Source organism: Aulonocara sp. 'chitande type north' Nkhata Bay, linkage group LG3 (genome assembly GCF_057382095.1).
Source record: "Aulonocara sp. 'chitande type north' Nkhata Bay isolate Kocher_YH1m ecotype deep benthic linkage group LG3, A_spYH_male_GT1.1, whole genome shotgun sequence".
Classification (NCBI taxonomy): domain Eukaryota; kingdom Metazoa; phylum Chordata; class Actinopteri; order Cichliformes; family Cichlidae; genus Aulonocara; species Aulonocara sp. 'chitande type north' Nkhata Bay.
This window is the reverse complement of record NC_141346.1, coordinates 36,403,664-36,547,842: the sequence shown is the minus strand read 5'-3', so window position 1 is coordinate 36,547,842 and position 144,179 is coordinate 36,403,664. Positions and strand designations below refer to the sequence as shown.

Sequence of the window (144,179 nt, the reverse complement as noted above, 5' to 3'; positions counted from 1 at the left end):
GAAATCCCATCACTAGTGAACACCCAGGTATTTGTACCCTTCCAGCATTTCATGGCATGCTTGCTTACTTACATAAAAGATGGCGCCAGCAGTATGCACGGCAACATTTCTGTTGACATTGCATCCATCAACTCTGCCAGCTTTGCGTTGGCTTTCGCTAGCTTTATCTTTTTCTACATTATCCCAAAATGCCCTTGGTTTACATGTGTACAATCGCCAGCTACCTTTTATAAGTTAAAGCATCGTATGATCTGGTTTTTAGTCAAACAATGACAGGAGATGATTATGGACCTCCTCCACCACTTTTTGAGCCCCCTATTCTGGCCTATCTGTGCCAACACTCCTACACCACTTCCTGGAAGAATCGCCCAAGGAAACAAGGAAAGTGGGCTGGTACACTTATCCGAGTCAGGGCTCTTCTCCATGCTTCCTGTTGAACTACAGGACCAGCAGAGTGCATCTTTAGATGGATCCTGCCTGTTGTCCCTGTAGCTCCCACAAACAAGACGTTTGTATTAAACGACTTCCTAAAGTCACAACAACTGGACTTCCTGTTTCTGACAGAAACATGGCTTCAACCCTGTGAGTCTCTGTAGCTTTTTTAGAAATGGTTCCTCCTGATTGCTCATTCTTCAGCCTCCCTCGCTCCTCTGGAAGGGGGGAGGCTTAGCCACCGTGTTCAACACTCGATTTCATTGCCATCAAACATTACAGCACTATTCCTTTTCTAGTTTTGAACTCCAGCTGTTTGAGTTAGGATTTTATCAGTTTTAACAGTTATCAGTTAGGATTTAATCAGTTTTCAGATTTTATGGGTGGAATTGTTCTTAAATTTGACGTTTTTTTTTAATCCTTGACTCTAAACTTTTGGTCAAGGACTTTTTAAATATCATTGACTCTGTTAATGTGACCCACACTGGACTTGGTGCTTTGCAGAAATATCAAGGTTGCGCATCTCTGATAATTGTTCACTCTAATGTTGCGCTTCTCAGTAGATAAGCCGTACACCCTAGCACTCAAAAAACAAGCACTTAATGCTCTAACAGCACCAACTTTTTATGCTGCCTTTCTGGATTCTGGAATAATGAACTCCAGTTGTAAAGGTGTTGAGGACCTTTCGTACAGTCTTCATTCTTCCTGCACTGATATTTTCAAGTCTATTGCTCCGTTCAGGACTGTGTGTGCTAAGCCATTATCAGTGCCATGGTTGAATGAACCCTTAGACGTGACTATAAATGCGCCGAAAAGAGATGGAAAAAGGACAGACACATTTCTCTACAGATTTTAAGGACTCGTCTTTCTGCTTACCAACAAGCTGTAAAACCTGCAAAGACACAGCTTGTCTCAAACTTAGTTTCAGTAAACAGTCACAGGCCTCAGGTACATTAAGGTCTTTAATCATTTTCTTAGTCCACGTGATAATGCCAGAGTCATTTTTTTAGCAAGCATTTTTTAACGACAAGGTTCTATTTATTAGGGCTCTTGTCTCGTCGACAGTCTTTCTCCTATGTGCTCAGCTGCCTTAGAGCAGTGTGATCCTGTCTCCCTTAACGATTTGACTGCGGTAGTTCGTCAACTAAGATCATCACACTGCCCCTCTGATTGTCTCCCCCAAGGTTGCTTAAAAACACTTTTAATACTGTTGGGCCTTTTATCCTGAGAATAATTAATACGTCCCTTGCTACAGGCTGCGTCGAATCATGCTGTAAACAAGCTATAGTTCAGCCTCTTCTTAAAAAACACAACCAACTGTTCTGTCCAGTTATTGGCCAATCTCAAAGCTCCCTGGTTTTAAATTACGACATAGGCAGAGATGGCAATTTTAAGGATTTTTAATGATATTCTCTGAACTCTGGCAGCCCTGCTGCCCTTTTATTGTTGGACCTGTCAGCAGCCTTTGACACGGTCGACCACGACATCCTGTTATCAGGGCTGGAATTTCAATCAAATCAAATCACTTTTATTGTCACATCACATGTGCAGGTACACTGGTACAGTACATGTGAGTGAAATTCTTGTGTGTGAGCTTCACAAGCAATAGAGTTGTGCAAAATACAATAACGTAAACGTACATGCTGGCCTAAAAGGATCTGCCCTCCAGTGGTTTTGGTCCTACTTGACAGGAAGGTCTTTTTAAGTTAATATGGGCGCCGTAGCTTCAAAATAGCCCCTCTTAATTATGGTGTACCTCAAGGCTCTATTTTATTAGTTTATTAGTCTAATCTCAAATCTTGTGGCATTAGAGCCTTCTCTGTGGCAGGTAGTCTTCCCCTACATATTAGGTCTAGAGATGGACCGATCCGATATTACGTATCGGTATCGGTCCGATACTGACCTAAATTACTGGATCGGATATCGGAGAAAAATAAAAAATGTAATCCGATCCATTAAATATCACGAAAGCACCTCACAAAACTTGCAACACACCGTAACTCACCTCAGGTTAGCACGTCGGAGCAGTATGCATCACGTGATAGAGCGGCTGTGGCATGCGGGACCTGTCGGTGGTCTGGATAGCATTTGGAGCTTCGCTAGCAACCCGGCATTTCATCTCCGACAAAGTTATCCCGAGAGAAGTAAAGCAAGTGTGTAAGTCCATCTCTGAATGTTTGTAAAGCATTCCTGCGTTAAGCTTAACAAGCGACTGCCTCTTCTTGCTGCTACTTCAATCATGAAACTGCTTAACGATCAGCTGATCGGCTTTTCTGTCGCGAGTCCGTGTCTCTTGTTTGCTTTTGGCCCACTTTGCACCAGAAAGAGGAAACCAGCGGCTGAACAACAGCAGCACGTTTAAGCTTGATCAGCTGTTGTTAGAATGTATTTAATATTACTTTCTACTCGAGGATCTTTTTCTACGTAGCTGACGGCTGGTAACTGTGCAGGGGCGGATCTAGCAAAGTTTAGCCAGGGGGGCCGATAGGGCATTAACTGGGAAAAGGGGGCACAAAGACATACTTTTCTTTCTTATTCTCATTTAAAATGTCTAGCTTTTAATAAATAATTATCTGACAGCCAAAGTTTTAATTTGATGCAAAATGAATAGAAGTCCATTACTGTATATAGTAACTATTAAGTCTAATATACCCTAGTAAGCTATACTACTTTTTCCTTTGGGAAGGTACCATCTGTGCAGTCTGCAATTTTGTTGAAGAAAGATGTTGAATCTATTTAATATTTCTTGAAAAATAATTGATTTCTGTGCATTTTTTTTTTCACACTGCATCAAATTAAGGTTGATTACGGCGATTAAGCATCATGAGGTGGAGCGTGAGGGGTGGTTCCCTATTTTTTATTTATTTATTTTTGTTGTTGCTGGGAGTTGGAACCCTATTAGTTAGGTTGCTTAATATTTATGCTAAGTACTCCTTTAAAATACCAGAATAGGGAGGATGGTGTAGGTTTAAGTTTATTAGATTGATCAGTATTGCTGTACTATGAAATATTTTTTTTTGCATACAGGTATAACAGAATAGCTTTAGTGTAGTTGTTGTTTTAAACTTGAGTATGAACTTATACAAAATGCAGCAAGATATTTAAAAAACAGTTTTGTTGATTAAAAAACACCATATCGGATTCATATCGGTATCGGCAGATATCCAAATTTATGATATCGGTATCGGTATCGGACATAAAAAAGTGGTATCGTGCCATCTCTAATTAGGTCTGCACAAACGCTACTAAAGACATATTTTTATCCCCTGGCTTTTAACACACTATGATCCTTTTGTTCTGATTTAATAGTCTTAGTTATTGTTTTAATTCTCTTATTGTCCTATCATTATTTTTATATTGTTTTATATTGTTTTATATTGCTTCTTTTATGGTCTTTTATATTGTTAATTATATTGTGATTTATGTGGTTATGTGATTCAATTTTGTGTAAGTCTTTCAAATGTAATTTTATTAAATCATGGCCTTAATTTTCAGATTTTTGTTTCACACCACAAGGGAGCACCGCCTTCCAATTAGGAATTAGTGTTGCGTCACCACCGGTGTTTAAATTTGGAAGAGGCCAAAGAGTAAAACACACTACCTGCCTTTATCTCATCATTTACCTGATTTTTTCCCTTTTTTTAGGTTAGGAAGTTTTAAAAATCGCACATGTGTTCCATACGAGTGATGTAAAGCTAAAACCTGATTTTGTTTATTTTACACTTTGAAATGTAACATGTTGCTGCTGAGAGCTAACTTATCTCACCAAACAAGCCTGAGCTGCCTGTAACAGCTGTGTGTGTGTGTGTGTGTGTGTGTGTGTGTGTGTTTTCCAAACTTAAAGCTCCTTTTTATAACAATTATACAACACATGTCCTGCACTTTTGATTATACAGAGAATGTTTTGTGTGCCTCTGCAGTGATCGTCTGTAGCTAAAGACATACTAATCCTTTAGCTCTACCATGCTTATGTGGAGTTTTCCTTAACAGAGGTAAGGCCTTAGTGTGTCACACACACACACACACACACACACAGTATGTTGCATCTAGTTTAGCTTAAATGTTTGCAGTGGACAGGAAATGTGAACATGTCAGACGACTGCTGCGGTCAAAGCTGCAGGAGCTGTTTCAGGTTGGTGTAATGAGGAAGAAGGCACAGAGAGATGATGGAGGGAGGAGCTGAATAAAAACTCTGGTCTTATCTACATTAAGTGCAGTTTCTCTTTGTTCTGCATTTATAATGGACGTGAGGATGGGGCACTCTTTGCTCTGTTTGCTGGGCTTATTCTGTGAGTACAATAGCATCTTTACTGTTTGAATGGCAGTGATGAAGGAAAATGTTTCTTACTGGTGACAATTACAGTGTATCACTTTAACCTGTTTAACCGGCAGCTTCAACACGGCATACAACCGTCTATGTTTAACCTGTTAGATACGCTGCTGCTGTTTGCAAACATTACATTTACTGTTCACAATTTATTAATATTGTTTTTGTGTTGATTGCACTGAAAAATGATATTCTTTCATATTTTACAAACTTAATTTTAACAGTGTGTTTTTCATGTTTCCAGACTGTTTGACAGCTAATAGAAACACAGAAATTTGGTGATGAGCAATAACTGTGCCATCTGAAAACTTACCTTTAAAAAGCCTCAGTTTATTTATTTATTACGATTTTGTCAGTTATATAATGTCTGGTGATGTTTCATTCATTACTTTAGTGCTCAGTACAGTCAACCATGGAAACACTGAAGGTGAGAAATTGTTTTCTCTTCCATTTATATCATGTGTGTTGATCTTAACTTGTGATTAGCTTCTCCTGTGTTGCTCTAAATGACGTCCTCTGTGTTATATTTTGTATCATAAACCAAACATTTCATTGAGATTATTGGTTGAAATGTTAATATAACCATGTTAAGTGTGTGAGCACTCAAACACACACCCACGATACAAACTGTATATTTACTGAAGAGCTGTGGCTTCATACATGTGAATTTTCTTTTCATTTTTTTCTGATCTGAAAATATCAACAGTGTGTGTAGTTGTTAAGGGGGCCCAGAGGCCAGTATGTGGATCCAAACAGTTTCAGTCACAGGAAGCAATGCTAAGGTTTCTCTCACAACTTTTCTTGTGAAACAAGAACAAATAATGACACAGGGGAAAATGCTTAATAAAGGGATATGGAAACGTGAGGGCTCTGTGAACAGAAGGAGAAAATGAGTAGAAAAGATGGAGGTTAGGGAGGGTGAGACTGAGCTGGCTTTTGTGGCTTACTTGGCAAGTGGAGTAGACGTTGCTCCAGGAGGAGTAATGTTGGCCGGGTGAGTGTTCTGCAAGTGGAGTAAGTTCAACCTGATTATTCCAGTGATTGGTTAAACAGTTGAAGACAGGAGGCCAGGCAGCTAATGAAGAGTGAGTCTGTGAACATGAAACGGCGTGAGGTATTACAAGATAGTGACCAGCATCCAGGTAGGAATGCAAACTGCACGCAATGTGAATGGTGGAAACTACTGAGAGCACAAGGAGAACAAGGTAAGTTAATCATAGAAACAATGAACAAGAAGCAAAGCCTGCCTGTTATTAACATGTGGTTAGTTGACAAACTGGCAAAATAGAAACATTAACATTCGTCTTAAATATGGCTGATTGTCCTGGATCACGATCAGATGAGCAAAGCAGGAGCAAGGGCGAGGGCTCCTCCCAGAGGTGGAAGTGCAGAGGCATCATGGAAAAATACAGCCAACTCACCCCGACCATGACAGTGCATATTATTTCACTGAATCATGCTGTAGGCATGTATCCTGGATTATATTGTAGGATTTTTTTGGATTACCTTTTGGAATTATAAAATTATCAAAAGCTACACACAGAAGACACCTCCAAGGAAAACCAACATGAAATAAGGTAACCAAAGGCTGCTCTCAGCTCAGCATAGAGTTTGTTACCTTCATACTCCCTCATTTAGTGTTTTAATTAAAAGCTGTTAAAGCAAACCCTCTGTAGATGTTAAGTGTGTTGAATTATGTGGCTGCATTTTACAACAAATTTGCATCAAAACATTCAGCAATCTGCTTTTGAACTTTTTCTAAATTACAAGAGGGGAAGTGAAGGTCACTCTGACAGCACACAAATTAATCATACCAGCAGGGGGCAGTGTGACACTGACCTGTGATGTGAAGTACTCTGCTGACTTAAAATATGAGTGGTTCAGAGAATATGGAATGCCAGGACTGCCATAATGAATTAATTAAATACACCATTAAATAATTAATTAAATGTGGCAATAATTAATTAAAATTGGAATTAATTAATTAAATAAATAGTTATGACACATGTAATTAATTAATTATTGACACATTTAATTAATTATTTATGTATTTCACATTTTAATTCATTATTGACACATTTAATTAATTATTGACACATTTAATTAATTATTGACACATTTAATTAATTATTTATGTATTTCACATTTTAATTAATTATTGACACATTTAATTAATTATTGACACATTTAATTAATTATTTAATGATATATTTATTTATTTCATTTTGGCAGTCCTGGCGCCTGGCTCTATGGAATGCCAGGACTGCCATAATGAATTAATTAAATACACCATTAAATAATTAATTAAATGTGTCAATAATTAATTAAAATTGGAATTAATTAATTAAATAAATAGTTATGACACATGTAATTAATTAATTATTGACACATTTAATTAATTATTTATGTATTTCACATTTTAATTAATTATTGACACATTTAATTAATTATTGACACATTTTAATTAATTATTGACACATTTAATTAATTATTTAATGATATATTTATTTATTTCATTTTGGCAGTCCTGGCGCCTGGCTCTCATCTTGAAATAATTTTATCTGTCAGCCTCACCCATCAAACTCAGGGGGTGGGGTTAACGCTGCCCATGCAGCTTCTCTAACATTTGATTGGTTGCCGTGCAAAGTAAGTCAAAACAGGTCGATCCTAGATAATCGATTGCTTGTGTAGACTTGGGGCAGCCAGGTATCCCAGAATGCAGATCAAATCACAGGCAGCAATGGTGGCGGTGTAGTTTTAAAATACCCCGTTTTTCTGTCACCAACTACACTTTTAACAGTGTTTTAGCCGCGAATGTCGCGCCGTATGACTGGTCAGGTTGTCAACATAGAACATGTTTGCAAAAGTGCTCAGATGTTTTCAGAGATTTCACTAGCTCTGCTAACAATTAGCATGCAGAGTGCACCCAGGGGGTTACGTTAACCGGTTTGTTTACATATTCCACTCTCCGTGTTCCACATGTTGCATTCGCAGATTCTCATTTTCACCGAACGATCGTCTCTTTCCGCCTGGTTTTGTGTCTCTGTGCTTCTGTAACAGAAAGAACGAGCTGACATTTTTCTCACGAAACCAGCGATCAACTCAACAGACCCTCAGTTTACCTGCATGCATCCTCCTCCTCATCTGTCAGCTGTTTAACACCTGCTGCTAATTCAAGAAACACGCCTACGTTACCTGGTGATAGTCACAGTTTAACTGGGCAGCCGGTGCTCGATATAAAGCAATGTCAGTGCATTTTTCTGCACAAGATAAGTAAATATAGTGTTTTCCCCGAGCGCAGAGCTGCTGGAGCTTGTTTCCTTACAGAGCACTTTATAGGCGAACCAGCTTCATCAGCGGCTGATGTCCAATCACCGGCACACAGCTTTGAAACCTCAGCTGAGTTTTAGCTCTCAGTGGTTAAACGCTGGACTTCATTCACTCAGGTTCTGTCTGTCGGGTCACGTTTACTTCGCTGTTTTATTTACAACTGAGCAAATCGGTTTGGCTGAGGTTAAAGTTACGTTTCATAACTGCATAGTTTCACAGACGTTTAATGGTTCACTGGCACATGTGTTAGACTGAACTATTCGCTTTTCTTTATCTGGTGTGTTTTGGATTTAACAGTGAATTTTGAGATTAAACTGACTTTTAAAATGTTTTTATACAAGGAGGAAAGAGAAGGCGCATTTCCACCGAGAGGAGCAGAGTTTGCAACAGCATGCTCATCATGAAGTCTGCAACCTGGACAGAAATATTATATCATCTGTTTTTTAATAGTTATTCAACTGTATTCTAAGCACCAGCTGTCTGTTAGAATGTGATTTTTTTTCTCTCTCTGTTGGCAGAGGTATAAAAATGCGCAGGAAAATCTGACGTGCATGGCAAACTTCACCGACGATATTTAGGGAGGAATAAACACACATCAAACATAAATGAACCATTTGTCTGTCTCCATAATTGAGAGCATTTTCTCTTCTTATGTCAACACTCTCTCTCTCTTTTTTTTTTTTTTTTGCTTTTTCGGTCATGTTAGGTTTACCTGTCAAAGGCTTGTTACAAACTATGAAACACATCGTGCAGACTTCTGGATGTTAGAAGAAAACTAATACTGCTCATGAAGGAGACTAAAGGCAGGAAGGTGTCCTTTAAAACTAAACATGTTAATAGGACCTCCCTATTTATATCATAGTTTATGATATAGCACGTGTATTTCAGTAATAGCCTGCTGATTTCAGTGTAGTGGTGAACAGTCGCACAGCTCACGTAGGCGTTATCTGTGATACCCCTTAACTATAATTTATCCAAGTTAACTTCAGTTAACCATTCAGACAGTTCTTTTGCAATGAAAAACATAAACACCCATGCTGCCGGTAGGTTTCCTCAGTGCCAGCTGTTAACATTATAGCTGCTTATGCAGTAACCATGGTAACCACGGACTCTGAGCGGCTGGATCGACGGAGGTCAGACAACAATTTTACATGTATGATCTTAAAACAGGACACAGCCACTATACGTTCTGGCCTCATATCAAATGTGAAGGCAGACTGAGTCTATGTTTGACGTTTGTTTATATCTAATCTTCCTTTTCAAACATTTAAACAGCAGCGAGTCTGCAGCTGAGGGAATACAAACTCAAATTGTCGGAACAGGTTTGCTGGTTTCTTGGATTCATTTGGTGATTTATTAAATGTATAACTGTTATTCTAATCTGCTGCTGAGTCTCTTACACTTTTCTTTATGCTGTATATTTTCACGTCTCTGGAATAGTTGGAAGTTAGATAGTCAGCTGGGAAACTCTGTGTTAACTCATGGAGCTGAGGATATCGTGGATATGCTGACCTCGCTCCGTGGTGTACAGGGCCGTTTACCCTCATGATTAATATTCACAATAAAAATATTAGCCGAACATCATGAAGTCTGTATGTGTTTCATAGTGTCGAACAACCTTTGTACAGTTAAAGCCAGCAGTTACTACATGACGGAAACACCAACGTTATCTCTTTTATGCGTTTATACACAGGTCACGCTGATTACTGAACAAAAACCCAAAGATCAGATGTTAAACAGATTTATTTGCTCTCTCTCCTCCTTAAACATGTTTTTAATGTTAGTTATAATTCAGAATTGGCGACTGAAACACGTAGGACACATAAGAACATCAGGAAATAAAACACCGATAAATATAACCTCAGTAAAAGAAGTCAGCGGGGGTTACTACAGCTGTGTACCGGGGCCTCCGCTTTGTCGGTGGGATTGCTTGCGAGGCGAGCGGGTCTATCCCACGCTTTGCCGTGAGACTGGGCAGACATCTCCGAAATCATCGAAGCACTTTTGCAAAGAGGCTGTATCTTGACAAACCGACCAGACACATGAAGATTAAACCACTACATTCTCGGCTAAAAAAATATTAAAACGGTATTTGGTGACACACAAACAGGGTTTTTCAAAGTTCAGTTCTGTTAGCTTCCACATGCCGGTTGTTGTGTGCTAGAAACAATGGCCACCAGGCCAAAGCAATGGTTTTGACTCAATCAGCGTTAACCCCGCCCCCTAAGTTTGATGGGTGAGGCTGACAGATAAAATTATTTCAAGATGAGAGCCTGGCGCCAGGACTGCCAAAATGAAATAAATAAATATATCATTAAATAATTAATTAAATGTGTCAATAATTAATTAAAATGTGAAATACATAAATAATTAATTAAATGTGTCAATAATTAATTAATTACATGTGTCATAACTATTTATTTAATTAATTAATTCCAATTTTAATTAATTATTGCCACATTTAATTAATTATTTAATGGTGTATTTAATTAATTCATTATGGCAGTCCTGGCGTTCCATACAGAGAAACCTCATCTGCAGTGAAGTCCACAGAAGCTGCTGGATCAGATAAAGTGATCAGGATCTCTAAAGAATGCAAATACCAATGCACTCATAGCACAAAGTGATCCAGTCATCATTCAGGAAACTGGTGACTTTAAAAATGTCATATGAAATAAAACAACATGGATTCTCCAAAGCTTGGAGATCAGAGAGGGATAATATTATGATATAAAAATATTTCACAAAGTGATTTAATAAAACTGTCATAAAGTTATAACAAACATTATTGAGGTTATCATATTTAATGATAATGTTATTATTTTGTTAATAATAATATAAGTCAGAAATTAAATGTATGGCTCAGTCATTCATAAATGTGTTTTGTGATTTGGCCCCTGATGCTCCAGTTATTGTTATCAGTTTTTGGACAGAGTGATAGGCTCATTTCACAAGCCATCTCGACCAATGGCTGTAGACTGTCATAGAAACCTTTCTTGAATTATTCTGAAGATACTCTGAAGAGTCAGCTCAGTGGGGCCCGTGATTTTCACGTAATTATTACTGAGGATCAGTGAAGAGGGCAAAACACAGCGAGGGGTTTGAAGAACTTCATGTTCTGGGACCTTCAAACAGCAGCCGACAAATAATGAGACAGTTATAACAATAATAATAGTGTGGCATGAATAAGGCACGGCGGGACCACGGAGCGACGTTCAGAGCCAACTTTATTTGATTCACGTCACACCACACCACCACCAACCCCTGAGTCCCCGTGTTTTAACACGGCGGGCGTGATTGCGGATGCCGTGCAGGTGCGTCCGCACGGCCCCGCAGACCACGCCCCACCACAAATAGTTTAATAATTAATGACTGAAACAAAACTGTTTTTTATGTTACTTATGGACTTCAGATGCAAGCAGCACATTTTCTGTACATCTGCAGTCACTGACTGGGCGATCAAACCTCTGTACTGGTTGTTTGTGTCTCTGTAGACATGTGACCTAGAAGCGTGGCTACAATCATCGACATCATCATTCATAAAACTTATAGAACTTCTTTCTATGCTTATTTAACTTTCTCACACACTAATGGGATTAGAATCAAATAGTTATGTCTATGACTTCTGTTCCCTGAAGGAGAGGAATGAGGTACAACAAAAGTATGGGATATCACGCCCTTGCGTGTCCTGGCTGAAGAAACCTTTATTCACGCCTTTAAGGCAGATGACGTGTGATGACACGCACACGGCCCTGCCTGCACGTATAGCCGCTGTCATCACAGTCATCCCTCAGTTCGATAACCGCTCTTCACCGAGCCAGTCTGCTCAGTGGGGCCACCTTGTGTTGTACCTCGTTCCTCTCCTTCAGGGAACAGAAGTTATAGACATAACTATTCGTTCCCTTTCAGTCGAGTCATTCGGTACAACACATAAGTATGGGACATATATACACGCCCCGCAGAGCCACCGAACCGGAATTGGACCACCACATCCTTAGTGAGCTGTAGACCCAGCAGAAAGGACAGTATAAGCCATCGAAGGGGCTGTAACGTCCAACCGATAAAACCGGACAACAGTGTGCGGTTGACGCCCAACTAGCTGCCGCACAAATATCGGCTACAGGCACCCCTTTAAAAAGAGCCCATGAAGTTGCCATCCCCCTGGTGGAATGAGCTGTTACCCCGTGGGGCAAAGCAAGACCTTTGGTGTCGTATGCCAGTGAGATAGCTTCTATAATCCAGCGGGACAGCCTCTGTTTAGACAGAGTTCTACCTCTATTTGGATTAGCGAAGCAGACAAACAGCTGGTCACATAAACGCACATTCTGAGTGTGCTCAATGTAGGCGTGTAGCACACGCACTGGACAAAGAGAATGCATCCTCCTCTGCTCCTCAGATGCAAAAGGAGGGGAGCAAAAGCTCCGCAATTCAAACTTCATTGAGCTATAAGATGCAGGCATGATCTTGGGAAAATGCGCAGCATTTGGACGCAATACGACCTTGTGGCCATCAGGAGAGCAGAAGGGATGCACAGATAGCGCATGAAGATCACCCATACGCTTTGCTGAAGCCAAAGCAAGAAGTAATGCAGTTTTATATGAAAGAAATTTCATATCCACAGACTCAATGGGTTCAAACGGGGAGCTACAAAGGGCCTCCAGCGCCAAAGACAAGTCCCAAGCAGGGACACTGGACTTAAGCATGGGTCTCAGCTGGCGAACCCCTTTCAGAAAACCTATGGCAAGGGGATGTGCACCTGGTGTCACCCCGTCAAAGCCAATATGAAAAGCACATATAGCTGCTAAATAAACCTTAATAGTTGAAAATGAAAGGCCCTTATCCAGCAGCTCCTGCAGGAATGTCAAAACATCCACAATAGAGCACTGAAATGGGAGAGTGTGGCGGTCCTGGCACCATTGCTCGAAGGCTCGCCATTTGTAAGCGTATAAGCCTCTAGTAGATGAGGCCCTGAATTGTCGCTATCACACTAGGTGGCAAACCCTTAGCAATCAAGTTTAACCTCTCAGCAGGTAAGCATGAAGGTGCCACAGATCTGGGCGCAGATGAACCACTTCTCCTCCTGCCTGAGAGAGGAGGTCCCTGCAGAGAGGAAGCTGCCAAGGACTCGCTGCTAGCAGGCTGATTATCTCTGCATACCACGACGTTGTGGGCCACCAAGGGGCCACTAGAATCAGAGAGAGGAAATGCCGACACACTCTAGAACTGGAGATATCATTTCCACTGGGGGAAATGCATACAGGAGCACGTCTGGCCATTGGTGCGCTAGCGCTTCCAAGCCCAAGGATGCATCGTGGTCGATTATGGAGAAGAACAGGGGGCAGTGAGTATTTACCCTGGAAGAAAAAAGATCTATTTGCGCCTTGCTAAATAGATCCCAAATCTCAGCCACTATTAAATGGTGTAGCTCAGGTGGCAGAGCAGGTCAGCCACTAATCAGAAGGTCGGTGGTTCGATCCCAGGCTGCCTCCTGCATGCCAAATATCCTTGGGCAAGATACTAACCCCATGTTTGCCTACTGGTGGTGGTCAGAGGGCCCGGTGGCGCCAGTGTCTGGCAGCCTCGCCTCTGTCAGTGCGCCCCAGGGCAGCTGTGGCTACAATGTAGCTTGCTATCGCCAGTGTGTGAATGTGTGTGTGAATGGGTGAATGACTGAATGTAGTGTAAAGCGCTTTGGGGTCCTTAAGGACTAGAAAAGCGCTATACAAATGCAGGCCATTTACCATTTAACCTCCATTCTCTCACCAGAGGACCCCCCCCTGGAGAGAAGGTCCGGCCCCAGGTTCAGGGGGCCCGGAACATGGGTGGGTCTTAGAGACAGAAAATGAACACTGAAACGCAGCTGAAACTGAGCAAGGCAGCGATGAAACACGGCCACTCTGTGCTCCGACAAACGTTTGCGGCTGGAAAGCGAGCATATTTCCAAACCGAGGAAATAAATATGTTGACTCGGGATTAGCGAGCTCTTTTGAAAGTTCACAGAGAACCCCAGTGTCTGAATGTGTAACAGAACCAGTGACAGCTGTGTCTCCGCCTGCTCTCTGGAGCAAGCTACGAGAGCCCAGTTGTCTAGGTAGGCTAAGATGCGGATGCCTCTCTCACTGAGGGGCGCTAGCGCTGCTTCGGCACATTTCGCAAAGGTGCACGGAGTGAGTGACAGCCTGAATGGCAGCACTAGATATTTGTAGGCTACACCCTCTAATGCAAACCTCAGAAACGGCCTGTGTTTCGGGTGTATAGCCACATGAAAATAAGCATCTGTTAGATTGATTGTTGCAAACCAATCTCCCGGACCGACTGCATTCAAAAGTTGTCTGAGTGTTAGCATCTTGAACTTGTACGTTCGTAGATACGTGTTCAAGACTCGCAGGTCGAGGATGGGATGATGCCCTCCCACTTTTTTCTGAACAACAAAATAACGGTTGTACCAACCTTTGTCTGTCTCCGAAGCGGGGACCACTCGTATTACTCTTTTCTGCATAGTGCCTTTATTTTCTGTCTGAGTACCATGGCCGCCTCGATGCCGACAGTTGTGTTTACGATTCTCTGAAAACGAGGCGGCTTGACCCGGAACTGCAACCGGTACCCATGGCAACGTTTGGCAACACCCATGGAGAGGGAGCACAAGCACGCCACTGAGGGAAGTGAGCAGCCAGCCGGCTGACCTGCAGCACCGTCGGCGGGGCGTTGTCGCTTCCCAGTGTGTCTGCAGGGGAATGCATCACCTGCCTGACCTGGCTCATTCTGCCTGCAGGCTGAGCATTTGTGATTGTTTGAGAATACAACACTCTTTATTGATTGTAACATGGGAACATGTACATTCATACATGTTCTTGGAGGCACCTTTCCTGGGGCACAACAATGAAAAAACAGCAGGAACACTTGATGTGGTCAACTGAACATTTAACACACCTGAACAGGGAGTTACCTGAGGCATTTTGTGTGCAGGGGGTTTGTGCTTGGGAGACAGTGTTAGGAAAGTGCACTGACGGAGCTCATGGTGCGAGCAGTGCTGGCCTGAGCCCAATAAATCTTCTCTAGCTGCGAAGCAGATGTTGCCTGGTGTGACAGGTGCCTGGGAGGGGTGCGATCCTAGATCCCACAGCTGTGTATTGAAATAAAGAGGCACAGATCATGAACTTGTTTACAATTCAACTGCAGGATTTATTCTGCTCATCAACAGGGGAACAAATCATTAATCGCCTCTCATAAGAACCAGCAATTATGTGTAACGTGTGGCATAACAGCTGTCAGCGCATTGTCAAAAGTACAGGAATAACCTTGGCAAGTATACATTAACCATCATAAATATAGATAACATTGGCTCGCAGTGACCAGGTTGCCTCAGCCTTGGTTCCGGTTACACATACATATCAATGCATCAAGAAATACAATGTACTGTAACTCACAGCCCGTGAATAGCAAATAACCATTCATATACAGCACATGAGCAGCTGTGCAAGCATTAATTACAGCCTTTGCATCCTGTCTTACTTCAACAAGATATATAGAGAACACACAACTGACAACGTGCCTTAGCATCGCTACGGTACTTCAAGCTCACTTCCCCCGCTAGCCAGTCCATTAGCCTAGCCGATCACGTTCACATCACGATCTCATTCAAAACACAATACTTCAACAGTACTTAACTTATAACGGTATACTTTCATTCACGAGTTCACAACAGTCGTATTGCTTCTACTGTGTTACCTATTAGTCATTTTGAGGACTAGTAACCCACCTGTGTATTGAAATAAAGAGGCACAGATCATGAACTTGTTTACAATTCAACTGCAGGATTTATTCTGCAGATTTGCCTCCCAGGGGGGTTTACGCTCCTCCTGGCCGCTATGCGCCACCTAGTGGTATTTTTTAAGTAATGCCATGGAAGATGTAAAGTGTAATTAGAAAATACTGAATCAACACTGAACGATATAACAAAGGCCAAAATATAACTGGGGTGTTCCCTTTTTTCCTTGTGTGAAGACATAAACTGAACTAACATCCCCATAAGTCTTTTTATCTCTTAACTTTTTAACTATTACTGTAATCCAGATTTACCAGTCACACATTTCAACTTAAACACATATGTTAACCTTTTACACAGAGAATCTGCAGTGCATTGACGGCAGAGTTGCAGGGCCACCGACACCATGGTTACGGGGCCAGATAAACAGCCAGAGACGGCTCCATAGGGGGTGGGTTAGTTAAGCCAGCCCCCTCAGCACCGTCCAGTTCCATGTACTGTCCATAGCCGGGCACAGTGACGTGGGTAGACAGAGGTTTGTCCCATGATGCTGTTAGCTCGCAGACAAAGTCTGGGAACATGGGAAGGCAGTTTTTGGCCGTTGCGGGCTCCGGTGGGAGGAAAAAAGCCGCAAACCGCGACGGCTTCTTAGCTGGCGGAGGAGAGGGCCAGTCCACCTGCAGCTTCTCAGCAGCACAGTGAAACAGGGAGAACAGAGAGGTATCATCGTGGCCGACTGGCGCAGCAGCGGCAACACATTGGGCCGACAATGAGCTCTCCTGCTCATCCTCCGGCAAACCATGGATGTCCAGGCCGATGTCCAGCACGTCATCATCTTCCTGGGGAGCTCTGGCGGGCTTCAACCCAAGCTGAAGCCCGTCAGCGCTCCTGCATGGTTCCGGCTCGTCATCAGCTAACCCGTCAACATATTCCATGTGGTCAGCCCAGGTAATTGCAGGGACATCGACCGGATAATCCTCGTCTTCAGACCTGGAAAGGTGAGGGTCATGCCATGCGACAGCCGAGCGTCCCAGCACTTTTTCTACAAATGTCACCTGTCTTTCCAGGGCCGAGTGCCGGAGCTGGCGACAAAACGCACAGTCTTTGGGCTCCGTCAGCGCTCTCCTAGCGTGGATGATCCCCAGGCATCGTGCTGGTCGCTGTCGTGCAAAGAAACCGCATCCCTGAGGACAGGGGCGAACAGAAGATTTCTGCTTTGATTGCTTCGGTTTGGAGTCCATTCCAAAACGCAAAGCAAAACGCTTTCGTGTGTTGGTGGGTTATTTGTTTCTTAATGTGTGTATGCAAATTCACCTGTGCAGGGGCTCGGCTGTGATTGGTGGACCTAAGGAACGGCCTGATGTAACTGGTTCCTGTGGTGGACATGAACTATAAAAGGGCGACTGAAGAGCTGTGGTGTGGGAGGTGTGGCAGACTTCCCGTGCACTTGCCTCAGGTCCAGACGGAGCAGCCGTAGCAATAGCTATTTGGTTAAAAGGTCGGGCATGTGTGTGAAGTTACGACCCGGCTCGAAATGACTGTAACAAGAGCGGGGTGTCCCGTGACTTCTCACGGGACACCCAACACTGCACAGGAAAACTTGAAATTAGCGCTCCGCGGGCAGCCTACACACCAACTGCGCGGTGGAGGCTAACACCAACAGGGGCAGTTAAGCTAAGTTCAAGTCGGCAGACAATGGAGCTAACTAGCAGCAGCTAGCTAGCCTAACTCAGCAGAAGTGTTCTCAGCAAGGTGAAGAACGTAAGAACTGAGGGATGACTGTGATGACAGCGGTTATATGTGCAGGCGGGGCCATGCGCGTGTCATCACATCTTAAAGTCATCTGCCTTAAAGGCGTGAATACAGGTTTCTTCAGCCAGGACACGCGAGGACATGATATCCCATACTTATGTGTTATACCGAGTGAATCGACCTAAAGGGAACAAGGATATTTGGCATGTGTTACCGGCACCAGACCTAGGGGAATCTGGACCGGCAGCAAGCGGCACACAGGCTAGAGAGCATTGCGTTGCCAAGTATGAACAAACTGTGGATTAGTAGAGAGGACACCGAAGTTAGCGTCTTGCTCAGGCCAGTGCTCATTTATTTCTGCAACATATACAAAATGCAAATCACACCAGACCATGCATTCTTCCCATAAAACAGATTTCATAAACAAAAATAAAGTTACAAAAAGCATTCTCTCAAAATCAAAATAAATACAAACTAATTCAAAATAACTTTACATACACACAACTTAAACAAAACACTCACATCTCAAGCATAACAACATACCAAAATAACCCATCTCACCTGCACACAACCTTTCCCCACATTCGCGCCATATACGCTATTACTTTTGAACATGGCGTCCCCCGAACGCAACACAATATGGCGGCACACGACTGCAAATGTTGTTTCACCAACGAAAAGCTTTCCCCTTAACACATGTACTCAGTACTGCTTGGCTAATACTAAAACAAACACTACAACACATTTTCTGAAGTCGCAGAATGCCACTGTCATAGCATGTACTTATAGTGATATGTAACGTAATAGCATTATGCTGATGCTACACTAATACTCATTACAACAAAATACCACAAAACAACATCATCACAATCATCCCAAAATATGGCCAAATAGTTGTTACTCAACTTACATGACATTTAGAACCAGTTCAGTAACATAAAAGTTTGTTTGTCAGTACCTGTGGATTAATAGCGAGCACGGAAGTTAGCGTCTTGGTCAGGCCGGAGCTCATTTATTTCTGAGCTGCACATGCGCAGAGCTTATAGCTAGAGTCTCTCTGGTAGTTCCACAGCAGTGCAAGAGCACCATCTAGAATAGAATAGAATAGAATTAGAATTCAACTTTATTGTCATTGCACATGCACAGGTACAGGGCAACGAAATGCAGTTTGCATCCATCCAGAAGTGCTTTAGTGATATAGATATATTACAATATATATTAGCAATTGTATAGATATCTACTGGCATAATGAAATATAACTTTGGCCTGGCAACACATAACAATGTCAAAATAAGTCACAATAATAAACAAAAAATAAGGGGGTATTTGGTTTTCTTACAAAAATAAACATGTAGCCTTTTCCAACCTGCTACACATGCATACTGAAGCAGCCAGGGATTGAACTACCAACCTTCCAGTTAGTAGGTAGAGCCACAGCCACCCAAACCTTACTAGGAGAGTATTAACTTGAATGGAGTGTACTAACCCTGTGAATGACAGCGTTAACCATGACACTATGAAGCCACTATTATGCAGATTATAGATCAAACATAATATCTAGGCAAAATAAATATTACAACACATTACTAAAAACAGACCCTTAAAGTTTAAACACAAGTTGTTTATGTGATATTGTGATGTCTATATATGTGTGTTGATCATATTCAATCTGACAAGCAGTTTATATCCTTAAATCAGCTGTTTTTTTCCTTCTTTTCAGTCTCTCTACTCTCATTTTATTAATAGCAGACATTGTAGGCTGTTATTTGTCTCTAACTGGATATTTTTCTGTGAACAGTTCCCAGTAAGCCCACTGTGGTCTTGCAGCCATCCTGGACTCAGATATACAGCGGTGAGACAGTCACTGTCAGATGTGAGATTCAGGGAGGTGAAGGAGCTCAGTGGACGTATGAATGGAGAGCAGCCAAGTTAAACACACCTCCAACATCCAATGAATACAGAATCATCAGAGCTACTGAGTCTGACAGTGGAGGATACAGCTGTCGGGGCAGGAGGGACTATTTCTTCTCAGAGTGGAGTGATATCATCACACTGACTGTATCATGTAAGTTGGAGAAACTTAATCTGAAGTCATTTGTTGAAAATTATTATAGTGTTATTAGTAAAAAATTTGTAGTATTATTTGTTACAAAATTGTGTATTATTTGTATTATGCCGTAGTTAATTCAATATTTAATATTTGTGTACAGTATTTAGTAATCAATCCATAAAGTTTTCAGGTTTTGGTTAAAAAGTGTGGATACATGAGCAACATGTGCTACACAGGTTTTTTGTGAAATAATGAAAAGATTGTTATCCATTTCTCATTATTCAGGTGTCACTGAAATCACACTTGTTTAGTTTAATGTGCATCGACTCATATATCAACTAAAATAAATAAATCTTATTCATTTATGTGTATATTTACATTCATTAGCGCCAGCTTTTTACAGTTTTGTCAGTTCAGAAATGTTTCCACAGTCGTCCTGGCTCATTATATGGTTTAACAATTCACAAGAGAAAATATCAATTTATTTATATTAATCTCACTCAGTCTCATTTACTTTTATGTTCTTTTTCTAAACGGAACTGCAGCTAAACCAAAGCCCACACTGAGCGCTGACAACACAACTCTTCCAGTAGGGGGCAGTGTGACCCTAACCTGCTCTGTGAACCCATCATCATCATCATCTGGATGGATATACTTCTGGTACAGAGATAATATCCTACTGAATTTCTCCTCGTCTGATGGACAACTCAGTGTCTCACAGGAAGGACTCTACAGTTGCAAAGCAAAAAGAGGAAACCCAGCTTACTACACAGAGGGAAGCCAAGAAGTTCAAATTAACAAAACCAGTGAGTTTGGATTCAGCAATCATAAATAATTTCATGATCTGTATTCATATGATTGCAAAACTCAAAATAGTGATGGTTACTTTAAATCGTTTTTTATTTAAATGTTTGAATGAATAGGGCCAGCCAGTGCCGTTGTAACAGTGCAACCCGACTGGCCCACATTATACAGTGGAGAAATGATCACTCTCAGCTGTGAGATCCAAGGAGGAGACACTGAGTGGGAGTATGAATGGAGAACTACAAGCTCACATAAACCATCAAACCAAAGTGAACTCAGAGTAGATTCTGCTTCTCCATCTAACAATGGTCACTACAAGTGTAGAGGCAGAAGCAAAATTGCACAAGATCATTTAACAGAGTGGAGTGTTCCTTTAAATTTGATAGTATCACACAGTAAGTAAAATCATAATCCATTCACCCAGTCATTTTTGATTAATTATGTGATGAGATAATAGTTCAAATTTATGGCGCTAACATGCTAAAAATGTAGCGTACAGGCATTGTATTTATGGACTGGCATGTATTTGATCATCACTCCAAGAATTTCCTAACAGATAAACCCCGTCCTGTCCTCACTGTGTCTCCATCATGGCTGAGTCCTGGAGTCTCAGTAACTCTGAACTGTGAGGTTGAACATCCGTCTGCAGGATGGAGCTTCTACTGGTATAAAGCTGTTCCTGATCTATCAGAGAAATCCTCCAGTTATGAGCTGCTACCTGATGGCAGTGGGACTGCACAGGACTCCTACATCATTCATGGACAGACACACACAGCAGGATATGTGTGCAGAGCTGGAAGAGGAGACCCAGAGTATCACACTGATCACAGTCAACCAAAGTTTGTCTGGTCTGCAGGTGAGGAATTTTTAAATTAACTGTCAATCTTGTAAACATTTGGCTCTAATTAACTGTTCTGCATGTGCTCTTTTCTTTCCTTAATTATCGTGATTTGTAAAAGAAAAAACATGACGTATCCAACTGTTAGTCACATGAATTTTCTGTGTGCTATTCTATTTCTTTATTTCTCCCCAGGGAGTTTTTAAACTGGTACAGCATCTGTAAATTTAAGATCATAAAAGAAATTAAAAGAAAGACATAAAGTGTTATCGACAGAAATATTAGAAAGAGCAAAGAGCACATGTAATTAATGCCATGTGTACATATGGAAAAAGCCCAATACAACAAGTCAGAATGACAAAATGAAATACAATGTTCATATATGTGAAGATCACACACAAAAGGAAGGAGACAAATATAATGTTACTATAGGACTATAAGACAAGGATATTTGTAACCCTTATTTGTCTCGTAAGGGTTACAAATGTGGAGGATGTCTGTAGGTCAGGTCATCTACTAATCTACTAATAAGAAGGTTGGTGGTTTAATGCCTGGCTCCCTGGATTTTCAGTCAGGTTTCAGAGTTTATCACAGCACAGAAACAGCTGTATTGAAGGTTACAAATGCTCTTCTTATGGCCTCTGACAGTGAACTCATCTCTGTGCTTGTCCTACAAGACCTCAGTGCAGTGTTCGATACTGTTGACCCAATATTCTATTAGAATGACTAGAACATGCTGTAGGTATTAATGGTACTGCGCTGCAGTGGCTTGTATCATATTTATCTAATAGATTCCAATTTGTTCGTGTAAATGGAGAGTTCTCTTCACACACTAAGTTAAATTAGTGTGTGAAGAGGATGCAGAGGGTTCAGTGCTAGTACCAATTCTATTTATATTATACATGCTTCCCTTAGGCAGTATCTTCAGAAGACAGCATACATTTTCAGGAGACAGACACTATCTCTACTTTTAAGATCAGACTTGAAACTTTCCTTTATGCTAAAGCATATAGTTAGGGCTGGACCAGCTGACCCTGAATCCTCCCTTAGGCTGCAAGTTAGGCTGCAATAACAGTAGGCTGCTGGGGGACTCCCATGATGACATCCACCCATGATGCATTGAGTATTTCCTTTTCAGTCATTTTTCTCACTCAACATGTGTTAATAGACCTCTCTGCATCGAATCATACATATCTGTCTCTCTTCAACAGTATGTCTTTCGTCCTGTCTTCCTTCTCTTACCCCAACCGGTCGCAGCAGATGGCCGCTCCTTCCTGAGCCTGGTTCTGCTGGAGGTTTCTTCCTGTTAAAAGGAAGTTTTTCCTTCCCACACTTGCCAAAGTGCTTGCTCATAGGTCATATGATTGTTGGGCTCTTCTCTGCATGCGTTATTGTAGGGACTACCTTACAATAGCACTGTATAAATAAAAGTGAATTGAACTGAACTGAATTAATTTATATATAATTAAAAAGTAATAATTTACACACAAAATGTTAAGTTCAACTTTACAAGTTTGATCAGTTTTGCTCTCAAAAAACTCCCTGTCTGTGCAAATGTGTAAAAGTGTTTCTCCCTTGCCGTTGCCTGATATGCTCAGAAAAGGTCACATGTGCAGGTAACTTTACAGATTCCCAAATGTAACCTGCATTCATGTGCTAGTGGAAAATTGGGACATTGGGGCTTCATCTGTGTTTTTGGGCTATTTCAAATAAAATGTTTTTTTTCCTACATAACCAGAATAGTTCATCGGCCCTCTACTAAAAACATTCACTTCCCAATTACAGATGCTATACAGTAACCTATAAAGGTTATTATGTGGTTCACATGGTGCTGCTAGGACATTCTTCTGCTGGGAAAACAGGGCCGCAGTCTGCAGAGGGAGAAGAAATGACGAGGCATTTTGAGATGCAAGAGAATGAACAAGAACGGAGGAGAAAAGACAAAGTTCTGAAAATTTCAGAAAATCTTCAGAACTCATTGGACTAAATGTGAACCATAATGAGAAGGCTTAACACAGTGATTGGAGATTGAGCCTGAATTATAACCCTGTTTTAACCCTTCTTACATCCTGTTTTTCAGATGTTCATTCAGCAGCGTCTCTCACAGTGAGTCCTGACAGAGTGCAACACTTCACCTCTGACTCTGTCTCACTGACCTGTGAGGGAAACTTCACTGAGTGGAGAGTGAGGAAGTTTAGTGAAAAAGGCTTTTTTTCACACTGCTGTGACTGCCAGAAACTGAGTGGATCCTCTTATGAGATCCACAGCTTACAGGAGGGTGTTACTGTGTACTGGTGTGAGTCTGGATCAGGAGAGTTCAGCAATGCAGTCAACATCACTGTACGAGGTGTGTTTAAATGACTTCACTTTATTTAATTATTTATTTTTTGGGACAAAAACTGGAGCTGAAGATTTAATTGTATTCACTAAACTAAACTTTTCAAACTTGTTGCTACTTAATTAAAACAGACAAAAAGACCACTGGAGATGAAGCTGCAAATTAGAAAAAAAATGTTTATTGAAATGCAGTTTTAATAAACTCAAAAACCAGTGTAGTAGTGACTTAACATAATCATAGACGGCTCTGCGACAGCAACTCTGCTAATATACATGGTGCTCTCGTATTTAATGAGGTTTATGAGATAACTTTGCTTTGGTAAAACTGAGTTTTATATGTGCTGTTTAATAACGACACAGAATAAATAAGGTTAAAATAATAAAGATGATTATATTTTCCACATAAACATTTCAGATTAAACTAGGTCAGTTCATTGTGTGGCAGACAGGGTTGGACTCAAACACAGGATTCGGAAAGCCAGACATAAAACACAAAAGTAGCTTCATTGCTGAAATTATAACACAAGGCAGGAGCCTCTCCAACAAGAGAAACCTAACTTGGAGACACACAAGGATGAAACACAGCATGAGGAACAATGCAACAAAACAGGAAGTAAAATAAAATACTGAGTTCAGGACTAAGACATGTGAACTTGACCCAGTGAGAGAAGATAAACAAACATGGAGACATGACTGACTGTGGAGACAAAGGAAACACAAACGATCATAAGTGAAGATTGCATAACCTAATGAGGAATGCTGAGTATAAACAAAGCAAAAGTAACCATGAACAAGAAATATAAATAATATAACGAGGACTATAGAAAATAAACAGAAGACTATGGAGCTCAAACACAAAACTCATGATAACATAGAATAAACCTAAAGACCCAAAGAACAGGAGCACAGAACTATAATACAAAGATATAAGAAAAGAAAACCCCTCAAACATCTCAAACTCAAAACTATGATCGTAACTTTATATATAACAAGACTTCTAAACATAAAACTTCTTACTGTTAAAATGGGTCTTTAATAATAAAAAACTCTTCTAAAGTTGTTTTTAGGTTCATATTGTTTTTCTTGATGTGGCCTAAACCTTTCGGATTTTATTAGATCTAGTTGGACTTCTTTCTGACTTTGTGTTTTGATTTTACCAGAAACTTTAGGCTTCGGATCTGAAATCAGTTCATTTATTGTTCCATTCATCATCGGACTTGTTAGTGGAATTATCCTTGTGATGCTGCTGCTGTGTTGCTGCAGAAAGATAAAGGGTGAGAGCTTTTCTCATCAATGATTTGATGTGACACATTTAAGTAAACTGATTACAAACCAGTGCAACAATAATTTTTAATTTTCTCTTATAGATCTTTATTGTAACAGGTTGGTACAAAAGTTTTCTTTCATTTTAAAAATAACATGAAATTATAACTATTCCTGATTAAATTACACAGTGTTTATTGCATGTTTTAGTCTCACTCGGTCTCAGAGCACCAATCAAAACTCTGCTGCACAACAAAAAGCCAACAAGAATGAGAACAACGTTTACGCCTCTCTTCTTCCTGGTCAGTCCTAGAAACTATTACTTGCATCATTTTTAACACTAAGTTTGTTAACAAACAAATATCGTGAAAAAGTAATTTCTCTTTTGTTGTCTGGCCTGCAGGTGATTTTCCAGTTTATGAAATAATCAAATCCTCTGGAAACACTGGAAGTGGTACAGTATAATAATACTGAGCTATAACAGAGCTATAAGAGATATAATGATTATAAACTGACTGATCAGACATTATGTCATGTTATTATTTAAGGTGGACCAGCAGATGAACATAGAAATGTCACATCTACACTTGAACTTAAAGTTATTGATGAGAAGACTGAGTTCAGAAAATGTAAGGATGTCATGGTTTATTAATATGTTATTGTGACTCCTAATCTTGAAATACAGATAAAAGAGAGCTGTTCTTAATTAAATGCACTAATACTGTCTGAACAGGGAGAAATGATGACCCAGACGTGAGCTCTGACTACGAGGATGATGATCATGAGACAGGCTCAGGTACAAACGTACAAATACATCATTGGATCACTGACAATCAAATGAGTTTAAGAATGAAATAAATCATATTGTTCTTCCAGTAAAACAAGTTCAGAGTCCTGTTGGAATGACTTTCATTCATTTTCTTTAGTTACATTCAATCTGTTGCTTGTTTAGCCAAATAATAAAATAACAGGACTTTAAAATTTCGCAAACATGTACATCTAAAATCAGGAAAAAATGGATAATAAATATGTTTTTTTCATAATATGAATGTAGAAGTTCACAAAGCAGACTCACAACATCAGCACCATTATATATTTGTTTCTGTTTTTACACTGTATTTGTTCTGATTTAGTTTCAGGTTCATAAGAGGAAGTGGACGTTAACAGAGAAACTTGTGGACAAGAACATAAAGTAAATAGCTGAACTTTCACCATGTTTGATAACATTTCTGCAAATGCATAAATCACTGAGTTTCTGATCATATTGAAGAATTAAACTCAGCATTGATGGAAGACTGATAATACCATCTACTTTTGTATTAAATTCTTATTTAGGTTGCAGTAACTGTATATTTTCCTCAGAGCGTTCTCACTCCCGAGGCGTAACATGTCGACGTTTTGTCACGTCCCGCGGCGTTCCTGAGGAACGCGAAAGGAGACCTTCGGCGTTCTTATGGTACGCGGTGGGTTATGGCTGGAATCCAGTGCAATGACGCTCCCGCGGTAATAGACGTTCCAGCCCTGTATTCCAGCCCTAAACCTAACCTTATCCCTAGCCCTAACCATAACCTTATTCCAGACCGTAACCAGGACTTTAATGATGTTAAGTAGCGTGTTTCTAAGCGATTTGAAGAAAAAGAGCGAACATGTGTAGGTTCAGTCCAGACGGTTCTCATATTTCCTCTTTTTCCGAGGTCGTCATTTAGGAACGTGGTGGGTAGCCGAAAACGTAATATGGTGACGATTTGTCAACTAGCGTAAAATGTTACGCTTTGGGAGTGAGAACGGGTTGATTTTCCTCCTAAGAACCGAACTCTTTCATGGCATGCATTTTTTAATATTGAGTCTTTTATTGAGAAAGCACGCAGTATGGCTTTGTACATTGCTTTTGTTTTCAAATTTTTAAACTTATAATTGGAAAATGACCAAAAAGAATAGGGAAAAAAAGTAAATAATAATAATTAAAAAAACTAAAATAGAACAAAGCAAAAAGAATAAAAGCATTAATTGAAAAGAAAAACAAATCAAATAAAGAAACAAAGAAAACCCCATAGAAACTTGGGGAGGGGCGTAGCAGGGCAGCCAAGTTAGCATCACATTATTGACATGGGTATTTAAATCAGTGCATCAAAATAATAATAATGATAATAATAAAGTGTCATGGTTCATAGAAAATCACACCTCACAGGCTTAACGTATTCCGTCCATTTAGACCATATTATAAAGAAGGTATCCCTCTGCACTTTAAGAAAGAATGACAATTTTTCCATTGTATAGGTCTCTTGTACATAATATATCCAGTCTTTTTATCGCTGGTGGTTAACAGACTTGAGCCATCTCCTCGTTTTTTTATGGTAAATGGCCTGTAATTGTACAGTGCTTTATAGTGATGTGCGGATCGATACTGAAATATCGATTCCTCCGATACCAGTCATTTATGTTCTAGAATCGATTCTCACATTAAAATATCGATATTTTAGTAATTTAGGATAAATTTGTAGTTTATCATTAACAGGAACATAGTGGAAAGAAACTATATCATTCAGATTGTCTATATTGGAAAGAATTTCTCTTTCCAGAACTTCCTCTTACGCCTTTCATAGTCATGTGCAAAATACGGCTGTATAAATGTGTCGCAGCCCCTGGCGTGCGCACTCACAACAATGGCTGAGCGTAAATGGAGTCATTTGTGGATGTATTTTACATCCAGAAACAGACGCGGTTTGTGATACATGTGGCAAGACAGTGAGGTGTTGTTGCAACATCACTAACCTCGTCAAACACCTCACAGTAAATCATATCACAGAATATGACGAGCGCATGTTGAGGCGAACTGAAGAGGAGGAGAGGGACAGGTGCTGCTAGGGGGAGACAGACGTCTTTCACGGCGACCTTTAGTGCTGCAGGCAGGCAAGGAGTTCAAATAGAGCACAACTTGAGTTTTCTTATTTCTATATGATGAACTCTGCATTACTAAGTGATAAGAACAAGTAACCTGAAGCCCTGTAATCATTATGACGCTATAATTTCAGATACAATAAATAAAATACGTTTTTGTGCAAAGTATCGGTATCGGATCAGTGTCGTCAATACCACCCTGAATTATACTTGGTATCAGATCGGCAAGGAAATCAGTGGTATCGCACATCACTAGTGCTTTACTCACGCCCTATGGACCCCACTGACTACTGACTCGTGGTCACTAGGATATACAAAAGTCTTCTATCAGTGGAGTTCAGTTTATCCACTGGTATGTTACACAGAAATATGGTCTCAAAGGTTAAAGGAAAAGCAAATGAAAAAACATTTTGTAGATGTTCATGGATTAGAGACCAATACTGGTGAATGACTTGGCAGTCCCAAAAGATATGGAAATGGTTAGCACCATCTCCCCCACATCTCCAACAAGTGTCATCAGTTCCCCGATACCTTTTCTGAGCAGGGATGATGAAGAATCTCAGGATGCTTTTCCAGCAAAATTCACGCCAAACATTCGACCCGGTTGTGGTCCACTGTATCTTGCATATGTTGCCCCAAAACTTGTCTGTAATGATTAGACTACCTTCTTTTCCCCACTTCGCTTTAATATAGACAGTGCTGTCGTTTTTACACCACAGGATGTATAATCTGGAAGTAATTTTTGCGCTCCAGATTTAATTAATGATAAAAAATGTTTCTACAAATTGTAAATTGTTTAGATTCACTTTTAAGTTTTGAATAAAATAATTTCTGACCTGTAAATATTCTGAAAAACTTTTCTGAGCCTAAATCATATTTTCTCCTTAAGAATTCAAAGCTTTGAAATGCCCCCTTGTGGAAAAATTAATAGTAACTAGTTAGGCCTTTTGAAATCCAGTTCTTGAATCTATTATCACAATGATTTGGGGTAAAGTCTGAATCATATGCGGGCCATCTTAAGACTTAAGAGGCATTTTCCAAACCACAAATTTTTATTGCTTCATTCCAAGCAGATATCATTACTTGTAGTATGGGTTCATCTGGCAGGTGTATTTTGTTCTGTAGTTTTATGTCCAATATTAAGGCTTTAACTGGTACTCCTTTAACAATTGTTCCTTCAACATCTTTCCGTCCCGTGGCGTAATATACACAACAGAGACATATCAATAGTCTTATCTGAGCTGCACAGTTACACTCTCGTAGACAAGGACGTCCACAACCTCCATTATCTTTCTTTAGTTGGAGGGTTTTATATTTAACTTCTTTTTTCCCATTCCAAATGTATTTCAACAACTTTCTATACCACGCCACAAATTGTTTTTGTGGTATGAGAATCGGTAGGGACTGAAACAAATACAGCCATCGGGGAAGAATGTTTAACCTAATTGATTCAATCCTAGAGAGCAGGTCCAGAAAAGCTATGGTATTCCATCTTTGTATATCAGATTTTATGGATTCATTCAGCGGGCCATAGTTGGCATCAAACATTTTGGTGAAGTCAGGGTGTATTACCGCCCCTAGGTACCTAATGCTGTCTGCATCCCATTTCCATTTTTAGGATTGTTAATCGCATGCATCGATTAAGAATCACTATAAATGGAATCAATTAAAAATCGGCATGCATTTTTAATTTCTCTTTGCTTTGTGGGCTGATTGGGACCTGATGAATGTAAAACCAAAGATTTTTTTTTTTTTTTTTACCTGATGTAGTTTCTGAGAAGAGGATATCAGGCCCTTGTAGAGCAAAATTTAATATTGTAGTCTAGACAACCCAAAATGTGATGTCCACATATGTGGATGCCAGGTCTTGAAGGTTAAATATTTTTCCCCTCCTTCAAGCTCGGGTCCTCTACCAGAGGGCTGGGTACTTGAGGGTCCTGTGCAGTATCTTAGCTGTTCCCAGGACTGTGCTCTTCTAGACAGAGATCTCGGATGTTGTACCTTGGCTCTCCTGGAGCCACTCACCTAACTTGGAGGTCACTGCACCAAGTGTTGCGATTATCACTGGGACCACTGTTACCTTATTCCTCCAGATCTTCTTGAGCTCTTCTCTGAGCCCTTGGTACTTCTGCAGCCTCTCGTGTTCCTTCTTCCCGATGTTGCTGTCATTCGATATCGCTACATTTATCACTACAGCCGTCTTCCTCTGCTTGTCTATCACTAGTATGTCTGGTTGGTAAGACATCACTATTTTGTCCATCTGTATCTGTAAGTCCCACAGGATCTTAGCTCAGTGTTTCTCACGCTAGGGTGCATCTCAAATTTTGACCTCGGGACTTCCAGGCCATACTCAGCACAGATTTTTCTGTATACTATGCCAGCCACTTGGTTATAGCGTTCCATCTGTGCTGTCAATTTGTCCAGCTTTGTCCAGCCACTTGTAGCACTTCTGAATGTCAGCCAATTCCTCTATGTGCTGGTCCCCAGTCTCCTTCCTTCCATACCTGATCATGGGCAGGGCGTAGGTGTTGATAGCCCGGATCTTGTTCTTACCGTTCAGCTGACTCCTCAGAATCTGCCTTACTCTCTGCATGTACTTGGTGGTTACAGCTTTCATAGCAGCCTCTTTGTGGTTCCCATTTGCCTGTGGGATTCCCAGGTACTTGTAGCTGTCCTTGATGTCTGCAATGTTGCCTTCTGGTTGTTCTATCCCCTCACCTCTGACAACGTTCCCTCTCTTCGTTACCATTTGACTACACTTCCCAAATTCGCAAGACATCACAATGTCATGGCTGTAAATCCTGGGGGTGTGGATCAGTGAAGTGATGTCTAGTTCACTGCCCTTTACTAAATATGTATTACAGAAAATGCATTATATATATAAAAATGTTCTTAAGGAGTCTGTCACGGCGAGTGAGATGAGCCGTGTGGAAAATAAAGGAGGATCCAAACGCAGGCAGTCGTGAGGGTGTGAAGGTGGTTTATTAAACATGAAAGTAAATACAAACGGCAAATGGAGCTAGAACTAAACTATACTGGGATAAACTAAAACTACAAAACACGAACCTGGACATGAATGAGAGCGGGCGGAAACAGATGATGGTAGACTGCAGGGAAACACACAGATGAAGCAGGGTGGAAACACAGACGGACCAGCAACAACAATGACGGAAGACATGACTTAAATACACAGAGAACCACAGGGGAATTACACACAGGTGGTGGACACAGCTGGGAATAATCAACAAGACGAGACAAAGGTAAAACTGAAGACACTCACATGAGACCCAGACCTTCACAATAAAACAGGAAATGAGAACACCACACCAAGACACAGACCTGACACTGAGAGACAGACAGGAAATGACATATGAAACTAAACCCACATCGTAAACCCAGATAAACAGAAACATGGAACTCTAATAATAGAAATCATAATCATCACCATAACATGACAAGAGAACAAGAACACAATCCCTGATGCAAACTTAAATCAAAAACACAATAAACTCAAAATACTGGGTCCAACGGACCCAGAACCGTGACAGAGTCTGACTTACCATCAGCATAGTGGACTAATAAAAGAAACATTTAATAGGATTTGAAAGTTAAGGTTGTCAAAATGTGACTGAATTAATATTTAACTTTATTGTTTCCAGCGTGACAGCAGTAAAGGCTGTGGCGTTCTATGTATGCCCTGGCTGCTACAATCTTGCACCCTGCTGCATTTCTTTGTCTCTTTTATGCTAAATATTTATGAGCTAGAAATGAAAGATTTGAACAAATTAATTTTTGGTAGTGCTTGTTTGTGTTTTCTTCTCTCTGTAAACATGATAGCTGAAAAAATGGAGTTGTGATAAAACTTTGTAGGGATGTAGAGTGGTGGCATGTTAACAGCCCATTAAAAGTTGGCTTACATCCACCAAGGTCATGTTGACATGGGGCACTTTTTGAGTATCACTGATTCATTTTATTATGACTTTGTTATGTACATCACACTAACAGGTTATAACTGTTTCTGAATAACTATTATTTTTGGAAAACAACATAAACATATGATCAAAAGCTTTCACTTGAAATTCATCACTGAACAATGAAATGAATGCTACACATGTACTATATATATATAAAACAAACAAACATTTGCAGTCAAAATGATGTCAAACATGTCAAAATGGGTTTCAAGAGGACAAATGAAAAGAAAAGTCCAGCACTTTGTATTTGTTTTTACACTTGTTTCTACAAACGTATTAAAGTATGTTTAAAAAGAACAAAGAAAACAAAATTAATATATACAAGATACTGTTCCTTTTAAAGTAAATACTGACCAGAGTGAGATACCTTGGTGGAGGGTTGTTATTGTTTTTTAAGTGCTTTAGTCATTATTTGGAGTATCTGTCTGAAATAAAAAAATAAATTAAAAAAAAATTCAGTTTCTTTGTTTTGTTTCTGTTCTGTACCTTTTGTTTCCCCCTGTTCACAGATCCTGTTTGACCTCTTGGTGGTTCTGTGTATGTAGCAGATTTGTTGCTGTAAACTGAGTCAGTCTGTTTGGAGGGCCTCCTCCATGGTGGCCGTCACTTCTGGACATTTTTAGATGGTATCTGCTTTGTGGCTTTCCATGGAGATCATTTCCTCTCTTGGGCTGCTGGTCTGTATGGACTGAAAGATGTCCATGTTCTCATAAACAGGGCCAGGATCATCAGAATAAGAGGCTCTAGACTGAGATAATGGCAGTGTTCTTATGGGCTGAACATAAGATGCTTGTGCATAAAAATAATGAAGTAAAATATGTATTCATTCATATTATCACATGTACCAGAATGAGCAGGTTATATGATAAATATCTGTTACCAAATACATCTTACCTGGTAGGATTTGTATTTTGTTTTAATGAAAAAGAAAGAGAAGACTCCAAGAATAATTAATACAGAAACAGGAATAAGTATTCCTTTTAGTATGAGTTGTTGTGATTTCTCTTCATCTTTATTAGATTTAAAACCTGCAGATTTGAAAACATAGTTTCAGTGGATATTTGTTTTTCTTTTCAGACGTAAAAATAAAATCACTTTTATGATAACAAACAATAGAGTAAAGATATGAGAACATTTCTTTTTAGACATTTAACTATTTAAATTACAGGGAACGATATAAAAAAATATTCAATGTATTTGTCTAAATAAAATTAACAGCCAGTTATTTTTAATTAATATTTAATACTTACACAGTGTTAAGCTTTCAGAAGCTTTATTTGTGGTTGTTGCCTCTACAGACCACAGCTCTGTTCTCAGTGAAGATGGTGATGTTGACCTCACTGAATGACTTCTGAGATGTTCTGCAGCCGTCTTCATCACAAACAGACCAAAGCCAATAATCCTGGATGGAGCAGTTTACTGTGATACTGCAGAGTCCAGCAGACTGGTTGGAGCTAAGCTTTGACATTATAATGACAGGTCTGGGAACCACATCTGTAATTTTGAGCCAAACAGATAAATTAATGATTTAATGCAAAAAGGAGAACAGACAATAACCTGGATGTTTCTTAAATTGTAGGATATATGATGTTGTGGTTAAAGACAATGACAGATTCTGTTTTTCTTTCAGTCACAATTGTGCACAGGCTAAAGACAAAGTTCTCATTGTGACTTACCTTGAACAATGACTTGATGTTTCTCTGACATTGTAATAAAGTTTTGGCGGTATGAGACTTCGTATATCCCAGCATCTGTATCAGCCAGGTTATTAATACACAGGGAGAGGTTCCCAGCAGTATAAACCACTCTCTCTTTGTATATTGGATTGATTTCTGTATCATCAGCAATAAATATTGTGTTAAATTTCCATTCACCACGTTTATATGGTGGCGGTTTCCATTTCCATGTAGTTATTTAAACTGGTTTGATTCAGTCATTTGCTTTTGTTCTTTTTCTAAACTGAACTGCAGATAAACCAAAGGCCAAACTGAGAGCTGATAACACAGCTGTTCCACTTCAGGTTTCTGAATATTAAACTTCTTGCTGCCTTTCATAGTGTTTAACTTGAAGGCCCTGAGCAATGTTCCCTCTAAGCTGCGCGCGTGCGCAATTGCGCACTGCTGGCACGGTCTCTGCGCACAGAAACTCTGCGTTGCGCACAAATAAAATCTAACCTGAATTGAAATTAAAATTAAAACTTTAACAATTCTGTTTTGCAGTGTTAGTCAGTGAGTGACTGGCTGCTCCAGTATGGGATTAGAATGATGCCACCTTATCCCATAGTCCAGTCAATCACGCGATTCACATTCGTATACACGCAGCTAATCAACGTCATTGAAAGGCTATGACAGCGTCCTTATGTGCCGACACCGGTGTTTTAGCTGGCAAAGCAGCTGATGAGGAGTGAAGCCACGTTGTGTATAACAATGTGTACAACCATTGGAGATGTGAGCAGGACAGATGGAACAATTGATGGAAAAAGTGTGGATTTTATACCAGTTTTTAAATTGTGTTGATCGGCCACATAAAACCAGAGTTATGATAAAAATATGCAATGTTTGGTTTTCTTCCTGAATACAATCGTTGTTTATATTTACTGCAGGAAGAAATGGTAAAAACAGCGTTTTATAAGGAAAACGCTCGAAAACCCTCTCCACCTGTGAGGAAAACCAAAACACCCCCACCCTTTCCCATATGAAAAAATTGGTCGATATTGAAAAAAGTACCATATCGACCAAAAAAAAAATAAAAAAAAAATGATATGGCAACATGGTATTTAGTTGTTAAACAGCTGCAAAAAACTTTGTTTGCAAAGCTCAGTAACTTTTTTTTAAGAAGTAACTATATAATTAATTGCCCAAATTTTGTCATTATGTACTATATTTTGCAGACAGAGTTACAGGACTCTCTCCCAGACCACAGACTCATACTCATAATACAAGTCAGAGCTTTATAATAAATAAATAAATAAAAAGTTTTGTTTTCAAAATTGGAGTTGGAGAGGTCATGAACAAGATTTTTTTTTTTAATTTTCATTGTAAGTGGGCTAAAGCAGTTAATTAAAAGTTGTCTAACATAAATGTAAATGCTGTAATTTGGTTATTTTAATAAACCATGTAACTTGGATGGATTATTGTACTCGGCCCTGAAAAGCCTAGAAATATGGTATCTAACCAGATTCTTACTCTGGATGGCATTACCTTGGCCTCCAGTAACGCTGTGAGGAACCTTGGAGTCATTTTTGACCAGGACATGTCCTTCAATGCACATAATAAACAAATATGTAAGACTGCGTTCTTCCATTTGCGCAACATCTCTAAAATTAGAAATATCCTGTCTCAGAGTGACGCTGAAAAACTAGTTCATGCATTTATTACTTCCAGGCTGGACTACTGTAATTCATTATTATCAGGATGTCCAAAAAACTCACTGAAAAGCCTTCAGCTAATCCACAATGCTGCAGCAAGAGTGCTGACAGGGACTAGAAAGAGAGAGCAGATTTCTCCTGTTTTGGCTTCCCTTCATTGGCTTCCTGTTAAATCCAGAATTGAATTCAAAATCCTGCTCCTCACATACAAGGTCTTAAATAATCAGGCCCCATCTTATCTTAATGACCTTGTAGTACCATATCACCCTATTAGAGCACTTCGCTCTCGCTCTGCAGGCCTACTTGTTGTTCCTAGAGTATTTAAAAGTAGAATGGGAGGGAGAGCCTTCAGTTTTCAGGCCCCTCTTCTGTGGAACCAGCTTCCAGTTTGCATTCAGGAGACAGACACTATCTCTACTTTTAAGATTAGGCTTAAAACTTTCCTTTTTGCTAAAGCATATAGTTAGGGCTGGACCAGGTGACCCTGAATCCTCCCTTAGTTATGCTGCAATAGACGTAGGCTGCTGGGGGATTCCCATGATGCATTGAGTTTTTCCTTTCCAGTCACCTTTCTCACTCACTATGTATTAATAGACCTCTCTGCATTGAATCATATCTGTTATTAACCTCTGTCTCTCTTCCACAGCATGTCTTTTATCCTGCCTTCCTTCTCTCACCCCAACCGGTCGCAGCAGATGGCTCCGCCCCTCCCTGAGCCTGGTTCTGCCGGAGGTTTCTTCCTGTTAAAAGGGGGTTTTTCCTTCCCACTGTTGCCAAAGTGCTTGCTCATAGGGGGTCATATGATTGTTGGGTTTTTCTCTGTATCTATGAAGCGCCTTGAGGCGACTTATGTTGTGATTTGGCGCTATATAAATAAAATTGAATTGAATTGAATTCGATGCTGGCGTGACCACAGACCACACGTCTGTTGTTGCTCACAGTGGTCCTAGGGACTGCTCAGGGAGTTTGTGTGTTCGCTCAGATACATGAAAAATTAGAGAGAACATTGGCCCTGAGTACTTTCTCCCACACTGAAAACACTGGAATGATACAATTATTTGAACATTACCTAATAAGACTGATTCAGGACAGACAATTAGTTATGTTAAACTTTCCTAGCAGTCCTTCACAAACAGGGAACAGTCTGTCTATTCTCTCCATCTGTCAGCTGCTGCTGGCTCTTCCTCCTCCTTTTCCTCACACACTGCTGAGTTTGTCCTGGTGGATCATCAGGGGTGCAAAGCCTCACAGATGATGTGCAGCAGTGGGTCCCTCAGTCTGTCCTCACTCTGGACACTTGCAGTTGTCACACATGGAAATCAAATGTGTGATAAGCTGCAGGATTCAAACACAAGTGTAACTTATAAATACATGCTCATACTTTTATTCCACAATCAGAGAGAAAGAAACAGAGAGAGAGTGCAGGACAGACAGACAGGTGACAGTCTCAGGTGTATACACTGCTACAAAACGTTGGTTTGTCTGTGTTACTGCTGCGTGTCTTCCCCATGTTGCCTCAGTGGTACCTCTGTTACCTTTCTTTGTGTTTCCTGGTTCCTCATTCCTTGGTTCTGGTCCACCCTCAGGTTATAAGTTCATGCTTAGTTTTCCCCAGTATGGATTTACTTTATTTTCTTTCTTTTTTTGCCTGTCCCGTTTGGCTCTTTTGCCATCAGAATTATTGTCTAAAGGCAAAGAAAGATGCCCAACGGATTTACTTTACCAAATTGACCATCCCGGCCTTGCCATAATGGTCCATTTGATTCACCTTTTATTGTTTATTTTATTTTCACTTGCTGTATACGGGACAGACTTGACTGGAGAAAGAAGGAGAGAAAAAAAGAGGGAAAGAGAAACAGCTGAGAAGAGGGACGGGGGAGAAGGGCAAAAAACAAAAACCAACAGAATGGGCAGGAAAAAAAAATAAAAAAAAATAAAAAAAAAAACACACAAAAAAAGGGAAAAAAATGCATCTATCGATCACCTGGATCACCTGTTGAGAAAGAAAAAGAAAACAAGCAGAAGAGAACAAGAGTAATAGAATAAACAACATTACAATGATATTTGGGAATATGACAGTAAATACTAAATATTAAACATTATTGTGCAGCACATAAGATCAACAGAACACAGTGTACTTTGAGGTAGGAGCAAAAAGGGTGTAGTTTGTGGGTGTGATCACCCGTGTGTACACCTGTGAGCATGGACGCGCTTGTTTTTTTAAAAGGTTACTTCATGTAATGATCTGCTAGAGGGTGTGGGGGGGCCACAGCCCCGTCCTCCAGGGCATGAAGCAGGTATGGAGGAGATCAAAACTCCAGACATCCAGAGGCCCCCAGAACACAAGAGACCAAGGAAGACCCACAGAGGGGCAGCCGCGCCACTGTCCCAGAAAGAGCTAAGGAGAGTCCCAGATGACGGTTCACCCAGCAGCCGCGGAGCAGAAGCCAGGGGGAGCTGCAGTGACGCGCCCGTGAGCTCCGCCGGCAGCCAGCTGTGCCTGAGTGACCGAGCCCCAGGCCGAGAGGCCGGGGGCACCCCACCTCCGAAGTGGCCCGAGCGAGCCCCAGGCTCCAGGCCCCGATAAGTGGCCGCCAAGGAGTGAGCCGGTGTGTACCTGGACGCCCATCCCCAGACACAAAGAACCACCAACGCACTGATGTCTGAGGGAGTCCGCCACTGGCAGGGGAAGTGGTGGTGGGGGGAGATAGGCCTCCAAACCTTGGAGGGCCCGAGATGTCCCCAGAGAGGTGGCGTCTGATACCCAACCTGACATATAGACACAGACATACAGGCACACACAGATACAAACATCCATTCCCACCCTCATGCTCTCATATGCACTTACACCACACTCAACCGACGTGGAGACAGACATAAAGAGACGCTGTACACACGATCACACTCCCCAAGCGTACTCTACGAACCGGGTCTAGGTACCCTTGCCCCTGGAGGGGGGAACTGCACCCAGACCCAGGTGGTGTTACCCTTTTCCCTGCGGTGGGGAGAGGCAGAAAAATTTAGAAAAAAGATTTACTTTATTTTCACTGTTCCTCCCGTTTGCAGTATTGATCTGCCTTAAATAAGAGCTTCATGTCTGAATTTGAGTCCTCTTCTTCTATAATTCAACACGTCTGCCGCTGCATCTGTGACAGGGACAGACAGTCACAAAGGAAGAAAGACAAATGTCTGTGTCTATATGTCAGGTTGGGTATCAGACGCCACCTCTCTGGGGACATCTCAGGCCTCCAAACCTTGGAGGGCCTATCTCCACCCACCACCACTTTCCCTGCCGGTGGCAGACTCCCTCAGGTGTCGGTGCGTTGGTGGTTCTTTGTGTCTGGGGGTGGGCGTCCGGGTACACACCGGCTCACTCCTTGGCGGCCGCTTATTGGGGCTCGCTCGGGCCACTTCGGAGGTGGGGTGCCCCCGGCCTCTCGGCCTGGGGCTCGGTCACTCAGGCACAGCTGGCTGCCGGCGGAGCTCACGGGCAGGTCACTGCAGCTCCCCCTGGCTTCTGCTCCGCGGCTGCTGCATGAGCCCTCATCTGGGACTCTCCTCAGCTCTTACTTGAACAGTGGCGCGGCTGCCCCTCTGTGGGTCTTCCTTGGTCTCTTGTGCTCTGAGGGCCTCTGGATGTCTGGAGTTTTGATCTCCTCCATACCTGCTTCATAGCATAGAGGACGGGGCTGTGGCTCCCCACACTCCCTAGCAGATCATTACATGGAGAAACCTTTGGAATGCAAGCATGCTGATCCACACAGGTGTGCACACAGGTGTACACATGGGTATTCACAGACGTGGACTACAGCTTTCTTGGCTGCTGCCTCAAAGCACATTGTGCGCTGTCTATCTTGCGTGCTGCACAATATCGTTTATTATTTAGTAATTATTGATATCTATTGCTAGCTAGTTTATTGTGATGGTGCTTTTTTTTTTTTTTTTTTCTTATTATGTTGCTCTTTGTTGTTTGCTTTCTCTTCTGTTTTTTTTCTCTCCATACAGGTGATCCAGGTGTTTTGTTTTTTTTTGTTTGTTTGTTTGTTTTTTTTCTCTCTTCCCCCCCTTCTCACTGTCTCTTCTCCCCTTTGGTTTTCTTTCTCTCCCTCTCTTTCATTCTTTCCCCCTGTCCTATCCCACAGTTATGTCTCTCCCGTTTGTAACAACTGAAAATAAAATAAACTCATAATTATAATAAAGGTCAATCAAATGGACCAATATGGCAAGGCCACGATGATCCACTTGATAAAATAAATCCGCTTGGCATCTTTCTTGGCCTTAAGACAACAATTCTGATGGCTATAGATCCAAACGGGACAAAAAAAAAAAAAAAAAAAAAAGACAAAGACAGGAAATAAAGACACGACTCCAACACAAACATGTTCACAGACATTACTTATTATGCCATCAAGTCTGCAGAGAAACCACCAAAGCTCTCCTTTGCAGCACTTTGTGCGTCATACTTTACACTCCATTTAAACTAGAGGAGGAGAGGCTAGAAAACATAATTCTGAGAGGTGTCCATGAGGGAGCCTTGGGGCTATCGTGCCTCATACCTAGTCTGTGCTTCTGTTAGGTCTCCCATGTTTAGTCACTTTTGTCTTTGACAAAAACTTGCTGTTTAGTCTCAGTGTTAGTTTAAAGTTTTATCTCCCACGTCAGTCTGACATAGTTCAGCTGTGTCTTGTTTTCCCCAGCTGTGTTTTCCTAATTAGCTTGTGTGTATTTAAGTCCTCAGTTTCCCTTTGATCTTTGTCACAGGCTGTGTATCTGTGTGTTTCCCTGTCAGTTAATCATTTCCTGTTAGGTTATTTGTTTATTCAGCTTGTTTCTTGCAATAAAGCTGCATTCTAAGATTAACTTCTACCTACTGAGTCCTGCATTTGGCTCCTCCCTCTGCCTGCTCCACAGCACCCCCAGGCCAAATTATCACTATTTTGTGCACTAAAAGGAGGAGGAGGAAGCACATGGTTATTATTTCCACCATCCATGTGTCTTATATGGTCACATGACCATTGAACGTTTACCCAAAATGCACTTTTTGAAATTTTCTCCAGTCATTTATCAGAAAACTGATCAAATATTTATGGAACCAAATTTTTTGTTTATATTTTTATTCATGCTGTTGTTTGAGGTGTTTATTGAAATCATAATGTAGCTAAGGGTGTGCTTTTCATGGCCCGGATCACGTCAGAGTTCATCCTCACAGAACTGTCAGCATTACTGTAAACAATGTTTTAAAAGCAGCTCTTTGTTCTAAACACCAGGTGTCACTTTACCTGTGATAGTAACTCCCAGCATGTGTAGGTTTGATCTCTGCTGTATGTATGAAACACATGTAAAGAAACCACAGTGTCAGTTCAATGATGCTTTTATTTTGAAAGTAAAGAATTGAAAGAAATGAACCCGAGTAAGTTTACAGTCAGTTATCTGTGTCTGGATTTGGATTCAGATGAAAAATAAAGAAACATTTCAGCTTCTAGAAATTCCTCCACAGCACTGACACACATTTTTATATCAAACTAAATCCGCTGTTTACATTTTTATCATGATAGTCAGATTAAGTTTAACATCTTTTAAGTGTTTAAGAAAAATACCTGCATGATTATCAAAGAAGAGAAAAAAGAGGAACTGTTGGATTTTGCTTAACTTAATAGAAAAGACTCAAGTTAAAAGCAAACATGTGGGCCAGCAGTCACCAAAATAACAGACTGACCAACACAGGACAGTGGAGCCAATAAAAAAATAATGCAGTTTACCAACGTATAGAAAATAGTCATTACCTAATCGAGGAGCAGCACTTTATGAAGAGCCGACTCAAAGAAAGGACAAAGAGAAGAGAATCACTGAGCATTTAACTGGATTTATTTAAATCAAAGATCACAAGAAGAAGTAAATTATCTGAGTCAGTAGAATCAGAGGAGAAGTAGAAACAAATAAACACAAAACTAGAAACCAACCAGGAAGAGAGAGAGAGCAAGAAACTGATTCCAGCAGGTGATTTACTTCCAGTCCAAACAGGAAGTGTTGGAGCTGTCACACCTCTCACATGGTGAAAATCAGATGACCACTGAAGGTGGTATGATGGTTCTGATTGTCATATATCCTTGTTTTAGCATGGAGAAGTACAAACACCTGATCTCCAACCTCTAGAAGCAGTGAGGCTCCATTAGAGCCACTCACACGACCAGATGTTGGAGCTTCATATCCAATACAAATGAGCTCTCCATTCTTGAACAACACACCACCAGTCTGAATGTCTCCATGTCCTAACATGTGCAACTCAAAGTGGTAGACTCCTCTCACTGGTGCAGTGAAAATACCTGTGTGACATTTGTTTTTGTTAAATGGAAAATCAAAACATCTGGAACATCAGCCTGACATCAACATAGCTGAGAAGTGACATTCAGTGTTATTACCTGTGTGTGGGTTGTATGCATTTCCAATGTTTGTGACAACACGTTTGAAGATCACAGTAGTATCTATGTTATAGGGTCCAGTGTCTCCATGGCCTTGACCCAGCAGAGAGGCTGAGAAAGCAACCTGTTTGACTGAGACAGAGAGAAATGTCATTATTTTCAACTTTCTCTTTTAGAGTTAGACTCTTCCCAAAAAAGTGACCATGACAAAAACTTTAATCTTCAATGAAATCTTTGACAATTGAAAGCATGTAGAAAGCAAACTCGTCCTTTAGATCAGACAGGAAGTTACTTTGTAGCTTCTGCCAAGACAACAAACTGTGTTACTCCGTGTTTTAGTTGCATTTTGGTTTGTGCTTCAGACAAACATAAACTCAGTTTAATGTCATTCAATAAATTAGATCCACTAATGAACTTAATGTGTGCTCTGAAGCTTAAAGAGTGATTTAGAGCTGATCGAAGAAGTTTTTAGTATCAGTGTCTTAAATACAGAATTAAATTGACCAAATTACTGTTTATGTTTGTATTTCTGAATTCATGGTCAAACATTAAGTGCTGTGGTGAATGCTCTACACTACTATGCAGGCCACATTTGGTGATAACCACACAGTGAGCATTGGTTAGAAAGTGCTCCCTTAATGCAGACAAAGAATCGTGACACAGTCGACAGTTTTACTGCTCTTTAATGCAGCACAGAGAATATGTGTGTGTGTGTGTAATTCTGAAAAATCTGAAAAAGTATAAGATTGTCATTAAAAACGCAGTTATAATAAATCAGGATGCAACAGCATGAGCTAGCTACTGTATGCCAACTTAGCAGCTATATCCAATGTACAGCTGATGTAGCAGGCTAGCATGACACAAAATCCTCCTCACCATATTATATGGCATGTTAAAATTCGCTAGAAACTGAAAACTCGTTCAGAGCCAGCACGACTTAATGAACAGTTGGACGCACACAGAGACACAAGCAGCAGTCAACTGTTAATGTGATGAAGCCCTGAAAGAAGAGACTACAGCATGGCTGAACCAGTTCTAAATGCTCCATATGCACTAAACACAGTCCATGACTGCCCCCTTGTGGGCAGTTTGAAAAATAATCATGTCCATTGCATCTTCAGAACAATTACACAAATGTGAAAATGTGACAAATACAGAAAGAGTTCAGCATTTCTATTTTCAGATTCCCACACAGTACCTTGTAGCTCCCGTTTCAGCTCGTCGATCTCCGTTTTCTGACTCTGCAGTTCAGTTTTCTGATTCTCCAAATTTGCTGCTTGTTCTGAGAAAAACACAAACAGAAAACAAAATCTCACTGACAGCGCACAAGGATTCACATGTTTCTAAGTAACTGTGACTCATTCTGTTCATGCTACACTGAGCGGTGGTCTCCTCCACGTCCTCTCATTCTCCACCTCACACACTGTAGAGACACAGGACCACAACTCCTACAGGTGCTGGGTGGAGAATGGTTGAAGAAGCAGACTTGTTTGACTGCATCACTGAACAAACTGATTCTCATTTGAAATTTGTGCAGTTAAACTCTGTCATCTTTATCCACAGTCTAGGAATTCGACACTCCGTGTTTCTTTATTCAGGCATGATTCATAGACTATATATAAGTTGGCCACTAAATGTCATTCATCAAGCAATCGATGTCGTTAAAGACTAGAAAAGTGATCTGGGTTTGACTCTGCCTATGTGTGTTTTCCTGTCTTCTACTGTCCCTCCTCCAATAAAGAAAAAATGCCTGAGAGAAAAATACAATCTGATTCTGATTGTGTTTTTCCTCTGCATTAAAGGCTTAAAAATTCATATACATTCAATTCCCTGTATGATGTGACATCATGTAGTCGACAGACTGAATAATGAGACAAGCTTCACGCCCTGGAGGACGGGGCTGTGCCCCCCCCCCACACCCTCTAGCAGATTATTACATGAAGGAACCTTTTAAAAAAACAAAAAACAAGCGCGTCCATGCTCACAGGTGTACACACGGGTGATCACACCCACAAACTACACCCTTTTTGGCTCCTACCTCAAAGCACACTGTGTTCTGTTGATCTTATGTGCTGCACAATAATGTTTAACATTTAGTATTTACTGTCATATTCCCATATATCATTGTGATGTTGTTTATTCTATTACTCTTGTTCTCTTCTGCTTGCTTTCTTTTTTCTTTCTCAGCAGGTGATCCAGGTGATTGATATATGCATTTTTTTCTCTGCCCGTTCTGTTGGTTTTTGTCTTTTGCCCTTCTCCCCCGTCCCTCTTCTCAGCTGTTTCTCTTTCCCTCTTTCTTTCTCCCCTTCTTTCCCCCAGTCAAGTCTGTCCCGTATTCAGTAAGTGAAAATAAAATAAACAATAAAAGGAAAAAAAAAAAAAAAAAAAAAAATGAGACAAGCATGTGTTCACTGTAAATTTGATCTCATCTTGAAGAAATGAAACATTGTTCAAAAAAGCTGCCTCCATAAATGAATTACTATGTATTCAACAACAGTAATGTGGTTGTTTTGTCATATGAATGCACGACTGTTTTACCCTCCACAACATGAGTCAGTGAAACAACTTCATCTTCTTGTGTCTGTGATACAGCACACATCCTCTTTACTGCACGATGGCATAATCATCGATATCATGTCATACACATATACAAATGTGACATTTATACAGTGCTGTGCAAACATTTTAGGCAGGTGAGAAAAATGCTGCAAACAAAAAATAAACTTTCAAAAATGGAAGTGTTAATCATTTATTTTCATCAATTAACAATATTTAGTGAATGAACAAATGAGAAATCTAAATCAAATCAATATTTGGTTTCGAAGTGTTTGCTATGAAGAGGAGCTGTGAGCTGTTTCATTATAAACACATTCCAGTCAGTTCCTGATCCTGAGATGAAAGGAAACGTTTTTTGTTCTGCTATAAAATATTAAGATGTTTCAAAGTTTTATACTTTACAATCAAATATGCAAAACAACATATTTTAATATCATACGTCATTAGGAGGATATATTTACAGCTCCATGATAGTTTCACTACAGCTTTTCTGAAGTCACATTGATGTATGAAACTGTACCTTGATTCTCTCTCTGTAGGACAGTGATCCTCTCATTCTGCACAGCCAATGAGGCGGTCAGCTCTCTCAGCACTGCATTGATGTCCTGTGTATCGGACTGTTGGACTTCAGTCACAGTCTGATCTGCTGAAACAGAGCAGACTAGAAGAAGAAGTGGGAAAAACATGATGATCTTCATTCTGTCGCCAGAAACCTGCTGTATAACTGTCATCTGTTAATCTGAGAGTTTTATAACAAGGGGAAAAGAGGCGTGAATGAGGAGGTTACTGCCCTACATGTCCCCTCCTCCTCCACCTCACACACGGCAGAGCCACAGGACCCCACCTCCTACAGGGGCTGTTGGTGAATGACTCAATAATCAGACGTTGACAGCAGGACTGAACAATCCGAGTAATGGAAACAGGGCAGGAATGAATTCTCCTGTGAATTCATATATTTGTATATACAGACATGGACACAATTATTGGTACCCTTTGGTCAATAAAAGAAAAACTCACAATGGTCAGGGAAATAACTTTAATCTGATAAAAGTAATAGTAAATACAAATTCTATAAATCTTAACCAATGAAAGTGAGACATTGCTTTTCAACCATGTATTAAACTGGTTCTTGTCATCCCCTTACTGAATAGAGAGAACATGGCTCTATAAACTCTATGACAAAATATTTATAATTATTTAATTCAATCATCTTCCGGAAGAGAGAGACATGCACAGCCCAAAGCCAGTTGCAGATCTACCATTAGAAGCCAAAATGTGTCTCATATAGGTGTTATTTTCACACATAGTTTTGATAAAAACAATCCTTCTGTGTTACTAGTTCCACTTTTTCAGTCTGGTTTCCTATATTTTATTAATATGCTTCTGCTGCTCTGCACTAAACTTCCTGTTTTTTAAACTTCCACTAACTTAAGCCTCTGTTGCTAAGGCGATCTGTCACCCCCTGACCTAGTTCTCTCTCACAGCTGGTTTTGCTTTGTACAGGCCTTTATTAAAATACATAAAACAATATAATCAGAAAATAAGCACTAAGAATATATATTTATTCCGTAACACATGCTTCAACAGAATTATTTAAAAAATAAATGCATGAAACAGGCCTGGACAAAAATGATGGTACCCACAACTTAATATTCTGTTGCACAACCTTTTGAGGCAATCACTGCAATCAAACGATTCCTGTGACTGTCAATAAGACTTCTGCACCTCTCAGCAGGTATTTTGCCCCACTCCTCATGAGCTAATTGCTCCAGCTTTTTCCAGTTTGAAGGGCGCCTTTTCCAGACTGCATGTTTCAGCTCCTTCCAAAGATGCTCAGTAGTCCAATGTTTTCCTCTTAGCCATTCTTGGGTGTTTTTAGCTATGTGTTTTGGGTCATTGTCCTGTTGTAAGACCCATAACCTGCGACTGAGACCAAGCTTTCTGACATTGACCAGCACATTTTTCTCTAGAATCCCTTGACAGCCTTGAGATTTCATTGTACCCTGCACACATTCAAGACAGCCTGTACCAGATGCAGCAAAGCAGCCCCAGAACATAACCGAGCCTCCCCCCCATGTTCCACAGTTGAGACAGTGTTCTTTTCTTGATATGCTTCATTTTTCCTTCTGTGAACATAGAGCTAATGTGCCTTGGCAAAAAGTTCAATTTTTGTCTCTTAAAGATGTGAGTGAAGTTGCCCCCCCACCTTCTTCAAATCCAACAAAAGTGAAACAAACGTTTGTGCTGCAAAAATTTTCATTTGTGCTGCTATAATTTTAAAGATATTCAAGAAAATTTCTAGAGGTCATTAGAGGTCAACCAGCCCCCCCCCCCCCCCCCCCCCCCCCATATTAATGGAATCAAACAAAACTGGTGTCAATCAACTGTGCTATGTTTGTGCTGGTTTGTGCTACTAAAATTGTCGTTTGTGCTGCTTCTGTTTTAAAGATATTAACCCTCTCCAGGCAGACATTGCAGATTTGCAACAGTTAAGAGCCAACAACCTGATTACCCCACATACACTCAACAAAAATATAAACGCAACACCTTTGTTACTGCTCCCATTCCCCATGGGATGGACGTAGAGACCTAAAATTCATTCCAGATACACAATATAACCATCCCTCCCAAACAGTGGTCACAAATCAGTCCAAATGTGTGGTAGTGGGCACATCTGCTATATTGAGATAATCCATCCCACCTCACAGGTGTGCCACATCAGGATGCTGATCTGACATCATGAGTAGTGCACAGGTGTACCTCAGACTGCCCACAACAAAAGGCCACCCTGGAATGTGCAGTTTTTTGCGCTATTGGGGGTCTGGGGACCCAGAACCGGTCAGTATCTGGTGTGACCACCATTTGCCTCATGCAGTGCAACACATCGTCGCATGGAGTCTATCAGATTGTCAATTGTGGCCTGTGGAATGTTGGTCCACTCCACTTCAATGGCTGTGCGAGGTTGTTGGATATTCGTGGGAACTGGTACACGCTGTCGTATACGCCGGTCAAGCACATCCCGAACATGCTCAATGGGTGACATGTCCGGTGAGTATGCTGGCCATGCAAGAACTGGGACATTCTCAGCTGCCATCTGCCCTGAACAATGTGAACCATGATTCATCCGTGAAGCGCACACCTCTCCAACGTGCCAGACGCCATCGAATGTGAGCATTTGCCCACACAAGTCTGTTACGGCGACGAGCTGGAGTCAGGTCAAGACCCCGATGAGGATGACGGGCATGCAGTTGAGTGTCCCTGAGACGGTTTCTGACAGTTTGTGCAGAAATTGTTTGGTTGTGCAAACCAATTGTTCCAGCAGCTGTCTGGGTGGCTGGTCTCAGACGATCTTGGAGGTGAACCTGCTGGATGTGGAGGTCCTGGGCTGGTGTGGTTACACGAGGTCTGCGGTTGTGAGGCCGGTTGGATGTGCTGCCATATTCTCTGAAACGCCTGTGAAGACGGCTTATGGTTGAGAAATGAACATTCAATGCACGGGCGACAGATCTGGTTGACATTCCTGCTGTCAGCATGCCAATTGCACGCTCCCTCATTGCTTGTGGCATCTGTGGCATTTTGCTGTGAGACAAAACTGCACATTCCAGGGTGGCCTTTTGTTGTGGGCAGTCTGAGGTACACCTGTGCACTACTCATGATGTCAGATCAGCATCCTGATGTGGCACACCTGTGAGGTGGGATGGATTATCTCAATATAGCAGATGTGCCCACTACCACACATTTGGACTGATTTGTGACCACTGTTTGGGAGGGATGGTTATATTGTGTATCTGGAATGAATTTTAGGTCTCTACGTCCATCCCATGGGGAATGGGAGCAGTAACAAAGGTGTTGCGTTTATATTTTTGTTCAGTGTACATATTTTATGAGTTGTTTTTTTTTTACCCAGAAGTACCACTGCAGGACTTGGTTGTGCATTAGCAACATCCATCCATCCATCCATTCGCTTCCGCTTATCCTTTCCAGGGTCGCAGGGGGCGCTGGAGCCTATCCCAATTGTTAGAAACTCCATTCCGGGTTTCTCTGAGGCGTGGGCTTTCATCCTTTAACCTATAACAATTAAAATATTCTCAAGCATGATCAACGGTTAATTACGGCACCGGCCGGAGTACCGGGAGCAGTTTGGAAGAACAAAAACACGCGGAGACTGTTCTAGATTGTCATCCCAAACTAACTCAAAGTTTATTCTTTGTGCAGCAGTTTTTATAGGCAGACAACAAGTTTCAGTTCAGACCCTGCCCACTGGGTGGGGTGGTGTCCTTCGACAGTTGGAATCCTTTGTTCAGCAAGGGCAATAAAGATGCACTCACAAGGCCTATAAATCTTATACAGAGGTCTCCTACATCCTGAGTTCTGACACACCCAGATGGTCTTCACATAAACATCTTCTGCAAGGGAGTGAAAAGCAAAAGAGTGATTTGTTGGTGTTTTCCCTCCAACCTTAGTATCTACTTTCACACCATAAAATCTTCAGTTGACACAGCAAGAGGAGATGAGGTTCAAACAAAGGGCATTGCAGAAACAGGGGCTTTGTATAATATCATCAAAAACAATACTCAGCAAATGCTACCATGGTATCAAAATATCACAACACCAGCTGTCATGGGACGAGAGGCAGGGTACACCCTGGACAGGTCGCCAGTCTGTCGCAGGGCTAACACACAGGGACAGACAACCATTCGCACTCACATTCACTCGCACATTCACACCTAGTGGCAATTTGGATTTTCCAATTAACCTATCCCCACAAGCTGCATGTCTTTGGACAGTGGGAGGAAGCCGGAGTACCCGGAGGGAACCCACGCAAACACGGGGAGAACATGCAAACTCCACACAGAAAGACCCCGGCCTGATGGTGGAATTGAACTCAGGACCTTCTTGCTGTGCAGCAACAGTGCTAACCACCGTGCTGCCGCATTAGCAACAAAAAAAAAAAACAAAAAACAAAACTTAATTTGAGCCTGAGAGGGTTAATGAAAATGTAAAGGTCAAAAGGTCAACCAGCCCCCCCACATTACCCAAATCAAACAAATTTGATGTCAAACGTTTGTGCTACGTTTGTGCTGCAAAGATTTTCGTTTGTGCTGCTATCATTTTAAAGATATTAATTAAAAAATTCTAGAGGTCATCAGAGGTCAACCAGCCCCCCCACATTAATGGAATCAAACTAAACTGGTATCATTCAACTGTGCTACGTTTGTGCTGGTTTGTGCTGCTAAAATTGTCATTTGTGCTACTTCTGTTTTAAAGATATTAAAGAAAATGTAAAGGTAAAAGGGTCAACCAGCCCCTTCTACAGAGGCACAGTTGAGAGTATCCTCACCAACTGCATCACTGTGTGGTATGACTCCTGCACTGGGTCCTGCAGGAAAAAAATGACAACGGGTAGTGAGAGCAGCGGAGAGGATTGTGGGGACCTCTCTTGCCTCCCTCCCCAGGAGATCTACTGCGCCTGCCTCATCCGGAAGGTCCTCTCCATTACAGGTGACTCCACTCATCCCTTCAACAGCTTCTTCAGTTTGCTGCCATCAGGAAGGATACTGAAGAGCCTCCGGGCCAGAACCCGCAGACTGAGAGACAGCTTCGTCCATCAGGCTGTCAGGATGCTGACCATCTCTGAATCGAGAAGGGGGTCCCAAGGGCACATCTTTCACCATCTTACAATGCTGTGATTGCAGCCATTCCCCACTTTCTGTGAATGGTACTCATGGCCATTCGAGAATCTGTGTCTTTGATTAGTAGTCATTGATCAATGGTCATAAGAATTTGCATACTAACAATCATGGAACTAACCCCCCAGCACATTTTTCATTCAGTGGTGCTAGTTTCCTTCACTGTGCAAATGTACTGTTTATAAGGTTGGGGAAACCTGCAGTCAGCTGAGACTGAAGAAGTCACTTGGATGAGTGACAAAACGTTTCTCCCACTGAAAGTGTCCAGATGAACAGAATCAACCTTCATTAATATCTTTAAAACAGAAGCAGCACAAACCAGCACAAACGTATCACAGTTGATTGACACCAGTTTGTTTGATTCCATTAATGTGGTGGGGCTGGTTGACTTCTGATGACCTCTAGAAATTTTCTTGAATATCTTTAAAATGATAACAGCACAAATGAAAATTTTTGCAGCACAAATGTTTGATACCACTTTTGTTAGATTTGAAGAAGGTGGGGGGGGGGGGGGGGGGGGGGGCAACTTCACTCACATGTCCATAGGACATTCTCCCAGAAGCGTTGTGTCTTGTTAACATGTAGTTTGGCATATTCCAGCCTGGCTTTTTTATTATTTGTTTTCAACAATGGTGTCCTCCCATGTCGTCTCCCATGTAGTCCACTTTGGCTCAAACAACGACAGAAGGCGCGATCTGACACTGATGTTCCTTGAGCATGAAGTTCAGCTTGGATTTCTTTAGAAGTCTTTCTGTGTTCTTTTGTTACCGTTCGGATTATCTGTCTCTTTAATCTGTAATCAATTTTCCTCCTGCGGCCACGTCCAGGGAGGTTGGCTACAGTCCCATGGATCTTAAATTTCTGAATGACATGTGCAACTGTAGTCACAGGAACATCTAGCTGCTTGGAGATGGTCTTATAGCCTTTAACTATAACATGTGTGTCTATGATTTTCTTTCTAATCTCCTGCGACAACTCGGTCCTTTGCTTCCTCTGGTCCATGGTACACACCATGTCACCAAACAACACAGTGACTACCTGGAGTCCTATATATAGGCCCAGTGACTGATTACGAGATTGTAGACACCTGTGATGCTGATTAGTGGACACACCTTGGATTAACATGTCCCTTTGGTCACATTCTTTTTATTCTTTTCTGGGAGTACCATCATTTTTGTCCAGGCCTGTTTCATGCATTTATTTTTTAAATAATTTAGTTGAAGCATGTTTGAAAAGCAGTGTCTGACTTTCATTGGTTAAGATTCATAGAATTGTTATTTATTATTACTTTTGTCAGATTAAAGTTAATTCTGTGACCATTGTGAGTTTTTCTTTCATTGACCAAAGGGTACCAACAATTTTGTCCATGTATGTATGTAAGTATATGAGTTATCAGCTAACACTAGCATGGAGCAGCTAGCTTTGTCAGCGTCCATGACCCACTCTGATGTTTAACAGCATTCTGACTATCCAGGTGCAAAAACCAGGCTTAAAAATATTTACTGGAAGGCTGAAAAGTTGATGCCATATATCTCTGGTTCGATCTTGTCAGCTTCACAAATAGAGCAAACGTTTGTTTGTTGAGCTTGTTGAAAGAACTAAAGTACAATTTTACAACATACTGACCTCAGCTCCTCTATGATTACAGGAAATCAGCTGCATGTCTTCCCGACACACACACACACACACACACACACACACACACACACACACACACACACACACCTGAAAACAGACTCACACACTTCATGAGATCCACTTCAATCTCCTAGATTTTGCAGCTTTGGCCTTCACTATGACTCAGATGTAAAACCCTGACTTTTGTTAGATATAAATGATGTCACAGCTCTGCAGACTGCCAGATGTTTACTGTGTCATTTCTCGTAAGTAGAAATTGTGCACACACACGATTCCAATCACTGTTACACAAATACAGGTCTGTGTGTGCAGGACTGATGGGCACTGTTTACTCTCTGTCACAAATACAAATCACTCAATAAAAAAGTCTGAAAAACTGAAATGTATTAATTTTCTCTCTTTTTTTAAATGTTGGCTCGAACATTTCAGCCGTGTGTTCATAAAGAGAGCAAACATTTGATTGTCAAGCTCATTAATGTGATCAAAGTATAGTTTGAAAACACATCAAGAATAAAAGCCAGAGTACGAACTAACTTCCTCCCCTCACCCCCAACCAGTTAAAGCAGATAGCTGCTCGTCACTGAGCCACAGGTTTCTTATTATTAGAAGGGAGATTTTCCTTTGTCATATGACCTGGGATAGAAAGAGATTAAAGAAATAGAAGAGATTGAAATTCTGTTACAATGAATGTTCATGTGAAAATGTGCAAAACTGAGGTAGAATTATATGGGCTCAAAATGTGGTCATAAATATTTTGTACTTGTAAATCAGTTTCGTATGTGTAAAAAGAATTTGTGTGTGTGTAAAAAAAGATTTGTGTGTGGACTTAGCCAAAAAAAACCTGCAAGTTACAAGTAAGTTACAAGTACAAATTTTGACCCTAGTTTTCTTCCTTTCATCTGATTGGTTAATGTCATGTCAATCACAAATGTAACAATCCACTGCAAACCACAACACAATTAAATATAAATTATAATATGAAAACAAAAAGAACATGCCTGTCATATGGGCCTGCATTTATTCCCTTCAAAGACCTGCAGTTCAAAAAAAGCGCCCCTCCGACAGCCAAACCCATCTATTCTGTGATTGGATTGTTATTGTTAACACATATGGGTCATATGTGTGATGTCACATGCCGAGCTGCTGCTTTGTGAGTGGTTGTTAGTGATGTGCGATACCACTGATTTTCTTTCCGATCCGATACCAAGTAATATTCAGGGTGGTATCGGCGATACTGATCTGATACCGATACTTTGTACAAAAACTTATTTTATTTATTGTATCTCAAATTATAGCATCATAATGATTACAGGACATCAGATTATTTGTTCTTATCACTTAATAATGTAGGGTTCATCATATAGAAATAAAAAAAAATGAAGTTGTGCTATTTGAACACTTTGCCTGCCTGCAGCACTAAAGGACTCCATGAGAGACGTCTGTCTTGCCCTAGCAGCACCTGACTCTCTCCTCCTCTTCAGTTCACCTCAACATACGCTCGTCATATTCTGTGATATGATTTACTCTGAGGTGTTTGACAAGGTTAGTGATATTGCCACAACCAGTATGTTGATGATCTTCTTATTGCAGCCCCGTCAGCAGCGGCCTGTACGGCAGCATCGCTCGTGGTGTTGAACAGATTGGCGGAGTGTGGCTTCAAAGTGAGCAAAGAAAAACTGCAGTTGGTCCGGCCAGAGGTAACATTCCTGGGCCGGGTGATCGCACACAGATCAGTGGGGTTAATGAACACACACAGAGACCAAATTCTGACACATCCAAAACCAAGAACTGTGAAGGAGTTGCTTTCCTTTCTTGGCTTGACAGGTTACAGCAGGCAGTTCATTCCGAACTATGCGGGTAAAACGGCCCCTTTAAGGGACCTGATCAAGAAAGTTGATGTTCGAAATCTGAAGGCTGAATTGCCTTGGACGCCGGACACAGAGACAGCGTTCATTTCGCTAAAACAGGATTTGTCAAGAGCCACAGATCTGGCCACACCTAACTATGATGAGGCATTTTATCTGGATGTTTCAGAAACAAAGGGAGTTGTGAATGGTGTGTTGTTTCAGAAAAAAGGGGGAGGTAGGGATGTACTTATGTATGTTAGCATAAGATTAAATTCAACAGAAGCAAGGCATCCCACATGCACACAACACGCAGCAGGAGTAGCAAAGATAATTCAGAAAACAGCACACATAGTGAGGGAACACCCACTGAAAGTGCTTACCACACACAGTGTAGTGGCCTATGTGAACTCACAGGCATTCACAATGACTCCACTGACGCAACAAAGGTTGAGCAAAATTTTAGAGGCGCCAAATTTGATATTCACACATGAAGGAATAAATATGGCAGACCTAATGGGGTCAGGAGAACCACATGACTGTATTAAGAAAGCCCAAGTTGAAGGAAAAATCAGGGAAGACCTGAAGGCAGAGCCCATACTTGGAGCTGAGGATTGGTTCACAGATGGATGCTGCCACAGAGATGAAGAAGGATTGAAAGCGGGCTATGCAGTAGTCTGTAGAGTAGGAACTGAGTTTCAGGTGAAAGAAGCAGGAAAAATTGAGGGACAACAGTCGGCCCAGAGAGCTGAAGTGATAGCCCTAACTCGAGCCCTGAGGTTGGCTAAAAACATGAGAGTGAACATCTACACTGACTCAGCATATGCGTTTGGAGCAGCTCATGTGGAACTGGCTCAGTGGAAGAGAGCCGAGTTCAGAACGGCCACTAATGCACCCATCTGTCACAAAAAGGAAATGGAGGAACTGGAAAAGGCCCTGGAGGACCCAGACGAGGTAAGTATTATAAAATGCAAAGGCCACTCACAAGCAGACAGTATGGTGGCAAGAGGAAATCAGAAAGCTGATGAAGCCGCAAAGGAAGCAGCGGGCTACAAAGGACAGAGACAACTGGTGCAGGTAACCCCAGAAGAGGAAGTTAGCACTAACAGCATGGAAGAAGTTAGACAGGCTCAGGAGGAGACATCCCCAGAGGAAAAGGGGGTGTGGGAAAACAAAGGAGCCTGGCAAGATGGCGGTTTGTGGAGGGGGCCAGATGGGCGTCCCGCTTTAACGGCCAAAATGGCGGAACAAAAGGTGAATGAGGCTCACGGGCTTGGTCACGTGGGAGTGAAACAGATGGAGAGAAATTTGTGCCGATGGTGGCATCCTGATTTGAGAAGGATGATACTGGAAAAGGCCAGAACGTGCCTAATTTGTGGGGCACACAACCCAAAGCCAGCAGTAAAACCTGAAGCTGGTAAGTTTCTCATGCCAGAAAGGCCAGGAGAAGAGGTCGTGATTGATTATACCGACATGATTGATACAGGCCCAGGTGGGGTGAGGTATTTGTTGGTGTGTGTGGATGTTCTGACTGGATGGCCCGAAGCATGGGCGACCAAATGTGAAGACGCGAAAAGCGTGATTAAGTGCTTAATCAATCATTACATTCCAAGGCATGGGTTTCCCAAGAGAATTAGATCAGACAATGGTACTCACTTCAAGAATAAAGATTTGCAAGAGGTAGAGAGGATGTTGGGAGTGCAACATAAGTTCGGGACGGTCTATCATCCTCAATCTCAAGGAAAGGTAGAGAGGATGAACCTAAATTTGAAAAACAAGCTGGCTAAAATCTGTGCGCAGACAGGGCTAAATTGGGTCGCAGCCCTGCCCATTGCTTTGATGACCATAAGATGTTCTGTTAACCAATCCACAGGTTTCACCCCTTATGAGCTGCTGACTGGGAGACAGTTTCCAGCACCCTGGACAGTGGTCCCGGTGGAGCAGCCCAGGACAAGCAACAGGTCTCATGCAGAATATTTTAATGAGTTGAAAGCTCTTGTGTCCAGCTTTACAAAACAGGTCACTTGTGAGAGACCCACGGGGAACGGAGAGGTCCCGGACGCAAAGGCAGTGTGGCTGAAGGTCATTAAGCGAAAGTGGAAGGAGCCCCGCTGGACTGGTCCGTATGAGGTGACCGCCCGGACGGCTACAGCAGTCCAGCTGAAAGGGAAAGGCGACACCTGGTACCACTGGTCACAGTGTGCACCCGCACACGAGAGCTTGGTGGAGGAAAATTCGTCTTCAAAGAACGCAGGTGTCAAGAAACAGAGGCAGAATAAACCTCTTCACCTGTGTAACGGGCCGACCAGTAGTCCACCTGGAAGGCCGAAGAAAGAAGAGCAGCCTAGGAGGAGATCGCCGCGCCTACAGAAAGGAGTGGTAACAAATTGAGAGTTTGAAAAGGGGTGGTTCAAATAAAAAGAGTAAAAAGGGAAAGAGGAAAACAGAAACAAAGTTTTAAAATTTATGCTAAGTACAAATATACATAACACAATGCCATCCCGCGAACCGGAGATTCGTGAGGAGAAAGGACTGATTAAAATGTTGCTTGTGATTGTTAGTTTGATGACTGTGATGATATTGATAATGGCCCTATGTTTGCTTGTTTATATTTTGCAGGGAGGCCCCCGCGAACTGTCTGAACACTGGGGCCAGTTGAATCCAGCACCAAAAGAGAAACCGTTTATTGAAACAGGGCTAAAAAGGAGATCAAAACGCGAGGTTTCGGGTAAAAGGGATGAGTGCCTGAGTACATATGGTGGTTTAGAGTTGAACTATGTTAATGGGTCCACAACTTCATTCACCTTTGACTTATGCGATGTTTTAAAGTGTGAAGGAGCAGATAGTAGTTGGAGAGGATATAATGTGTGGGTTTGTTGGGATTATGCAGTAAGTACACATTGTGAAAGAGGGAGTAGGCCCTTTGCAAACTGGTGTCGGAACTGGAATCAGGTAAAGGGTTACACTGGGGAAAATGGGGAAACGTCAGGACAAGGGTCAGAGAACGTGTTAAAACTCCAAAGAGATTATAGTCCATCTAAGAATCCTTTGACTATGTCACTGGGCAACTGGCGGCGTAAAAACTCTTTGTATTTAGTCTTGGGTGTGGAGACTGTGGGAACTGACCCGAAGGGGTTAATTAAAATTAACTTTCTTGAAAAGGCTAATCCCGTAAATCCCGTAGAGCCAGTTAGAGAAGAAAAAGAAATACACATGATTAACAACCCAATAAACGCTGTTGTAAATTCTACAGGAAAAAGGGGAAATGGGCCGTCATATGTGGTACCAGAGGAACAGGAACTAAAGGATAGACGAGTCCTGGCGGTGGACTACACTAGACTGAAGCCTCAGGATTTAATTGAGCGCGCCACTGGGTTCAGTGACAGTAATCTCTGGCTGGACTGGATGGCTCTAAATGCTAGGGAACAAGAGGTATCCAATTGTGTTGCTTGTGCCTCTGCTAGACCACGGCTGTTCACAGAGCCCGCTCCACTCCATCCGGAGGACAAGTGGGGTTATGATTGCATGTTGCGAATGACTAGAGGAGCGGTGAGTACTGGAGACTGTACTGTGTTATCCAGTTTGTTTCCTCCAGTTGATAAGCGGACAAAGGTAGGACCATTTTTGCCGAAAAAAGGTAATTATACGTGTTTTAAGTTCTCCACAGATAAAGTAATATATAACGTGGGGGAAATCGACCCAAGTTGGTGCGCTGTTACCCAGACGGGAAGAACCACAAACAATGTAAGTGATCCCAATACTTTAATTGGGACTTGGGCTAGAAGTGGACTTTATTATTATTGTGGGCACAAGACTCTTTTGGCTCGTGTTCCTCTGGGAAGTGTGGGGACGTGCGCGATGGTGAGACTAGGAGCACCTCTTATGCTAATTGGAAATCAGGTAAAAAACATTCCACAGCACAACACACGCACATTGGCAGCTAGGCGGAAGAGACATATCCTGTCCAAAAGCGGGATTGAGGGAACACACGCTTATGACCCTAGGCTGAACTCGCCAACCTGGATTGACTCAATAGGGGTCCCCAGAGGAGTTCCGAATGAATATAAACTCGTAGATCAAATAGCTGCGGGTTTTGAGAATCTTCCAATAATTTCTGCTCTTTTTCCAGTGACCCCGAACAAAAATGTAGACAGAATTAATTATGTTCACTATAATTTGCTGAGGCTCTCTAACCTTACCAGAGACGGGATGGAAGGGTTAGCGGAGCAGATGGGTCCGACCTCATTAATGGGAGTCCAAAATAGAATGGCCCTTGATATGTTACTGGCGGAAAAAGGAGGGGTTTGTGCGATGTTCGGAGATCAGTGTTGTACTTTTATCCCGAATAACACTGCCCCAGATGGCTCGGTGACGCGAGCCTTGGAGGGGCTAAAGAGTCTCTCTAGGACCATGCATGACCACTCGGGAATTGACAACCCGCTGGAGAGCTGGATGACCTCAGTGTTCGGAAAGTGGAAGGGGCTTGTTCTGTCAATTATGTTGTCTCTATCTGTATTGGTGGGTATTTTGGTGACCTGTGGTTGTTGTCTCATTCCTTGTGCCCGAAGGTTGGTAGAGAAAGTGATTGTAAAGGCAGTGGACCCTGGGGCGGTGGCCCCTATGTCCATGATGCCGATGATGGATCTGGAGGTAGCCGAGTGGACTGAGGAGTGAACAACAACCTATGTATCGACCTCTGGTGTGCCAGAGGTCGAAAGGGGGATTGTGGGGATGAACAAAAAGTATTTTACCAGCATAATATAATCTGCAGTATGATCATTGCTTTAACAATGTAACAGATAGCTTTAAGATGGCCTTAAGATGTTTATGATGATGTTAACTTTGTATTTCAGGTGCAGTTATAACTATTTTATACATATTGCATATCTGTGCTTATTTGAGTTGATGTTCAGGTTCTTTAAAGGTCGTAAGCCTCACTGACGTGACTGTTCAGGTGATACATGCTGAGGGAAAACTAGAACATAGAAGGAATTGCAATACATGCTTACAAAACACTTATATCAGTTTATTTTATTATCTTTTATATGTTCATATTCTTGTATTAAGCTTTTAGTAGGGGTTCTTGATTAAAACATTTATTTAGTAGAAGACATACACATAGTCTCAGTGAGCCTCTGGTCTGGTAAAAGGTCAGAAGTGCGAGAGGTGACATCGAGGCTGAGTGAGGTCGTGACACACACACTTTAAATTAGATTTATTTAGAGGATGTTTGGCTGTAACTGCAAAATTGTCTTGGTAAAAGAGGAACCGTTTCTTGGTGTCTCGGCAAGAAAGAGGAATAGGATAAGAACTGAAAGGTACACAGGAAGTGCCAGCCATGAAAATAGACGATGATGTTCTGTGTAAAAGGTCATTGTGGTGTTGATTTGACGTATGTATAAAATGTATCTGTGACGCATGAAGGGGCGTCAGTAAACAAACCCTGATGTTATAAAATAATTGTTTGTGCTTTAGTAAGTCGAAGATCAATTGCTGTTTCCAGTGATCTTCCCACGTGTGAATTAAAATCTTCGTTTGACTTCACCCGGCCGGACCAGTGTGGTTATTTTTCGATCACCTCTTGTACCCTTCCTCAATTTTTGAATCTTAACACATGCCAACCCTCCCGATTTTTCCGAGAGAATACCGAATTTCAGTGCCCCTCCCGAAAATCTCCCGGAGCCACCATTCTCCCGAATTTCGCCCGATTTTCTAGGACAAAATTGAAAAATCATATTGCAGAATTCATAGCGTGGCCCAGCCAATTCCAGTTTCCAACAATGGCAGCAGCAACTTAGTTTTAATATTGCTCTTGTTTCTCTTTTTGGGTCGCAAAAAAACTTTTAACATATTTTCAGGTGAGAATGTAGCTGTGTAAACTTCAAATATCTGAGCCGACTGACACATCGTCTTCAAACCCCCCCCCCCCGTCTTTCCCTATTCGGGTTAAACATGATATACAAGTCACTTTGATAACTTAAAAATGTTATTGTTTGGCTTTTTCGGTGTTTTATTTGTTCGTGAGTAAATTGGTTTGGCTGAGATTAAAGTTATTAGATTTGATTAAATTAAATTTGACTTTATTAATCCTTCGGAAGGGTTCCTCCGGGGTTTTCACACAGCTGAATAAACGTGGTTAAACAGAAGTGTGAGACGGTCGAGAGTTTACGTCAGCGCCCGGTTATATTTTAGATAGCAAGGAGCAGACGGCAGAGTTTCACTCCACCGAGGGAGCTCGTGACGTACTACCCGGCTTTCTTTAGACCACGAAGGCCGGGTCCTCAGGTGGAAGCAGCCTCTGAATTTGGACACCCCCGCTGTTTCCGGGCCAGCCAATAATAACGGTGACATTTAACGTATTTTATCCGATAAATAAACCCTGTAAAATTATTTACCCCCCCCCCCCCCCTCCAACAGCCCTTTTGAATGTCTCCCTAGTATGGCCACAACACCTCACTCTTGGAGCACTTTTTTGCCACATGTATCGCAAACCACGTCTCAGCTGTGTGTGGAGGTAAAATACGTCCGCACATGACTTCAATTACGCTCAGCCATTGTTGAGAGTGCGCACGCCAAGGGGCTGCGAGACATTTATACAGCCGTATTTCGCACATAACTATGAAAGGCGGAGGAGGAAGTAGTTCCTTTGAATGTAGACAATCCGAATGTTATAGTTTCTTTCCACTGTGTTCCTGTTAATGATAAACTACAAATTTACTCTAAATTACTAAAATATCGATATTTTAATGTGAGAATCGATTCTAGAACATAAATGATTGGTATCGGAGGAATCGATATTTCAGGATCGATCCGCACATCACTAGTGGTTGTTCTGCCTCACACTTGGAACAGATGATCTTTAAAAGATGCCAAAGCACAAGTGCAGCTTTTCAGACGAACTGCAATTTCCCTCGTACCATCGCGGTACTGGTAATTTTTCTTATACAGATAAGGCCTTCTTTCTGTACCATTTTTTTAATTCCAGAGGTTTTTAAGTTATTTTTTGATTTGCACTTCTTGCCTAAAAGCCTATATCACATTTTTTATTTCACCAATCGCACAGAGAAGGGATCATTTAAATATGTTAAAATTTTCTTTAAACAAACAGTATTAAGAAAATTCTTAATGACTGGGCGAAGTGTTATCATTTTTGGAAATCAAACTATACTTACACTGTTGTGACTGTACCGTAATACACCAAATATCCCTGTAAATCTCAGCTTCTCTTCTTTTCTAAACCGCATTCTCCGCTGGTGGGCCCATGGTAAATACAGTTTTTCTCAAATGCTAAAACACATGTCACAAACGTTACCACCAGGTCCCCCAATGTCCAAACACAACACCCTTCTCTAAAGCTACATAAACACAACCACACCTTCCCACTGCAAAACTCAAACTCCCACACCAAGAGAGCAGCTCGAAGCTGTCAAAACTGTAAACACTATACACAGCATTACACACTACAGCAAAACAATTGAAAACACAATGCTCAATTTGTGAGAAGGTTCTTTGTTTCATAACTGCCAATGCATATTTTAGAAACTATACAGTAACGGATCGTCGTAGATCTCTGCAAAGGATTAGGCATTTAGATTTGTGAGTTTCATATGAGTAGTATAAATCTATAGAAAATCCTGCACGTACGTACACTACTGTAACACAACTCAATGCAAAAACAGAATCTATTGCACACAACAGTAATCTTGAAAACATGAACAGGGTGTGACGTTTTTTTATTTACGTTATTCACACCACACACACACCACAATCACTGTGCGGCATCATGTCGCTGAGCTGTTGCTCGCATCTCGTCCGTAATGATGGTGCGAGGTTGTCTCGCTCTCCCTCCTGGACCTTCTCCTCTCCCATGTTGGCCTTCTCCTCTTCCTCGTTGGTCGCTCCTCTTCCTCCTCTCATTTGAACTCCTCTTCCTCATTGGCCTGCTCCTCTTCTTCCAGGGCCAGCTCTTCTCCCTCCTCTGCATCAAATTCCTCTTCCCCTGACTCTGCCTTCATCCATTGTGCTTGTTTGGAATCTTCAGCATACTGTGCACTCTGAACTTGCTTTTACATGTGGGTACAGCATTAGCAACAAGTGTCTTCAATTTTGAGTCATTGTGTGTAGTGAATGACGCCAGGTGTGTTCCCTGTGTTCAAAGATTGGTGACTGTGGCAAGCATTTTGCATCACATGGGCTTTCATTTGAGAATATGAGCAGAGTTGTTTTGCAACATGTGTTTTAGCAAGGAAAAATGTGTTTAGATTTATGAGTACAGAGGGTTGTGTTTTGTGACTTGTGGCTTCATGTGACATGTGTTTATGGTACTGGAATATGGTGGCTACATTTGGTAAATGTGTTTAGACTACTGGTCATTTGGGTTACAGGATTGGCTTTTGTGTTTTAACATTTGAGAAAAACTGTAAGAGTAAGTGTCAGTGTGGACATACAGATATAGTTCCTCTCCCATATTTCTCATGTCAGACTCTGAACACAGCTTCCAAGTACAATCACTGGACTGTGTTTACAGCTGGTGGCCAATAGAGGGAGACATAATCCATTTATAATTTATTGTATCTGTCATAGTCTCCCAGTCCTCCTGGTCAACCAACACGTTCTTTTTCCTTACGAGTGTAATGAACTCGATACTTTACTTTCTGTTTCTTTCCTGTACGCACTGCTGCAGTTTCATCTAAGAAGCAACCTGGCTGTCTTAAAGGTCATGAAAATTCATTCAGAATTAGCAACACTGATGATGGTAATTATTAAAAAGTATTGGTACTGGTATCAGTAAAATATATGTTTATTGATTATTGGCTGAAAGTGATTAAAATTTTTAATATTGTGACACAGTGGGTCCGCACTCTGGAAGGGAGGGGAACATCCGAAGAGGCATACGCCTGCTGAATGGCCTCCACAACCCTGTGGGACAATCGAGACTTAGACAAGGGTCTGACCAGAATTCCATAGTGGAAGCTCACAAACGGCTGGTCTGACTTCCTGAACGGCCGGATAAGCAAGAAGTTCTGTGCCAAAGCACAGAGATGGCACAGGGCAACCTGGCTCCCAGCTGCCTCCTTGTGCGGGTTCCCTGTGAGGAATATTCATAACTCCACTGACTTGGACAGGTGAAATTCAGATGGGGTCGTCAGCAGCAACCCAGGGTTAGGCCGGAGGATAACCCCTGTGTCACCTTCATCATTGCCTTTGGACCGACAGAGTGTGCAGCTCACAAAGAATCATGTTAACTGTGGTCTGGTGGGGGTCCAGCTGGTGGACTGCACACCAGGAGGCAAACAGCCCCCGAAGGAAGCAGTAGGCAGTCCTGGTGGATAGCACACAAAACTCCTGCAGCATTCTCACTTTTAGATCAGGCCAGGCATGGAGCCTCTCCCTCTCAGGGTACAGGCTGTCACCCTGAGCCCTACTGGGAAAAGATGGAACAGTGACCCCCTCACCTGGAACAGGAGGTCCCTCAGAACAGGGAGCTCCGGGGGTGTCCTGGCCATGACTGGCAGGATAACTGAAAACTAGCATGTGTGGCCAAAGAGGGGTCACCAGGATCAACTCCTCGGTCTGGACCTGGTGAAGGAATAACTGGAGGAGGGGTATGGAGGGAAGGCACAGAGAAGCGCCTGTGGTGAGGAGTGCACCAAGTTGTCTGCAAGGAGAAGAACAGATGGCAATGTGTCGATTCTCTGGGGGATAAAAACTTCTGCCCCTCTGAAGCGACTCCAGATCTGGTGGACCACCTCTGGATGGAGTCTCCACTCCTCTTGGATCGGGCTCCCCCTCAACATATTGTAATGTCCACTGTCACGTTCAATGGTCCTGGCACATAAACTGCTTTCAGTGAGTAGAACGGGGTGATCCCACTGCCACAGTCTGGTAGCTATCGTGCAGAGGAGGGGAGACCCTCGGCCCCCTTAGCTGTTGATGTAGGCTACTGTGACCATGCTTTCTGTCTTGATGATAACATGGTACCCTAACAGTCACGACAGAAACTGCTTGAGTGCCAGGATGACAGCTTGCAGCTCCAGCATATTTATGTCAGAGACGCCCAATGACTGATATAACACCTATTGACCGTAGAGCCCTCAGCCTCAGGAGCTGACCCCACGAGTAAAGCCCAAATGAGTCTAGGCACACCCCGAAGGTCTGCTGTCAATTCAGGGTGAGGGACATGTCGGCTCTGATGGACTCCACAGTCATGCCCAGAAATTATGTGATGTGGGAAGGCTGCACGTGACATGAGCAGAGCTACATGGCTGCAAAACTGTCCTTTAGTGCAGCAGAAGGATACGGCCCAATGCAGTGGGAGAAACTCTCACTCACTGGGTTAACAGCCAGTCAGCCACAGAGAGGACCCACTAGCCACGTGAATGCACTGACAGAGGTGTTCTGACTTTCATGCATGTTTCTCACCCAGCATGCTGGTGCTCTTGGCTTCTTGGTCTTATGGGGTGCAGATACTCTCTCAGCACAATTTACCACACTGCTGGGTGTTATCTACACTAGTGTATTCAGCTTTGCTGTAATGTTTTGATTCTGGGTCTCATCATGATGCACTTTGCTGGTGTTTTTGATTATTGATTTTGATGTTATGAAGATTAAGGGCACAACTTCACAAATCTGAATACAAACACACACACAAAGAAGAAAAAAGGAGGGTGATGATGTTTCAGATTAATATTAATTGACAGATGCCTCAGCGTGTAGACAAGAGTACATATGACATGTGAGTCTAGTGGTTCCGGTCACCCTTTAATTCTTTTCTGACCCCCCTTTGTTTCTCTGAGCAGACTGTGATGACTGCATGTGTGTAAAAGACTGTTGTTGGTTTATTTTTATCTGCTGAAAATCTGATACCACAAAATTTCTGTCTGGGCCTCCAAGAAAAGAGGAAATGCAGCCTGTGGTTTCAGCCTGAAGTCTAACGTTTATTTTATTTAAAGTCAACACAGCACAGTGGAAATGTGCAGGTATGACAATGTGTGAAAAGAGGTTAAAAGTAGCTTTATTGTGGTGATGACACATGCTGGACTAAAGAATAAATAAAGCATGTGGGCATCAAGAGAAATGGTGAAAAGCTTGTTTCTCACGCTCATGTCTTTAAGAGTCTCTGCATGGACGTGCTGTAAATGTTCATTTATCTCTGAAATAAATAAAATCATCCATCACTCTCTCTGTCCACAACATCATATACAGACATGTTTTCTTCTTACTGCAACTTCCAAACAGGCCAGTTCCTCACAGTATAACACAAAACTCCAAAGTATAATCACAGCTTTGTAACCAGCAGAGGAGACAGTAAATCATCTAAACCTACTGATACTAATGTGTCTGTTTGGATGCTGTTACAGAAATGGTTCCTACACCTGTGATGATGACGTCAGTGTTTGACTCCAAACTGTCTGCTGGACTCTGCAGTATCACAGAGACTTGCTGTCTTCAAGCCTCATAACATATTGATATGTACTGAAACTTTTGCACTTATGTTAACATATAAACTGCAAATAACATAAAAACATGAAGTAACATCTTAATGTATTTTTCCTTTCCCACAGAAAAGTGGAGGGAAGGAGAAACACACCTGCTGTTCAACAATCTAAAACACTTCGATATCAACATGTTTGTGAGTGTGTGTAGATGATACTACAACAAACCTTAATCAAAGGTTATCTTTGTAAGAAAGTGTTTGACAGAATAAGGATAGATGCTGTGTTTGCAGGCTTTAACTATTATTAATATTATCACACCTTAAAGCATTCACTGCTGTGTTGTCCTTTTGGACTCTAATGTGGGCGGGGCCTATAGTAGCTTTCATAGTGTGACAGATGAGGTCCACCTAGACAGGTTATGGAAAGACAGACAACCATTCATGTTCACATTCACACCTGCAGGCAATCACCTGAATCACCAGTTAACATAATAATATATGACTTTGGAGAGAACCCAGACAGGTGGAGGGAGAAGATGCAAACTTCACACAAACAGCCCAGCTGGTGGATTCCAACAGGAAACTTTCTTGCTGTGAGGCAACAGTATGAACTACTGTATCTATGTGCCACCTTTCTATTTCTGGTTTAATGTCTGTGTAGGTTCTCAGTCATCCAGCTCATGGTGGTCTAAGAAGTTTGGAAGGAAAGTGACTAAACTTCTTTACATTTCTGGAAGATGTGTCACCTCTCATCTAAGAGGCTCTTTGACTTCTAAAAATAAAACAGTAAAGAGTCTCAGGTATTTTAACCTCAGTGAGGGTTTTACTTTAAGTGGGTCAAAGACCCACAATTAATCACGACATCACATGAGCCAAGCTGTGAAAAAAGGTGTGGGTCATTATAGACCTATACGTTTTTGGAGTTAAAAAACACATTCATGAATCAAACCTAATCAGTGCTCTGTGTTTGGCTTATTTAGTGATTCAAAAATACAAAAGAGTGGCAGCACAAATAAAAGTTTACAGTTTGACTGTTGTTTTAGGTTCAGTGCTGCCATCTTGGATTGCTAACTCACAGTCTGTGTGTCTGCTCAGACTTTCCAAGCGGTAAATGTGAGTTTAGTTCCACAAAAAAACTTTTTGACTGGTAACTCAGAATTTCCAACTTCTGTCTTATTCAAAAATTATCACCAGAGATTTGGGGTAAGAACACTGTGAGACCTTTCCTCCCCCCATCATGTAACCTACTGAGGTCACCTGAGGAAAGTACCATGGAGGGGTTGTGGCACAAGGAAGGGATCTCAAAACTACATTGTAGGTGACTGACAGCTGATGCCATAAGGCACCACCTCTGGTCATTCACAGTGGACATAGATGTACTTTTTCACTCCTCTTTCAAACCGTCAGTATTTTCTGTTCAAAATGTGAACACTGGCACCTTCGTATGAGTGATATTTGATATGATATTGGAAGCAGATGAAACCAAATAAATATTTGGAGATCATTGTCTGTGCATAATCCTGGAGAGTGAGTGAGTGTGGTGGCCAGAAACTGAAAACAACACATTTTGGGAAGACAGCATTCATGTATCGCACAATAAATGTCTGTGGATGTTCAGAAACATTTGTGATAAGATGACTCGAGATAAAATATTTCAGCTTTATGATGACCACACAGGACACTGCACAAATCACATAAAAGAATAAAAATAAATAATAATAAAACATAATTATGAGCTGGTAAAATATGTCACCTGACCTGAAACAACAGGAGGTAAGAAGAAAACACAAGAAGCAAGCCTGCATGTTTGCAGTGGACAGGAAATGTGAACACGTCACACAACTGCTGTGGTCAAAGCTACAGGAGCTGTTTGAGGTTTGTATAAAAGGAAAGGAAGCACAGAGAGGCCACAGTCAGAAGAAACACTCTGCTCTTATCTGTATTAAATGCAGCTTCTCTTTTTATTATTGATGTAAAGTCAAAGTGTTTGAGATCAGCTGAGGATCAGAGTGCAGCAGGGCTGGATGTGAGGATGGGGCACTCTTTGCTCTGCATGACGGGGTTATTGTGTAAGTACATTTGTGACATTGTTTGAATGGCACTGATTAATGAAAGTGTTTCTCATGTGTGAGAATTAGAGTGTATCACTGGTTTGAAGTGTTTATCTGAGAGTTTGAACAAAGCATATTTGTGATGTTTATGATAGTTACAGACAAATGTTGGCTGGTTCCTTGGTTCAGTTTAGTCTGGAGTATCGTGTTGGATACATCGCTGCTTGTTGCACTTGACTCATTGTTGTGTACAAGTTCATATATTAATAGTGTTTTATGCACAGAAATATTTTGATGAGCAGTAACTGCGTCATGTGAAAATTAATCTTTAAAAAACACTTTTGTTCATTTTGAGTTTGATTTTCTGTCAGTTTGATGCTGATGATGTTTAATCTTTACTTTAGTGCTCGGATCTCTCTTCTACGTTAATGCTGAAGGTGAGAAATGTTTCTTTTTCTTCACATTTATATAATATGTATAATATTAATCTGATATTTTATATTTCATGCACCATTTTAAATCACATCCTGTTTCTCTGTTTGTGCATCGTTTTATTTAAGATACTAAATGGGTTTACAGTGGGGCAAAAAAGTATTTAGTCAGCCACCGATTGTGCAAGTTCCCCCACCTAAAATGATGACAGAGGTCAGTAATTTGCTCCAGAGGTACACTTCAACTGTGAGAGACAGAATGTGAAAAAAAAAATCCATGAATTCACATGGTAGGATTTGTAAAGAATTTAGTCGTAAATCAGGGTGGAAAATAAGTATTTGGTCAATAACAAAAATACAACTCAATACTTTGTAACATAACCTTTGTTGGCAATAACAGAGGTCAAACGTTTACTATAGGTCTTTACCAGGTTTGCACACACAGTAGCTGGTATTTTGGGCCATTCCTCCATGCAGATCTTCTCGAGAGCAGTGATGTTTTGGGGCTGTCGCCAAGCAACACGGACTTTCAACTCCCGCCACAGATTTTCTATGGGGTTGAGGCCACTCCAGGACTTTCAAATGCTTCTTACGGAGCCACTCCTTTGTTGCCCGGGCGGTGTGTTTTGGATCATTGTCATGTTGGAAGACCCAGCCTCGTTTCATCTTCAAAGTTCTCACTGATGGAAGGAGGTTTTGGCTCAAAATCTCACGATACATGGCCCCATTCATTCTGTCCTTAACACGGATCAGTCGTCCTGTCCCCTTGGCAGAAAAACAGCCCCATAGCATGATGTTTCCACCCCCATGCTTCACAGTAGGTATGGTGTTCTTGGGATGCAACTCAGTATTCTTCTTCCTCCAAACACGACGAGTTGAGTTTATACCAAAAAGTTCTACTTTGGTTTCATCTGACCACATGACATTCTCCCAATCCTCTGCTGTATCATCCATGTGCTCTCTGGCAAACTTCAGACGGGCCTGGACATGCACTGGCTTCAGCAGCGGAACACGTCTGGCACTGCGGGATTTGATTCCCTGCCGTTATAGTGTGTTACTGATGGTGACCTTTGTTACTTTGGTCCCAGCTCTCTGCAGGTCATTCACCAGGTCCCCCCGTGTGGTTCTGGGATCTTTGCTCACCGTTCTCATGATCATTTTGACCCCACGGGATGAGATCTTGCGTGGAGCCCCAGATCGTGGGAGATTATCAGTGGTCTTGTATGTCTTCCATTTTCTGATGATTGCTCCCACAGTTGATTTTTTCACACCAAGCTGCTTGCCTATTGTAGATTCACTCTTCCCAGTCTGGTGCAGGTCTACAATACTTTTCCTGGTGTCCTTCGAAAGCTCTTTGGTCTTGGCCATGGCGGAGTTTGGTGTCTGACTGTTTGAGGCTGTGGACAGGTGTCTTTTATACAGATGATGAGTTCAAACAGGTGCCATTCATACAGGTAACGAGTGGGGGACAGAAAAGCGTCTTACGGAAGACGTTACAGGTCTGTGAGAGCCAGAGATTTTCCATGTTTGAGGTGACCAAATACTTATTTTCCACCCTAATTTACGAATAAATTCTTTACAAATCCTACCATGTGAATTCATGGATTTTTTTTTTCACATTCTGTCTCTCACAGTTGAAGTGAACCTCTGGTGCAAATTACTGACCTCTGTCATCATTTTAAGTGGGGGAACTTGCACAGTCGGTGGCTGACTAAATACTTTTTTGACCCACTGTATAAACAGTGAGTGAGTTAAATCCTGCAGGTCTGTGCAGTCACTCTGTGGTTTTACTCAGAATATTAATTAACTGCTTTAATTTGTTTCATAAAAACACATCTTATTATTTTCAAGTCCAAATGTCACCAGGATGCAGTAAATCTTTTGACTCTTAACAGCAGCAATAAAAATCAGTTCAGCTTCAAAATGACTTTATGCTTCCATCAATCTCTAACTTGATGTGTTTATGTGAACAGTTCCCAATAAGCCCACCGTGATCCTCGAACCATCCTGGCCTCAGATACACAGCAGTGAGACAGTCACTGTCAGATGTGAAGGAAGTCAGACGCTGTTTGTATGGAGAGAAGACAAGTTAATCAGACCTCGAACATCTGAATACAGAATCAGCAGAGCTACTGAGTCTGACAGTGGAGGATACAGCTGCTGCACCGTGAGTCTTTCGGTCTGCAGTGACATCATCACACTGACTGTATCATGTAAGTTGGACACATTTCATTTTGTCATATTGTTCTTTGTTTTAGTTTAGTAACAAAATCAGAGAAAATCGTAACAAACATTAAACACAGATGTGATGATCTCAGTTTCTTCAGTACCTGCACATGTGTAGTTTCCACCACTGCAGCTCAGAATTATATACAATTATTTTGTTTTTATAATTTATTTGAAGTTGTGGATCAAACATGATCAATAAATACAGAATGAGCAGAGCTGCTGTCTGACGATGGAAAATACAGATGCTGAAAAAAGAAAAGGCTGATCATCAACAGAGAAGAGTTCTGTTATCACATCACAGCCCTGGTTGGGGTCGGGGATAGCATACAGTATGAAAAACATCTGTGTGAATTACGGTGACTGATAAATGCTGCTGACTGTGCACTGGTTATACACTTTATACATACACTCAACAAAAATATAAACGCAACACTTTTGTTTTTGCTCCCATTCCCCATGGGATGGACGTAGAGACCTAAAATTCATTCCAGATACACAATATAACCATCCCTCCCAAACAGTGGTCACAAATCAGTCCAAATGTGTGGTAGTGGGCACATCTGCTATATTGAGATAATCCATCCCACCTCACAGGTGTGCCACATCAGGATGCTGATCTGACATCATGAGTAGTGCACAGGTGTACCTCAGACTGCCCACAACAAAAGGCCACCCTGGAATGTGCAGTTTTGTCTCACAGCAAAATGCCACAGATGCCACAAGCAATGAGGGAGCGTGCAATTGGCATGCTGACAGCAGGAATGTCAACCAGATCTGTCGCCCGTGCATTGAATGTTCATTTCTCAACCATAAGCCGTCTCCACAGGCGTTTCAGAGAATATGGCAGCACATCCAACCGGCCTCACAACCGCAGACCTCGTGTAACCACACCGGCCCAGGACCTCCACATCCAGCAGGTTCACCTCCAAGATCGTCTGAGACCAGCCACCCAGACAGCTGCTGGAACAACTGGTTTGCACAACCAAACAATTTCTGCACAAACTGTCAGAAACAGTCTCAGGGACGCTCAACTGCATGCCCGTCGTCCTCATCGGGGTCTTGACCTGACTCCAGCTCGTCGCCGTAACAGACTTGTGTGGGCAAATGCTCACATTCGATGGCGTCTGGCACGTTGGAGAGGTGTGCGCTTCACGGATGAATCATGGTTCACATTGTTCAGGGCAGATGGCAGCTGAGAATGTCCCAGTTCTTGCATGGCCAGCATACTCACCGGACATGTCACCCATTGAGCATGTTCGGGATGTGCTTGACCGGCGTATACGACAGCGTGTACCAGTTCCCACGAATATCCAACAACCTCGCACAGCCATTGAAGTGGAGTAGACCAACATTCCACAGGCCACAATTGACAATCTGATAGACTCCATGCGATGATGTGTTGCACTGCATGAGGCAAATGGTGGTCACACCAGATACTGACCGGTTCTGGGTCCCCAGACCCCCAATAGCGCAAAAAACTGCACATTCCAGGGTGGCCTTTTGTTGTGGGCAGTCTGAGGTACACCTGTGCACTACTCATGATGTCAGATCAGCATCCTGATGTGGCACACCTGTGAGGTGGGATGGATTATCTCAATATAGCAGATGTGCCCACTACCACACATTTGGACTGATTTGTGACCACTGTTTGGGAGGGATGGTTATATTGTGTATCTGGAATGAATTTTAGGTCTCTACGTCCATCCCATGGGGAATGGGAGCAGTAACAAAGGTGTTGCGTTTATATTTTTGTTCAGTGTATATATTTATGTGATCATGATCCTTAAAACAAACATTTAAATAAAAAACAGATTAACAAAAAATCTGAAAATAAGAGCGACCACAATCAACTGGCCTCAGATCAGCTAACAGTGTATAGTTCACCTGTCTCTGCATTTAGGAGTACAGTTTGGTGACAGAGCATAAAAACAGTCTCACCTGATTCTTGATTCACTCTGATAAAGTTTTCATCATGTTATATACATCCAGCGTTAGCTCCTGGCTCTCTGGCTGGCTAACAGTTAGCTGAGATACCTGTGCTGTCCTCATGTGTGTTGCTGCCAGTTGTTGATTCTCATCAAATTTGCTTTGAAGACACTTTTTTTCTTGTGCTGTTGGTGCCTGTTTGCATCAAGTGTGATGATCACACTGAGATCAGGGACCGACCTACCTGAGAAACCTGAGATCTATTATTGAACTCCATCAATCTTCTTAACCCATCATCCAGGGTCGTGACCTATTAAGCACTGACTGAATTAAAAAAATACATAAATTGTAAATGAATAAAAATAAATTGGATTTTTTTAAAATTACTATTGAGTTTTTATGTTGAAATCTTTATTTGTTATATAACAAAGTTTTTCCTGAAGCAACTGACAGTCTGATGTTTGTCTTTCCTGTAACTACAACAGCAAGTAAACCCAGAGCCACACTGACAGCACAAAGTTCAGTCATACCAGCAGGGGGCAGTGTGACACTGAGCTGCTCTGTGGAGGGCTCTGTTGGCTGGAAGTTTGACTGGTTCAGACGTAATTCAGAGTTTTCTGGAGCTCAGAAAATAGGAGCTGGAACATCAGAGCACACGATCAGTATTTCAGAAGGAGGCATCTATTACTGCAGAGGAGGGAGAGGAGATCCAGTTTTCTCCACAGAGGACAGTGCTGCAGTTACAATTCAGGAACAAGGTGAGGGTGAAATTTTGTTGTGAGATAAAACACAAAACCATGATGATATTAAAGAAGCACTTAATAACTTTAGTTTTTAAAATTTAGTTTTTGTTGTCTGTTTATTTGTTTGTTGAACAGTTTGGGCTGCTGTGAATCTGCAGCACAGCTGGTCTCAGATATTCACTGGTGAGACAATCACTCTCAGATGTGAGATTCAGGGAGGTGAAGGAAAGGTGTGGAAATATGAATGGACAGCACCCAACACAAACAGCCCTCCAACATCCAGTGAATACAGGATCAGCAGAGTTTCAGTGTCCCACAGTGGAGACTACAGATGTCGGGGTAGCAGTGACTATCTCTTAACAGGATGGAGTGATGCCTTCAGACTGACAGTTTCATGTGAGTTGGACCATGATTCATGCTGACATTTCATGTTTTCATGTTTACATCTGTCTTAACAGGAAAACTCCAACAATGATCCAGCTGTCTGCAGGCAGCTCAGGACAACAGTTTTTCTCACTGTGCAAACAGAAAGGAGAGACACCATGGAGGCTCTTAAAATATCAGCAGTTTAAAGAGGAATGTACAGAGATGACAGTTTGATAAGAGAATGATAAATCAGTGAAATTTTTAGTTTGTTAAACAGTCTAATGTGTCACATGCAGGTAGGGATGGGAATGGATAAGAATTTATTGATTCTCATTGGCTCCACTTTGAGAGTCGCCACCATCTCTAAGCAGAATATCAAAGACATTCATGCAGATTAATTAGAGGCTGTGAGGTCAAATGTTTGTGCATGTTGGAGGTATTTCCCCTCTTTGTTGTGATCAGTGTTGGGATCATTACTGGAAAAAAGTAAAGCAAAAAAGTTCTTACACAAAATCAGCACAAAGAGACCTTAAATCAGTTGTCATGGTGATTCTACAGTAGAAACATGAACAGGTAGAAATGGAGCTGCAGCCTGACTGCTCATCAGTTTGTTAGGATGAAGTTCATCACTCTTGGTTATTGGCTAGCTTAGCATTAGCATGCTATCCTTGCAGGTGCTTTAAAGAGCTCCAACAAAAACTACTTTGTTTCTGTTTGTAGATAAATTAATCAGTGAATGTTTAAAGTTTGATCAGTGCTGTAACAAGTTTATTCTTGAGGGTGTTTTAATGTTTTACTTATTTTGTTTCTTCAACAGCAAGTAAACCCAGAGCCACACTGACAGCACAAAGTTCAGTCATACCAGCAGGGGGCAGTGTGACACTGAGCTGCTCTGTGGAGGGCTCTGCTGGCTGGAAGTTTGACTGGTTCAGACGTGATTCAGTCTCTTCTAAAGCTCAGCTCATGAGAGGAAATGAAGCAAACAGAGTTATTAGTGTCTCACAAGGAGGTCTGTACCACTGCAGAGGAGGGAGAGGAGATCCAGTTTACTACACAGAGGCCAGCAGTGACGTCACAGTTAGAGAAACTCGTGAGTTTAATTATTTTATTTCTACCATACTAAGAGGTCATTATGTAATGTGTGCTAACAACTTTATCTAATAGCTGTGAGTTTATTAACCCTCAGATAAGTTTTCTGCTCATTAAGATTACTTGGAGAGGTGGGAAAATAGAAACATTTATTCAACTTTGTTTTTGATTTAAGTCCAAAATTGTGAGATTAAGGACTCACCCTCACAGAGAATGTGCTCTCCAAAAAACATCAACAAAACGATTCAGACCTTTAAAAAATGTGTTTTAGCTACACAAGTTCAAATTCCAAAGAAAAATGAGACCTTGCAGTGAAAAGTTTCAGATTTTGTTTTAATAACAAACAACAAAACAAATGTTTCTGTGTTACAGTGTTGATGTAAACACCAGCCGTACCTGCAGGTGTAAACATGAGACTGTGCTGTAACAATGTAAACACTGTATATGAGAGTTGTGTTGGATCTGATTGTTCAGTGTTCAGCATGGTGATGGCTGAGGGATCAAAGCTGTTCCTTAGTTTGTTAGTTCTTGTCTTTATGGCTCTGAAATGTCTGCCTGAAGGTAGACGTTCACACAGTGCATGACCTGGGTGAGATGGATCCTGAAGGATTTTCTTCGTGTTCCTGAGACTGCGGGAGCTGTGCAGGTCTTCAAGTGAGGGCAAAGGATGGCCGACTATCCTCTGGGTGACCTGTATAACCCTGTGTAGCTATTTCCTCTGTGCTACTGTGCAGCTGTGCTATACAGTTCTTCATGTAGCACAGTATGCTATCAAAAACCAGCTACAGGTCAGGGTGTTTGAAAATATCTCAGTACATCCTGATGAAGCAGTCCTGCCTCTGGCCTGGTTTTGACTGTCTTTGTGCTGATTGTAGCTATTTTACTAAGTGGGATGTGGCCGTGATCAAAACAGTTACCTGTGGTCAGACTGGCCCGAGGTGTGGTTTAACCCTGTAGCCTGTTTGAGGTTGATTTTTTTTTTCACTCACGTTACTCTCATGTTTTAAACAGCTGAATTTTTATGTTTCTATTTGTCTCTAACTGGATATTTTTCTGTGAACAGTTCCCAGTAAGCCCACTGTGACCCTGCAGCCATCCTGGACTCAGATATACAGCGGTGAGACAGTCACTGTCAGATGTGAGATTCAGGGAGGTGAAGGAGCTCAGTGGACGTATGAATGGAGAGCAGCCAAGTTAAACACACCTCCAACATCCAATGAATACAGAATCATCAGAGCTACTGAGTCTGACAGTGGAGGATACAGCTGCCGGGGCAGAAGGGACTATTTCTTCTCAGAGTGGAGTGATATCATCACACTGACTGTGTCATGTAAGATCTTTCATCCAGAGTATCTAAATAAGGAAAAAGCACTTCTTCTTTCTTACAGCTTTATAACTGTCTTTCATGTTGGTCAGTAAAATGTTTAATAATGGATTGGATTTATATAGCGCTTTTCTAGGCACCCAAAGCGCTTTACAAAACCACTATTCATTCACTCTCACATTCATACACTGGTGGAGGCAGCTACAGTTGTAGCCACAGCTGCCCTGGGGCAGACTGACAGAAGCAAGGCTGCCATATCGCGCCATCGGCCCCTCTGGCCAACACCAGTAGGCAAGTAGGGTAAAGTGTCTTGCCCAAGGACACAACGACCAGGACAGAGAGCCCAGGGATCGAACCGGCGACCTTCCGGTTACAGATGCGATTCCCAACCCCCTGAGCCACGGTCGCCGTTTAGTTTTTATTCCAACAACAAAAACCTGAACAGCAGCTTTTTATTCACAGTGAAGAGAACAAAACATATGAGAGTAACTTCTCTGCTGTGCAGCTCTAATACATGAAAGATGAAATGCAGAACAAATGCTGAATCTGTCTCAGCTGCTCCACCACATCCACTAAGAAACATTAAATCCACTGATTGTTCCTCATGTGTGTTTTTAACTTAGAAATGCAGCAAATTAAATATGAAAGATTAGTGTTGTGTTTGTGTGACAGTTGTACAGTTTGTTGCAGCTTCACCATTAAAGTTATGTGATATTTATTATTGACATATTTCCACCAAGTTATTTCAACTGGTTTGATTCAGTCATTGACTTTTGTTCTTTTTCTAAACTGAACTGCAGATAAACCAAAGGCCAAACTGAGAGCTGATAACACAGCTGTTCCAGTAGGGGGCAGTGTGACCCTGACCTGCTCTGTGAACCCATCATCATCATCTGGATGGAAATACTACTGGTACAGAGATGAGAAATCCTCTGAAGCCCTGACCACACAAGATGCAGTTTTCCACTCAAATGGACAAATCAGTGTCTCACAGGAAGGACTCTACAGGTGCAGAGGAGGAAGAGGAAACCCAGTTTACTACACAGAGGACAGCCAGTCAGTCAGGATTGGGAAAACTGGTCAGTTTAACATGAAGTCAGATAAATTCCTGATTAAGGAGGAAGATGAAGAACAAAAGGCATTAACATTTTTGACAGTCATGTGTTTTTATTGTACTTTCTTGAACAGTAACAGCCTCAAACAGGCCTGTTGTGACTCTGTATCCAAACTGGTCTGAGATATACAGAGGAGAGACAATCACTGTCAGATGTGAGATCCATGGAGGAGACACTGAGTGGGATTATGAGTGGGAAACAAACAGCAGGATAAAAGCTCCAAATCAAAATGAATACAGGATTAGATCTGCTTCATCATCCAACAGTGGAAACTATCGCTGTAAGGGCAGAATGAAAAGTTCACAGCATGAAACAACAGAGTGGAGTGATTCAGTCACACTGACAGTTTCTGACAGTAAGTAGAGTCATAGTTCATTTAACCTGGAAATAGAAACAGTTTGTAAAAATGTGTTTTTATTAGTACATGTTGAGATATTTGACATGTTTAGATAGTCTCACTCTTAAAGTTCATCATAAATATTTGTGAGTCAACATTTTAGTGACATTGAATTCAGAGTTAAGAGATGAAACATTGAGAGAAAATCTTTGTTGAACAGATGAACCCCGTCCTGTCCTCACTGTGTCTCCATCATGGCTGAGTCCTGGAGCCTCAGTAACTCTGAACTGTGAGGTTGAACATCCGTCTGCAGGATGGAGCTTCTACTGGTATAAAGCTGTTCCTGATCTATCAGAGAAATCCTCCAGTTATGAGCTGCTACCTGATGGCAGTGGGACTGCACAGGACTCCTACATCATTCATGGACAGACACACACAGCAGGATATGTGTGCAGAGCTGGAAGAGGAGACCCAGAGTATCACACTGATCACAGTCAGCCAAAGTTTGTCTGGTCTGCAGGTCAGTTTGAGGATTTTTAATCTTCATGTTGATGATTTGAAAGTCTGTAAATCTGGCTGCATAACTAGCAGGACTCCTGTGAACCACACAGAAGTCAAACGTAGATGTTCACAGTGATATTTTGAATAATAACATCTGTGAGCTTTGTCTCTTCACTGCATGTTGTTTCCAGATGTTCATTCAGCAGCGTCTCTCACAGTGAGTCCTGACAGAGTGCAACACTTCACCTCTGACTCTGTCTCACTGACCTGTGAGGGAAACTTCACTGAGTGGAGAGTGAGGAAGTTCTCTGAGGACGGCCGACTCTCTGTCTGTAGGAGAATGACTGGATCCACATGTGACATCAACACATCAAAGTCAGATACTGCAGTGTACTGGTGTGAGTCTGGATCAGGAGAGTTCAGCAGTGCAGTCAACATCACTGTACAGAGTATGTTATTATACATTTACTACTTGGATCTGAATGATTCAGACATCAAATGAACATTTGTCCCAGCTTTGCTGTATGTGATCAGATCAGATCTTCATGATGAACATTTGTACAATCTGTTCTTATTACTGTTTGTCAGCTTTTTCTAAAAGTGTGCAGCAGCTGATGTGACTGAAACAATTGTGTGTGATTGTGTCACAGATGATGGTAATGGTCCTATCCTGGTGAGTCCTGTTCATCCTGTGACTGAGGGAGCTTCTGTTAGTCTGAGCTGCAGTTTGAGAACACAAAAAATACTTTCCAATGTGTTTTTCTATCACAATGACAAACTTATTGAAAATGATCCCCGAGGGGAGCTGAAGATCTCTGCAGTGTCAACGTCTGATGAAGGTTTCTACAAGTGTCAGTACTCAGGAAGAGAGTCAGCACAGAGCTGGATGTCAGTTAAAGGTGAGCAGGATCAAAACATGTGATGGATTTTTATAAATGAGTTTTGTTTTAAGGCTTGAAGTCACCTCGCTTTATTTTCTGAGAAGTTTCCTAAAATTATTTTATGAATTATAAAGTATAATTAAACTTTATTGTTTGTTGTCACAGTAACTGTGTCAGGAGCTGACAGCTCTTCATCTCCTGTGTGGTTGATTGTTCGACTGGTTTGTGGAGCCTCTCTCATTATTATTCTCCTGCTCTTGTTGTATCGCTGCACAACAACCAACAGTGAGACCTTTTCCTTTACTTAACACAAACTCTTTATCCGTCAAAGACACAAATCCATCATGAGGTTCATTTAAAAGCAAAAGTCTTATTCTACATTTTTAATAAAGGTGCTGTTAATGAGCAGACGTTTAATCAACACCATCAGCAGCAAGTGTACTCCTCTCTTCTTGCTGGTTAGTTTTTCATCTAGTTATAATATTATGCTGCTGTTTGCAACAAGACTGTACTTATTAAATCTGCTGCAGCTTTTAATATAAATGTTATTTTCAATAATATTTGTTTTTTAAAATAGCATCACAGACATGAGGTGACTGATTTTCTCTGACCTGCAGGTGATCATTGTGGCTATGAGATAATCAGAAGGTCTGAAAACTCTGAAAATGGTAAAGTATAAACTTTCATTAATATTGAGCTTGTGGACGCTGGATGATTATATAATAACTGTGTTTAACATTGAAGTCCATGCGTCCAACTATTTTCTTACACTTGGGACCAGGTTGTGGGGGCAGCATCCTAAACAGAGAGGCCACATCCTCCAGCTTGTCTGGGGGAACACCAAGGCTTCCCACACCAGCCGAGAGATATAATCTCTTCAGCATTTCCTTGTTTTGCCCCAGGGTCTCCTCACAGTGGGACATGCCTGAAAAACATCACACATGAGGCATCCTTGTCAGATGCCTGAACCACCTCAAATGTGGTTCTACTCTGAGCCCCTCCCACATGGCCAAACACCTAATGCTATCTCTAAAGGAGAAGCAAGCCAAACTTTGAAGTAAGCTGATTTCCACTGCTTATATCCACGATCTCGTTCTTTGGGGTCACTAACCCAGAGCTTGTGACCATAAGTGAGAGTAGAGATGTAAACTGAGAGCTTCACTTTTACGGTCAGTTCTCTCTTCATCTTGACGTACCGGTACAGTGGACGTAGCACCAATCTACTCCCCTCTCCTCCTGCGAGTGGTGGGCCTATAGGCGGGTGGACCCATGTCCTTTTTTTGGGCTATGCCCACCCGGGCCCCATGGACCAATGCCTGGCCACCAGGTGCTTGCTCTTAGGCACACTCCCCAGACGTTGCCTCATGGCGGGACCCCATTAACCCTTTCAAGGGCAGAGTGAACTGTTCCTTTCATTCAGGTTTTTTTTTTATTATTCTTTGTCTGGTCCTGGGTGAGGGACCGGATAAAATTTGCCATGGGAGACCCTACCAGGAGGCACCCCCCCCCCCCCCCCCTCCCCCCTCCTCCAACAACAACACAGCCCCTGGGATCCATGGGACACACAAACCCCTCCAAGATAATAATTTAGAGATTCACGGAAGGGAACATTAACATCAGTAAGATTATTATTTCATTGCTGCCAATGTCGCATCTGTGATTCAGCTCAAAGTTCCACTTGTGTGTTTGTCTCATCCCTGTGTCGCTTGTGAGAGTCTGTCGTGTCATCCATGTCTCTGCTCACTCGCCCTCCGTGTGTCTTAGTTGTGTCAGTGTGTTTTGTCTTCTCCTTGTGTTTCGTCTTTTGTCTCCCTGTTTGTTTATCCCCGTTTCTACATCAAGCTCGTGCGTTCGTGTACTTCCTGTTTTAGTTTGACAGCATTTCATCCTGTGTTCAGTGTGTTTGGTTTGGCTTCCCTGTCTCGTTATATTCAATTCATCAGAGCTGTTTTCCAATGTGTTTCCACTTCACTGATCATCTCTCAATCCTTCCAAGGTGTTTCAAGGTATTCCCAGTGTTCCACATTTTCTGTTAGTTTAAGTTTTAGCTTTCCCAGCTTAGTTTTTTTTTCTTTCTTTATTTTTGGTTAACCTGATTTGGTTCTTGTTTGTTGGCCATGAAAAACGTTTCTTTGTTAAAATTTTGATTTTGTCTCTCGTTGTCTGCATTTGGATCCTTACAAAGAGCCACAGAGTCTGCAGCCACAGATTGTGACAAAATCCAAATTCAGCCACAGCTCTAAAGTCTTAACAGCAGCTCTTTAGCTGTTTTTTCTCTTTAAAGTCTCTTAAATACTTTAAGTCACTTTGAGTGAAAAGGAGAAGGTTTTGAATTCAAAGCAATGATCCTGATGCCTGAGTTTATATTTCCTTCAGAAAGAATCGTTTAGTGTGTTTCACTTGTTTCTCTCCCCTTAGATAATAATTTTTATTTACTTTAATGTACTGTAGATCTTTTTTTTAATCTTTTTAATTGTTTATTTTATTTGTAATATATTATAAATGTCTTTCTGTGAAGCACTTTACAACTTTGTTAATAAAGGTGTGATATAAATAAAGTGTGTTGTTGTTGTGTGTCAGACTGAGAGTTTATGTTACAGCTGTTCAGTGTTGTGCATGAATCCACTGAAAGACAGCTTTCATTTAAAATCACTCATTGTCATTTAAAACAGCTTCAAACCCTCCAAAATGAACGAAAGCTATCAACATGATGGGAAGTAACAACTGCTCTGATGATGCTCAGCAGCCTTTTTACTGTGTAGCAGTTTTTCCAGTTTTCTCGAGGTGGTTCGGCCTGTACTTTCATGTAATACAGATTCATTTTGACAGTGTCAATCACATGTTCAGCAAGACCATGATAACTCTGTGTGTGACACATAAATCAAAATCAAATCGCTTTTAAACTACTTAAAATATAGTTTCTAACTTTCTCTTCTGCTTCATGACTTTTTTATGCACTGAAATTAAAGGAGCTCATGATTTCTGACTGAGCCACATAGAGAAGAGGAAACACAGCCTGTGGTTTGAGCCACAAGTCTTCCTTTCAGCAGATTTATGATTGATTCATGTTCTCATCAAACTTCACACAGCAGAGAGGAAACAAGGAGTTCAGACAAGGAGCACAGCGGGAATTTCATGAGCAGCTGTTTTCCTGATTGTTGATTTATGATCTGCTCATTTAGTGCTTCTGTGTTCACTTTACTGCTACATGTGTTACTCGAACATTTGAAGCTATTTATTTATTATCAAAGAACCATCAAGTCGTTTAATGTAAGTTCTCATATTTTACTTTTTAGATGCACATTCATTTTAGTTTGCATCTGTGTGGGTTTCCTCCATGAACTCCAGCTTCCTAACAGCTGTTCTTATCATTATTTATGATATGTTCATTTAGTTATTCTGTTTTCACTTCATTGCTACCCAAAATCTTGCGAACAGAACATTTGAAGTCATCTATTCTCCACATCAGAGAGACATCAGTGTTCAGGGTCGGTCCTGTGACGGGCTTTAAGTGTCAGTGTGGATATAAAGTTATAGCTCCTTGTCCCATATTTCCCATGTCAAACTCTGAACACAGCTTCCAAGTCCAATCACTGGACTGTGCTTACAGCTGGTGGCCAATAGAGGGAGACATTAATCCATTTATAATTTATTGTAAGGAGTGAGAAGAGTTGATATGACTGAAGAACAGACAGAACAGAGGAATGATATTGACTTTGGACCCTATCATGAAAATAATCAGGCCTTGGATGGATGTCATAGTGATCAAAGCATTTAAATTAATAAACTTTAAAAAATACGGTTTTATTTTAAAAAGTTTTATTGGACTCAAATAAATAGTAATCATGGGCGGATCGATCCAAATATTGATAATTTTGATACCAGCATTTGTATCAGTGTTGATCAATACGAGTGTAATGAGCTTGATACTTCAGTTTCTGTTCTCCTGTGTGCACCGCTGCAGTTTCATCAAAGAGGCAACCTGGCTGTCTGTGTAAATGCTGCTGCTTTCAGGTGTCACAGAGCAGCCACAGTTTGCTTCTCCTCTCTTGTGTTTTATGTTTTACTGTCACTGACTCAGCAGTGCCGGGCAAACAAGTAAGCAAACATGCTCAGCTAACCAGGACCATCCAGCAACGCAGTAAGCAGAGAATATCTATGTAGATAACTGTGGTAATAGTAATATTTCAGTTATATTATTTTAATTTTCAAAGTGGGACCGGCTGATTCTTACTCATAAAGTGTCATTTATGCTAAAACATTGATATAATACATTTATCTGACTGAAACATTTAAATGAAAACAATTACAGGAATTGAAACAAATATACCAAACATAGTATGACTCAGATTTAATTCAATATAATTACCCTGTTGTGCTAAATGTGAAAAGGATACTGTCTGATTACTGTAGTTAAAATACTATTAGATGTGCTAGATTATTGTTTTTATTTCGGTCCCAGGTTTTAACTAATTCCAAAGGACAAAAGAAAAAACTTAATGTTCATGAAAATTCCTTCATTCAGGATTAGCAATCTGATGATGTAGTTAATAATTAAAAAGTATTGGTACTGGTATCAGTATCAGTGTTACAGGCCATGTATTTTACTTGGTATCAGATTAATATCAAATCTTGCACACACATCTTATTGCACACGTCCAGAAATAGTGAAATATTAAATTTATTAAACTGTTACAATTTCAGGGCAGCACGGTGGTTAGCACTGTTGCCGCACAGCAAGAAGGTCCTGAGTTCAATTCCACCATCAGGCCGGGGTCTTTCTGTGTGGAGTTTGCATGTTCTCCCCGTGTTTGCGTGGGTTCTCTCCGGGTACTCCGGCTTCCTCCCAAAGACATGCAGCTTGTGGGGATAGGTTAATTGATTAATCCAAATTGTCACTAGGTGTGAATGTGCGAGTGTGAATGGTTGTCTGTCCCTATGTGTTGCCCTGCGACAGACTGGCGACCTGTCCAGGGTGTACCCCGCCTTTCGCCCTATGACAGCTGGGATAGGCTCCAGCGACCCTGAAAAGGATAAGCGGAAGCGAATGGATGGATGGATGGATGTTACAATTTCAGCACCATGGACAGCGCACAAGGTTCTCACTGCATGAGCTGTGCTCTCTAACACGTGACTGTTTGTCGTGGTGGACCTGCACAAATTTAGCTGCATGCACATATAGATCTCTCTTTCACATTTATGGGCATAGGTTAATAATTTTCATTAAAAAGAAAAATGAAATAATTTACTGTTGTACTGTTTCTAGGGTCCCTGTCCCTGGGTTACATCATGTCACTGCAACAGTGTAATTATATTTGAAATAAGAAATCTCAAGAGAATCTGTCACTCTCTCTGCCCACAAAACCAGATCTTTGTGTAACTTCAGACAGTCAGATCCTTGTCATTCTCCACCTTTCTCATGCAAAAACACCTCTCCAATATAAACACTGGGTTGTGTTTAGAGCTGGTATTCAACAGAGGGCGCAATTTAGTTATTTATTGCAATGAATTAGTCTGCTTGGCTGACTGTTAAATATTCCAGTCCTTCTACTTGTAAGTCACTGGGTGTCCATCTGAAACTGGGAAATTAAGGAGGAGTCGGCCTCATTAAGTGCTAAATGACCCAAGAGAACAGCCTTGATTGCTGCCACCATGCCTCGCAGGGTAACTGCACATTTATCACCTCCAGCTGGGACTGCAGAAACTGCAGGATCATGTCAACTGTGGGGGTCCAGCTGGTGGACCACACCAGGAGGCCAACAGCCACCAGCAGAAGGATTAGTAGTCCTGGTGGGTGGTGTAAAAGACTCCTGTAGTGTTCTCACTTCTGGATCAGGCTGGATCAGGGACTACAGAAACTGCAGGATAATGTTAACTGTGGAGCTGGATTATTGTTGTGTTTTTTGTTTTGTTTTTTTTGTCTCCTTTTTTATGGCACAGGTAGGCAGGGCACCAATTCACTGAGCCTCTGGCACACCTGCTACTCGTCAGACGCTTTCATCAGAAGCGTTCCTAAGGAGCTGCACGATGGTCGTCTAGTGTCAGAGTATTGTCCTTTTCAGGGGTGTCTGTGTAACTGTTCGCCCGCCTACCGGAGCTTGTGGAGATCATCTTCTCCGAGTCTATACGGAGATTCAGTTCATGTCCCAGCACCTCACCTCTCAGTCTCCCTCCGTGCCTCTTAAGTCTGGCTTCTAATAACTTCCCCAGTGTCTATATGTCAGACTGTATCAAGTAAGCTCTCCAGTTCTCGTTTATTTTCCCGTTTGTGTTCTTTTCGGTTTACGGCAAAACACCACTAACACTATTATCCCTCCCCCCTGAGATCATAAGCGCCACCAGTGCATGTTCACCCTGCACGTCCTGGCTCTGTGTTTCCATACATGTCCTGTCTTGTAAATACGTTCCTTCCCTGTATATAGCCTTTCACTGTAAATAAACTTCCTTCACTGCAACCCCCGAACTTCCGTGTTTTCTGCTCTTGAGTCCACCCATAGCTACACCTAACAACAGGCTGCCAGCCTGAGCCCGACTGGGAAAAGGTGGAACAGTGACCCCTTCACTTGGGACAGGAGGACCTTCAGAAAAGGGTGTCCCTTTCTGAGTGGTGGGACAGTTGGAAACCAGGCCATGTGGGGCCAAAGTGGGGCCACCAGGATCAACCCCACCTCTTTGGTCTGGACCTGGCAAAGGAATGACTGGAGGAGGGAGTATGGAGGGAAGGCAAAAGGGTTTGCCAGGTTGTCACACACAAGGGGAGGGACATCGTTCTGCAGGGAGACAAACAGATGGTAAAATGTTGACTCCCTGGAAAAAAAGAAAAAGGTTGTCTTCTGCCCTCTCTGTTATGACAATGACATGGTGCCCCTGCAGACACAACAGAACTTACTTGAGTGCCAGGACGACAGCTTGCAGCTCCAGCATTTACAGTGAGGTCAGTAAGTATTTGATCACCCTGTGATTTTTTTTCTCTTACTTAGAAATCATGAAGGGGTCTACAATTTTCAGCATAGGTGCATTTACACAGTGAGAGACAGAATCTAAAAGGAAAAATCCAGAAATCACATTGTATGATTTTTGAACTATTTATTTGTGAATTACTGTGTCAAATAAGTCAAACTTGAGTCAAAAAATTTTAATATTTGGTACAGACGCCTTTGTTAACAATTACAGAGGTCAAACGGTTCCTGTAGTTCTTCACCAGGTTTGCACACACTGCAGGAGGGATTTTGGCCCACTCCTCCATACAGATCTTCTCTACATCTGTCAGGTTTCGGGGTTGTCGCTGAGCAACACAGTTTCAGCTCCCTCCAAAGATTTTCTATTGGATTTAGGTCTGGAGACTGGCTAGGCCACTCCAGAACCTTAATATGCTCCTTACGGAGCCACTCCTTGGTTTTCCTGGCTGTGGGCTTTGGGTCATTGTCATGTTGGAAGACACAGCCACGACCCGTCTTTAATGCTCTAACTGAGGGAAGGAGGTTTTTGCCCAATATGTCACAATACATGGCCCGTTCATCCTCTCATTAATACAGTGCAGTCGTCCCCTATGTAGAAAAACACCCCCAGAGCATGATGCTTCCAGCCCCATGCTTCACTGTACGTATGGTATTATTGGGATGATACTCATCATTCTTCTCCCTCCAAACACGGTGAATGGAGTTAAGACCAAAAAGTTCTACTTTGGGCTCATCTGACCACAGGACGTCCTCCCATGACTCCTCTGGATCATTCAGATGATCCCTGGCAAACTTCAGACAGGCCTGGACATGGGCTGACTTAAGCAGGGGAATCTTCTGTGCGATGCAAGATTTTAAACCATGATGTCTTAGTGTATTACTGATAGTAGCCTTGGAAACGACCAGCTCCTCCCGTGTAGTTCTGGGCTTCACCATTCTTGGCATCACTGAAACCCCACGAGGAGAGATCTTCCGTGGGGCCGACGGACATTGACAGTCATCGTTAGCCTCTTCCATTTCCTGACAATTGCTCCAACAGTTGTTCTTTTTTCACCAAGCTGCTTAGCAATTGCCCCGTAGCCCTTTCCTTTTTTTTTTTTTTTTTTTTTTTTGTGTCCCGTTTGGATCTATAGCCATCAGAATTGTTGTCTTAAGGCCAAGAAAGATGCCAAGCGGATTTATTTTACCAAGTGGATCATCATGGCCTTGCCATATTGGTCCATTTGATTGACCTTTATTATAATTATGAATTTATTTTATTTTCAGTTGCTACAAACGGGACAGACATGACTTGGGGATAGGGCAGGGAGAAAGAATGAAAGAAAGAGAGGGAGAGAAAGTAATGATCCATGTAATGATCTGCTAGGGAGTGTGGGGAGCCACAGCCCCGTCCTCCAGGGTATGAAGCAGGTATGGAGGAGATCAAAACTCCAGACATCCAGATGCCCCCAGAACACAAGAGCCCAAGGAAGACCAACAGAGGGGCAGCCGCGCCACTGTCCCAGTAAGAGCTAAGGAGAGTCCCAGATGAGGGCTCATTCAGCAGCCGCGGAGCAGAAGCCAGGGGGAGTTGCAGTGACGCGCCCGTGAGCTCCGCTGGCAGCCAGCTGTGCCTGAGTGACCGAGCCCCAGGCCGAGAGGCCGGGGGGACCCCACCTCCGAAGTGGCCCGAGCAAGCCCCAGGCTCCAGGCCCCGATAAGCGGCCACCAAGGAGTGAGCCGGTGTGTACCCGGACGCCCACCCCCAGACACAAAGAACCACCAACGCACTGACACCTGAGGGAGTCCGCCACTGGCAGGGGAAGTGGTGGTGGGTGGAGATAGGCCTCCAAACCTTGGAGGGCCTGAGATGTCCCCAGAGAGGTGGCACCCGTAGCCCTTTCCAGCGAGGTCTACAGTTTTGTCTCTTGCGTCTTTTGACAGCTCTTTGGTTTTGCCTATGTTGCTACTTAGACTTGGTTGATTGTGGGGTGCACAGGTGTCTTTATGACAGCTAACGACCTCAAACAGGTGCTACTTATTTAGAATCATGAGCAGAGTGTAGCTGGACTATTTGAAAGCAAAATAACAGGTCTTTGAGGGTCAGAAATCTGGCTGATAAGCAAGTGATCAAATACTTATTTGACACAGTAATTCACAAATAAATTGTTCGAAAATCATACAATGTGATTACCGGATTTTTCTTTTTAGATTCTGTCTCTCACAGTGTAAATGCACCTATGCTGAAAATTGTAGACCCCTCCATCACTTCTAAGTAAGAGAAGTTGCAAAATCACAGGATGATCAAATATTTATTGACCTCTCTGTAAATGTCTGAGACAACCAATGACTGATCTAACAGCTGCTGAGCCGAGAGCCTTCATGGACTGTGCACCAACCTGTTGGGGAGTCATCTGTGAGGACCAACTAGTGGTAAGTCACATGACCCATCCCTTGGCCCTCCTCCAGGCTGGTTGAGTACCCTCCACCGATGGAGAGCTCGATGTAGCCCCTGTGAGACCACCACTGTTGGGACTGTGTTAAAACATGCTTCAGTTTCTCACATTTTTATGCAATCCTTGTTCATCCTACAGAGTTATCAGTTTCATAAAAAAAAAAAATCAGGGGTTTGGGGTGGGATTAAGGAAGTTTCAGAGTACTGCAGATTCCTCAACCTGTAGATGATAGTACATATGAGTCTAGTGGTGCACGTCACCCCCTCCCTGTTTGTTCTTTGTTCTTCTGAGCAGACTGTGATGACTGCATGTGTGGAAAAGACTGTTGTAGGTTTGGTTTATTTTTATCTGCTGAAAATCAGATACCACAAAATTTCTGTCTGGGCCTCCAAGAAAAGAGGAAATGCAGCCTGTGGTTTCAGCCTGAAGTCTAACGTTTGTCTTCTTTAATCTCAACACAGCACAGTGGAAATGTGCAGGTATGACAATGTGTGAAAACAGGTTAAAAGTAGCTTTATTGTGGTGATGACACATGCTGGACTAAAGGATAAATAAAGCATGTGGGCATCAAGAGAAACGGTGAAAAGCTTGTTTCTCACGCTCATGTCTTTAAGAGTCTCTGCATGGACGTGCTGTAAATGTTGATTTATCTCTGAGATAAATAAAATCATCCATCACTCTCTCTGTCCACAACATCATATACAGATACAGTGATACAAATAAATTATTTAAAAATCATGCAATGTGATTTCCTGAATTGTTTTCAAAATCCTGTCTCTCACAGTGGGAATGCAGCTACATTGTGAATTTCAGATCCCTCCATGATTTCTAAGTGGGAGAACTTGCAAAGTCGCAGGGTGTTCAAATACTTCTGTTCCTCCCTGCATGCTTTTCTTCTTACTGCAACTTCCAAACAGGCCAGTTCCTCACAGTATAACACAAAACTCCAAAGTATAATCACTGCTTTGTAACCAGCAGAGGAGCCAGTAAATCATCTAAACCTACTGATACTAATGTGTCTGTTTGGCTGCTGTTACAGAAATGGTTCCTACACCTGTGATGATGACGTCAGTGTTTGACTCCAAACTGTCTGCTGGACTCTGCAGCATCACAAAGTCCACAAGTTTTTAGGTCTTTTCAGACTTCATGTCTGGAGGCATTACAACCTCATTACATATTGATATGTACTGAAATTTTTGCACTTACTTAACATAAGCTATAAATAACATAAAAACATGAAGTAACATCTTAATGTATTTTACCTTTGCCACAGAAAAGTGGAGGGAAGGAAAAACACACCTGCTGTTCAACAATCTAAAACACTTCGATATCAACATGTTTGTCAGCTCACTCTGCAGGTGGGGGAGAGATATAGGAGAGGTAGAGAATGAACTCAACCTGGGTGTCTATTGTCTTGTGTCGTTTGGGAGATGATTGGATGATGGGGTGGGTGCAGTTTTCTCTGCGGTGGGGTCGGGTGGGCTGCCCCGGACTCTGTGGGGCTGGGCGGTGCTGCTGCTGTGGGCCCCCGTCCGGATGGGCCTGGGCCCCCTTGCCCTGGTGGGTTCCAGAGTGTGGGGGTGGCTACTGGGGTCAGCGGGGGAGCTGACCCCAGGGAGGGGCCGCTTTCCCCTCCCTTTCCTCCCTCCCCATCCTCAGCTGCCTCCCTCTCATCTCAGGCCCTCCAAAGTATGGAGGCCTATCTCCCCTCACCACACTCCCTGCCTTTGGCTCAGACATTGGTGTGTTGGTGGTTCTTGTCGACTGGGGCTGGGCGCTCATGTATGTACCGGCTCACTCCTGGTGGCCGATTGGCGGGGCCTGGCGCCTGTGGCCCGGCTGAGCCCCTTCCGGGGGGTGGGGTGCCCTCAGGCCTCTGACCTCTGGGCCTGAGGCTCGGTCCTCTGGCTGCTGGCAGAGCCCACGGGCACGCCACTGCAACCCCCTCTGGCCTCTGCTCCGTAGCTGCTGGGTGACCTCTTGTTTGGGGCTCTACTCTACTCAGCTCTTCCCCGGAGGGTGGGACGGTTGCCCCCCTTTGGTGGTCCTCCTTGGGTCCTCGTACTCTGGGGCCTCTGGATGTCTGGGGCCTGGATCTCCTCCATACCTGCTTCATGCCCTGGGGGACGGGGCTGTGGCTCCCCACACTCCCTAGCAGATTGTTACATGGAGAAACCTTTGGAATACAAGTGTGCTGATCCACACAGGTGTGCACAGACACAAACTACAGGGAGTGCAGAATTATTAGGCAAGTTGTATTTTTGAGGAATAATTTTATTATTGAACAACAACCATGTTCTCAATGAACCCAAAAAACTCATTAATATCAAAGCTGAATGTTTTTGGAAGTAGTTTTTAGTTTTAGCTATTTTAGGGGGATATCTGTGTGTGCAGGTGACTATTACTGTGCATAATTATTAGGCAACTTAACAAAAAACATATATATACCCATTTCAATTATATATTTTTTTTACCAGTGAAACCAATATAACATCTCCACATTCACAAATATACATTTCTGACATTCAAAAACAAATCAGCGACCAATATAGCCACCTTTCTTTACAAGGACACTCAAAAGCCTGCCATCCATGGATTCTGTCAGTGTTTTGATCTGTTCACCATCAACATTGCGTGCAGCAGCAACCACAGCCTCCCAGACACTGTTCAGAGAGGTGTACTGTTTTCCCTCCTTGTAAATCTCACATTTGATGATGGACCACAGGTTCTCAATGGGGTCCAGATCAGGTGAACAAGGAGGCCATGTCATTAGTTTTTCTTCTTTTATACCTTTTCTTGCCAGCCACGCTGTGGAGTACTTGGACGCGTGTGATGGAGCATTGTCCTGCATGAAAATCATGTTTTTCTTGAAGGATGCAGACTTCTTCCTGTACCACTGCTTGAAGAAGGTGTCTTCCAGAAACTGGCAGTAGGACTGGGAGTTGAGCTTGACTCCATCCTCAACCCGAAAAGGCCCCACAAGCTCATCTTTGATGATACCAGCCCAAACCAGTACTCCACCTCCACCTTGCTGGCGTCTGAGTCGGACTGGAGCTCTCTGCCCTTTACCAATCCAGCCACGGGCCCATCCATCTGGCCCATCAAGACTCACTCTCATTTCATCAGTCCATAAAACCTTAGAAAAATCAGTCTTGAGATATTTCTTGGCCCAGTCTTGACGTTTCAGCTTGTGTGTCTTGTTCAGTGGTGGTCGTCTTTCAGCCTTTCTTACCTTGGCCATGTCTCTGAGTATTGCACACCTTGTGCTTTTGGGCACTCCAGTGATGTTGCAGCTCTGAAATATGGCCAAACTGGTGGCAAGTGGCATCTTGGCAGCTGCACGCTTGACTTTTCTCAGTTCATGGGCAGTTATTTTGCGCCTTGGTTTTTCCACACGCTTCTTGCGACCCTGTTGACTATTTTGAATGAAACGCTTGATTGTTCGATGATCACGCTTCAGAAGCTTTGCAATTTTGAGACTGCTGCATCCCTCTGCAAGATATCTCACTATTGTTGACTTTTCTGAGCCTGTCAAGTCCTTCTTTTGACCCATTTTGCCAAAGGAAAGGACGTTGCCTAATAATTATGCACACCTGATATAGGGTGTTGATGTCATTAGACCACACCCCTTCTCATTACAGGGATGCACATCACCTAATATGCTTAATTGGTAGTAGGCTTTCGAGCCTATACAGCTTGGAGTAAGACAACATGCATGAAGAGGATGATGTGGACAAAATACTCATTTGCCTAATAATTCTGCACTCCCTGTACACCTTTCTTGGCTGCTACCTCAAAGCACATTGTGCGCTGTCGATCTTGCGTGCTGCACAATAACATTTAATATTTATTATCTACTGTTATCTACTGCTACCTACTTCATTGTGATGGTGTTGTATTTATTATGTTGCTCTTTTTTGTTTGTTTTCTCTTCTGTTTTTTTTTCTCCACATAGTTGATCCAGGTGTTTTGTTTGTTTTTCTTTCTTCCCCCCTTTCTCACCGTCTCTTCTCCCCTCTATTTTTCTTTCTCTCCCTCTTTCTTTCATTCTTTCTCCCTGTCCTATCCCCTAATCATGTCTGTCCCGTCTGTAACAACCGAAAATAAAATAAAATAAATACATAATTATAATAAAGGTCAATCAAAAGGACCAATATGGCAAGGCCACGATGATCCACTTGGTAAAGTAAACCTTTCTTGGCCTTAAGACAACAATTCTGATGGCTAAAGATCCAAATGGGACAGGCAAAAAAAAAAAAAGAAAGTGCGAGCCGTTATGGAGCTTTTTGTACTTAAAAAACACATTCATGAATCAAAGCTAATCAGTGCTCTGTGTATGACTTATTTAGTGAGTCAAAAATACAAAAGAGTGGCAGTACAGATGAAAGTTTACAGTTTTACCATTGTTTTAAGTCACAGTATGTGTGTCTGCTCAGACTTTCCAAGCGGTAAATGTGAGTTTAGTTCCACAAAAAAAAGTTTTTTTTCCAACTTCTGGCTTATTCAGAAATTATCACCAGAGATTTTGGGTGAGAATGCTGTGAGAGGTTGCCTCACCCCATCATGTGATGTATTGAGGTCACCTGAAGAAAGATACTAGTGGGGGTTGATGTGCCTGGGAAGAGATCTCAAAACAGGATTGTAGTTGGCTGACAGCTGACGCCATAAGGCACCACCTCTGGTTAATGATGGTCATTCACAGTAGAGACGGCCTCTTTCACTCCTCTTTCAAACCATCATACTTGTCTGTTCAAAATGTGAACACTGGCACCTTTAAATGAGTGATATTTGATATGATATTGGGAACAGATGAAACCAAATAAATATTTTAAGATCATTGTCTGTGCATAATCCTGGAGAGTGAGTGAGTGTGGTGGCCAGAAACTGAGAACAACACATTTTGGGAAGACAGCATTCATGTATCGCACAATAAATGTCTGTGGATGTTCAGAAACATTGACTGATAAGATGACTCGAGATAAAATATTCCAACATTATGATGATCCACAGCACACTGCACAAATCACATAAAAGTCTCTGAGAATAAAACATAATTATGAGCTGGTAAAATATGTCACCTGACCTGAAACAACAGGAGGTAAGAAGAAAACACAAGAAGCAAGCCTGCATGTTTGCAGTGGACAGGAAATGTGAACACGTCACACAACTGCTGTGGTCAAAGCTACAGGAGCTGTTTGAGGTTTGTATAAAAGGAAAGGAAGCACAGAGAGGCCACAGTCAGAAGAAACACTCTGCTCTTATCTGTATTAAATGCAGCTTCTCTTTTTATTATTGATGTAAAGTCAAAGTGTTTGAGATCAGCTGAGGATCAGAGTGCAGCAGGGCTGGATGTGAGGATGGGGCACTCTTTGCTCTGCATGACGGGGTTATTGTGTAAGTACATTTGTGACATTGTTTGAATGGCACTGATTAATGAAAGTGTTTCTCATGTGTGAGAATTAGAGTGTATCACTGGTTTGAAGTGTTTATGTGAGAGTTTGAACAAAGCATATTTGTGATGTTTATGAAAGTTACAGACAAATGTTGGCTGGTTCCTTGGTTCAGTTTAGTCTGAGTATCGTGTTGGATACATCGCTGCTTGTTGCACTTGACTCATTGTTGTGTACAAGTTCATATATTAATAGTGTTTTATGCACAGAAATATTTTGATGAGCAGTAACTGCGTCATGTGAAAATTAATCTTTAAAAAACACTTTTGTTCATTTTGAGTTTGATTTTCTGTCAGTTTGATCCTGATGATGTTTAATCTTTACTTTAGTGCTCGGTTCTCTCTTCTACGTTAATGCTGAAGGTGAGAAATGTTTCTTTCTTTTCTTCACATTTATATAATATGTATAATTTTATCTGATATTTTATATTTCATGCACCATTTTAAATCACATCCTGTTTCTCTGTTTGTGCATCGTTTTATTTAAGATACTAAATGGGTTTATAAACAGTGAGTGAGTTAAATCCTGCAGGTCTGTGCAGTCACTCTGTGGTTTTACTCAGAATATTAATTAACTGCTTTAATTTGTTTCATAAAAACACATCTTATTATTTTCAAGTCCAAATGTCACCAGGATGCAGTAAATCTTTTGACTCTTAACAGCAGCAATAAAAATCAGTTCAGCTTCAAAATGACTTTATGCTTCCATCAATCTCTAACTTGATGTGTTTATGTGAACAGTTCCCAATAAGCCCACCGTGATCCTCGAACCACCCTGGCCTCAGATATACAGCAGTGAGACAGTCACTGTCAGATGTGAAGGAAGTCAGTCGATGTTTGTATGGAGAGACGCCACATTAATCAGACCTCGAACATCTGAATACAGAATCAGCAGAGCTACTGAGTCTGACAGTGGAGGATACAGCTGCTGCACCATGAGTCTTTCAGTCTGCAGTGACATCATCACACTGACTGTATCATGTAAGTTGGACACATTTCATTGAGTCATATTGTTCTTTGTTTTAGTTTAGTAACAAAATCAGAGAAAATCGTAACAAACATTAAACACAGATGTGATGATCTCAGTTTCTTCAGTACCTGCACATGTGTAGTTTCCACCACTGCAGCTCAGAATTATGACACAATTATTTTGTTTTTATAATTTATTTGAAGTTGTTGAACAAACATGATCAATAAATACAGAATGAGCAGAGCTGCTGTCTGACGATGGAAATACACATGCTGAAAAAAGAAAAGGCTGATCATCAACAGAGAAGAGTTCTGTTATCACATCACAGCCCTGGTTGGGGTCGGGGATAGCATACAGTATGAAAAACATCTGTGTAAATTATGACTGATAAATGCTGCTGACTGTGCACTGGTTATGCATCTTTATGCATATATATTTGTGTGATCATGATCCTTAAAACAAACATTTAAATAAAAAACAGATTAAAAAATCTGATAATAAGAGCGACCACAATCAACTGGCCTCAGATCAGCTAACAGTGTATAGTTCACCTGTCTCTGCATTTAGGAGTACAGTTTGGTGACAGAGCATAAAAACAGTCTCACCTGATTCTTGATTCACTCTGATAAAGTTTTCATCATGTTATATACATCCAGTGTTAGCTCCTGGCTCTCTAGCTGGCTAACAGTTAGCTGAGATACCTGTGCTGTCCTCATGTGTGCTGCTGCCAGTTGTTGATTCTCATCAAATTTGCTTTGAAGACACTTTTTTGTTCTTGTGCTGTTGGTGCCTGTTTGTAACAAGTGTGATGATCACACTGAGATCAGGGACCGACCTACCTGAGAAACCTGAGATCTATTATTGAACTCCATCCATCTTCTTAACCCATCATCCAGGGTCGTGACCTATTAAGCACTTACTGAATTTAAAAAAATATATATATTATTATGAATTAATAAAAATAAATTGGATTTTTTTAAAATTACTATTGAGTTTTTATGTTGAAATCTTTATTTGTTATATAACAAAGTTTTTCCTGAAGCAACTGACAGTCTGATGTTTGTCTTTCCTGTAACATCAACAGCAAGTAAACCCAGAGCCACACTGACAGCACAAAGTTCAGTCATACCAGCAGGGGGCAGTGTGACACTGAGCTGCTCTGTGGAGGGCTCTGCTGGCTGGAAGTTTGACTGGTTCAGACGTGATTCAGAGTTTTCTGGAGCTCAGAAAATTGGAGCTGGAAGATCAGAGCACACGATCAGTATTTCAGAAGGAGGCATCTATTACTGCAGAGGAGGGAGAGGAGATCCAGTTTTCTCCACAGAGGACAGTGCTGCAGTTACAATTCAGAAACAATGTGAGGGAGAAATTTTGCTGTGAAATAAAAAAAAAAAAACAATGACTACATTAAAGTAACCATTTATAAATATAATTTTTTCAGTTTAATATTTGTTTTTATTTGTTTGTTGAACAGTTTTGGCTGCTGTGACGCTGAAGCACAGCTGGTCTCAGATATTCACTGGTGAGACAATCACTCTCAGATGTGAGATTCAGGGAGGTGAAGGAAAGGTGTGGAAATATGAATGGACAGCACCCAACACAAACAGCCCTCCAACATCCAGTGAATACAGGATCAGCAGAGTTTCAGTGTCCCACAGTGGAGACTACAGATGTCGGGGTAGCAGTGACTATCTCTTAACAGGATGGAGTGATGCCTTCAGACTGACAGTTTCATGTGAGTTGGACCATGATTCATGTTGACATTTAATGTTGTCATGTTTTCATCTGTCTACTACTCATTGGTGTTCATTCGAAACTGAACTGGTATTTGAAGTTTGAATATTTATTTTATTAATGAATTCATTTTGTTATTGTTATTTTCCCCGAAGTAAATGATAACATGATGTATTTTTTCCTGTTTCTTCAACAGTAAATAAACCCAGAGCCACACTGACAGCACAAAGTTCAGTCATACCAGCAGGGGGCAGTGTGACACTGAGCTGCTCTGTGGAGGGCTCTGCTGGCTGGAAGTTTGACTGGTTCAGACATGATTCAGTCTCTTCTAAAGCTCAACTCATGAGAGGAAGTGAAGCAAACGGAGTTATTAGTGTCTCACAAGGAGGTCTGTACCACTGCAGAGGAGGGAGAGGAGATCCAGTTTACTACACAGAGGACAGCAGTGACGTCACAGTTGTGGAGACTTGTGAGTTTTAAACTTTCTATTAAGTTTCTCATGTGTTTCATACAAATGTAGAAATAAACATTGTGGCATCAACTCCAAAAAAACCTGCATATTTATCGCTCATTAGCTGCTGTTAGTCTTTAAATTGTGTTTTATTAAATATTTTTGGCCTCTCTTTCTAAATGCTTCTTTATCCTAAACTGACTTTAAGTGGACATGAAAGACTACATGTATTAAGCCACAGAGCCATAAAAACAAACAAACAAACAAACAAACAAAAATAAAGGTTAATCCTGAACATGTTATTATCCGAGGTCATCAACAGCTCAGCTAACATCAGGTCAGATCAGGGTCGGTAACCCGCGGCTCTTCCGCCCCTCAGCTGTGGCTCCCGCAAGCTTTGGGTGAAAAAATGAAAAATAAAAGTCCCACACAACATCCCCAACATCTGCAGGAGGAAGTTTACAGAGTGAGAAAAAGAAAAGTGTGTTTATAGCAGCAGCTACTGCAGCCAGAGAGAGTCTGACAGGCCCAGCTGTGAGCCACATGTTAGTATCCAGCTGTTCACTGTGTTCACCGCCTCCAGAGGAAGAAAGTGTGCTGCTGTGACCTTCCCACGCCTCTCTCCATCTCTGCACTTTGCCATAAGTTGACCCAGAGCAGAAAGCTAGTTAACAGCTACGAGCCAAACTCAGAACACTGAGCATCAGCCAGAGGTCTCCGTGGGTCAGAGCCGTGGATCTGGAGATAAACCTGCCGTTCTGACACTGATGTCAACACGACAAAGTCTGCTTTCCACAAGGAGACAAATTTGTGTTGAAAGTGTTACAAATGTGCACAATATTATGATCAAGCAATGATTTGTACGCATTTGTTTCACACTGTGACTTGAAAGCAGCTCACATTTGTGGATCTGTGTGAAGCTGGCAGTTAAATTAGACTCAAAACCCCACGTGGGCACGAGACGTGATCTGTGCGTGTCAGGTGACTCGTCCACATGTATTTAAGCTGTTGTGAGCTGTGTATTATCACCAGATATGCTGTTATTGTGCAATAAATATCTTTATGTTTTCGACCCTGAGCTGATGTATTTTATACTCAGGGCTGCCCGTGGCTGCATGAAAACAACAGAAGATGATCGCTCATTGAAACGGACTGAAGACATAATTATATACAAATAGTTTTCATGATTATTCTTCTTATTTTACAATTATTGGACCACAGCTACATTTTATTTACTTATTCTGAACTCAAACAGACCTGCAGAATGATGCTTTATTTAAAGTAGGCCTGCACAGGCCTGTGCTGTTTTTCTCCTCTTTAAAGTTTTTGTTAAAAAGTTCTTAAAAGGTAAAAAAGCTCTTCTTCTTATTAAGACATCTTGTATTGTATTAAGTATATTTATTATCATCTCTGAATTATGGACGATGAATTTTAAAGAAAGAAATCTGAAAAACAAACTGGACGTTAAAATTTGTGCCTCAATGATCAGCAGTTACTCAGGTTTGTGTCGACACATTTGTACAATAGTTTGTGTGAACTGGAGACCTGAAAAGTTGCACACAAATCACTGCACACATCTGTAAATCTTACTTTCTGCTTGTGAATCATATTATACACAGTTGTACCACTTTCAAGGTAAATTTGTTGCCATAAAAACAAGGATATACTGTCCACCTTCACTCCCTGTCTCTGTAGCTGTAAGTGGTTCTTCAAAGGGAAAATGCAGCTGTTAGCTGTAATGTTAGGATTTGTAGATCACTTTATAAATGTGGAGTGTGTGGAGAACAGGCTGTGTGAGTCAGATACACCAGTGGGCCACCACACACGTGTACCACACAGTAAATAAATGTAAACACTGATTTTTAAATCCAGCTTCATTTACAGTCAAAATGTCACCAGGATGCAGTAAATCTTTCTCCTCTGAACAACAGCAAAAAGAAAATCAGGCTTCAAAATGACTTCATGTTTCTATTTGTCTCTAACTGGATATTTTTCTGTGAACAGTTCCCAGTAAGCCCACTGTGACCCTGCAGCCATCCTGGACTCAGATATACAGCGGTGAGACAGTCACTGTCAGATGTGAGATTCAGGGAGGTGAAGGAGCTCAGTGGACGTATGAATGGAGAGCAGCCAAGTTAAACACACCTCCAACATCCAATGAATACAGAATCATCAGAGCTACTGAGTCTGACAGTGGAGGATACAGCTGCCGGGGCAGAAGGGACTATTTCTTCTCAGAGTGGAGTGATATCATCACACTGACTGTATCATGTAAGATCTTTCATCCAAATTATTTCAAATTACTTGTTAATCTAACCTTTAATTGGGAAAATCAGTCGTCTGCTTAATAAATAAAATCACAAATCAGATGTTAATTATTTTTTTTATTCTAGTAAACTTTCAAACATGATAACAGACAGTTTGTGTTTATATTTCAAAACTGATCATTTAACCATTTGTGGACAGGCTGCAGTCTTCAGTGTCCACGAACAGCATGTTTAACTGTCTGACTGGATACTTTGTAGCATCGTGAGCTCAGAACATTCCTTCCGCTAACAATTAGCAAAGCTAGCTGGCCAGCAACAGCAAGCAAAGCATCAACACTGATCATTTTATTAAGGATGAAAGAATTTAGACCATTTTTAACTCTCAGTGATGCCACATGTGTTCTTTTGACTTTGGGACCTGAAGCTGAGTTTTAATCCAGATTACTGAGGATTCTGACTGTGGTAGCCGTGATGCTCCGACAATCCTTCAAGCGGTGTAGCTTTTACCAAAGTTGTACTAAAACATTTTTTGACTGATGAGCACCACGTACCACATAAAATCGGTTCGAGGTCAGTAAGCACAACTACAATTCATAAATAAAGCGCACCGGATTATAAAGTGCACTGTCGATTTTTGAGAAAATTAAAGGATTTTAAGTGTGCCTTACAGTCCAAAAAATTCCGTACTTGGAGACAGAAAAACACGGTATTTTAAAACTTTACTTACAGTGTAGAGCACTAACATTGCTGCTTGTGAGTTGAAATTCATGCTGGGATACCTGGCTGCCCCACGTCCACAGTACCATCAGTTCATAGCAGCGATTTTCTAATATCGATCTGTCCTGACTTACTGTGCACGGTAACCAATCAGATGTTAGACAAGAGGCAGCGCTAAACGAGATCCTCCAAAACTGACATTTGGACTCCATCTTTTTTTTTAGTTGAATAAAACTCAACACACTCCCATGTGGTCTCATTTTATTGGAGGCTTTATTGGAGTCTGTCAGCCTCTCTGATTTTTTCGTTTTTCTATGTCGATCAGTTGTTTACATCATTGGAAATTAAATTATAGGATTATAGAAAACTACCTAAACTTGAACCATGTCAGTGATGACTGATGGTCACGGTGCTCTCACAATAACAGACACCATTCAGTTTAGTGTCACTTTTGACTGTTATTAAAGGAAAATGCAGAGAGCACACAAAACATCTAAAAGTAATTTGTTTGTGCAGCATTCGTCTTTGAATAGTGAAGCTGTAGTGTAGTTTTGTATGAAGACACTCAGTCTAATGCAGGGTCAGCAACCTTTTACACCCAAAGAGCCATTTGGACGCAATTTCCACGCAAAAGAAAACACTGGGAGCCGCAAATACTTTTTGACATCTAAAATGAAGATAACACTGTATATATTGTTTTTTTTTTACCTTTATGCTTTGTGTGAACAACTAAGGTGTGTTGCTTATGAAATCCATGCTACAGAGAAACTTACATTTTATTTATGTAATGAACACATTTTGAACTCTTAAAGAAATATAACAAAAGGAAAGACACCCAGCTGAACTAAAATGATCCATGTAGCAAACAAAAACTGTTGTGAGCCTCCAGCCTTATATCACCTTTGGGCTTTTGGAGCCTTGACCTGACTTTTAAAAAATAATTGGAAAAAAAGCACTATGCTGCTAAAAGATGAAAAATAGATATTTGCAAAATTCTGCCTAAATATGTATTTTACCTGGTTAATCTGTGTGACGGGGCGTGGTCTGCAGCGCTGCTGCAGGGGAGGCGGACGCACCTGAGCGGACCCGCAATCACGCCTCAAGCGCGTACGCTAAATTGGATACGATACAGAGAAGATTAGCATGGCCCCTGCGCAAGGATGACACGCAATCACGCCTCGCAGTCTTAACGTCTGTGCTCTCTATGCTGTTGTTGGTGTGTGTCGGGCTGTGAGCTGAAAAGCTACAGCCGGCTGTATGCGTACAGTAACCGTGTGTGAAAAGTGGTCAATAAAGAGAAGCTGTAAAGTGTGTTCATGGAAACATCGTCGGGTCTGCCGTGGTATGTTTACAACGGGACTTCTGCTCCTGAACCTCTGCGCACAGCGTCTGCAGATCGGGGCTGTGTGAAGTCACTTTCATCTTTACGCAGGACTGTAAGCTGTCATCTGTGAGGCGTGAGCGGTGTTTGTTTTAACATAGTTCACGGAGGAGAACAGCTGCTGACATAATGTGGATCCGAAGATCCATAATTGGCCTACCTGGGGTTGAAAGTCTCGATAAATGCATGTCGTTTCAGCGGGTATGACGCTTATTTTGAGCGATGAAAAAATAATAGAATAGAATTGTATTTTTATATTTTAAGATCACAATAATCTTCCAATTTAGAACTACAAGTTAAAAAAGAACTAAATAAATTACACTTCAGCTAAATACTTCTAATTTATTTTCCCAAACCACGCGGAGCCGCACTGTAAGACTAAAGAGGCGCATGTTGCCGACCCCTGGTCTAATGTGTCACATGCAGGCAAATATTTTTTGTTTGGTGCTAGAAGCTAAATGACTGAGTGAATGTGTAAAGTCTGATCATTTCTATAACAAAGTTCTTCCTGAAGCAAGTGACAATCTGATAAACTTTTCCCTGTAAACGCAACAGCAAGTAAACCCAGAGCCACACTGACAGCACAAAGTTCAGTCATACCAGCAGGGGGCAGTGTGACACTGAGCTGCTCTGTGGAGGGCTCTGCTGGCTGGAAGTTTGACTGGTTCAGACGTGATTCAGAGTTTTCTGGAGCTCAGAAAATAGGAGCTGGAACATCAGAGCACACGATCAGTATTTCAGAAGGAGGCATCTATTACTGCAGAGGAGGGAGAGGAGATCCAGTTTTCTCCACAGAGGACAGTGCTGCAGTTACAATTCAGGAAAAAGGTGAGGGTGAAATTTTGTTGTGAGATAACACAAATTAATGATTATATGAAAGTAACACATAAATATGATTTTGTTTTTATTCCTTGTTGATTTTTTTTCAGTTTAATATTTGTATTTATTTGTTTGTTAGGGAAAGTTTGGGCTGCTGTGAAACTGCAGCACAGCTGGTCTCAGATATTCACTGGTGAGACAATCACTCTCAGATGTGAGATTCAGGGAGGTGAAGGAAAGGTGTGGAAATATGAATGGACAGCACCCAACACAAACAGCCCTCCAACATCCAGTGAATACAGGATCAGCAGAGTTTCAGTGTCCCACAGTGGAGACTACAGATGTCGGGGTAGCAGTGACTATCTCTTAACAGGATGGAGTGATGCCTTCAGACTGACAGTTTCATGTGAGTTGGACCATGATTCATGCTGACATTTCATGTTTTCATGTTTACATCTGTCTTAATAGGAAAACTCCAACAATGATCCAGCTGTCTGCAGGCAGCTCAGGACAACAGTTTTTCTCACTGTGCAAACAGAAAGGAGAGACACCATGGAGGCTCTTAAATTATCAGCAATGTAAAGAGGAATGTACAGAGATGACAGTTTGATAAGAGAATGATAAATCAGTGAAATCTTTAGTTTGTTAAACAGTCTAATGTGTCACATGCAGGTAGGGATGGGAATGGATAAGAATTTATTGATTCTCATTGGCTCCACTTTGAGAGTCGCCACCATCTCTAAGCAGAATATCAAAGACATTCATGCAGATTAATTAGAGGCTGTGAGGTCAAATGTTTGTGCATGTTGGAGGTATTTCCCCTCTTTGTTGGGATCAGTGTTGGGATCATTTCTCAAAAAAAGTAAAGCAAAAAAGTTCTTACGCAAAACCAGCACAAAGAGACTTTAAATTGGTCGTCATGGTGATTCTACTGTAGAGGCATGAACAGGTAGAAACGGAGCTGCAGCCTGACTGCTCATCAGTTTCTTACCTGTTGAAATTCATCACTCTGGGTTAATGGCTAGCTTAGTGTTAGCGTACTGTCTGTGCAGGTACTTTGAAGAGCTGAAGTTGTGTTAACAGTTGATCACGTTAATGCAGTTGTTTCTGTCCTGCAGCAGTCTCCACTTTACCATCGTTCCCATCCTTTGTGCAGTAACAATAAAAGTAATTTCTGCACCACCATTTTCCTCCTTTGATACAAACAGGAATCAGCTGATCGTAGCGAGAGTGCAAGAACCAATAAACAGGATTAATAAGCAAGTGGACTAGACAGTCTAATGTGTCACATGCAGGGAAACTAATTAATCTTTGTGTTTGTAGATAAATTACTCTGTGAATCTTTAAAGTGTGATTAGTGCTGTAAGAAATGTATTCTTTATGATGATTTAATTTTGTGGTTTTGTTTCTTCAACAGCAAGTAAACCCAGAGCCACACTGACAGCACAAAGTTCAGTCATACCAGCAGGGGGCAGTGTGACACTGAGCTGCTCTGTGGAGGGCTCTGCTGGCTGGAAGTTTGACTGGTTCAGACGTGATTCAGTCTCTTCTAAAGCTCAGCTCATGAGAGGAAATGAAGCAAACAGAGTTATTAGTGTCTCACAAGGAGGTCTGTACCACTGCAGAGGAGGGAAAGGAGATCCAGTTTACTACACAGAGGACAGCAGTGACGTCACAGTTACAGAAACTCGTGAGTTTAATTATTTTATTTCTACCAGACTAAGAGGTCATATAGCTGTGAGTTTATTAACCCTTAGATGAGTTTTCTGTTCATTAAGATTACTTGGAAATGTGGGAAAATAGAAACATTTATTTAGTTTTGTTCTTGATTTAAGTCCAAAATTGTGAGACTAAGGACTCACCCTCACAGAGAATGTGTTCTCCAAAAAAACATCAACAAAACGATTCAGACCTTTAAAAAATGTGTTTTAGCTACACAAGTTCAAATTCCAAAGAAAAATGAGACCTTGCAGTGAAAAGTTTCAGATTTTGTTTTAATAACAAACAACAAAACAATTGTTTCTGTGTTACAGTGTTGATGTAAACACCAGCCGTACCTGCAGGTGTAAACATGAGACTGTGCTGTAACAATGTAAACACTGTATATGAGAGTTGTGTTGGATCTGATTGTTCAGTGTTCAGCATGGTGATGGCTGAGGGATCAAAGCTGTTCCTTAGTTTGTTAGTTTTTGTCTTTATGGCTCTGAAATGTCTGCCTGAAGGTAGACGTTCACACAGTGCATGACCTGGGTTAGATGGATCCTGAAGGATTTTCTTGGTGTTCCTGAGACTGCGGGAGCTGTGCAGGTCTTCAAGTGAGGGCAAAGGATGGCCGACTATCCTCTGGGTGACCTGTATAACCCTGTGGAGCTATTTCCTCTGTGCTACTGTGCAGCTGTGCTATACAGTTCTTCATGTAGCACAGTATGCTATCAAAAACCAGCTACAGGTCAGGGTGTTTGAAAATATCTCAGTGCATCCTGATGAAGCCGTCCTGCCTCTGGCCTGGTTTTGACTGTCTTTGTGCTGATTGTAGCAATTTTACAAAGTGGGATGTGGCCGTGATCAAAAACAGTTATCAGTGGTCAGACTGGCCCGAGGTGTGGTTTAACCCTGTAGCCTGTTGGAGGTTTATTTTTTTCACTCACGTTACTCTCATGTTTTAAACATCAGAATTTTTATGTTTCTATTTGTCTCTAACTGGATATTTTCCTGTGAACAGTTCCCAGTAAGCCCACTGTGACCCTGCAGCCATCCTGGACTCAGATATACAGCGGTGAGACAGTCACTGTCAGATGTGAGATTCAGGGAGGTGAAGGAGCTCAGTGGACGTATGAATGGAGAGCAGCCAAGTTAAACACACCTCCAACATCCAATGAATACAGAATCATCAGAGCTACTGAGTCTGACAGTGGAGGATACAGCTGCCGGGGCAGGAGGGACTATTTCTTCTCAGAGTGGAGTGATATCATCACACTGACTGTATCATGTAAGATCTTTCATCCAGAGTATCTAAATAAGGAAAAAAGCACTTCTTCTTTCTTACAGCTTTATAACTGTCTTTCATGTTGGTCAGTAAAATGTTTAGTTTTTATTCCAACAACAAAAACCTGAACAGCAGCTTTTTATTCACAGTGAAGAGAACAAAACATATGAGAGTAACTTCTCTGCTGTGCAGCTCTAATACATGAAAGATGAAATGCAGAACAAATGCTGGATCTGTCTCAGCTGCTCCACCACATCCACTAAGAAACATTAAATCCACTGATTGTTCCTCGTGTGTGTTTTTAACTTAGAAATGCAGCAAATTAAATATGAAAGATTAGTATTGTGTTTGTGTGATAGTTGTACAGTTTGTTGCAGCTTCACCATTAAAGTTATGTGATATTTATTATTTCCATATTTCCACCAAGTTATTTAAACTGGTTTGATTCAGTCATTGACTTTTGTTCTTTTTCTAAACTGAACTGCAGATAAACCAAAGGCCAAACTGAGAGCTGATAACACAGCTGTTCCAGTAGGGGGCAGTGTGACCCTGACCTGCTCTGTGAGCCCATCATCATCATCTGGATGGAAATACTACTGGTACAGAGATGAGAAATCCTCTGAAGCCCTGACCACACAAGATGCAGTTTTCCACTCAAATGGACAAATCAGTGTCTCACAGGAAGGACTCTACAGGTGCAGAGGAGGAAGAGGAAACCCAGCTTACTACACAGAGGACAGCCAGTCAGTCAGGATTGGGAAAACTGGTCAGTTTAACATGAGGTCAGATAAATTCCTGATTAAGGAGGAAGATGAAGAAAAAAAAAACTTCAACATTTTTGACATTCACGTGTTTTTATTGTACTTTCTTGAACAGTAACAGCCTCAAACAGGCCTGTTGTGACTCTGTATCCAAACTGGTCTGAGATATACAGAGGAGAGACGATCACTGTCCGATGTGAGATCCACGGAGGAGACACTGAGTGGGATTATGAGTGGGAAACAAACAGCATGATAAAAGCTCCAAATCAAAATGAATACAGGATTAGATCTGCTTCATCATCCAACAGTGGAAACTATCGCTGTAAGGGCAGAATGAAAAGTTCACAGCATGAAACAACAGAGTGGAGTGATTCAGTCACACTGACAGTTTCTGACAGTAAGTAGAGTCATAGTTCATTTAACCTGGAAATAGAAACAGTTTGTAAAAATGTGTTTTTATTAGTACATGTTGAGATATTTGACATGTTTAGATAGTCTCACTCTTAAAGTTCATCATAAATATTTGTGAGTCAACATTTTAGTGACATTGAATTCAGAGTTAAGAGACGAAACATTGAGAGAAAATCTTTGTTGAACAGATGAACCCCGTCCTGTCCTCACTGTGTCTCCATCATGGCTGAGTCCTGGAGCCTCAGTAACTCTGAACTGTGAGGTTGAACATCCGTCTGCAGGATGGAGCTTCTACTGGTATAAAGCTGTTCCTGATCTATCAGAGAAATCCTCCAGTTATGAGCTGCTACCTGATGGCAGTGGGACTGCACAGGACTCCTACATCATTCATGGACAGACACACACAGCAGGATATGTGTGCAGAGCTGGAAGAGGAGACCCAGAGTATCACACTGATCACAGTCAACCAAAGTTTGTCTGGTCTGCAGGTCAGTTTGATTCTGTTTATCTTTTTTCAAGTAATGCAACAGCAAAAAAATGTAAATTGATGGGGGTTTTTTTTGGGGGGGGGGTAGCATTGAAGGTGAAAATTATACGAACACTGCGTCTTTTAGCACTGACCTTTAAACATTAAAGTAAAAGAATATTTCCACTGTGATATGTTGATCCTAACATCTGTGAGCTTTGTCTCTTCACTGCATGTTGTTTCCAGATGTTCATTCAGCAGCGTCTCTCACAGTGAGTCCTGACAGAGTGCAACACTTCACCTCTGACTCTGTCTCACTGACCTGTGAGGGAAACTTCACTGAGTGGAGAGTGAGGAAGTTCTCTGAGGACGGCCGACTCTCTGACTGTAGGAGAATGACTGGATCCACATGTGACATCAACACATCAAAGTCAGATACTGCAGTGTACTGGTGTGAGTCTGGATCAGGAGAGTTCAGCAGTGCAGTCAACATCACTGTACAGAGTATGTTATTATACATTTACTACTTGGATTTGAATGATTTAGACGTGACATGAACATTTGTCCCAGCTTTGCTGTATGTGAAGTCATTTTATCTGGAGAAATAGCAGTTTTTAAATACACAAGATCAGATCTTCATGATGAACATTTGTACAATCTGTTCTTATTATTGTTTGTCAGCTCTTTCTCAAAGTGTGCACCAGCTGATGTGACTGAAACAATTGTGTGTGATTGTTTCACAGATGATGGTAATGGTCCTATCCTGGTGAGTCCTGTTCATCCTGTGACTGAGGGAGCTTCTGTTAGTCTGAGCTGCAGTTTGAGAACACAAAAAATACTTTCCAATGTGTTTTTCTATCACAATGACAAACTTCTTCAAAATGATCCCCGAGGGGAGCTGAAGATCTCTGCAGTGTCAAAGTCTGATGAAGGTTTCTACAAGTGTCAGTACTCAGGAAGAGAGTCAGCACAGAGCTGGATGTCAGTTAAAGGTGAGCAGGATCAAAGCATTTGATGGATTTTTATAAACCAATGACTGAGAAGGAACATTAGATTGTCTGATTTAAGTCTCAAAGTCACTTGGCTCTATTTTATAAATGCATTTATTTATAAGATTATAATTTATTAATAATTAATTTCTGTTTTGTGTCACAGTAACCATGTCAGGAGCTGACAGCTCTTCATCTCCTGTGTGGTTGATGGTTGGACTGGTTTGTGGAGTCTCTCTCATTATTATTCTCCTGCTCTTGTTGTATCGCTGCAGACAGTCCAAGTGTAAGAGCCTCTTTTCTATTTTTATTATTATTCATATTACATTAGGAATCTTTCAGGGTTACTAAACTAAATGATGACTTTATTGTAGAAATTAAACTCAGTACAAATCCAAATTTAAATAAAAGTTGGAAACCACATTTCTACAATTCTTAGGAAAACAAACTATGAGGAAAGATGTGACAAAACAAAGGAAAACTGAGGCAGTTTATAAAACACATGATAATGAGATGATGAGTAACAGGTGTTAACTAACTAACTAAAGCCTCTTTTCCATTAATAATTACTCAGATCGACTGGTTTTCCATCACGCTCAAGTACCACCTAATGTGTGTGGTCATCGTCATAGTGACGTGGTCGAGCACCCCATGACTTAATTAGTATTTGTCACAAATGATTCAACAAAGGTGAACATCACGGCGATGATATACCTGTTGCTCGGTCATCTTTCTATAGACTCGGGGCCACGGTGTTGCTTGTGTAGCCATTTCTGGGTTGCCGGGTTTCAAAAATGGCTTTTTTATTTTATCAACAAGACGCTCTCATAACTCATCAAGTGATGCCACTGACCAGTCAATCGGCATGTACGCTATTGACGTAACATTTTGGGATCACCTCGGATCACTTGGAACTCCGGCTGAGTAAATACTAAAATGGTACTACTGGATCTGATGGAAAACCCTGAAAACTGTGTTTTAGTTACTAATGGAAAACATGTTAACAGAATGACACAAGAAACAGGGGAAAATAAAACAGGAAATGACTGACACTGAGACCTCGAGTAAGTGGTCAGCACTTAAACCGATCTTTATTATCATTATTAATATTGACTCTTCATTCATCTCCATTAACAGGAACATTTCTTAGGTTCAGTTTCATCCAAATAACCAACTGACTACATGCACAAAAGATCAGAAACAAACAGGATTTTACAACCTGATTGTATCTTTAACTCGACTGAAAGAATCCACAAATGTTGTTGTTTCATATCAGAACAACACAAACAGTAACACCATGATGGGTTCATGCTCTGAAAATATCTGATAGTCCTGTTGTTGACTTAAACACAACTAATGAAACTCTGTAAAAGGTTTTTCTGTTTTTTCATTTATCTTTGAAAAATCTGTCATGTTGTTTTTCATGTGTGAGGCACTGAAACACTGGTGCAGGACATCATGTGAAAAGCACAGAGCAGCTAGAGATGAAACAGTCTTTTAATTTAAGGTAACTGGCACCATGTCATTGGTTTACAATTGTGTAACTAAAATATGAACATTTTAGGTGCAGATAAACCTCCAGATGTCATTTACTCTAATATTGAACTGGAAAACTTTGGAAATAAGTGTGAGTACACAAAACATATAGAATGTAGAAGAAAAGCCTGGAAAGTTTTTGAAATGTTTAAAAATGTATTAATTAAATTTCTTTGTGAATTCGATCATCTTAACAGGGAAGCATCATAAACCAGAGCAGAGTGCTGTTTACACTAATGTGAAGACAGGAGCTGCAGGTACAGTCACAACAGTCTCATTCAGTGTTTGTACTTGAACGTGTCATCACATCATTATATTGCAGGTAATTATAGGTCAACATGGAGTTTAGTTATTCACTTACTAATCAGTGTTTCAGCTTTACTGAATCACAGCATCCACAGATTCTGACCCAGACCTCAATCACAAAACACACACATGCAAAGCTGAAGTGTCACAGGCAACAAATGATTTTTACTTAGATTTCTTTCCCTGTAGTTGTAAAAAGTTTAAAGTTCATATGTATCCAACATGTTTGTATCATATCTGTGCTGAACAAATGTGTCCTGAGCTCTGACGTCTCTTTTAGAGGACAGTCTGATGTATGCTGAGGTCAAACAGCCCAAAAAAGAAAAAGCCAAGAAAAACAAAGGTGAGCAAAGTCTGCCATCATCTCCACTGAATATTGTTCAACATGTTTATCTGCTCCTAAAATGTAAATCTGTTTATATTAATATTTGTATTTAGGTCTTCATGCGTACTAATTACTTGGTTAATAAAATCTAGTTCTATCTTTGCATTATTGCAGACATCCAGTTTCCTCCTGGTTAATGATATTATTGTTTTCAATCATCTTCTCTTCATTCACAGGAACTCTCTCAGTAATTCTGCTGCCATGCAGGCTGATTTATTCTTCACATTATTAAATGTCTTCAGCTCATAATATCTTTACATGTTGGAAATCACTTTGTCTCTTTGTGCTTGTCTTACAGGTCAGTGAGGAGAGCTGTAGCAGCAAAGCCAAGAAGAAGCTTTTTATGAAGCCACTCTTGCTCCTCTGCTGCCCAAATATCAGACATGCTCAGCTTTATGTACAGTTACAATATTACATCATAATATCATATAATTCAGTATAAACCAAATGGAGGTGTATTCATATTCAATATTCATGCTCTTTATCTTCGGTTACTTTTATAAAAAAATTGTAATAAACCTTGACTGTATCTAACATGTTCCAACAGCAGTGAGAAATATGTGATGTTTAGTATCTGACAGCACAATTTACAGTCAGTGTTTGCAGTGTAAATACTGATATGGGCACCAACAAATACTTTAACTGTGTTTGTTTACATTATATAAATAAGAATTATATCATAGGCAGTGAATACATTTGAATGTATTTCATGTATATTTTTGTGTTTCTGATCATTTTTTGCATCTTTTAGTTAGAAGGTAGAAATAAAATCTTTTTACATTTGAACATTTTATGTTTCCTTTGTTTCCTGTATGAAATTATCCACAAACTAATTTTTGTTTATTTGATCAGCAATAATTCAGTTTATTATGTGTTTGAAATAAATTGAATGACTGAATCACAGCTGAGAGCGATTTTTGTTGTTGTTGTTTTATGCATTTACTCTGAGTGTGTGATTATTGTGCTGCTGTTACAGTCTTTCTGTTTTACTTCTCAGCACTGCCATCATGTGTCTGAATACACAGCGTACAGTCAAACTCAACAACCTCAGTTAAAGATTTGCTAACATTTAAAGTGCAGTGCAGGTTATGTGACCTGTGTTTGTGTTTTTGAATAAATCTCTTGAAGTTTTTGCAAATGGAAAATGTTGTATATTTCTGATGGATGTAAAACTTTTAAAACACTGAAAGAAAATTCAAATAAATTCAGATCTGCAAAGAAATGCATTGATTATGTTTTATTCAAGAATCAATATCAAACAGTATCACAAGATCAAACTGCAAAGATTAACGTCTTTACTCTTCTGAGCAGCTTACATGTGTGTGAAAGACTGTTGGTGGTCACCATCTTTTCTGCCACAGGCTTATTTTTATCCACTGACAGGCCTCATGGTTTCTGGTTGGGTCACTATGAACAGAGGAAATGCAGCCTGTGGTTTCAGCCTCAAGTCTTCAGTGTAGCTGATGTTTAGTTTTATGTTATCAGCTCACAGCAAAGAGTTAACAAGGAGCACAGACAAAGAGCACAGTATGAATTTCACTTTGACCTCTGTTTGCATGACACATGTTTACATGATGTGCCTGTACTGGAATAACAGTAGTGACAATCAAATATTCAGTTATCTTTATAAAATCATGTCTCGCTAAAGTAAGAGATTATTTTGTAAACTTCTTCATCATTTTTCAAATCAAACAATCATTTGCACCAAAGTTAATTTATTCAAAGCTAATAACTGAAAAGAAAATGAAATTTCTTCATGTTTTTGTTCATTTTTTGCACTTTAAGAAAACTTTTCTGTTCCACACACTGTGGAAAAAACTGTGTGGATATTTCTGTAACTGTTGGTGACCTCATAGCTGCAGGCTTATCTGCACCATCTCTGCACTTAAACGTTACAGTGACTTCATTATTTCCATCAGCCTGCAGAACTAAAAATGAGGAAGAACAATTGAAGCTAAATATGAGCTGCCTTCCAGATCACATGCTTTAGCTCTGACAGCACAGACAGATGATGAGGAGACTGTGAGACGTTAAACAGGCAGAATACAGAGCTCAGAGTTTTCAAAGTTTACTTTCTGGTTTGTTGTCTTTCACACTCCTTAAAACATGAGAAAATATTTACTGATCTTCATTTTACTATAAATAACACCTCGGTGTGTAAATTGCCTTAATTGTTAATTTACTGTTAATAGTTAATATTTATTATTATTATCAGAAAAAGAAAACCATAAGAATCTAAAATCTAAAACAAGATGCTAAAACAGGGCCAACTTTCTCTAAATGTAATCACACAGAGCTCAGATGAGTAGAGAGTGAACAGGCAGGTGTGTTTTCCACAGCAGGTGTGTGTTTGCACAACTGAAGGTTTGCAGGTTGAACACTGGAGAAGATCAGAGACAGAAGAAGACTGGATTAAGTGGATAAACTACAAGGGTGATTCTCTGCAGTCAGGTTAGTTACCTCAGTGTGCTGTAACTGTGTAGCAGTGAGTGGATGAACAGTCGACCCTTTTATGTGCAGCTATTTGAGGATGGAGAACAAATGTGCCAACCTGAGCTGACTGGAGCAGGTGAGGAAGATGACTAACACATCCCACTGACAAGGAAGAGCTGTGGAGCTGTGACAGACTGTGGCAACATCAATGAAAAAGGCACCTTGAAGTGGGAGCCCACCATCACCTCCACCATTAAGAAAGCCCAGCAGAGGATGTACTTCCTGAGGCAGCTGAAGAAATTCAACCTGCCAACACGGACGATGATGCAGTTCTACACTGCAATCATCGAGTCCATCCTCACCTCCTCCATCACCGTGTGGTACGCTGGAGCCACTATCAGGGACAAACAGAGACTGCAGCGTGTTGTGCGCTCTGCTAAGAAGGTGATTGGCTGCAGACTCCCATCTCTGCAGGACCTGTACACCTCCAGGACACTGCGGCGTGCAGCTCGGATCACAGCTGACCCTTCTCACCCTGGACACAGTCTGTTTGACCTGCTCCCCTCAGGCAGGAGGCTCCGGTCCATTTGCACCAGAACCTCTCGCCATAAGAACAGTTTCTTCCCCTCTGCTGTTGGACACATGAACAATAAACGTACGACTGTTCCCACCACTAACACATGACCCTACGCTGTGTTCACTGCATCATTCCATGTTTGGCACTGATCACCACCTGCACTCATGTATATATCATGTATATATCTTTCTACGTAGCACTTTTAATTCTTATTCTTACTTTTTTTTTCATGTCTATTTAAGCGCAATTTATGACAGTATGTTTGCACTGAAGCACTGCAGCAATTTCCTAATGTTGTTAACCTGCTCAACATTTGGCAATAAAACCCCTTTCTGATTCTGATTCTGATTCTGAAAAATGTAATAATTATTTTATTACAGTCCTGATATCAGACCTCTGTTTATTTGTTTATTAGAAGCTCCGATATTAACCCTCTAAAGACTGAATCATAAATAAAATGAATTTTTTTATAAGCTGGTGTGTTTTTTTAACCTTATGAGAAATAAATATTTTTCACATGAGGTGGAAAAAATCTTTTTTAGCTGCATCTGGCATTTTTGTACAATTTGTTGCTCAGTTTATCTTCAAATAAAAACATAACGTTTTTTTTTAACACATTAAACTTTGAGTTTCCTTTCAAAATGTTCAAAAATCTTTTAGAAAACTGGTAAAAATATCTTTGAGGAATCGTTGAAGGCTCGTTGACTGATGTCAGCCATGTTGGATGTCTCAGCTGAGGGCTCTGCATGAACTGCTGATCCCTGCTGGTTAATCTGTGCACTGCATGTGTGTCTGTAGACATCAGGTTCTTTAACGTGAGCAGAAAAGGCCAAGCAACAAACTTTGTTAAAGAGGATGAAAAGAAACTTGATGAATGTTGGTCGGATATTCTTCTGTCAGAGGAGACAAAGATAAATTTGTTCACATTCAGTCAGACAGATCAGTGAGTCTGTAGTTGTGATACTGGAGGGTGGAGGCAGGACACGACAACAAAGATAAAACTATGACCTGCAAAGTGTGTCGCTAAGCAACAGAGCACCTTTGTATATCACAGAGAAAGGTAGGAACACTAAACAGGAAAGAAACTTAAATGTTTGCAGTGGACAGGAAATGTGAACACGTCACACGACTGCTGTGGTCAAAGCTACAGGAGCTGTTTGAGGTTGGTGTAAAAGGAAAGAAGCACAGAGAGATGATAAAAGGAGGAGCTGAATATAAACTCTGGTTTTATCTACATGAAGTGCAGCTTCTCTTTATCAATGCAAAGTCGAACACTTTGAGATTAGATGCAGATCAGCGTGCAGGGCTGGACGTGAGGATGGGGCACTCTTTGCTCTGTTTGCTGGGGTTATTCTGTGAGTACAATACACACCTTTACTGTTTGGATGGCAGCGATGAAGGAAAATGTTTCTCACTGGTGACAATTACAGTGTATCAGTGCTTTAACCTGTTTATCTGACAGCTTCAACACAGCAGGCTAGTTTTTTTTTCATGTTTCCAGCCTGTTTCACAGCTAATAGAAACACATCAATTTGGTGATGAGCAATAACTGTGCCATGTGAAGATTTAAAAAGCCTCAGTTCATTTATTTATTGTGATTTTGTCAGTTGTATAATGTCTGATGATGTTTCATTCATTATTTTAGTGCTCAGTACAGTCAGACATGGAAACACTGAAGGTGAGAAACGGTTTTTTCTTCTTGTGTTGCTCTAAATGACGTCCTCTGTGTTATATTTTGTATCATAAACCAAACATTTCATTGATTTATTGGTTAAAATGTTAATATAACCATGTTAAGTGTGTGAGCACTGAAACACACACCCACGATATAAACTGTATATTTACTGAAGAGCTGTGGCTTCATACTGTCAGCCGGTGATCGGCTGTGATCAGCTGATCACGGGGCCGGGGTTAAAAGAGAGACGCCACCCACCTGTTCGCCGCTCAGACATCAGTCTCTTCGTGTCAGGAGCTCCGAAACTCTGCCGACGTCAGTCTCCGCCTGATTCAGCAACCGTGAGTGACAATCCCTTTCAATCCTTTTTCTCTTCCCGGCTCCGCTCGCTCTCTGTCTGTAACGACAGTTCCGAAGCCACGCTTCGTGCACTGGTCATTACTAGAATAACTGCGTGTCTGCTCCAAACCCACCGCTAGCCTTCGCCGCGCTTGGGTCTAGCCAGCACGCCACACGGGCACGCCGAATTACTGTGTGTGATCCGCCCGACCGTGACACATACATGTGGATTTTCTTTTTATGTTTATCTGATCTGAAAATATCAACAGTGTGTGTAGTGCAGATTATCTCACTCACGAGTTATGTTGTTGGTTTGTATGCTGGATGATATACTGGGATTTCTAACACGTCACTCCAAAGTCTCTGTAGATGTTCAGTGTGTTGAATTGTGTGGCTGCAAAAGATGATTCACATTATTTAAGTTTGCATCAAACATTCAGAGCAACAATTTTATTCTTTTGATCTTTTTCTAAATTACAGACCTTGGAGTGAAGGCCACTCTGACAGCAGACAGATTACCTATACCAGCAGGGGGCAGTGTGACACTGACCTGTGATGTGAAACACTCTGCTGACTTAAAATATGAGTGGTTCAGAGAAACCTCATCTGCAGTAAAGTCCACAGAAGCTGTTGGATCAGATAAAGTGATCAGGATCTCTAAAGGAGGAAAATACCAATGCAGAGGGCGGAGAACAGGCACAACTTTACTCATAGCACAAAGTGATCCAGTCATCATTCAGGAAACTGGTGAGTTTAAAAATGTCATATGAAATAAAACAACATGGATTCTCCAAAGTTTGGAGATCAGAGAGGGACAAAATTATGACAAAAACTTATGTTACAAAGTGATTTACGGCCCCAACCTGCCAAGTTATTTCTGAATATATAAAGTGTTATAAAGTTAAAAAATAATAAACAATAATTGGGTTATAATATTTGATAATATTGTTTTTTATTTTTAATGATAATATGTTAATCAGTCAGAAATTAAATGTGTGGCTCAGTCGTTCATAAACGTGTTTTGTGATTTGGCCCCTGATGCTCCAGTTGTCACGGTTCAGCATTTTGAGTCTCGTGTGTTTTGGTATTTTATAATATGTTTTATGTTCTGAGTCCTTTGCTGTTTTGATTATTGCAGTTATTATTATTATTATTACCCCAGGCTCAGTTATGGCTGTTACGGTTTTAGTTCTTAGGTTTTGTTTTATGTGTTCATGTTGTGTTTACTTTGTGCATTTCTGTCCCACGTTTCAGGTCTCTATGTTCTGTCTCAGTCTCTGTTAAGTTTACATGTCTAGAGTTCAGTCGGTGTGTTTCCTGTTTTACTTTGAAGGTCTGCGTCTCATGTCAGTGTTTCTAGTTTTGTTTCCCTTGTCTCGTCCTGCCTAATTACTCCCAGCTGTGCTCTCCTACTGTGTCTCATTCCCTTCATTATCCCTCAGTGTATTTAAGCCCTGTGTTTCTCTTTTTCAGTGTTTGATCTCCCTCATCCATGTCTGTGTGTTCTGCCTACAAGCCTGTCAAGTTTATTTTTGTTTTCCAGTTTAGTTCTTTTTTTTTTTGTGTGCAGCAATAAAGCTGCTATTTTGAGTTCAAGCTTTGCTTCTGTGTTGAGTCTGCAGTTTGCACACAGACCGTGACACCAGTTGCTGTTATCAGTTACAGTTTTAGGATAGAGTGACGTCTCTCTATGTGATTGGCTCATTTCAGAGGCCATCCTGACCAATGGCTGTGGAGCTGTCATAGAAACATTTTTGAATTATTCTGAAGACACTCTGAAGAGTCAGCTCAGAGATATGAGAGAGTTTAATAAAGATTTCTCTGAGCCTGTGATTCTCACGTGATTATGAACAGGACTGACTGAGGATCAGTGAAGAGGGCGAAACACAGCGAGGGTGTAAAGAACTTCATGTTCTGGGACCATCAAACATCTTTTTCTGTGAGACAAACAATGAGACAAGTATAACAATAATAGTTTAATATTTAATGACTGAAACAAAATGGTTTGCTATGCTGAGGTATGAGCTGCAGATGTGAGCAGCACATTTTCTGTCCAGTCACTGACTGGGCGATCAGACCTCTGTACTGGTTGTTTGTGGCTCTGTAGACAGACATGTGACCTAGAAGCACGGCTACAGTCATCGACATCATCATGACCTGTGAAGCAATAATTACATGTGTGTGAACAAATGTGTGAGCCACGTCTCCTAATTTTTTTTAAAGATGATTTTTTTTTTTTTTTTAGGCCTTTTATCTTTTATTGGATAGAGCCATTGTAGGGGTGCAGCTGGGACTTGAACCTGGCCGTACTGCTCACCCACTCAGCTGAATTTTTAATGATATAATGGTTCTGGAATAAAAATACAGAGATTTGTCATGTTTGTCACAGACTACGGCCCTTTGGTGTTAAATTCTGATACTAAATACACACACACAAATTAAAAAAGTGTTAATAATTGACCCAAACATTCAATTACATAGCTCGATGTTATTTTATATGTAGATGGAAATAACAGTGAATGATGTTTTTGATGATGCAGTGTTTGCTCACTTTTCCTTTTTACTGGAAACCACTCCATCCTTTTATTTATTTATTTATTTATTTATTTATATTTATATATATCTATATATCTATATCTATATCTATATATCTATATATCTATATCAGAGGATAAATGTTTGAAATGACTTCAGCTGTTTTAAAATTATTGATCTGAACAGAAAGGTGAACATAAAACATTCATTCCAGATTTCTGCATCTGATTTTATTCTGTTAGGATTTCAAACTGCAAACTTCTCACTCTGGTTAATCAGCCTTTTCTTAGATCAGCCAGCAGGAGGAGTTTCAGCCACAGGGATTATAAAAATGTTCATTTATTCCTTTTGTGTCCTGAGGAATTTTGCTGTGGAAAGTTTCCAACAGGACTGATGTGACGCTGCAGCACAGCTGGTCTCAGATATTCACTGGTGAGACAATCACTCTCAGATGTGAGATTCAGGGAGGTGAAGGAAAGGTGTGGAAATATGAATGGACAGCACCCAACACAAACAGCCCTCCAACATCCAGTGAATACAGGATCAGCAGAGTTTCAGTGTCCCACAGTGGAGACTACAGATGTCGGGGTAGCAGTGACTATCTCTTAACAGGATGGAGTGATGCCTTCAGATTGACAGTTTCATGTAAGCTGGTCTATGAATCAAACTGAAGTTTCCTGTTTTAAGACATCAAAAAACAATTCAGACCCTCCAAGAGACTCACTGTGCAAACAGACTCACAACTGAGTGCATTGTGACTCTACAATGATTTATTTAAAAGGGAATGTAAAGAGAGGAAACTTTTAAGAAAAAAAATAATAAATCAGGTGCGTCTGTTGTGTAGTTTTGAGCTAAGACAGATTGCCTGTGTGAGATTATAACCTTGTGTTTGGTGCCAGTCAGAGTCAGATTCACACTGAGAGCAGAAAGGACAATCACAGCAGTGATACCAGCAGTTCTTCAGTCTGTTTGTCTTTCAGTGAGGTCACATTAAAAGCACCAGGACACAGTTTATGAAATTTGGGGGATCAAGGCCAAAGAAAGAAGCCGTTTCATTTCACTGTGTGTAGCCGGTCTGGCCTCACACTGTTGCTGCAAACTGTGTTGTGTCAACGAGGAGATGAGTCAGCTGTTGCTTTGCCTGCTGAGTTTATTCTCCAACACTGTTTAAATAAAAATCAATTCAGTTCAGCAACTTCATGTGATTGGGCTTCTACATGCACAGCTTTAAAAGAAACAGTGTCTTTGAATACATCAAGCAAGATTTGAACCATTTTAGCACTTTTACTGTGCTTAACCTCTGTAACAGGATCATTAGCATAATCTCATCTCTCCTCAGCAGGGCCTCCTTCAAAACTACAGGAAGTGTAGTCAAAGGTTATAAAAGGTTATAAAACTTTGACTACATTTCTCGCAAAAGTCTGTCTTAATTTTTTTTCCTCCCATGTCCCCTGCGGGGCTCCGTACAATACCGTTGTTGGAACTCTTTGTCCCTCCTTCAAGGCCACCTGGGTCCACTGGAGACTGCTGAGCTTAACCGGGCATAGTGACACTTTCTCTCAGCTGAACATGAGATGCACACACATGCACATGCACACACACACATGCACACACATGCACATGCATGCACACACATGCACATGCACACACACACATGCACGCACATGCACATGCACACACACACATGCACGCACATGCACACACACACACGCACCCACGCACACACATGCACATGCACACACACACACGCACCCACGCACACATATGCACACACACACACACACACACACACACACACAGTTTTTTTTCTTGTTCTCTGGCTCTTTACGAAGGTGGTCGCACTCTCTCCCTCTCTCGACTTGCCCATTGTGTTGTACATTTCAGTGTTTTTCCATAATGCTGTCCATTTCACTGCAGGGCAACTTGCATGTGACAAATAAAGGCATTCTTGATTCTTGACATATGCGTGTAACTGACACAGACACACACAAACTGCTCTCCTAGTGGAACGCAGTCTGAGTCGAGTCCTTTTTTTCTCCTCCTGTCCCCGATGTTGTGTATTTTCATTGCCTTTCTTAAATGCTACCTATTCTGACCTGTAATGTGATGTTTGTATAATATATGTAAGGTGGGAAGGGTCCATTTTCACTGCAGGCAACTGGAAGTGACAAATATGGGCTTCATTCATTTGTTCATAAACACGGAGTCACCAGACCATGACAAATTACTTTTTAAATACTGCAAAGAAAATATAAAAGTTTTACAGTGTTGATAAAAACGAGTTTAAAGTTTATTTTATCTTGTCATCAAGATTTGGTCATGTTCACCATTTCCATCTAGTTTTTTAAATTATTTAGATTCAGTCATTTATTTGTTTGTTCTTTTTCTAAACTGAACTGCAGATAAACCAAAGGCCAAACTGAGAGCTGATAACACAGCTGTTCCAGTAGGGGGCAGTGTGACCCTGACCTGCTCTGTGAGCCCATCATCATCATCTGGATGGAAATATTACTGGTACTGTACTGTTGCACCCAATGTGACCCAGTGTCCTATATTGAGATTCACAGCCAGCTAAACTCTCTCTTGCATCACTTCCTCCAAGGAACAGGCACGTGTTGTATTTGGACAGGATTTAATGCAAAAAAGTGTGAAACTGAAATGATACAGAATACAGAAATGTCACATAAACATTAGCTTGGGTTGAACTTAAGTGGACATATAAAACACATCAAAAGTTTCCAAATCACTTCAATAATGTCATATACCCTCTCTTAAAGGTAAACACAATTAAGAAACTTACTCATATTGCCACTCAAAGGGATTTAACGGAGTGGATGGCTTTGGATCGGAGGAAAACACACCATGTCTTGCTTCACTCATGAGCAAACACTTCCTATCACACTTCTTTTAGTGACTAATTGGCTCAACATAGCAAACTGTGCAAACCTGCGCCCCCTATAGGCCTGGAGAAATAACATACAAACAGTTCCAGTACAGGTACAGAGATGATACCACAGTGGATGTTGTCTCCCCATCAAATGGACAAATCAATGTCTCACAGGAAGGACTCTACAGGTGCAGAGGAGGAAGAGGAAACCCAGTTTACTACACAGAGGACAGCCAAGAAGTTCAGATTAACACAACTGGTGAGTTTGGATTCAGCAACAATGTTGAATAGATTGATGATTGAGGGTTACTATGAAGGTCAAACAGCATTATATCTCATGGTAACCTCTTTGGCATTGTAATAATGTTCATATTGGAAATGGTTGAACATAAATAGTCATGTAAAATGTGGAGTCTAGAGAATCAGTGTCAGGAATGTGATCCAAGGAGAGGAGACTAGGTGGGATTATGAATGTGAAACAATCATTTTCAGCAAATCTCCAAATCAACATAAATTCACAATTAGTTCTGTAGCAACTCTACAAGTAAGACTGCAAGTAGTGTAGAACAGGAGTCACAACATGAAACCACAGAGCAGAGTCATGCTGACAGTTTCGGACAGGAAACAGAAAATCTCAATGTAAACATCAGTTTTTGTTTCTTTATATTAAGATTTCAGATCCAAAATCTGACATTTTCTAGTTTCAGGTTTTGGATGTGAAAGAAGTTCATTTATCGTTCCGTTCATCGTCGGACTTGTTAGTGGAATTATTGTCGTGCTGCTGCTGATCTGTCGCTATAAACAGATAAAGGGTGAGAGACTTTCTGTTTGACTTTTTAAAGGAAAAATAATTTATTTTGATGCTGTGACACTTTTAAACAAACTGATGTAATAATCTTTGTGCTTTTTACAGAACCCTGTTGTAACAGGTTGGTGCAGCAGTTTATTTTCATTTATATAACTTCAAATGAAGCTAACTTTGAATTATTCCTCATTAAATTTTCATTATTTGTTTCAGTCTCACTCAGTCTCAGAGCACCAATCAAAGCTCTGCTTCACAACAAACATCCAACCAGAATGAAGCTCAGGTTTACTCCTCTCTTCTTCATGGTGAGACCAGAAATTATTACTTTTCTCTTTCTCTTTAGAAAAAAAAACATCTTTTATTAAACAAAAACAAAAATAAATATTTTTTTTTCTTTCTTATTTTCAATGACTTGTAGGTGATCTTTCAGTCTATGAATCAATCAGAGGCTCTGGAAACACTGGAAGTGGTACAAACAGTATAAACTTTGATAATAGCAGAGCTGTAAGAAATGTAAATATTTATTCTGACTGATCAAACTTCATTATTTCAGCAGATGAATACAACAACGTCACATCTGGATTTCAGCTTGAAGGTCTTGATAAGAGGAGTGAGTACAAGAAACATGAAATGTAATAATTGGTCGAATGTTTTTGTAACTTGTGTAATTTTAGAGGAAGACAGTCTCCATGTTATTAACTACAATAATCCATCATCACAACAGGCAGACATGATGGCACAGAGGAGAGCTCTGACTACAATAATGTGAATCCTGAATCAGCCTCATGTACAAATGTGAACTCTACACACACTGAATCATTAGTAATCAGATTACATGTGCAGTAAAATGTGTGACATCATTGTTAAAGTTTCAAAGTTTTGTGGAGCTGATGAGCAGAATCACGACTGGTTTTAGTTATGTTGTGTTTCTGTTGTGGTGTCTGAATAAAATAGCGAGCCTCTTAAATTTGCAGTTCTGTGTGATTAAAGAATGAAAGTGTAAATTAAAGGTCAGAAAGCATCATCACATCTCTGGCACCATTTTGCAACAAATGCATGTTCAAATACATTTTTACCTGTATTTAACTTTTAACCCAAATACCTATGTATTCTGATTGTTTTAACCACCATACCAGTGCTTGGTCTTAAACCAGTTTAGCTTAGTAGCTCACAAATACATGAAAGAGGCATGTGTATGCTGGCAGGGCAGGCTTAGCTTTAGCTTTAACATTCTCAAAATCACTTTTTAGAACCAGTAAACAGTCATTCTTCACTGCCAACAGCATATTAACATTCATATTCACAATATCAGGATACAACAGGGAGCTTATTCAGCTAAACGTCCTGAAACAAGTGCAAAATAAAACCAAAATGGCGCCCGCGGCTGGCTAGGCTTCGACATTTTTCCAGTCCTTCTACTTCATAAAACGTAACAAATAACAGGGTTTACCCACTGATTTATACCCCCACATTTAGCTGTGTTTCTTATCAATATTTTACAATGTTTTAATATAGTTTTACCGCAAAACAGGGAAATGATAAGACAGAGGCTGTATCCCAATTCAGGGTCTGCAGCCTCAAAAGCTGCATTTTAAGGCTAATTACGTCACAGCGACGCAACAAAGGCTGTCCCAATTCAAAAGCTGCTCGAAATGCGGCCCTCAAATGCGTCCTTCATTTCCCTGAATTTTAAGGATGTGGCTGTCACTACCCGATCCGTACCAGAAACCCGATTGGTACCCGGCATGCGCGAAAGGTGTCTACTTCCGGTCGAAGCGTTTTACGATAGTTACAGGTCAGAGTATCTGTTAAGATGTTAAGAATAATAAGTATCTCTTAAAATGTTTGCAATAATCAATCATTTCAATATAATGTAGACAAAAATGAAAAATAAAAAGATAGTTATGGATCAGGACTCACCGATCCTTACTGCGCATGTGCAAAGTACTCCCCAGTGTACGAGGATACTGCCACCTGCTGACCGAGTGAATGAACCCTATTGTAAACCGAATTAGCGTCATTACAAACGTGTGTTAAATTAGATTTAGTGATAGTCGAGTGTGTTTAATGCCTGTCTGTGTGGAGAGGATTGATTGGAATAGTGATGATGATGTCTGCTATCACTGTCAATTGTCAGTAAACACTTCATCTGGCTGATGAATCTTCACGTGACATGTTACAAAGTCTGTATTACTAACTCTGTAATTAGGCGCCATTCTTCTTATTTTACGGCGCTGTTGTTCAATCAGGGAACGCCCTCTGTTGAGGAGAAAAGCATAAATTTGTTTATATACGAATTATCCATTGTTTAACCCTTTAAAGCTGGTCGGAGCGGACACGCTCCATTTTGCATAACTATTTTTAAATCCCGGTAGCACTGCAACCACATAAGCTAGCGCAATAATTTTTTTTGCATATGAAACCGGAGGAGTTGTACTTACATCTGATGCCATCAGCTTCCTTCCACATAAAGCTTTGCAAAAACTGCATAAAAAGCACTTGCAGGAACAAAAACATAATATTCCAGAAACACGCTTTGCCGATCCAATCAGCTGTTCGTAACACTTCCTACGTCGATCAGCGTGAACTATCACATGACCGCATGACCTGCCCGAAACCGGAAGTGACGTCATTTTGCGGAAATGTAGTTTTTTACCATCGTGGCCTTATGAGCCTATACTTGTGTTTTTAAAAGTTATGTTTGACTTTATGACTTTCTGTGTCGTTTCTGGGATGCTGAGGACTCATATTGCACTGCTGGAAATATTTTATTTTGATGCATATGCTGTTATTTTGAAAATTTGCACTATAATATATTTTTTCGTTTTTCCTGCAGTATATGAAAATTCGTGTATCTCAAAAATAAAACTATGAAGACACTTAAAATAATTTTCCTTTGGTGGGAAACTAGTTTGTGCAACTTTTTTGTATTTACAGTTTTGAGGGATAAGCCTCTTAAATTTCGTTAAAAAATCAAAAACGATTTTCAATTATTTTGTAGTTTATTGCACTTTTTTGCAATTTATGTAATTACTATGCACTTAATGCAGACATATTATTAAAATTTGGGCTATAATGCTTGTATTGATGTATAGCAACTTGAAATGCTCCAAAAAATGGCTCTACAACATAAAAATATGCTATAAGCCCTGGCGGACGTGGTTCTATGGTAGGTCTTAAAGGGTTAAAAATTAAGTAAATTAAGTGTTTAAGTTCATCTCTGAATGTTTGTAAAGCATTCCTATGTTAAGCTTAACAACCGATATGTGGAGCGCCGACGTCTGTTCGTTTTCATGGCCTGACTCTGCATTGTCAAGTCTGACTGTACAATGGATAGACTCAAGTTTTACTTTGCAAAACGCAGTGTTGCAGGCTAAACAATTTTTTTGTGGTTCAAAAACACTATGAAAATGACTTTTTTCATACTTACCACTGGATGTCTATTTATGTTGAGCTGTAAGTATAAAAGCGTCCATTCTACAAGTTCTTGTTTTTTGTTTGTTTGTTTTTAAGTTGTTGAATGCAAACATTATTTTGTGCTGATATCACACATTTTTCAGAACCAAAGAGTTTTTGGAATCTGCATAAAATTGCATTTTAAATTACTTTTTGAATATTACTTAAATACTTACATTTAAAGTTCTGCTAATAGTTTAAATAAAAAGATCCGTATTGCTGAACTGTGGAATATTTTTGGTGCAGAGTATGTTTTGCATACAGGTATAAAAGAATAGCTTTAGTGTTTTCTTTTTTAAAACTTGACTTTTATTGATTATAAAATACACTATATCGGATTCATATCAGTATCAGCAGATGTCCAATTTTATGATATCAGTTTTAGACATTTCTACTCAAAATCAACAACCTTCGTTTTTGACATGAAGAACTTTGGAGCTGTTGGACACCAGAGCAGACTGTTTTTGACCTCTGTTTGTGTCACTTGGAGAAATAAAGAATACAGTAGACTTTTTGATTAATGCAAAAAAAAAAAAAATTAAACAATGAAACAAAAATACAGTAAATCCAGATCTACTAAAAATACAGTTTTGAGAAACAATATCAAGCATTAAAAGATCAAACTGGAAACATAGAGATGCAGCATAATGTTTTTTGTTCTTCTGAGCAGGCTCCAATGCCTGCATGTCTGTCAAACTGTAGATTATGATCTATTCTGCCTCAGGCTTATTGTGAATCTACTGAAAAACATCATGGTTTCGAGTCAGGCTACCTAGAAAACAGGAAATGCAGCTTGTGGTTTCAGCCAAAAGGGGTCTGTTAAAACGTGCATAGAGCAGCGTGCAGCAAGCAACAGCGAGTTGCAAAAAGCACAGTGGAAGTTTCACTTTGATCTCTGTGTGGATGGCACATGTTTATGTTTATGATTTATCTGTACTGAAATGATAGTAATAATTATCACTGCTACATGTAAGCATGCATAACATTCAGTGAAAACGGATCAAAAACTGTTGTCATGATGACACATGGTGGACTACTGATAAAAACTGTGTGGGCATCAAGAGAAACTGTGCAGAGTTTGTTTCCCACATTGATAAGCAACTGCCCTCAAAAGTCTCTGCATTGACATGATGTAAATGCTCATAGAAATCTCAGTTACATGTGTCTGTGTTCTTAGATCCCTTCTGTTGAACTCTGTAATAATGATTGATAAAGAGAGAAGCTCAGCTGTCAGCTGATCACCACCTGATGGTGAGTTGGATCAGATGGTGGGAAAGGATGCTAGACAGGCCTGATACACCATACTGTGAAGTGAGGGTGTGCTGGGGGCAAGGTCTTCAATTCTCCCCTCCAGCACAGTTTTGATAGCATAGGGTTTCGATAGGGAGACTGGGGACATGGGATTCAAATAACTTATGCTCTGCATCAGAACTACTGTATTAAATTGTGGCTGCAAAGTGGTTGTTGCCTCTCGTGATGATCCACGAACCAAAAGGTGGACACCTGAGGTGCATGGAGCCATCAAGTTAAAGTGGTGGGTGAAGTTGTGGGACGCAGGAAACAAGTGATAGGTACCAACGGGCCAAATGGTGTGTGGCTCTGGCAGTGGCTGAAGCAAAAACAATAAGGCTAGAGAACGAGACTTATTGTCATCGCCAAAGTGATTCTGGAAAACCCCTCAGTCAACTCAGGAGGGAATAGCGGTGCTCTACTTACACAATGTATAGTCCAGGTTCTGCTCACTTAAACTGAGGATACAGTTAACCAGTAAAAAGAATACTTCTACCTCTACAGTAGCTCTGTTTTGAGCTCCGACAACAAATTTGCTAAATTGTTATTTGTTTTAGGAAAAAAAAGAACAACAAAACAAACAAACTACACATTACAATAAAAAATGTATCATGTGTTGGTAACCGTTCAGAGTTAATTCAGTCATATTGCTGGTAATACACCACAACATCTTCTGATGGGGTGTTATACATGCAATTAAATAGTTTGGAAAGAGGGCAGGACTTTGTAGAACTGGTTTTATGGAAGTATACAATATACATAAGTATACATAAGTTTACAGTTTATTTCTTTAGTTTTATGAAGGATGTAATTCAAAACATTTGTAAGTTAAATACTAGAAATGCATACTTTACATTTCCACATGGTAGAGTTACATAAACTTGATCCACAACATGCAGCTTTAAAAAAAACAAAAATTTCACATCACATATTTGGATTCTCTTAACTATTTTTTGACCTTTAGTCAGATGTTCAGGTCTAGTCTGTACGTTTATGTCCAAGTAATACAAATAATCGTTTCAGATTAAATGTGTTAGTACTTAATGTTACTTTGCTATGCCGTCAGATAATAAATGTAACTGTGAATGTAAATGTTGTCTTTAGATTTCATCTTAAGCTTTAGCTTCAGTTCAGCCACACAGTGAGTCATTTCCTGTGTTTCGGGTCACAGCCAAATTTAAAACATATTTCCAGCACAAAGTGAGAACATTCACAGATCTATTCTGAGGTTAAGTGAGCTTTTTCACTTTAGTGCTGCATGATAATATTTAATCTAACAGTCAAATATATTTTATATCTTTTTATGAAGTATGGAGGAAGGATGTTAACATATTTCCTGTTGTAAACAATCAAAAGCAAATACTACAAAGATAAAAAACTCTAACAAAGGTGAGACTTTGATACTTCATAAGTTAGAAACCCTGTGACTATTTAAACAGCAATAAAAATACACCTGTGATTTCCATTATCCAACGGGCATTAAATACATAAATAAAACATGCTGTGAATCAGACCTTTCTCAGTTTCATACCTGCCACCTCAGTCTGATGGTCGGCATCACAACATAAAAACGTAAAGAATCTCCAGAATGACTCAAAAATCACATTTTTAGTTTTAAGAAAGATGAGAAGGGTATAGGAAGATCTGTGCATGAAGAACAAATTAGATTACAACTCACCAGAGCGGTCTTCTATATGCAAAATACAGTATAAATGTGAGGTCAAGCTAAAAAAAAAAGGAGAGAGAGAGAACGAGAGAGAGAGAGAGAGATACATCAGACTAACAGTTACTTAAAAAGATAGATAAATAAATAAATAAATAAATAAATAAATTAATTAATTAATTAATTCTGTCTCAGACAGTGCAAAGGGCACTGCATAAGAACATATATATATATATATATATATATATATATATATATATATATATATATATATATATATATATATATATATATCAAGCCAAATCAATGTATATATGTATATATATATATATTTTTTTTTAGGGGGAGCAACAATACTCGTATCAATATTGAACCGTTCGATACAGTGTTTTTGGTTTGGTACGCATATGTATCGAACAATACGAAATTTTTATTTATTTTATCAACTTTTCTTCTGACAATGCTGTCTGTGTTGAGCTCTCAGTGGATCTGCGTTCGACTACTCCGCCTAGGCTGCACTATCGAGTGCAGATCCACTGAGCGCAGCACAATCTAGCAAGACAGAAGATAAGCTCGTTGCAACATGGCAACTGCCTCAACGCTACCCGAAACTGAACCTCCCCCACCCTTATTCAGATCTAGCGTTTGGAACTATCTTGGTTTTCATGTGAAGCATGACCCTGATGGTAAGCACGTCATGGACAAAAGTTAAACAGTATGTCTGATGTGCCACGCAATGCTCAATTGGTGGGAACTAGTGCGTTAGCGCAGTTAGCTTGTTAACGTGTTGACGCCGTTGTTTCAGCAACATTAAATTTAAAAACTGTACGTTTGAGTTAAAATATATATTTATTATTTTAATATATGACAAATTAAAAAAGCATGAACATTTTTTATATCGAAAAAATATCGAACTGTGACACACCCCTAATGTATATATACATTAGGGGTGCAACGATACACAAAATTCACGATTCGGTTCGATACTTTTGTGTCATGGTTCGATATTTTTTCGATACAAAAAATGCTCATGCTTTTTTAATTTGTCATTTAATAAAATAATAAATATATATTTTAACTCAAACGTACAGTTTTTAAATTTAATGTTGCTGAAACAACAAAGGGATAAAATAATAAATCTATCTGATTGAGGAATCACTCATCTTTGGAAAAGAGAGTTTATTACAGAAAAATTTCTCTTTCCAAAATAAAAGCTATACTATACGCTTCTTCTGGGCTATATTCTCAGGAGCATATTAAACATATCAGGTCCCCATGAGGAGAATCATGTGCTAACGGCTGTCTAAATGACTCGGGTAAAGTTTGTAGCATGCGTGCTTGTTGTTTTTGTCTGCTTCCACTTGTCTTTGCACTAGGATGCTGTCGGAGTAAATGTGCAGTCATATTCGTTGTGTTCCCATTAGTGCTGTCAGCGTTAAGCTGAATTGACCTTAACGCCACAACACGGCAAATCTCCGTTAACGAGCTACCACGGATCGCCCCGTGCGTGGGGCTGGACGGCCAACACGTTAACGAGCTAACTGCGCTAACACACTAGTTCCCACCCATGTAATTGAGCATTGCGTGGCATATCCAACGTACTGTTTTACTTTTGTCCATGACACACTTACCTTCAGGGTCATGCTTCACATGAAGACCAAGATAATTCCAAAGGCCAGATCTGAATGAGGGTGGGGGAGGTTCAATTTGCCATGTTGCAATGAGCTTAGCTTCTGTCTTGCTAGCTTGCGCTGCGCTCAGTGAATCTGCGCTCGACAGTGCACCCTAGGCGGAGCAATCGAACGCAGATCCACTGAGCTCTCAACACAGACAGCATCCTCAGAAGAAAAGTTGATCAAATAAATTAAAAAATGTTGTATTGTTCGATACATATACGTACCGAACCGAAAGCACTGTATCGAATGGTTCAATATCGATACGAGTATCGTTGCACCCCTAATATATATATATATATATATATATATATATATATATATATATATATATATTAGATTTATAGATGGCACCATACAAAACCTGACAGAAGAGGAACATTGCAGCTTAAAAGTGTTTCACTTCAAGAATGACTTGAGAGTTTTCAAAGAAGAAAAAGGCAAAAACTGACTTCCTGACTTGAAGGAAAACAACACATTTATATATCATAGAGAAAGACATGAAACACAACATGTGAAAGAAGCGGATATGTGTTTGCAATGGACAGGAAATGTACTCACGTCAAACAACTGCTGTAGTCAAAGCTACAGGTACTGTTTGAGGTTAGTGTAACAGCGAAAGAAGCACAGAGAGATGAAAATCTGATCTTATCTGGTTTAAGTGCAGCTTCTATTTCTGCATTTATTATTATTCATACAAAACACTTTGTGATCGTCTGCATCACATCAGAGTGAATCAGAGTCAGTGATGATGGCAGACTTTGCTCTGCATGACGGGGTTATTCTGTAAGTACATTTCTGTCGTTGTTTGAATGGCACCAATTTTGATAATTCATTCAGTCAAGTTTTAAGACATTCATTTGTTAATTTATTTTAATCTCCCAGTGTGTTCAAATTAATTTTCAGAGGCAAAAACACATTTAATTAGTTCCAGCAGTTTATGAGTGCAGGTGGAGAGGAGTTTGGTTTTACTGTTTAGATTATTTATGGATAATTATTATCTTTCATTCATATATATGTGCGCTTGGAGGTTTGTAAATATTTATTAAAATTATACATATGTGTAATAAAACGTACTGTCTGTCTGTTATTGGTCAGTTTAGTCTGCATATTACAGGCCTTTTCATAAAAATCTGACAGACATGGTCAGACCTTGTTAAGTTGTTATTTCTGTGTAAAAGGAAGGAAGCAGAGAGAAGTTTTAAAACCTCTTTGTTTCCTTCTCAGCTCTTTGGTATCTGCTGTGCTGCTGCTTCACTCTCTCTCTTTACAGAAAGTTGTAGAAGTTTTCAGACGTGTCACTGCTGGATGTGAGGATGGGAGCCACTTTGCTCTGTGAGCTGGGCCTATTCTGTGAGTTCATCACTGACTTCTATTGTTTGATTCATACTGATCCATAAACATGTTTTAGTAAGAAGAACAGAGCATCAGTCATTTGTACCATTGCAGGTCATGTGATCAGAGGACTCATGTTTGTTATCAACATGGTTGTTTGTAGACTGGATTAGATTTGAGTGCACTGACTCAGATCAGAGTGGAGCTGGTTTAGTTTATCTAAGAAAGGTTTGTTTCTCCATCAGTGATAATTTGATGCATTTTGTATTGTAATATAAAATGTAACCAATCATACTAGACACTGATAAGACTCCAAGCAATTTAAGAAGCTTGGTTAGGAAAGCGACTTGAGTTTAAACCCTAATGGCATTTGTCCCTTAAGAAGATCATAAACTGACTATTTATTCTATTTATATGCCTCACACAATGAGGAACTGTGGAATGCCAGGACTGCCAAAATGAATTAATTAAATACAACGTTAAATAATTAAGTAAATGTGTCAGTAATTAATAACAATTTAAATTAATTAATTAAATACATATTTATGACATATTTAATTTGTTAATTATCAACACATTTAATTAAGTATGTATATATTTCACATTTTAATTAATTATTGACACATTTAATTAATTATTTCATGATGTATTTATTTCATTTTGGCGTCAGGACTGCCAAAATGAATTAAATGAATAAATTAACTACACGATTAAATAATTTTCAGCGCCCAGTCTCACCGCAAAGTGTGTGATAAAGTTAACATTGTTAAAGTTAACATCAGATCTTTGTGCTTTTTGTTCAGTAATCATCGTGACCTGTGTATAAACGCATAAACTTCATTAACCCTTGTGTGGTGTTCGTATTTTTGTTACTCAGCCAGTGTTCATGGGTCTGGTGGACCCGCTAGAGTTTTGGCTTTCCAAATTAACACTATCAAACAATTTTATGTTAAATTACTCAACAGATGTTTACTTCATCCCAATTACAAGACATATGAACAGCAAACATGGTTAATTTTTTCCCTTTACCTTTGTTAGATCACATTTATGAATTAATGTGCTTCTCGTTTTTCTTTTATATAAAATGTTATAAATAAATCAGTTATAATCAAGTGGAGTGAGTGGAAAGACACAACACACTTACACGTGAAAAAATAATTAATTGTTTAATTTTTCTTTTGAAAAAAACTGAACACGGGTCTCACAGACCCGAACACCATACAAGGGTTAAAAGAGATAACGTTGGTGTTTCAGTCATGTAGTAACCATTAGCTTTAACTGTACAAAGCTTGTTAGACACTATGAAACACGTACAGACCTTATGCTTTTCGACAAATATTTTTATTGTGAATATTGATCATGAGGGTAAACTGAAAGCTCACTTTGCTGCCTTGCAGCCCTGTACACCTCAGAGCGAGGTCAGCATATCCAGGATATCTTCAGCGCTCTAGCACACATCCTGCTCACCTGTCGGCTGTTTAACACCTGCTGCTTATTCAGGAAACGCCCACGTTACCTGGTGATATTCACTGTTTAACGTGGGCAGCTAAAGTTCAATATAACGTAATGTCGTCACAATATTGTGCACAAGTAAATTAGTTGGTTTTTTTTTAGTTCAGAGCTGCTGGTGCTTGTGTTTCCCTCACAGTGACTGACCTGGGTTACAGACGACAAACACAATTTAAACCGAGAGCGATGGACACCTAGAAAACTACAGAGCACTTTATCAGCGGCTGATATCTGGTCACTGGCACACAGCTTTAAAACGAATGAACACTGGACTTAATTTACTCAGGTTCTGTCTGCTGGGTCATGTTTACTTCACTGTTTTATTTAACACTGAGCAAATCGGTTTGGCTCAGATTAAAGTTACGTTTCATAACTGCATAGTTTTACTGAAGTTTAATGTCACACTGGAGCACGTTATGTTAACCCAGGGTTAACAGTGTCGGTAGTATCAAACGAATAAAATGGTCATACGAATCTAATTCACGGGTCATATTGATATTCTAGGGCCATCCCTGTAGACTGTTTGATGGACTGCTTGTCTTCCTGTTTGTAACCGCCGCCTGTTTTTTAATAAAGATTTGGATTTCTGACTTCAAAAAAAAAAAAAAAAAAGATATTCTAGGGCCAGGACTGCCAAAATGAAATAAATAAATACACCATGAAATAATTAATTAAATGTGTCAATAATTAATTAAAATGTGAAATAAATAAATAAATAATTAAATGTGTCAAAAAACTATTAAATGTGTCAATAATTAATTAATTAAATACATATTTATAAATTCTAATTTTAATTAATTAATGACACATTAAATTAATTATTTAACGGTGTATTTAATTCATTCATTTTGGCAGTCCTGGCATTCCACGGTTATAAAAGGAGGATGATGTGCCAAGCGAAACAGGCACTTTGTGAGGTGCTGAGGCTGCCACCCCCCCCCCTCCCCACACACACACCCCAGTTACCTCTAGAGACTCTGATTATGACCCTTCACTTGATATGTGACTAGGGTGTTAGCGCTGACACAGGCACTGGCCGCTTCCCTACATGTGAGGTCAAATACACGACCGCTGCCGGTTTTCTGTTGTGTGTGTGTTTTGTGTTTGCCTCTGTTAATAAAGCCCAAACCTTTGACACTGACTGGGGCTGTCTCTGATGTTACCTCCTTACATCCCTAGGCGATAACAGCCACATTTGAGTGTCTTTAGTTTGATAATGTCTGAAGTTTCTGTCTTTATTGTAGTGCTATGTACTCTCCTCTGCACTGGACACGCTCAAGGTGACTGAGAGGTTTTCACTTTTATTTAATTTATTTGTTAAATATTCATCTTAAAATACTACATAAATCTTAATTACAGTTCACATGTGTTTTATATTTTTATTATTCAGTATATGAACAGTGTATGAACGTACTGTCACAGATTGTGTCGTGCATAAATGTTTTTCAGGTTGTTAACTTTGTGGTTGTGTTGGATTCTAGATGCTGTGCTAACTATTGAACCCAGCTGGTCCAATTTTTTCATTGGAGAGTTTGTTACCTTCAAATGTGACATGAATGAAGGAAAAGACACTGACTGGGAATACAAAACCAACAAGGATGGTCGAGAATTAATCCGCTACAGCACAATCAAAGAGTACACATTAGAAATTAAATATTCAAGTCACAGTGGTGAATATCAGTGCTCTGGTCGCATGAAGGGATCATATTATACAAAGATCAGTAACACTGTCTCTATAACTGTATTAGGTAAGTCCTCAATGACCAATAATGTGATGATTCATGTTGAAAATCATTTGAATCATAAAATTCTGACATTTAATGAATATTGTCACTGAAACTTGTTTTTTTCTGATACATTGAAACTAGAAACTTTAACAAGAACTTCTGTATTTTACTGGTTACTTTGCTCATAGTATACACAGTATTACAAAACTCACAGACTGTCATTCATTATTACTAAACGTGTGTATTTTAATGTATAACAAGAATAACTGTGGATTAAATTAATTTTAAATAAGGAGAAGAAGAAGCATCAAAAGCTTCATAAAATTTAGGGTGATGATGTTTCTGTTGTCTAAACCTGAAACCAGGCAGATCCCTCTGAACCCATCATTGTGTTTCCTTCAACAGTGAACTGCATTAGTTTACATCCAGTGTGACTTCTTCAGGCCTGAGATTGGACAAACATTTATACTGTGTTTATTTAGAGATCTACAACCTGAATTACTGCAGCTCTGTCACCATGTTGAGACAGAAAAATGGCAAACATTTGAAATGTCTTAAACTGCTAGGAAAGAAAAAAACAATATAATGAAAACATGTCTGTGAAGGTTCTCAGTCATCCAGGTCATCGTAGTCTAAGGAGCTTGCAAAGAAAAACGTCTGGACTTTTTTAGGTTGCTTGAAGACGTTTCACCTCTCATCCGAGAAGCTTCTTCAGTTCTAGGGTAAAATGTTGGAGAGTCCCAGATTTAAGCCCCGTGGGAGTTTCCCCCCAAATGGCTTCTTTCACTCCTCTTTCAAACCATGACAGATGGTTTGTGAGCAACCATCTTTGAACAGAGGCGGTGGTTTACGACACCAACTGTGTGCGATCTATAATCCAGTTTTGAGATCCCTTCCCAGACACCTTAACGCCCACTCACATCCTGGGCCATCTGATCTCAGGAAATCACATGATAGGGTGGGGCCAGGTTTCACAATGAGCTCACCCAAAACCTTGGCTGAATGTGACCCACACCCGCTTTCACACCTTGGCTCATGTGATTAGGTAGAGGATCATCAGGGGTTCTTTGTCCCTCTTTGGGGGGAAACTCCCCCGGGGTTAAAATCTGGGACTCTCCACCATTTGACCTTAGAACTGAAGAAGCTTCTCGGATGAGAGGTGAAACGTCTTCAAGCAACTCAAAGAAGTCCAGACGCTTTTCTTTGCAAGCTCCTTAGAATATAATGAAAACATTTGGAGATTTTGTTTTGTTGGAATTTGAGTCAAATGAAAAAAAAAAATCTTTTAAAATTTAGGATTTTTTAAATCTTTATAATGGATCAGGTGTACATTGTCCTCTCTTCTTTTTCATAACAGCATATAGACCCAGGGCCACACTGACAGCAGGAACAACAATCATACCAGTAGGGGGCAGTGTGACACTGACCTGCTTTGTGCAGAGCTCTGATGGATGGAAATATGAGTGGTTCAGACGAACCCAAACAACCTCTGAACTTCAAATCAGAGATCAACAAAACAGAGATATCAGAGTATCTCAAGGAGGAATCTACCGCTGCAGAGGAACAAGAGGAAACCCAGTTTACTACAGTGATAGAAGTGATGATGTCACTGTTACGATAACCTGTGAGTTCAGTCATTTAGTTTGAAATATACATTCACTCATGATTATCAAACATACAATGTTAAGTTTTCTGTGTTGATTTCATGTTTCTATTTGTATCTCAACTGTTAATATGTGTAAACAGTTTCCAATAAAGTTGTTGTAAAACAACAACCCAACTGGCCTCAGATATTCAGAGGTGAGACGATCACTCTGACATGTGAGGTGCAGGAAGGAGGTGAAACCACACAGTGGACACACAATAATGATGTGACATTCAGAGTTTCGGAGTCCAGCCGTGGAACCTTTCACCTGGTATAGTGACGGCAATACTACCCCGATGCTACATCACCTGAGGACAATAATTACAGAAATAAACAGAAATACAAATACTACTACTACTATTACTAATAATAATAATGATAATTTCCAACAAATAGCAGCAAATCTACAATTTTTATAAGAAAGAATAAGTCATTCTGGCCTGTGATCTCATAAAGCACTGCCATTTGTTAAAATAAAACAGACACATGACTGGGTTTAATACAAAGCCAATCAGATTTGGAGCTTTAGTGAAAATATTCAGGGTTGGAGCCACACCAGCTTGAGGGCAAAGCAGCAGATGGAGGAGAATCGAGGGAAGGAAGTCAAAAGAAAAACATCAAAATAATATTACTGTTGATATGACTACTATGCTCACCGCCACCATTCACCTACAGTAGGAGGCTAGCATACTGAGGTTGCCTTTGATGGTACAAAACATTTCATGAACATTGTTGTGTTTGTTGGGGAGAAAACTTACAAATCTACAGTACAGCACTTCAGAGTCACTACTAGCAATCAAAGATTTATGTAAATTTGACAAGCTGAATGCATTCTGTACAGGAGACATTGCACGAGATTGACTGACAATGGTCTACAGGCAATCAGGACGCAGAACACAATGCGCTGAAAATAAAAAAATAAAAATAAAAAAGCATGAAAGCTGCACAAAAAATATCCGCGAAACAGAGGGGCGCGAAAGTTGACCCGCGTTATAGCGAGGGACCACTGTACCGTACACAATAGAATAGAATAAAATAAAATACTATAAACAATAGAATACAAATGCTATATACAACTGAGTAAAATACAATGTTGTCAGAGAAAGAGAATTGTACTTAGTGTTATTGCACATGTGTGGATGTGTGTGTTTGGTCAGCTGCAAAGTCTTTGTTGTGGAGTGTGACAGCAGCAGGAAGGAAACACCTACATCTGTCCCACATTGTGGGTGCCACAGCCTGCCACTGAAGGAGCTGCTCAGTGCTGTCAGAGTCTCCTGCATGTGGTGGTTATTAATGTTGGGAAGGTTACTTTTAAAATGTATTCCACTACAGATTACAGAATACATGCCCCAAAAATGTATTTCGTAACATATTCCGTTACGTTACTCAATGACAGTAACGTATTCTGAATACTTTGGATTACTTAATATATATTCATGCTGTTTACAACTACATGAATGTGATTTATTACTATTACTGAAGGTCTGCAGCTCCAAACCGTAGTAAAGGGACCTCTGGCTTATATGTCAGGTTCTTTGTCGGGCTCGTAGCCGAAAAATAGCTTTACTTTGTTGTCTGGGTCAAGTTTGCTAGCGAGAGACAGAGAGAGGCGTTGAAAGGCTGCTCCAACGGAACTTATTGTTTCGGAGGAAAACACGAACACAGTGTACAGTCGAGTCTTAATAGCTTACTTACAACCGGGCTCGTCAGGCACTCTTCTTGGCTGCAGTGGTTATTATTATATTTACATGCTTCCAGCTCCCATTTCTGCTCGATGACAACTCGTACTTTTCCACTCTCCTTTTTCTCCCTCCTCCCCCTCACAGACACATAACGGGTATGGCAGTCCACTCTCCTTGCTGCACGGACTACACTGTCCATGAGGCTACATTCTTTAGGGCTATGCCTGTAACACTCTGCCTATTAGCTTAGCACAACAACAACAAAAAAAAGGTGCTCTGTCACCCAGGAAAGATAGTGATGTGTCGGTCGCGAACGAAGCAGCTCTTAGAGCCGACTCTTTGAAGTGAACGACGCGAGTCGTCTCCTTATCGCGAGCCGTGGTTTTTTTTTCTTTCTCTCACCCTCTCTCTCGCACTTTTTTTCCGCTTCACTCCGCACGCGAGCCTTGTGCTTTGCTGGGAAGTAGGGGGAGGGGCAGTAGTTACACTCCCAGTAGCACAGGAACAGAGCGGGAGGGAAAGAGAGCCAGGGACAATAACATCAAATTAGAAAGGCATAGCAATCATCCACAACTATTTTCAGTTGCAGATGATAAAGAAATCAGAATGTTTATTCATGCAGGCCTATATGACAGAGAATATGCATCTTCTTTTTGTTTTCATATTTTTATTTATATTTAATTGTGTTGTGGTTTGCAGTGTTTTGGAAAGGAAAAAGTGAAAATTTTAATAGTTAAAAGTTGAAATGTAAATAGTTGGTTTTTGTATTATATGATTTATTTATTACATTTTATGTGGAGTGAATAAATAAAAGTATACTTATGGTGGCCGTTAGAGACAGAGCACGTACAAACCCCGAAGCATGTAAAAATTCCAAAACACGTAAAAACTCAGAAGCACGTACAAAACACAACAGAAGTGCTCCACGATGCTAAGGGCAGTGTTGAGCTTTTGTTACCTAATGGCCACACAAGCCAAGAAGTACCAACGACCAGATTTGGTGTGTAAAAGTAAAAGGTAAATGAACATTTTTTTTAAATAATTTGAATATATTTGAGTGCTTGTGTATAAATATACAAACAATACACTTATGCTTTCAATTGTGTAATTTAAGTGATCTAGGTAGCTCTGTTTTGGAAGTTCAGTTAACGCCGAAAGAGTCGGCTCTTTTTAGTGAGCCGAAAGAACCAGTTCTCTAAAAAGAGTCGGAAATCCCATCACTACAGCGAGAGCGCATCACCCTGTAACCAAGGCAACCATAACCTTGCCGCTTGTAACAACACAACATAGCAGTCAAACAAAACCCAAACAGTCCTGACCCGTGACAATATGAAACAGGAAAAGACCGCCATGTAATCCATTTATTTCAACAAAGTAACTGTATTCTAAATACCACCTTTTTAAACGGTAACTGTAACAGAATATAGTTACTTATATTTTGTATTTTAAATACCTAACGGTGGTACATGTATTCCGTTACTCCCCAACACTGGTGGTTATTAATGCATCCTTAATTATGTAATGTCTGAACACGAGAGGCACAGTCACAAACCTAAGGGCTAAGGAATAACAAAGGGAACTAGAAATAGAAAAGGCAAAACCATGAAAAACCACTAAATAAAAGAATCTTAAAGAATCAAAAACCTAAACACAGAGTCAACAGACCATGACAAATTACTTTTTAAATACATCAAAGAAAATAAAAAAGTTTCACAGTGTCAATCTAAATTAGTTTACAGTTTATTGTTTATGTTCACCATTTCCATCTAGTTGTTTAAATTGTTTAGATTGAGTCATTTATTTGTTTTTTCTTTGTCTAATCTGAACTGCAGATAAACCAAAGGCCAAACTGAGAGCTGATAACACAGCTGTTCCAGTAGGGGGCAGTGTGACCCTGACCTGCTCTGTGAACCCATCATCATCATCTGGATGGAAATACTACTGGTACAGAGATGGAAATTACTCTGAAGCCCTGACCACACAAGATGCAGTTTTCCACTCAAATGGACAAATCAGTGTCTCACAGGAAGGACTCTACAGGTGCAGAGGAGGAAGAGGAAACCCAGTTTACTACACAGAGTACAGCCAAGAAGTTCAGATTAACAAAACCTGTGAGTTTGTTAGGACATTTTAAGAGACTCGGCTCGTGTTGATGTGTTCACTGTGGAGGGTCAAGTCATTTAAACACAGCAGGGGTTGACTCAGAATCTAGTCAAGGAAAACAGATGAACTGGATCTTTTATAAAGTTATGTTATGAAATATTAAACATAAAAAAGTTGATTAATAATTAATTTTTGTTTGTTGTTACAGTAACTGTGTCAGGAGCTGACAGCTCTTCGTCTCCTGTGTGGTTGATGGTTGGACTGGTTTGTGGAGTCTCTCTCATTATTATTCTCCTGCTCTTGTTGTATCGCTGCAGACAGTCCAAGTGTAAGAGCCTCTTCTTTTCATGCTGTATTAGAGAGTTTATTTACTACACACACTTTAATTATTCACACATATACATGTATTCTGATCGAACAATTCACATCACAAACATGTGTCATAACATTTGTCTCTTTCACAGGTTCCTGCTTCACCAGGTTGGTAAAATACTTTTTATTATTATTTTAAACAAACATCAGTTACTTTTGAGTTTATTGTGTTTATTTCCTGTTTCAGGTCGATCCAGTCTGAGAGTCACAGTCCGTGCTCCTCCACAAATCATGGAGTCAACCAGGATGAAACTCATGTGTACGACTCTGTTCATCCTGGTCAGCACTTAAACCGATCTTATACACATCGAGGGCCGTTCAGAGTTTAGGGTAAGTTTGTCTGCTTCATATACAGAATGATGTTGTTATTGTACAGTATGGTATTGTCCATCTATATGTCACCAAACTAAACAGTTTCTCTCATGTTTTTACTCTCTCTCAGTAATTCTGCTGCCATGCAGGCTGGTTTATTCTTCACATTATTAAATGTCTTCAGCTCATAATATCTTTACATGTTGGAAATCCCACCCAATCACTTTGTCTTTTTGTGCTTGTCTTACAGGTCAGTGAGGAGAGCTGTAGCAGCAAAGCCAAGAAGAAGCTTTTTATGAAGCCACTCTTGCTCCTCTGCTGCCCAAATATCAGACATGCTCAGCTTTATGTACATTTACAATATTAAATCATAATATCATATACTTACTTATAGCAAAAAGTAAATGGAGGTATATTCATATTTGAGTTTTGTACGTTATAGTCAGGTATTTCTTATATTCATTCTTAAAACTTTTGTTAAAGACTTTTTCAAGAGCAGTGAGAAGAAAGTTTGAAACGTGATCTTTAGTATCTGATAGGACGACTCACATTAGGACGTACTGGTATGGGCAACAACAAATATCTTTATTGGTCTAAATTGATACAAATGATATGATCGGTACTGTATGAATTTAAATGCAATAAATATGTTTCATGTATTTTTTTTCTGTTTTTTTTCCTAATTTATAATTTTCTACGTGTATAGTTAGAAGGTAGAGAGTAAAGTTTTTTTTACATTTGAATGTTTTATGTTGATTTTGGTTCAGTGTGTAAGATTATTCCCAAACTAACAACAAGAGGTTAACAGCAGCTTCCACTGCAGGAGACTGTAATGTTAAATTTAGTCTATAACATTTTCTGTTTTCCAAATGGTAATTCAAAATGACCCCATGAACCATAGTAATAGGTTTGTACTTCATGTAATACTTTATTTAAAAATCATTACATCATCATTTATAACATCAGACATTACTTAAGCATATTACATACATATTTTTAATAAAGAATAATATAGTTGCCCATGTTTATAAATTACACACTAAAGTGTAGTAATGGAGGAGAAAAGCTTTATGAGAGATTAAGTCAATATTTGCTTATACATCACTTATGCTCACTAGTATTTATGTTAAAGTGTTACTGAAGTCACAGATGTAGCCAAATCTGGGAAGCTGTTTTATTTACTGCTGAGCTGCACATGCGCAGAGCCTGCTGCAGGCTGTCTGTTGAATTCACAACGGCACCAGAGCGCCCTCTACTGACTCAATAAGACCTCAGCATTGCCAATATATTTAACCTGCCACACAGAGCAGAGCTGCCAGCATTTCTTTCCTCAGAAGAACAGGGGGGTGGCTGTAGCTCAGGAGGAAGAGCAGGTCATCTACTGATCAGTTCGATCCTTGGCTCCTCCAGTGTGCATGCCAAGTATCCTTGGGTAAGATACTAACCTAAGTTGCTCTCTGGTGCATCTATGCATGCTATGAATGAGTGTGATGTTAGTAAGCACGGGGTCTTGCAAAAGATCTAGCAAAAGTTTTGCGAGTGCTCACAAAAGTTAATCTTAGGTCATCTTAATTTTCTTTTTCTCTTTTTGTCCCTTGCGGGGCTCCGTAATTTGCAGCTTTCATCAACCACTGCTAATCAAGTGAATGAAAGAGGTTTGAAGAAAAAAAAAACTTTAACTTTATTTACCATGAACCCACCCGCTGGTGGGCCCATGGTAAATAAAGTTAAGTGTCAGTGTGGATATACAGATATAGGTCCTTGTCCCATATTTCCCATGTCAGACTCTTAACACAGCTTCCAAGTAGAATCACAGGACTGTGTTTACAGCTGGTGGCCAATAGAGGCATTGATCCATTTAGAATTTATTGTATCTGTCATGGTCTCCCAGTCCACCTGGTCAATCAACACGTTGTTTCTCCTTACAAGTATAATGAACTCGATACTTTACTTTGTGTTTCTTTCCTGTACGCACTACTGCAATTTCACCAAAGAGGCAACCTGGCTGTCTTAAAGGTGATGAAAATTCATTCAGAACTAGTGACAATGATCATGTACCTTAATTATTAAAAAGTAATGGTACTAATATAAGTATCAGCGATACAGGCCCTGTATTTACTTGGTATCAGATTGATACCAAATCTTGTATTATTGAACACGACATAACAAATAGTAATGTTAAATTCATTATACTGTTATTATTTCAGCACCATGGACAGCACACAAGGTTTTCCCTGCATGAGCTGTGCTCTCTAACACGTGACTCTTTGTAGGGGTGGACAAATTTAGCACACATATCAACAACAACCCCAATCACAGGGCCCAGTACAATACTTCAGTCAGCGGGGCGTGATTGTGGATGCCGTGTAGGTGCAACCGCCTTCCCTGCACGGCACTGCAAGCCACAACCCCCATAGTCCTGAGAAGGCCACATGTGAGATGAGCAGAGCTACATGGCTGCAGCACTGTCCTTCAGTACAGCAAAGCGATATGGTCGGAGCAGCAGGAGAATCTCACTCACTGGGTTAACTGCCAGTCAGCCACAGAGAGAACCCACTAGCCACATGAACCCACAAGACTGTGGGCAAGACACCAGAGGTGTTCTGACTTTCATCCATGTTTCTCACACAGCAGGCTGGTGTTCTTGGCTTCTTGGACTTATGAGATGCAGATACTCTCTAAGCACAATTTACCACACTGCTGGGTGTTATATACACTAGTGTATTCAGCTTTGCTGTAATGTTTCGATTCTGAGTCTCACCATGGTGCACTTTGCTGTTGTTTAAGGGGTTTTGATATTATGAAGATTAAAGGCACAACTTTACAAATCTTCATACACACACACACACACACACACACACACACAGAAGAAAGAGGGGAGTGATGATGTTTCAGAATAATAGTAATTGACAAATGGCTACATATGACATGTCTAGTGGTTCAGGTCACCCTTCAATATCCCCCACCCCCCTCCGGACAGACTGTGATGACTGCATGTGTGGAAAAGACTGTTTTTGGTTTATTTTTATCTGCTGAAAATCAGACACCACAAAATTTCTGTCTGGGCCTCCAAGAAAAGAGGAAATGCAGCCTGTGGTTTCAGCCTGAAGTCTAACGTTCATCTTTCAACACAGCACAGTGGAAATGTGCAGGTATGACAATGTGTGAAAACAGGTTAAAAGTAGCTTTATTGTGGTGATGACACATGCTGGACTAAAGAATAAATAAAGCATGTGGGCATCAAGAGAAACGGTGAAAAGCTTGTTTCTCACGCTCATGTCTTTAAGAGTCTCTGCATGGACGTGCTGTAAATGCTCATTTATCTCTGAAATAAATAAAATCATCCATCACTCTCTCTGTCCACAACATCATATACAGACATGTTTTCTTCTTACTGCAACTTCCAAACATGTCAGTTCCTCACAGTATAACACAAAACTCCAAAGTATAATCACTGCTTTGTAACCAGCAGAGGAGCCAGTAAATCATCTATACTTACTGATACTAATGTGTCTGTTTGGCTGCTGTTACAGAAATGGTTCCTACACCTGTGATGATGACGTCAGTGTTTGACTCCAAACTGTCTGCTGGGCTGTGCTATTTGACCAAAATCTCATATCCTGATATTAGACATTTATCATCCTGACGACGATATAAATCCCAAAAATCTAACATTTTCTGTAAATTCTATGAATCTCAGGCAACTCAACTTACATGAAGTGTTTCCAGCTGGGCGTCCTTTACCTGGAATGAGTGTTTTAACCGATGCATGAAACTATACATTTTTAGACATAAATTGTAACGGCCAATGTTTATTTTTTAGCACCTGACGGATCTTTTTTGCTTCTCATCCGTAAACTCTCTGCATACTTTTTCTACGTGAATCAATTTATTTTGAAAAGTCTTGAGCTTTATTGTGAAAGGTTCACGTGGAAAACAAACTGGCGGAGAGCGGAGCCACGCAATGGTTTTAACATCATTTTTGGTAACGACAACACTTAAAAACAGGCGCTTGTCTGTCCGTATATTAAATATAAGAGAAAGAGAGAACTTTAAGAAATGAATAAAGCCACTATAGTGGCCATTAAAACGATGAAAAAAATATTGCGTAATAGGAAACGATAGACGTTTTTATATCGTCATCCGATACATATCGTTATATTGAACAGCCCTATCCTGCTGGAATCTGCAGTATCACAGAGTCCCCAAGTTTTTAGGCTTTATTAGACGTCATATCTTGAAGCATTATAAACTCTTAAAATATTGATATGTACTGAAACACTCCACTTACTTCAAGGTATAAGCTACAAATAAGCGAAAAACAGGACGTTAAGTCTTAATGTATTTTTCCTTTCCCACAGAAAAGTGGAGGGATGGAGAAACACACATGCTGTTAAACAATATAAAACACTTGGATATCAACATGTTTGTGAGTGTGTGTAGATGATACTGCAACAAACCTTAATCATAACCTTTGTAAGAAAGTGTTTGACAGAATGAAGGATGGAGTTTGGCACTAGTCAGTGACAAAATACTTATGAGGCCCTGAAACGAGACCCAGGTTGTGGTTAAGCAAAGGGGCTGATCGATTGTCTGAAGCAGTTACAAGAGCACAAAGCTATTGACCTGACCTCATTCCACAGTCTATACCCAGGGGAAGCCACACCAAGTCTGTATGTTTTAATGAACTCTGCGCCTTTAAGACCAATTGTCTGTATGATCCAATTGGTCACCTATAACATCTCAAAGTTATAGCTGGCTTTAATCCTCAACCCGTTGATAGGCAGTCTAAACACCACATCCAGAACACCTTGGATTTTGTTGAGAGGGTACGAGATGTTATTATGAAGGTAGATAACACAATGGACTTGTGTTCCAGTCACTGGAGCAGTGGAGGTAGTTTGTAAGAGATTACTGGATAACCCCAACCTCAGCAACAGGACCACTCTCAGCACCGACCAAGTGTGTTTGCTCTTGGTACCGTGTCTTCATTCCACCTACTTCACATACAAGGGTCAGTACTTTTATGTGAAGCATTATAAACAGCACTGTTTATAATGTTGGGAAACCTGCAGTCAGCTGAGACTGAAGGAGTCACTTGGATGAGTGAGAAAAGTATTTCTCACTGAAAACTACATCCAGATGATCAGAATCAACTTTTTGAGAATGAAGGATGGAGGCTGTGTTTGTGTGCTCTACCTGTGATTGATACTACAGACTGTATATTGACAATGGCCATTGCCATGTGTTTTGATCGAGTGAAAACTGAGGTACACTGTAGGCTCATATAGAGGAGACTAACAGAGTAGCCAGAGTAGCTGGAGAGAACCCAGACAGGTGGAGGGAGAACATGCAATCTCCACACAAAAAGCCCAGCTGGTGGATTCAAACCCACAAACTTCTTTCTGTGAGGTAACAGTAC

The 144,179-nt window shown here is 40.7% G+C and overlaps 5 protein-coding genes, 2 long non-coding RNA genes and 1 other non-coding gene across 8 annotated transcripts; 6 read left to right on the top strand and 2 right to left on the bottom strand.

The window, feature by feature from the left end:
- The first annotated feature begins 19,077 nt into the window (after positions 1-19,077).
- On the top strand, positions 19,078-26,427 carry LOC147335418 (Fc receptor-like protein 5). The gene is made up of 13 exons (XM_086286065.1): positions 19,078-19,084; positions 19,405-19,671; positions 20,202-20,462; positions 20,580-20,855; positions 21,017-21,316; positions 23,379-23,645; positions 24,796-24,909; positions 25,003-25,018; positions 25,109-25,200; positions 25,302-25,352; positions 25,447-25,527; positions 25,632-25,694; positions 26,032-26,427. The coding sequence occupies exons 1-13, from the start codon at positions 19,078-19,080 to the stop codon at positions 26,043-26,045; spliced, it is 1,809 nt and encodes a 602-aa protein (XP_086142191.1). The 3' UTR covers positions 26,046-26,427.
- Positions 26,428-40,492: 14,065 nt separating this feature from the next.
- Positions 40,493-44,872, bottom strand: LOC147335417 (complement C1q tumor necrosis factor-related protein 3-like). Its single transcript, XM_086278732.1, has 4 exons — positions 44,636-44,872; positions 42,755-42,838; positions 41,557-41,688; positions 40,493-41,460 (listed from the first exon to the last, which is right to left on the bottom strand). Exons 1-4 carry the CDS (start codon positions 44,844-44,846, stop codon positions 41,183-41,185), a joined length of 705 nt encoding a protein of 234 aa, XP_086134858.1. The 5' UTR covers positions 44,847-44,872; the 3' UTR covers positions 40,493-41,182.
- A 21,884-nt stretch (positions 44,873-66,756) lies between these two features.
- On the top strand, positions 66,757-77,758 carry LOC147335416 (Fc receptor-like protein 5). Its single transcript, XM_086286064.1, has 10 exons — positions 66,757-66,805; positions 67,180-67,212; positions 71,847-72,119; positions 73,288-73,560; positions 74,623-74,889; positions 75,684-75,962; positions 76,078-76,353; positions 76,556-76,855; positions 77,028-77,285; positions 77,487-77,758. Exons 1-10 carry the CDS (start codon positions 66,757-66,759, stop codon positions 77,756-77,758), a joined length of 2,280 nt encoding a protein of 759 aa, XP_086142190.1.
- Positions 77,759-92,468: 14,710 nt separating this feature from the next.
- On the top strand, positions 92,469-109,557 carry LOC147335414 (obscurin-like). Its single transcript, XM_086278798.1, has 12 exons — positions 92,469-92,517; positions 92,891-92,923; positions 102,317-102,589; positions 104,373-104,656; positions 105,260-105,545; positions 105,770-106,027; positions 106,267-106,515; positions 106,679-106,798; positions 108,077-108,139; positions 108,246-108,305; positions 108,635-108,749; positions 108,916-109,557. Exons 1-12 carry the CDS (start codon positions 92,469-92,471, stop codon positions 108,986-108,988), a joined length of 1,863 nt encoding a protein of 620 aa, XP_086134924.1. The 3' UTR covers positions 108,989-109,557.
- LOC147335415 (U6 spliceosomal RNA) lies at positions 99,788-99,894 on the top strand. Its single transcript, XR_015128684.1, has one exon. It is a non-coding gene; the product is annotated as a U6 spliceosomal RNA (small nuclear RNA).
- A 4,052-nt stretch (positions 109,558-113,609) lies between the features above and the next one.
- On the top strand, positions 113,610-120,114 carry LOC147335412 (uncharacterized). Its single transcript, XR_015126744.1, has 5 exons — positions 113,610-113,765; positions 114,244-114,510; positions 118,701-119,444; positions 119,887-119,997; positions 120,099-120,114. It is a non-coding gene; the product is annotated as an uncharacterized LOC147335412 (long non-coding RNA).
- On the bottom strand, positions 116,416-119,180 carry LOC147335413 (uncharacterized). The gene is made up of 2 exons (XR_015126751.1): positions 119,099-119,180; positions 116,416-118,951 (listed from the first exon to the last, which is right to left on the bottom strand). It is a non-coding gene; the product is annotated as an uncharacterized LOC147335413 (long non-coding RNA).
- An 8,337-nt stretch (positions 120,115-128,451) lies between the features above and the next one.
- Positions 128,452-139,713, top strand: LOC147335411 (Fc receptor-like protein 5). Its single transcript, XM_086278878.1, has 9 exons — positions 128,452-129,425; positions 132,161-132,196; positions 132,398-132,664; positions 134,001-134,267; positions 137,803-138,081; positions 138,282-138,401; positions 138,538-138,553; positions 138,633-138,775; positions 139,008-139,713. Exons 1-8 carry the CDS (start codon positions 129,389-129,391, stop codon positions 138,772-138,774), a joined length of 1,164 nt encoding a protein of 387 aa, XP_086135004.1. The 5' UTR covers positions 128,452-129,388; the 3' UTR covers position 138,775; positions 139,008-139,713.
- The last annotated feature ends 4,466 nt before the right edge of the window (positions 139,714-144,179 follow it).

Bases quoted from the DNA above. Each gene is read 5' to 3' on its own strand.
- LOC147335414 (XM_086278798.1), top strand. From the start codon at position 92,469: ATGGGGCACTCTTTGCTCTGCATGACGGGGTTATTGTGTAAGTACATT. The intron at 102,590-104,372 runs GTGAGTTTAATT...ACTGAACTGCAG, and splicing joins CGTCACAGTTACAGAAACTC to ATAAACCAAAGGCCAAACTG. The intron at 106,799-108,076 runs GTAAGAGCCTCT...TGAACATTTTAG, and splicing joins TCGCTGCAGACAGTCCAAGT to GTGCAGATAAACCTCCAGAT.
- LOC147335418 (XM_086286065.1), top strand. The intron at 19,672-20,201 runs GTAAGTTGGAGA...ACGGAACTGCAG, and splicing joins CATCACACTGACTGTATCAT to CTAAACCAAAGCCCACACTG. The intron at 25,201-25,301 runs GTCAGTCCTAGA...TCTGGCCTGCAG, and splicing joins TTACGCCTCTCTTCTTCCTG to GTGATTTTCCAGTTTATGAA.
- LOC147335416 (XM_086286064.1), top strand. From the start codon at position 66,757: ATGGGGCACTCTTTGCTCTGCATGACGGGGTTATTGTGTAAGTACATT. The intron at 76,856-77,027 runs GTCAGTTTGAGG...TGTTGTTTCCAG, and splicing joins AAAGTTTGTCTGGTCTGCAG to ATGTTCATTCAGCAGCGTCT. The intron at 77,286-77,486 runs GTATGTTATTAT...ATTGTGTCACAG, and splicing joins AGTCAACATCACTGTACAGA to ATGATGGTAATGGTCCTATC.
- LOC147335411 (XM_086278878.1), top strand. From the start codon at position 129,389: ATGGGAGCCACTTTGCTCTGTGAGCTGGGCCTATTCT. The intron at 129,426-132,160 runs GTGAGTTCATCA...TCTTTATTGTAG, and splicing joins CTGTGAGCTGGGCCTATTCT to TGCTATGTACTCTCCTCTGC. The intron at 134,268-137,802 runs GTGAGTTCAGTC...TCTGAACTGCAG, and splicing joins TGTCACTGTTACGATAACCT to ATAAACCAAAGGCCAAACTG.
- LOC147335417 (XM_086278732.1), bottom strand. From the start codon at position 44,846: ATGACAGTTATACAGCAGGTTTCTGGCGACAGAATGAAGATCATCATG. The intron at 41,689-42,754 runs GTACTGTGTGGG...TCTCTGTCTCAG, and splicing joins GCTGAAACGGGAGCTACAAG to TCAAACAGGTTGCTTTCTCA. The intron at 41,461-41,556 runs GTAATAACACTG...AATGTCACACAG, and splicing joins TGCATACAACCCACACACAG to GTATTTTCACTGCACCAGTG.